The sequence below is a fragment of the Phyllobates terribilis genome, unplaced genomic scaffold, assembly GCF_046119375.1.
Source record: "Phyllobates terribilis strain yellow unplaced genomic scaffold, ASM4611937v1 Scaffold_5__5_contigs__length_657084704, whole genome shotgun sequence".
NCBI classification, from domain to species: domain Eukaryota; kingdom Metazoa; phylum Chordata; class Amphibia; order Anura; family Dendrobatidae; genus Phyllobates; species Phyllobates terribilis.
This window is the reverse complement of record NW_027362765.1, coordinates 380,408,869-380,553,047: the sequence shown is the minus strand read 5'-3', so window position 1 is coordinate 380,553,047 and position 144,179 is coordinate 380,408,869. Positions and strand designations below refer to the sequence as shown.

Sequence of the window (144,179 nt, the reverse complement as noted above, 5' to 3'; positions counted from 1 at the left end):
TAGAAACCCTGCTAACATAATCAACATTCAGTGCATGCCTTCTCCTATCTCTTTTAATTGTGCCCTCTGGAACTTACAGTCAGAGAGTAACAAACTTCCCTACATCCATTACTTTTTCATCTCTAATTCCCTTTCTCACTAAAACATGAATCCAGCAGCCAGACACTACCACCGCTGATGCTCTCTTATATGATAGGCTATAATTTTCACATACCCCCAGACCTGAGAGCAGACAAGGTGTAGATGTCTGCTACTTTTATTACAATGTGCTTTTCAGGTTATCCCCTCAGGTAACTTCACTTATTTTTCTTTCCTTTGACATCCACACTGTCAGACTCTTCAAATCCTTCTCTGTGTGAGTGGCGATTTTGTATCCAGGCAAAATCAACCAGTTCCTCAATCACTTTGCCACCTGGCTTTCACACTTTCTATCCTGTGACATTCTCACTCTCATCATGGGGGCCTTTAACATCCCCATTGATGACCCGCTCTCCCCACCCGCCACTCATCTTTTTTCTATAACTTCCTCCTTCAGTCTTTTCACATCTCACTAACTCTCCTACTCATGAAGATGGAAATATTCCGGACCTGGTCTTCTTTTGGCTCTGTTCAGTGAATGACTTTATCACGTCCCCTCTCCAGCTTTCTGAACATAACCTTCTTTCCTTCTCAAAAACTCTCTACACACCCAGTACACCCTCACATACCACACATACAGAAAACTATGTGGCATCAATACCCAGCAGCTTATGGACAATCTACAGACATCTTTACCTCTGATCTCGTCCCTCTCCTCTCCAGACTCGGCATTGTCACATTATAATAATACACTGCAGAGTGCTCTGAATGAAGCAGCTCCGGCTACAAGCTGAAAGACCCAACACAGACTACGGCAACCTTGGCGGCACCCTCTGCAAACACATTTTCTCCAGCGTTGCTCAAGGTGTGCCACGCATCAGTGGAGAGAAGCATGTTTGGCAGCAGACTTCATTTGCTATAAGTTCATGCACAAAACGTATAACTGTGCTCTCCATCTGGCCAAACAAGTCTACTTTACCACCCTCATCACATCAATAGCCATCAATCCAAAATGACTCTTTGAAACTTTCCACTTCCTCCTGTGCCCTAAAGTACAGGCCCCAGTCACCAACCTCAGCGCTGACTATCTGGCCACTTATTTCCTACAAAAAATCAACCACATCCGTCAGGACATTTTTGCATAATCCCCCCAGAACCTGGATCTCCTTCCCTCCCGCACCTCAAAAAAACGCTTAAATAACGCTTGGTAATACGTGCCCCATGGACCCAATGATAATCCGTGCTGTGCACATGCTGCGGAAATTTCCACTGCGGATTATTGTTGCGGAAAAATCGACAGCATGTCCATTATTTTTTTGGGGGAACGCGGCGTAATTGCCGCCATTGACTTGCATTGAATCACTTAATATCCGCATGACTACATGTGCACATGCGGATATTAAGTGATTCAATGCGCGGATGGTACCCGGGTCTGGAGAAGAGGAGACTCTCATCCAGACCCGGGTACCATAGTACCTTTTAAAAAAAAGAATTTAAAATAAAAAATATACATTATACTCACCTTCTGATGGCCGCCGGTCTCCTGTACGGTGCGTCCTGGCTCCCCGGCGGCTCGCGATGGTGTAAGAGGACCTTCCATGACGTCATTTAGTCATGTGACAGATCACACGACCGCTGAAGTCGGTGGTCGCGTGACCTGTCACATGACTAAATGACGTCATGGAAGGTCCTTTTACACCATCGCGAGCCGCCCGGGAGCCAGGACGCACCGTACAGGAGACCGGGGGCCATCAGAAGGTGAGTATAATGTTTTTTTTTTTATTCTTTACCATTATTATTCTTTTTCTACTGAAACTACCCTCACTAAAGTCTCTAATGATCTACTAACAGCTAAATCTAATGGTCATTGCTCCCTGCTGATTCTCCTGGATCTCTCTGCAGCATCTGACACTGTGAATCACCAGCTCCTCCTCACTATGCTCCTACCTATAGGCCTCAAGGACACCGCTCTCTCCTGGTTCTCTTCCTACCTCTCTGCCCGCTCCTTCACTGTATCATTTGCTGGCTCTTCTTCCTCTTAGGCTGTGTTCACACGATGCGTATTTCATGCGTTTCCGCGGCGTTTTTGCAGTTGCGTAAACGCCGCGGAAACGCATGAAAAACGCATGGTAGAAGGGCAGCAATGTTCCCCAATGGAAATCCGCATGTGCTGTGCCCATGATGCGGATTTTTCCGCAGCGTTAACGCTGCGGTCAAAAATCCGCAGCATGTCAATTAATTTTGCGGAAACGCGGCGATTTCGCCGCCATTGACTTGCATTAGAACGCGCCAATTCCGCAAGACAGCATTTGTACTTGCGTAATTGGTGCGTTCTAATGTGCGGATGGTACCCGGGTGTGGAGGAGAGGAGAGTCTCATCCACACCCAGGTACCATTAAAAAAGCTGTAAAAACAAGAAAAAAATAAAAAATAAATGTATTCTTACCATCTGTCGGCCCGCGCAGCGCTCCCGCTTGGTTCCCGGCACTTGCAGTGAGTTGTAGGACCTGCGGTGACGTCAGAGTCATGTGACGGGTCACGTGACGCTGACGTCGGCAGGTCTTTCAATTCAAAGTTGCCGGCGAGGGAGAACAGATTGAGCAGGACAGCGCGGGCCATCGGAGGTAAGTATATACACTCTCTCGGGTCACACTATATAAATCCATGCTGTTTGCATGGATTTATATAGTGTGACCTAGTTATCAAGCACTTTCCAGGTGATGCTAACATCGCCTGGAAAGCGCTTGTCAATCTGCATGCGGAAACGCATGTGAATCTGCATGTGGATCCGCATGTATTCTGCAGGAAAAACGCATGCACAATCTGCATGCGTTTTTTCTGCCAGGGAGATGCAGAAATGATGCAGAAATTTTCTGCTTCATTTCTGCATCGTGTGCACATACCCTTACTGTTTGGTGTTCCAGGGCCTTATACATTGCAGGAGACACTGGGGCATATACAGTGCCTTGTGAAAGTATTTGGCCCCCTTGAACTTTTCTACCTTTTGCCACATTTCGGGCTTCACACATAAAGATATAAAATTCTAATTTTTGGAGGAAGAATAAACAACAAGTGGGACACAATCGTGAAGTGGAACGAAATTTATTGGATATTTTAAACTTTTTTGAAAAATTAAAAACTGAAAAGTGGGGCGTGTAACATTATTCAGCCCCCTTGAGTTAATACTTTGTAGCGACACCTTTTGCTGCCATTACAGCTGCAAGTCGCTTGGGGTATGTCTCTATCAGTTTTGCACATCGAGAGGCTGAAATTCTTGCAAAACAGCTCGAGCTCATTGAGGTTGGATGGAGGGCGTTTGTGAACAGCAGTTTTCAGCTCTTTCCACAGATTCTCGACTGGATTCAGGTCTGGACTTTGACTTGGCCATTCTAACACCTGGATACGTTTATTTTTTAACCATTCCATTGTAGATTTTGCTTTATGTTTGAGATCATTGTCTTGTTGGAAGATAAATCACCGTCCCAGTCTCAGGTCTTTTGCAGACTCCAACAGGTTTTCTTCCAGAATGGTCCTGTATTTGGCTCCGTCCATCTTCCCATCAATTTTAACCATTTTTCCTGTCCCTGCTGAAGAAAAACAGGTCCAAACCATGATGCTGCCACCACCATGTTTGACAGTCGGGATGGTGTTTTGAGGGTGATGAGCTGTGTTGCTTTTACGCCAAACATATCGTTTTGCATTGTGGCCAAAAAGTTCAATTTTGGTTTCATCTGACCAGAGCATCTTATTTCACATGTTTGGTGTGTCTCCCAGGTGGCTTGTGGCAAACTTCAAACGAGACTTTTTATGGATATCTTTGAGAAATGGCTTTCTTCTTGCCACTCTTCCATAAAGGCCAGATTTGTGCAGTGTACGACTGATTGTTGTCCTATGAACAGACTCTGCCACCTCAGCTGTAGATCTCTGCAGTTCATCCAGAGTGATCATGGGCCTTTTGGCTGCATCTCTGATCAGTCTTCTCCTTGTTTGAGATGAAAGTTTAGAGGGACGTCCGGGTCTTTGTAGATTTGCAGTGGTCTGATACTCCTTCTGTGACACCCCAGGGGTCTGGTTGCCACAGTGATAGAGATATTACGTCTGAGAGCAGGTGGGAGGTCTCTTGGTCAGGGATCCTATGCATGCCACACCTCCTGCCCAGTCCTGGGAGGGGAAGAACTTCCCCTATATAAACCTAGGGCTGAGGCAGGGTTAGTGAGTAGAGAAGAAGTAGAGACAGAGAAAAGAAGCAAATATAGGAACAGAACATCAGGAGCTCTGTGGGAGCAGTGTTACAAGGAGTCAGGGGCTGGCAGCTGCAGAGCTCACCCTGACTGAGAAGATTTCTTACCGGACCCGGAGTCCGAGGCTGTGGGGACTAACTCCTACCCAGCAGCAGAATCCGTCAGGCAGGGGATTCCAGGTCCTCTGGCCAAGAAACCCGAAGGCACGGTCACACGCATGGGACCAGCACCGCCGTCGTGGAGCGGAAGCTACTAGAAGGCCCCGAGTCACCGGCCATACGGGTGAGCACCACACGGTACACTCAGGGACGTGGGCTACTTATACCCGCCTCTAGCAAGGTAGCCAGAAGAGTACAGTTAGTTTGGGAGGCCTACAACTCCGCCTGGCCAGGGGAGATCCCATCTGCTCAAGGACTGACCAGGCCCCAATCGCTAGCCAGTACTCCGGGAGGGTCTATCTTTGTCACCAGTAAAGACCCTGAACTACACCGTACCGTCTCCGAGTGGTTCCTGCTACCCCCATCATCCACGTCGGCTGCCCTGAGGCCATACCCCTCCCGTTGGGGGTTATACTATCACGCTGCACAATCCTACCACCGGCCTCAGCGGTCTGCCCTGCAGCAGCAGCTCCTTAGCTGTACTCAACGGGTGGCGTAGTCGTCCAACATCTACCGCTGATACATCGCCGCTCAGTTTGACTCCCTGGGCACGGACCGGGTCACCGCCACGAGACTACAACCCTCAACAGATCCGGCTCCGGGTAAGCTCCCGCGTGCGCAACGCAGCGCGACACAGGCCCAGGGGCGCGTCAACTTTTGGCGTAGTCGGCAGGATCTCGTGCCCGCAACCACCGGGTACTGCGTGCCTGAAAAAGACTGTTCAAACTTACCAGTGGTGAAGATTCCCGCCATCCGTGGAGGTTTCCAGCCATCCGGCGCCATCTTCTACCTTCTTCCCGCCATCCGCGAAGTTTTCCCGCCATCCGGCGCCATCTTCTGCCTTCTTCCCGCCATCCGTGGAGTTTTCCCACCGTTGGACGCCATCTTGAAGACGCCGCGCGGGAAGAAGAGGGGCGTGGACTCCGAAAGCGCGCGAGAACGGAAGCCCCGCCTCACGTCCGGACGTTGCGTAAGGTCCTGGAAGGAGCCCAGCAGACGCCGACGTCACAGGAGCGCGACGGAAGGTCCTCAACCCTGACGATCCACTGCGGAGCCACGGCCTACGGAAGAGGATCATCGCAAGGTAGGCCACGGTCCACTAGGGGGGAGGAAGATGTCGGATACGGAGGAGAGCTTCACTGCCTCAACCCCCGCCAGCGCCACCGCTGCTGCAGTCATGCCTTTCACCATGCCCTATATCCCGGGAGCGGCCTGGCTACCCCAGTACTCAGGGGAGTCACATACCCTGCATGACTTTAGAGAAAAGCTGGATAGCCTCTTCCAGGTGTACCCCCTCACAGAAGAGCAAAAAGTGAGCATCCTGGTGGCCCAATTAACCGGGGCAGCCCAAAGGGAGGTAAAGTCCTGGCCACCTGGGGGGAGGACTGTTGCAGGGATACTAACCCGGCTGAGGGACACCTTTGATACCCGCACCTCAGCCGAGATCAAGCTTAGATTCTACGGGTGCAAGCAGCGAGCATACGAGAGTATAAGGGACTATGCCCTGAACCTACAAGAGGCCCTGAGAGCCATTAAGCAGACCGACCCTGACGGCGTGGGAGACGAGGACAGGCTGTTGACTGAACAATTTATAGAGGGTTTATATTGCAATGCCCACCGAACCCAGTTGCGGGCAATGGCCTTACAGGACCCTCATCTGGGATTTGCACAGTTCAAGGACAGAGCCATCCGGGTGCTCCGAGAACCGGCACCAGGTGGCGTTGTGACCCACAGACGCCCCACTACCACTTACCACCAGGAGGCGGCGCCCTTGTCGGCAGGGCCTGTGGGAGCTGATGCGCAGGCTTTGAACAATGACCCAGCTCCAGACCTGCACCATCAGGTCCAAGAGCTAGCTAAAAGCGTTGCCGCGCTAACCCGAACTGTGCAGTCTTTACAGGTTTCCACTCCAGGGAAGATCCAGCTGGCATCCGGACCGGAGGACATCCCGTGGCGTCGACCAAGGAGGACCCCACCGGCCAGAGGAAGACCCAGCGACCGATACAACGAGGACGGACAACCCATCTGCCGCCGCTGCAATCAACCCGGACATATGGCAAGGTACTGTCCTTTAAACTGGCACAACCTGGGGTAGAGGGCCAAACCCCAGGAAAAAGATCATCAGGCCCATCGAACTGGCGCGACAAATATGTGGGAGGACGTCCAGTCTTGCCTGTGGTACTGGATGGCATCCCTATGAGTGCCCTACTGGACACCGGGTCACAGGTTACCACTATCCCGTACGTGCTCTTCAAGCAGTACTGGAATGACTCGGATATCACCCGCTACCCTGACGACGATTTGAGTATCATCGCCAGCAATGGTCAGCCCGTGCCACAGATTGGATTTAAAGAGGTGACCATTAAAATCGGTAGAGTTGAACTGGCGGCACAGGGACTGATCATTGTAGACATTGACAAGCACGAGAGTCACCCAAAGATAACTCTAGGAACTAATGTAATTGAAAATTGTCTTGCAGAGGTGATTTTCCTTTTACAGCAGGTTGCCAAGAACGCCAGCTCCGGCCAGCAGCGAGTGCTCCAGAAAGAGATCCGGGCACTGATGCGATGGCAACAGATAGAACTCTCCGGTGGTGAGATTGGTAGCGTAAGAATGTGTGACCCTTTCCCTATTGCCATGCCCCCAAAAAGTGAAATGATGATTTGGTGCCGGGCAGCTATTGGTCTGAGAGGTAGAGATTACCAGGCAATGGTAGAACCAGTTTACTCAGACAGTAGGCCCACCATCTTGACAGCACGGGGGGTGGTTAATGTACGCCATGGGAGGGTGCCCGTTCGCATAATCAATATCGGGAAGAGGGAAGTGTACCTGCCCCGGTATGCCACGCTAGCCAAATTATATACCATTAACCAAAATGCTATACAATCTGTGGAACCCTTGCCTCCATCTCACCCGGAGGAAGGTAACGGCTCTAAGAAAACAATGGAGGACTGGTGTCAGCAACTACATTTGGGTACTGACTCCACTCCCTCACACCAGAAACAGGGAGTCTATCGGGTGGTTCAAGAGTACGAGAGAGTGTTTAGTAAACACCCGTTAGACTTTGGGCGAGTCAAGGGGGTAGAACACCACATCCCCACGGGAGACCATCCTCCCATAAAAGAGAGGTATCGACCCGTACCCCCTGCACACTACCAACACGCCAAGGGGATGCTTAGAGACATGAAGGAGGCTGGGGTGATCAGGGATAGCTGTAGCCCCTGGGCAGCTCCACTAGTCTTAGTCAAAAGAAAGACAACACCATGAGGATGTGTGTAGATTACCGGAAAATCAACCGTATCACACACAAGGATGCGTACCCCTTACCAAGGATAGAGGAGTCTTTGGCTGCTTTAAGATCTGCTAACTTCTTCTCTACCTTGGATCTCACTAGTGGGTACTGGCAGGTTCCTGTAGCAGAGGCGGACCGGGAGAAGACCGCATTCACCACCCCGATGGGACTTAGCGAGTTTACCTGCATGCCGTTCGGACTCTGTAACGCACCAGGAACCTTTCAACGATTAATGGAGTGCTGTCTGGGCCACAGAAACTTCGAGATGGTCCTGTTGTACCTGGACGATGTCATCGTATATTCCAAGACTTATGAGGACCACCTGAAACACCTGGCGGAAGTGTTCGAAGCTCTGGCAAACTACGGCTTAAAGGTAAAACCCTCCAAGTGTCACCTCCTAAAACCAAAGGTGCAGTACCTGGGACACGTGGTGAGCGCTGACGGAGTGGCTCCCGACCCTGATAAGATCACCGCAATTAAGGAATGGCCAAGTCCCTCCAGTGTAAAGGAAGTGCGGCAGTTCCTCGGGTTGGTAGGCTATTACCGCAGATTCATCCCCGGTTTCACCAAAAAGGCAGCTCCTATGCAGGACCTCCTGATAGGCCAGTCCCGGAAGGCCAAGAACCAGAAGCTGCCCTTCAAATGGGAGAAGTTAGAAGAAGAGTCCTTCCGCCAGCTGAAGATGGCCATCACGGGGGATGAAATCCTGGCGTACCCTGATTACAGCCAGCCCTTTATCCTCTACACCGACGCAAGTAACATCGGGCTAGGAGCCGTACTGTCCCAGATCCAGCAGGGGAAAGAACGAGTAATCGCTTACGCCAGTCGAAAACTGCGACCCACCGAAAGAAACCCTGAGAATTACAGCTCATTTAAGCTAGAGTTCCTGGCAGTGGTGTGGGCAGTCACTGAACGCTTTAAGCACTACCTCGCTTCTTCCCGGTTCGTCGTGTACACGGATAACAACCCGTTGACACACCTGGACACGGCAAGACTCGGTGCCCTAGAGCAGAGATGGATGGCCCGCCTGTCCAACTACAAGTTCACCATCAAATACCGGGCAGGATGCTCCAATACCAACGCGGACGCCCTGTCCAGGATGCCAAACCTACCGGACGTAGGAGAAGATCCAGAGGGACTGGAAGAAGTCGAACTCCCTGCGTTTCACCGTCATGGGACTATCCAGTATTCCCATCGGGTAAGGAGTAAGCAAGGCGCTACGCTTAACCCCTTACCTCACTACAACTGGGCGGAAACGCAAGACAGTGACCCTGCCGTCCGGCTGGTGAAGGAGATGCTGACTCGGCCAGAGGCTCGCCTTGACCCAGACGCTCCGGAGGAAGCCAAGCAACTGTGGGCAGAAAAGAGTAGACTGTTCCTTTACAAGGGGAAGTTGTGCCGCAGGATGGTTAACTCCCGGACGCATGAACTAATCTGGCAAGTAGTGGTGCCACGACGAGACGCAGCCATGGTGATGGAGGCATACCACGATGGAGCTGGGCATTTCGGATGGAAGAAGCTGGAGTTCCTGCTGCGCGGGCGGTTCTATTGGGTAGGCATGAGGGGAACCATCGAGAGGTGGTGGCCCGTGCAACCTAAGAAGGAAGGACCGTGCCAGCCAGAAGACTCCCCTGCAGTCCATCGTCACCCGGCAGCCGTTGGAACTGGTAGCCTTGGATCATGTAAAACTGACCCCAAGCAGAAGTGGCTACGTTTACGCACTAACCATCGTGGATCACTACTCCCGGTTCTTGGTTGTCGTCCCCGTCAAGGACTTAACAGCTCGAACAGCAGCTAGAGCCTTCCAGCAGCACTTCTGCCGTCCACACGGGTACCCGGACCAAGTGCTGACGGACCAGGGACCTGCCTTTGAAGCGGAGGTCTTCCAGGAATTCTGCAATCTGTATGGCTGCCGGAAGATAAGGACGACACCCTATCATCCGCAAACTAATGGACTTTGTGAGAAAATGAACCAGGTGGTAATGGATCTTCTGAAAACGTTGCCCCTGGAAGAACGCAGTCTGTGGCCTGAGAAGCTGCCCGATCTGGTGGACCTATACAACCACATCCCGGTAGGTTCCACCAACTGTACCCCGGCTTACCTGATGAGGGCAAGGCCTGGTAAGCTACCTGTTGACCTGGAGATGGGAGTCCTGACACCCGAGGACACTTCACCAGAAGCAGACTGGGACACAGAGAGGCAGCAGCAGTACCGGAAAGTACAGGAGAGCGTGGAGCGAAGTCTCTGTCAAGCTAGGGAAAGACAAGAGAAAACTTACAACCAGTATGCTCCCGCTGTTCCCCTGGTACCCGGAGAGCAGGTCTTGAAGAGGAAAAGGCGGCTCCACAAGTTGGACGACCAGTGGGAGAAGGACCCGTACATCGTACTGCCCTCAAGCCACGACAACCCAAAGGTCTGTACCATCAGTAAAGACGGAGGGGAGACCACAACCATTGTATCCCGGGATCACCTGAAGAAGTGTCCCGAACAGCTACGGAACCCTGAAGAGGAACAAGAAGACCCTCGACCCGTAGAGGAAAGGGAAGACATGGTTAGTACTGTGCTCGGAGACTTCCCTCGGTCTTGGACTCAAGTCAATGGCGCAGTTGTGGTACCCGTACTCACCTTCCTCCAACCAGCATCCCAAGCACCTACGGAGCAACAGGTAGAGCTGGAAGAACAGCCGGTCCAGGAGGCAGAAGACTCCACACAAGCAGAACAGGAGGATCAACCCTCTGCTTATAGTGAGCCTGCCGTACCCCTAGTGAGCCAAAGAGCCGGTAGACAGCTGCCCAGTTTACCCTTGACAGCTCCTACACCCTGTAGTTCAGGGCTAGACAGTCAGCTCCGTAGGTCCACTAGGTCCACTAGAGGCCAGTTACCCGCACGTTGGAGGATTTGAAATGTATAAATTGTTTTATTTGTGGTTACCTGTTTTTCTTGTTGCTTGTGTATAATTATGTGTTTCTAGTTATTTATAGGAGTCCTTGGTGGATTTACCGGGAATCCTTTGTACATGGTTGGAGCGTAACCTAGGAATGGACTAAAGACTGTTAAGGACTCGGGGCAGGACAGACCCCTACCTGGTTACGTCTCCCTGTTTTGGTGAAATGGACACCTTGCTTTTCTTCAAAACTGCACCCGGTTGCGGACACGCCGTAACCATCTTCATGTGTTTTTCTTATTGTATTATTATTGTTTATACCTTGTTATGTTTTTCTAAAAATATGTTTAGTCCCGGAGTACTAAATTTCACTAGGGGGGAATGTGACACCCCAGGGGTCTGGTTGCCACAGTGATAGAGATATTACGTCTGAGAGCAGGTGGGAGGTCTCTTGGTCAGGGATCCTATGCATGCCACACCTCCTGCCCAGTCCTGGGAGGGGAAGAACTTCCCCTATATAAACCTAGGGCTGAGGCAGGGTTAGTGAGTAGAGAAGAAGTAGAGACAGAGAAAAGAAGCAAATATAGGAACAGAACATCAGGAGCTCTGTGGGAGCAGTGTTACAAGGAGTCAGGGGCTGGCAGCTGCAGAGCTCGCCCTGACTGAGAAGATTTCTTACCGGACCCGGAGTCCGAGGCTGTGGGGACTAACTCCTACCCAGCAGCAGAATCCGTCAGGCAGGGGATTCCAGGTCCTCTGGCCAAGAAACCCGAAGGCACGGTCACACGCATGGGACCAGCACCGCCGTCGTGGAGCGGAAGCTACTAGAAGGCCCCGAGTCACCGGCCATACAGGTGAGCACCACACGGTACACTCAGGGACGTGGGCTACTTATACCCGCCTCTAGCAAGGTAGCCAGAAGAGTACAGTTAGTTTGGGAGGCCTACAACTCCGCCTGGCCAGGGGAGATCCCATCTGCTCAAGGACTGACCAGGCCCCAATCGCTAGCCAGTACTCCGGGAGGGTCTATCTTTGTCACCAGTAAAGACCCTGAACTACACCGTACCGTCTCCGAGTGGTTCCTGCTACCCCCATCATCCACGTCGGCTGCCCTGAGGCCATACCCCTCCCGTTGGGGGTTATACTATCACGCTGCACAATCCTACCACCGGCCTCAGCGGTCTGCCCTGCAGCAGCAGCTCCTTAGCTGTACTCAACGGGTGGCGTAGTCGTCCAACATCTACCGCTGATACATCGCCGCTCAGTTTGACTCCCTGGGCACGGACCGGGTCACCGCCACGAGACTACAACCCTCAACAGATCCGGCTCCGGGTAAGCTCCCGCGTGCGCAACGCAGCGCGACACAGGCCCAGGGGTGCGTCAACTTCCATTTCAATATGATCGCTTGCACAGTGCTCCTTGAGATGTTTAAAACTTGGGAAATCTTATTGTATCCAAATCCGGCTTTAAACTTCGCCACAACAGTATCTCGGACCTGCCTAGTGTGTTCCTTGGTCTTCATGATGCTCTCTGCACTTGAAACAGACCCCTGAGACTATCACACAGCAGGTGCATTTATACGGAGACTTGATTACACACAGGTGGATCCTATTTATCATTACCAGTCATTTAGGACAACATTGGATCATTCAGAGATCCGCACTGAACTTCTGCACTGAAAGTAAAGGGGCCGAATAATATTACACGCCCCACTTTTCAGTTTTTAATTTTTTTAAAAAGTTTAAAATATCCAATAAACTTCGTTCACTTCACGATTGTGTCCCACTTGTTGATTCTTCCCAAACAAATTAGAATTTTATATCTTTATGTTTGAAGCCAGAAATGTGACAAAAGGTAGAAAAGCTCAAGGGGCCAAATACTTTCACAAGGCACTGTACATAGCAGGAGGCGCTGGGACATATACACTGCAGGAAACACTGGGGCACATACATCGCAGGAGACGCTAAGACATACAGTACAGACCAAAAGTTTGGACACACCTTCTCATTTAAAGATTTTTCTGTATTTTCATGACTATGAAAATTGTACATTCACACTGAAGGCATCAAAACTATGAATTAACACATGTGGAATTATATACTTAACAAAAAAGTGTGAAACAACTGAAAATATGTCTTATATTCTAGGTTCTTCAAAGTAGCCACCTTTTGCTTTGATGACTGCTTTGCACACTCTTGGCATTCCCTTGATGAGCTTCAAGAGGTAGTCACCGGAAATGGTCTTCACTTCACAGGTGTGCCCTGTCAGGTTTAATAAGTGGGATTTCTTGCCTTATAAATGGGGTTGGGACCATCAGTTGTGTTGTGCAGAAGTCAGGTGGATACACAGCTGATAGTCCTACTGAATAGACTGTTAGAATTGGTATTATGGCAAGAAAAAAGCAGCTAAGTAAAGAAAAATGAGTGGCCATCATTACTTTAAGAAATGAAGGTCAGTCAGTGCGAAAAATTGGGCAAACTTTGAATGTGTCCCCAAGTGCAGTTGCAAAAACCATCAAGCGCTACAAAGAAACTGGCTCACATGAGGACCGCCCCAGGAAAGGAAGACCAAGAGTCACCTCTGCTTCTGAGGATAAGTTTATCCGAGTCACCAGCCTCAGAAATCGCATGTTAACAGCTGCTCAGATTAGAGACCAGGTCAATGCTACACAGAGTTCTAGCAGCAGACACATCTCTACAACAACTGTTAAGAGGAGACTTTGTGCAGCAGGCCTTCATGGTAAAATAGCTGCTAGGAAACCAATGCTAAGGACAGGCAACAAGCAGAAGAGACTTGTTTGGGCTAAAGAACACAAGGAATGGACATTAGACCAGTGGAAATCTGTGCTTTGGTCTGATGAGTCCAAATTTGAGATCTTTGGTTCCAACCACCGTGTCTTTGTGCGACGCAGAAAAGGTGAAGTGATGGACTCTACATGCCTGGTTCCCACCGTGAAGCATGGAGGAGGAGGTGTGATGGTGTGGGGGTGCTTTGCTGGTGACACTGTTGGGGATTTATTCAAAATTGAAGGCATACTGAACCAGCATGGCTACCACAGCATCTTGCAGCGGCATGCTATTCCATCCGGTTTGCATTTAGTTGGACCATCATTTATTTTTCAACAGGACAATGACCCCAAACACACCTCCAGGCTGTGTAAGGGCTATGTGACCAAGAAGGAGAGTGATGGGGTGCTACGCCAGATGACCTGGCCTCCACAGTCACCAGACCTGAACCCAATCGAGATGGTTTGGGGTGAGCTGGACCGCAGAGTGAAGGCAAAAGGGGCAACAAGTGCTAAGCATCTCTGGGAACTCCTTCAAGATTGTTGGAAGACCATTTCCGGTGACTACCTCTTGAAGCGCATCAAGAGAATGCCAAGAGTGCGCAAAGCAGTCATCAAAGCAAAAGGTGGCTACTTTGAAGAACCTAGAATATAAGACATATTTTCAGTTGTTTCACACTTTTTTGTTAAGTATATAATTCCACATGTGATAATTCATAGTTTTGATGCCTTCAGTGTGAATGTACAATTTTCAAAGTCATGAAAATACAGAAAAATCTTTAAATGAGAAGGTGTGTCCAAACTTTTGGTCTGTACTGTATACATATCAGAAAACGCTGGGTCATATACATCACAGGAGACGCTGGAGCATATACATGGCAGGAGATGCTCGGGCATATATACGTGGCAAAAGATGCAGGGGGATATTGATTGCAGGAGATGCTGGGGCTGCCACTGCAGTCTTCATTAGTGGAACTGGAGCACAGAACTCTTCCTCCAGACTCTGGGACCTTGATTTCCAAATGAAAATTGGAACTCTGGGACCTTGTGGAGTGTGTCAGTGACTGCCTTCTGGACATCTGTCAAGTCAGCAGTCTTCCCCATGATTGTGGAGCCTACTGAAACAGACTAAGGGACCTTTTTAAATGCTTAGGAAGCCTTTGCAGGTGTTTTTTGTTAATTATTCTAATTTACTGAGATAATGGCTTTTGTGTTTTCATTGGCTGTAAGCCATAATCATCAACATTAACAGAAATAAACACATGAAATAGATCACTCTGCGTGTAATGACTCTATATAATAGATCCCTCTGCGTGTAATGACTCCATATAATAGATCCCTCTGCGTGTAATGACTCTATATAATAGATCCCTCTGCGTGTAATGACTCTATATAATAGATCCCTCTGCGTGTAATGACTCTATATAATAGATCCCTCTGCGTGTAATGACTCTATATAATAGATCCCTCTGCGTGTAATGACTCTATATAATAGATCCCTCTGCGTGTAATGACTCCATATAATAGATCCCTCTGCGTGTAATGACTCCATATAATAGATCCCTCTGCGTGTAATGACTCTATATAATAGATCCCTCTGTGTGTAATGACTCTATATAATAGATCCCTCTGTGTGTAATGACTCTATATAATAGATCCCTCTGTGTGTAATGACTCTATATAATAGATCCCTCTGTGTGTAATGACTCTATATAATAGATCCCTCTGTGTGTAATGACTCTATATGAGTTTCACTGTTTGTATTGAAAAACTGAAATAAATTAACTTTTTGATGATATTCTAATTTAGTGAGATGCACCTGTATGTGATGTCGATTCTCAGTCATTCTTAACCCCTTAAGGACAAGGTGATTTTTTCATTTTTGCGTTTTCACTTTTTTTTCCTCCCCTTATTCCAAGAGCCATACCTCTTTTATTTTGCCGTCAATGTAGCTGTGTAAGGGCTTGTGTTTTGCGGGACGAGTTGTACATTTGAAAAACACCATCCAGTTTATCATATGATTTAATGGAAAGCAGGAAGAAAAATTCCATGTGTTGCAAAATAGCAAAAAAAAAAGTGCAATTCCACAATGTTTTTTTTTTTTCTTTTTATTTCCACTGTAAAAATGACCCGGCAATATGATTCTCCAGGTCAGTACGATTACACAGATACCAAACATGTATAGTTTTGGTATTTTTTTTGTTGTTGCTGAAGAAAAATTCATTAAAACCGAAATACTGGCGTTTTGATTTTTTTTTCTCATTACGCCGTTTACCAATTAAATTAATTTATTTTATATTTTGATCGGACATTTATGAACGCAGCGATACCAAATATGTTTTTTCACATTTTTCATTCTACGGCAAGTTCTCCAGATATGATAGTTACACTTCTCCATAGAACTTTATGAGCACCAACTATCTCATGGATGAGAAAGTCTGTATTCACTAATGACCCATTATACCTGTGAATTAAGAATTAGTGATCAGTCCAGGAAGAGAAAGAAGAAAATTTCTCTAATAAGATTTTTAAGTCACACGACCGTTTTTTTCCAGATCCGAGAAAAACGGTCCATTATTCTGATCAGAGTGGGATCAGTTTTTCTCAGACAAGGAGAAAAAAAAAAAAAAGGTTTCTCTATTTTCTCCACTCTGTCAATCCGTGAAAATCAGACTGCACTCAGATGTCATCCGAGTGCAGTCCAATGTTTTCCACGGACCCATAGACTTGCACTGCCGATTTTGATCCAACACTCGGACATGTGAACGATTTTTTCTGTGGAAACAAATCTAACTTGGGCACTGTCCCATAGAATATCATGGGTACAAGTGAAAATCGGTTGTGTGCACGAGTCCTTAACCACTTCGCGCCAGAGCCTGTTTTTGCCTTCGTGACCGGGCCAATTTTTTCAATTCTGACCACTGTCACTTTATGAGGTAATTACTCTGGAACGCTTCAACGGATCCCCCTGATTCTGAGATTGTTTTTTTGTGACATATTGTACTTCATGATAGTGGTAAAATTTCTTTGATATCACTTGCGTTTGATTGTGAAAAAATCGGAAATTTGGCGAAAATTTTGAAAATTTTGCAATTTTCAAACTTTGAATTTTCATGCCCTTTAATCAGAGAGATATATCACACAAAATAGTTAATAAATAACATTTCACACATGTCTACTTCACATCAGCACAATTTTGGAACCAAAATTTTTTTTTGTTAGGGAGCTATAAGGGTTAAAAGTTGACCAGCGATTTCTCATTTTTACAACAAAATTTACAAAAACATTTTTTTTAGGGACCACATCTTATTTGAAGTGACTTTGAGGGGCCTTTATGACAGAAAATACCCAAAAGTGACACCATTCTAAAAACTGCACCCCTCAAGGTGCTCAAAACCACATTCAAGAAGTTTATTAACCCTTCAGGTGCTTCACAGGAATTTTTGGAATGTGGAAGAAAACAATGAACATTTAACTTTTTTTCACAAAACTGCTACTTTAACCTCAAATTTTTAATTTTCACAAGGGCAGCCAGAAAAAATGGACCCCAAAATGTGTTGTGCAATTTCTCCTGAGCACGCTGATACCCCATATGTGGTGCAAAGCCACTGTTTGGGCGCACGGCAGGGCTTGGAAGGTAAGGAGCGCCATTTGACTTTTGGAATGGAAATTTGACTGGAATGGATAGCGGACGCCATGTTGCATTTGGAGAGCCCCTGAGGTGCCTAAACAGAGGAAACCCACAACAAGTGACCGAATTTTACAATCTACTCCTCTGTATAAATTAATCTAGTGGTGGGAAAATAAGTAGATAGGTAAATGGTCACTAAACCCATAGATGAATTCCCACAGAGGTGTCATTTCTATAATGGGGTCACTTCAGGGGGGATTATGCTGTTCTGGCACTTTTCAGAGTACCAGAGCTAAAGAATCCCCCCTGAAGTGACCCCATTTTGGAAATGAAACCCCTCTGGGAATTCATCTATGGGTTTAGTGACCATTTTAACTCAATGGATGATTTCCAGAAACAAGCACGCAATGGAAGGTTTAGATTCTGGAGAACCCCCCCTGGAAATTAAGTGAGCTCTACTCGAATGTGTCATTCACTAAATGAACCAAATGTTTGAATGACAAATTGGGATACATTTTTACAGTTTAAAAACGTGGTTCTGTGTGGAAGATTTTAAAGCAGTCAGTGACGCATAAGGCTGGCAATGATGGGCATTGTGGGCAATAGTAGCGGGTATCACGCCTCATTCCTCTCTTAGTACATACACGACATCTTTTCTGGGGGTTCCTTCTTGTTTCCGTTGCTGGAATAAGTGCAATAAAATGTCGCTCAGTGAGTCTTTTCACATCCTCAGATTCTAATGGATGAGCGGGGCTAACACTTTGAAAGACAAGATTTTCAATTACCTTTTCTTGATAATCAAGAAAAGGATCTGAATTTCCTGCTTTTTTGTACAACACAAAAGAATTGTATGTGGCCACCTGAAACAAATAGATAACCAACTTTTTATACCAGGTATAGGACTTTCTTGATACCTGGTATGGCTGTAGAACCTGGTCTGCAAGGTCCACACCCCCCATGTGTTTGTTGTAGTCAATGACTGACACAGGTTTTTGCTTCGTAGTGGTGGATCCTAGTTCTACAGTGGCCCTTGTGACATCTGTGTGGATCGAGCTGAGGACAAAAATATCCCTCTTATCCCTATATTTCAGGGCAAGCAGCTCTCCGTTGCGTACAGCCCCTGACTGCCCCTTTTGAAACTTTTGGTTGAGCAATGGTTGTGGAAACCCCTGACGGTTTTTACGGATGGTCCCACAAGCCCCGATGTTGTGTTCAACCAGACTTTTAAATAGGGGTATGCTGGTGTAATAATTGTCTACATATAGATTGTAGCCTTTTTGAAAAAATGGACTTATCAGCTCCCAAACAATTTTTGCAGATGTCCCCAGATAAGTAGGGCATCCTGGTGGGTTTAGTTGGCTATCTTTCCCCTCATATATGCGAAAAGCGGATGTGTATCCGGTTGAACTTTTGCACATTTTATAGAGCTTTATTCCAAACCTTGCCCTTTTAGATGGGATAAATTGCTTGAGGTGCAGTCTTCCTTTGAATTTTACAAGGGACTTGTCTATAGAAATATTTTGTGTTGGGGTGTAGAGGCTTAAGAATTTTTCTGACAAATTTTCAATGATGGGTCTAATTTTATATAACCTGTCATGTTCTGGGGCATTTCTGGGCAGGCATTGACTATTGTCGTTAAAATGCCAAAACCGCATGAGCATTTCATAACGGGTCCTAGGCAGAATGACTGAAAACATAGCGGTGGCTTGGACAGGGTGGTTGGACCAGTAGGATCGAATGCTCGGTTTTTTAACAAGCCCCATGGCAAATGTAAGTCCTAAAAATTTTTTTATTTCCGGGACATTAGTTGGTGTCCATAAATTTGCCCTAGCATAGTAAGATCGGGGATTCTGGCTTATGAATTGGGACGCGTATAAATTTGTTTGCACGACAATATGCTCTAGCAAGCTGTCTGTAAAAAACAAATTAAAAAAATGAATTGGTCCAAAATCTTCCACCTCCACATTTATACCAGGAATGGCGTTGAAATCAGGGCTGAATGGAGCAGCCGAATCTGAAGCCTCCCATCTGGGAAATGCTAGATCATGTGGCAAAGCCCCTTGTACACTGGGGTGCGCCAATTCACTAGTAGCAGGGACAGCGCTTGTACTGGGCAGTGTTCCCTGATTTGGAGACGTTTCTCCAGTAGCGCTATTTGCCCCTATTGCTGTACTGGTCCTTGGGCTTGAGGATGGAACAGAATCACTGCTCATTTCTGAGCTCTCAGTGTCGCCGCTACTAAAGCCCTCAAAATCCATATCTCCATCTGAGATTGCGCTGTCATCAGTGTCAGAACACAGCAGGGCATACACCTCCTCTGCGGTATAAGTCTGACGGGCCATTTTATTTTTATATTTTTTGACTGGACTGAACGGACCGGACTGAACGGACGGGACCGGACTGGACTGACCGGACTGATCTGACAGGACTGACTGACTGATGTGACAGGACTGACTGACTGATCTGACAGGACTTACTGACAGATCTGACAGGACTGACTGACTGACAGATCTGACAGGACTGACAGATCTGACAGGACTGACTGACTGACAGATCTGACAGGACTGACTGACTGACAGATCTGACTGACTGACAGATCTGACAGGACTGACTGACAGATCTGACAGGACTGACAGGACTGACTGACAGATCTGACAGGACTGACTGACAGATCTGACAGGACTGACTGACTGACAGGACTGACAGATCTGACTGACAGATCTGACTGGACTGACAGATCTGACTGGACTGACTGATAGATCTGACAGGACTGACTGACTGACAGATCTGACAGGACTGACAGATCTGACTGACAGATCTGACTGGACTGACAGATCTGACTGGACTGATCTGACAGGACTGACTGATCTGACAGACTCACTAACCCTAACTCTTACTTTCTTTTTTATTTTTTTTTTGTTTTTACTTTCACAGTGGCAAGGCTGACAGCTCTTGTCACACTGTTTCTCCTCTGCTCTCTCACTGAGATCGGAGGAGAAACTGCATTTATCAGGCAGATCGCCCGGGAAAGTTTGTTGCTAAAACAAACTTCCCTGGTGATCTCTCTGATTGGCTGGTGTGACGCTGACATCATCGAGACCTGAGCCAATCAGGTCTCGATGATGTCAGAGGTCACAGCACCGGGATCCCCGCCGCTGACAGGTATGTGGGGGGTCCCGATCGCCGACCACCGGCTGTCCCTATCTTTTAAATGCCGCGATCGCTATGGATCGCGGCATCTAGAAGATAGGAACAGGTTAACATCATGGGGACCTGATCCAATCAGGTCCCCATGATGCCACATGTCAGAGCTATCGCTCTGAACCGGTACCGCAGCGCTAGCAGGACCCTGGGGGTCCTGAGCGCTGCGGGACCACCCACCGTTTTTAAACGTCGGCGCTGCACAGAGCCCAGGCAGCGCCGACGTTTATGTACAGTGGGCGGTCCTGAACCGGTTAAAGGGATAACCAGGAGCGTAAGTAACAAGAGCACAGAGAAACCAATAAACTTCTCCGAAAACATTCACTGCCTGGTTCATTATTGCATTTGCTTTTGTTGTTTTCATTTGTTTTGCGCTTTTTTTTTTTTTCTGTTTTCACCAAATTCATCTCTCCATTTGTGCCTTTTTTTGAAGTCTATTTTATGTGTTTTCACCTATTTATGGTTTCCAGATATTTTCGCCTGATTCATTATTTGCAAAATTTGTCGCAATTGTACTCCACCCTCACCCGTCCTCCCCACCGGATGGGTTTTATGTACACTACTGTCAAATTTTTGCAAGATTTTGCAAACCGTTCAAGATTTGGCTTCAAAAGTTGCAAAAAATGGTTAAACATTAAAAAAAAAAAAAGACTACTTTTCACTTAGTGCAAAAATCATCAACGTGCACGTCATTTTGATGAATTCAATGAAAAAAAAAAAAAATCAGGGAATACCACAAGCTAAAAATAATTAAAGCGACATAAAAAAAACCCTCTAGGCCCTTACTGCCCACTTTTTAGCAGTTCCTTGATAGGGCAAATATCAGGAAAGAATGCAAATTGTCTTTTCAGAGAGGAAAATTATTTGAACACTAGGGCCACCTAGTGGTTGTAATAATCCTAACAGTCAATATCGACCCATTAACGAGCTTTGCCATGACTTAGGATAAGATGCCAATTTCCATTGGCAGACATGTGTTTCGGGGTATTTGCCCCTCATCAGTGCAAGGCAAGATATATGATATAGCTAAGTAAAAAGCCTGACAGGTGGTCTAAGGGGGGAAAGGAAGCATGAAACTACTGGTGTTGTCATCTTAGCCAGGGGTCGGAAGGAAATGTCAGTACTCCGATGAAGAATTCATAGGAGATTGCTAATTTTTTTTTACAATTAATTGTGATTTATTTTTTTTCCGACTGCAATAATGAAGTGGTGCGGTGTAATGTACAAGCAACTCAAGAGAATCTGTCACAAAGGTTTTCCTCCACATCTGAGAGCAGCATGATGTAGGGGCAGAGACCCTGATTCCAGAGATGTGTCACTTACAAGGCTGCTTGCTGAAGTTTGGATAAAATCACAGTTTTCTCGGCTGCAGATTTAGAAGTTCTCTGAATGCTGAGCCCTGTATAACCTGCCCAACACCACTGATTGTCAGCTTTGTGTGTACACTGTGCATAGGCAGAAAGCTGCCCAATCAGTGATGAGAGGGGAAGCATCAATATGGTGATATTACGTGTGTCCAGTAGAGGCCGCTCCTGGCAAGATAGTACTCAAAGTTTATGCTGCTCTTGAAGTGGCGCCACCTGGTGGCCAGCTTTGAGGCTGGATAAATATATAATGACCAAAATGATCAAGAAGTTGTTAATATTTATTTAATTTATACAAAAGAAAGGAGGCTTACTGCAAAACTATTTGGTCACAGTTTACACGCGGAACATATAAAAGTAGAATCAGCAACTGAAGGTATTTCTGGAACTTTATCATTGATAGTTTTGAAAAAAAAACACATTTTTTTGCTTAAATACATATAATTGGAGCTAAAAATCATTTTTGCAATTGGGTGCTGGTAAAAATGTTGTACTGTTTGCCTTCTATAACCTGTGCTACATACTGTCTATTGCTGGCTGCAGAATGAGTTAACTGGGAACCTGTCATTGAGCTCTTTCTTATGGTCTGACAGGAGAGATTGTGACACATTATGTCTCTTTCTGAGCTGATTTATGACCACAGACCACATTAGTGATGAATGTGCCGGGAAACAAAGGAGCCTGTAAAAGCCAAACAGCGCAACATTTTTAATGAAACCCAATAGCAAAAATGATTTTTAGCCCAAAATACATGAATTCAGGTAAAAAAAACAAAACAAAGGTGGACAAGCCCTATAACATTGGATATTAGTATTTGATTGGTAAGGGTCCGTCCCCTGAATCCCATCTGAATCTAGAAGCAATGGCGCTCCAGTGAGCCCCCGACCTCTTCATTGTTTCCGGGGTCTCATAGATTTGGGATTGGTACCGCAGCTCAGGACCATGAACTTCAATGGGACTGATCTGCAGTGAGGATAATAATAGTAAAGTGCCAGGAAACCCTTTAAAATGGTTCTTCGGGACTATTCTATTGATAGCTTTTCCTCTACAGCCTCATCAGTTAGGGGTCCAATGATTTACATAGCGGCTCGTCCATCCTCCAACGATCAAACATTAATGGCCGATCATAAGGATGGGCCATCGGAGTTATGGTGTCCCTATGAAGGGGGTTTCTTTTTTCCAAACTGGCCAGAGGGAAGGTATGGTTGGAAAAGAAAGACGAGTTACTTAAGTCTCTGAATCCCTGCCGCTCCAGTTCTGCTGCTCCAGTGGTCTCCTCTGGGACCAGAAGTGATGACATCCCGTCCATACCCTCAATTGACCACTGATTGACCGCAGGGGCAGGTGACTGCTGAGAGGGTCTTGAAGACATCCCACCCATCATGCCACTTACCCTGCAGCCGATCAGTGGTCTCGTGACTTCATGGACACAGTGGTCTCGTGACTTCATGGACACAGTGGTCTCGTGACTTCATGGACACAGTGGTCTCGTGACTTCATGGACACAGTGGTCTCGTGACTTCATGGACACAGTGGTCTCGTGACTTCATGGACACAGTGGTCTCGTGACTTCATGGACACAGTGGTCTCGTGACTTCATGGACACAGTGGTCTCGTGACTTCATGGACACAGTGGTCTCGTGACTTCATGGACACAGTGGTCTCGTGACTTCATGGACACAGTGGTCTCTTGACTTCATGGACACAGTGGTCTCGTGACTTCATGGACACAGTGGTCTCGTGACTTCATGGACACAGTGGTCTCGTGACTTCATGGACACAGTGGTCTCGTGACTTCATGGACACAGTGGTCTCGTGACTTCATGGACACAGTGGTCTCGTGACTTCATGGACAGGAAATCATCACTTCCAGATCCAGCAGAGACCATTGGATCCTTTTCCAACCATCCTTCCCCTTTGGCCACTTTGGAAAAATGAAGCCCCAAAACCCCAGGAGTTCTACTTTATAGTGTCCCTCAAAGACCCTTATATTGATCACTACAGGATGGAGGAAATGGCTCATCAAGCATAAACACATTCAAAAAGTCAAGTGACCCATAGGGCCAGGTATAGATGTGCGGACATTTTGGTTTTGATTTATTTTTTCCTAATAAAACAGAAAACAAAGCAGCAAGGAGGGATATGATGATTTATGACCAGGGGTGTAGCTACAGGAAGCAGAGGATCAGGTGGCACCTGGTCCCTGGTGCCCGAGAGGGCCCAAAAAAGTCCCTCTGTCCCATATGAAGAACCCTATAATACTAATACTCTATATTAGATGGTGGGTGGGGGCTTTTTGCAAATTTTGTATTGGAGCCCATATTACACGTCTGGTTATGACCAATGGAAAGCTGGACATGATTAACACTATTTGTCCTTAAAGGAGTTGTCGTATTTGGGACAAGATATACCTTAAAGACGTTGTCCATTAGCTGGACAACCCCTTTTTAAAGAAAGTAGTACCCTTTATAAAATAAAAAAACACTATACACTCACCTCCCCTACCGGCGCTGTTCCAGCGGTGTCGGCGCCGGTGCTCCGCCGGCTTCACATCACGTCACATGAGCCCTGCAGCCATTCATTGGCTGCACTCTTGCTAATTCTTTTTGTCCGTGCTTTATCCGATGTGTGAACCTTGGACAAACAGAAGAAGTGAGGTCGCAGCAGACACTAGTGTCGGATGATTGGCTGCAGTGCTCACGTGGCATAACAATGTGATGCGAGCCCAGGGAAACCCGGTGCCGACACCGCTGGAACAGCACAGGTAGGGTAGGTGAGTGTACAGTGTTTTTATTCAATAAGGGGGACTACTTTATTTAAAAAGGGTTGTTTAGTTAGTGGACAACCCCTTTAAATCTCCAAAATATGGGGATATCACTTTTTTGGAGACCTGTTTCAAGTCCGGTCACGTGCTTCTAGGAATGGAGTGGTGGCCTCGGTAATTTTCTGAATTCCAATTCAAAAGATTGGAAAGGTACGTCATGCACCGCTACCTCTCCATTGCCATGAAGGGGCCATACATTCTTTTAAATGACAATAACCCTTTAAATATTTTGCCTTCGACTACTACAAATCTGACGAGACTTTCCCCCGTTGGGTCAATGCAGATGGTCATTTGCATCAAATTGACTTTCCATAAAGAGGGTAGGAAAACATCGCTTTCAGCCACACCCTAATTTGCTTATTAAGGTCAGCTGGTGCAATAAATTACATGTCCCTGGCCGACCACCACTGCCGCTCATCAGTCTGGGGAAGCCCAAGCAGCTCGTCTTTGAGCAACTCTTCAGACTCGTTTGTTCCACTAAACATTTTTGAAACTATTTCCAAAGTCGATGCATCCTCCGGAGCTCTGGCTCTAACTTCCGATACATCGGTCCAGAAAATCATGCAAGGAATTCTGAACTAGCCAACGATGGTCCTAAGAAGCTCCTCAGCCTCGGAGGACATGTGCTCAGGATGGGTGATATATCTTTAATATGTCTTCAAGAAGGTGGTAGAAGATCCCACTGGTGGAGATAAGTAAGAGGAGACCTTCTACGGATGATCAGGATAAAGGGATGGAAATACCCGCCACTCGAAAACCATGTGTCTTCGAAACGAACATCATACTACTTTCATGGACATCAATGTGAGATCCATGAGGTTGACGCCGTCGAATGGTTGCCAACCAGCAGATCTTCAGCACCTACAAAATTGAACAGTGAGTTATAGTGGGAGTTGTAGTGTCCTCCCACAAGTGGCTCTCAATACCAATGGCCAAAGTCTTGGAGTTTCCACATTTTTGTCTCGTTTCACAAAAATCAGTCAAGACCCGTTTAACATCATAGGGTTTACAGTACAAATTATGTCCTGAGTAGTCCAAGAACCCTGAAGACCCCAATATACCCCGGGACAGGATTTCACAATCAGTGGATTTGCCACGTACACAGGCCACATGTCCAATTACGCTACTTGCCCATGAGGTTGGATTTAGGAGTGTAGACCTGCCAAGTCCAGCAAGAAGAGGGTCTCATCTATTACATTCCACCCTAAGGTGACGTGTAATCCCTTTGTCTGTATCCCGGAGGGTGTATGGAGTCCGGAGAAGATGGCGGATCACGGATCAGACACTGCGCCACTCATTTGGATAACAGAGTGATTACCCCACTTTGCGTGGCGTCAGTTTCTTGGATGGGGTAACACAGTGATTTTCCTTGCTCCTGTTGGGGCATTTTGTTCGTTCCGTTCAAGAGAGGGGATGCTGGCCCACCATTTGCGTTGCCAATCATCTCAATACCCACTGCAAAAAAAAACAAACAACCTGTTGTGAATTCAAAGGTAGATGACTATATAACCATAATCCTGCAATTGAGTGATCCAAAGAGCGGGTTTCTTAGTGCATGGACACCACTTCCGGGCCATTCAGGAGGGACCATGGATTAATATGATTTTCTTCCCACTGCCACCACTAGAGGGAGCTTAATGCACAGGGAGCTGCATAAATCCCTATGGAGTGAGAGCCCCCCTAGTGGCAGACACAAGCATTTCATCACATATGATTATGAAGGGAGACTTGGGATTGCAACTGTTTCAGAACATAGAACTAATAAAATGAAATAAACGTAAATTATATGGGCAGTTTCCTCACTATTAACCCCTTCAACAGCCCAAACCACCAGGTATATTAGGTGCAATTCCCTAGACCCCTTTAGGGGTATTAAAAAGGAACCTATAACACTCTAGTCATCCATACATAATGGATACTACTCTGGTGAGCGCAGCTATTGACTTACCTGCAGTCTCCGTCTGAGGGACCGATTCTGAGGATCTCTGTAAGTTAAGAAAAGAAAAAACTTTCAGCATATGGTGAACTTAAAGAGGTATTCCCGTCTCCAACATCCTATCCCAGTATGTGGTAGGTGTAATAATAATAATATCAGCAAATATCTCCAATTAGAAATGTAGTATAGTTCTTCTGATTTGCTATGTCTCTTTCCTCATGTGCAGGCATTGCAGAACCTTAGGTATCCATGGTCACTGATATAGTGACAGTCAGTTAGCTAGTTGCTAGTGGTTGTAACCATGGATACCTAAGGTTCTGCAATGTCTGTTCATGAGGAAAGAGACATAGTGAATCAGAAAAACTATACTACATTTCTAACTGGAGGTATTTGATAATATTATTACACTTATTACATATTGGGATAGGATCTTGGCCATGGGAATACAACTTTAAGTATAAAGTAAACTCGGAAATGTTCCTTCTTGGAATGAAATCCAAATAGATGTTTAGTTAGAGGGGATCTGCCATTAGGGACCCCCATCGATCAGCACAGTGAAGGACCGCGGCAGTCCATGATTATTGTACAGACATATCGGCATGACTCGAACCCCCGCTAATAAATCATTGCAGCATACGGCTGCACAGTCCAGTGTGTCCTATGTAGCAATGGAAGGATTGTACCATGAAGCCGCACAGAGCCCATATGATGTGCGATGTACACTACCGTTCAAAAGTTTGGGGTCATTTAGAAATGTCATTATTTTTGAAAGAAAAGCACTTTTTTTTTCAATGAAGCTAACATTAAATGAATCAGAAATACACTGTATACATTGTTAATGTGGTAAATGACTATTCTAGCTGCAAACGTCTTGTTTTTATTGCAATATATACATAGGTGTATAGAGGCCCATTTCCAACAACCACCACTCCAGTGTTTTAATGGTACATTGTGTTTGCTAACTGTGTAAGAAGCTAATGGATGTTTAGAAAACCCTAGAAAACCCTTGCACAAGTATGTTAGCCCAGCTGATAACGGTTTGGCTGATTTAAGAAGCTATAAAATTGACCTTCCTTTGAGCTAGTTGAGAATCTGGAGCATTACATTTGTTTGTTCTATGAAACTCTCAAAATGGCCAGAAAAAGAGAACTTTCATGTGAAACTCGACAGTCTATTCTTGTTCTTAGAAATGAAGGCTATTCCATGCGAGAAATTGCCAAGAAAGTGAAGATTTCCTACACCGGTGTGTACTACTCCCTTCAGAGGAGAGCACAAACAGGCTCTAACCAGAGTAGAAAGAGAAGTGAGAGGCCGCGCTGCACAACTGAGCAACAAGACAAGGACATTAGAGTCTCTAGTGTGAGAAATCGACTCCTCACAGCTCCTCAACTGGCAGCTTCATTAAATAGTACACGCAAAACGCCAGTGTCAACGTCTACAGTGAAGAGGCGACTCCGGGATGCTGGCCTTCAGGGCAAAGTGGCAAAGAAAAAGCCATATCTGAGACTGGCTAATAAAAGGAAAAGATTAATATGGGCAAAAGAACACAGACATTGGACAGAGGAAGATTGGAAAAAAGTTTTATGGACTGACGAATCAAAGTTTGAGGTGTTTGGATCACACAGAAGAACATTTGTCAGACGCAGAACAACTGAAAAGATGCTGGAAGAGTGCCTGACGCCATCTGTCAAGCATGGTGGAGGTAATGTGATGGTCCGGGGTTGCTTTGGTGCTGGTAAAGTGGGAGATTTGTACAAGGTAAATGGGATTTTGAATAAGGAAGGCTATCACTCCATTTTGCAACGCCATGCCATACCCTGTGGACAGCGCTTGATTGGAGCCAATTTCATCCTACAACAGGACAATGACCCAAAGCACACCTCCAAATTATGCATGAACTATTTAGGGAAGAAGCAGGCAGCTGGTATTCTATCTGTAATGGAGTGGCCAGCGAAGTCACCAGATCTCAACCCCATTGAGCTGTTGTGGGAGCAGCTTGACTGTATGGTACGGAAAAAGTGCCCATCAAGCCAATCCAACTTGTGGAGGGGCTTCAGGAAGCATGGGGGGAAATTTCTCAAGATTACCTCAGCAAATTAACAGCTAGAATGCCAAAGGTCTGCAATGCTGGAATTGCTGCAAAGGAGCATTCTGTGACGAAAGCAAAGTTTGAAGGAGAAAATTATTCTTTCAAATAAAAATCATTATTTCTAACATTGTCAATGAATGGTAGTGTATGTGGAAAAATTTGCCCCCTACCATGACTCCGAAAAACAGCGTCTGCGGATACAGATTTGTATGTAAGAGAAAAGAAAATACCTTTGTACGTACTACATGACCCCAAAGGCAGTTTATGGCAGCTCGGAGGCTGGTGCTGCACTGCAGTTCCATAGGTAACACATGAGACCCCCATCCTGAGCAATAACCTAATGAAAAACTCATCTCTGCTACATCCTTAGAAAGAAACCAACCACTGATAAGAAAAGTTTTAACCTAGAGATGCAACCTGAAGCTCCTCACAGAGGGGCATTTGGACCCCCTGAAGCACCAGGGCCCGGGTGTGAGTGATACCTCTGCACCCCCTATAGTCAGACCCCGCTATACTAGTAGCATTCTGTATTTAGTCCAGAAATCTTCATATCACCCAGACCCAATCATACATCATTAGTATCACCCAGGACAGAATCTCACCTTGCTCTTTATCATGCGACCTGAAAAACAGTAAAAAAGAGAAAATCCATGAAACATAAAAATAACAAAGCTGGAAAATTACATAACAACATTCTTAATCTGTGCAACTGTCCCATGAACCCAAGGGTGAAAAAAATTAGACAAAATTTAGAATAAGAGGTTATGGGGGTCTTTAGGGGTGTCGTTACGGAGCATCTGGGGGGGGGTGCGTAGCCGTCAGGTTTCTGTAGAAGCCAAAACTAGACTTACGAGCTGCGGCAGATGGGTTCTCCCTTCCCAGAATGGAGAATAAATGTTTTGTCATTGGGGGTCCAATTACTGAGAAGCCCACCAATCCAGAGAACAAAGGTCCTAAAGTCCCCGGTGTGACTAAAGTGTTACTGAGCATGTGCGACCATGGCTCCCATCAACTGTCCATGAAATGTGTACAGGAGTTCTAGTCTATAGTGGTCGCACATGCTCAGTAACGCTTTTATTCATACAGGGGACAATGACTTCCTATTATCTGGATTAGGGGGCCGGACCCCAATAATGAAACACTCATCATTTGTCCTGTGGGTAGGTGTTAAAGGGAACCAGCATTAGGAAACCATAGGAGGTGCAGGATGGGGCAAGGTATATCAGTATCAGTGCACTTGCAGTCCTCGGCTTCTCTTCTTTTCTCCCCATTTGATTGACAGTGGAGACAGAGGCTCTGCTGCATGATGCCAGCTCGGCTCTTCACTGTCAATCAAGAAACAAAATTCAACACTGAACAGAGAGATACAAAAAGGAGCCGAGTGCACTGCTGGGTGCATCATTATCAGTGCACTTGCAGTCCTCAGCTCCTCTTCGCTTCTCCTCGCTCGGTGCTACCTCCTGGTTCTTGATTGATAGTGGAGACAGAGACTCTGTTGCATGAAGTCAGCTCTGCTCTACTGTCAATGAAGAAGTAGAGGGCGTCACTGAAAAGGGAGAAAAAAGAGGAGCTGATAACTGCAAGTACATTTGTAGGGAATCAGTATCAGTGCACTTGCAGTATCCACTTAATGCCACTTAGTGCCGCTCTCTGCTTCCTGATTGATAGTGGAGAGCAGAGAAGACATTGGGCAGCAGAACGTCTATCTCCACTGTCAAAGAAGTGGAGGTTGACGCCAAATGGGGAGAAGCAAAGAGGAACAAATGACTGCAAGTGCACCGATACTGACACACCGCCCAATGCACTTGCATGTCTAATTTGCATATAAATAAAATATCAACATAAGCTCAGACCAAAGAGTGATATAAAACAACATACGCACCGAAGCGCTTCAACAGCGACGTTTTAATGCAAATCACAGCTATAATTATGGTCACAATGAAAAGCGCCACACCGAGGATGATCCAGATGGTCTTCGCATCTGCAAGGAAATAAAGTCATAGCCACGTTTAGTACTTGTGGTTCTAGTCTGGTCCTTTCCACAAAGCTCTTGTGTGCTTCATGTTGGATTATTTTTTTTTATATCGGTTTAGTAGTAATAAGTAACTATGGGGGCCATAGTATAACTTGGAATAGAGCTCCACATGGCCATGACTAGTAGTAAGTGACTGGGGGAAATGTTACAATTATTACGGTGAAACCCGGGCAGCACAGGACAAAGGAGGAAATCCTGAACTTGATAATATCAAGGCGTCTATGTAATGGAAGAAGGACTCACAGGCTTTCTCTATGTGTGGGTAGGGGAAGCAGGACTCACAGGCATTCACTATAACTGGGTAGGGGAAGCAGGACACAGGCATTCACTATAACTGGGTAGGGGAAGCTGGACACAGGCATTCACTATAACTGGGTAGGGGAAGCAGGACACAGGCATTCACTATAACTGGGTAGGGGAAGCTGGACACAGGCATTCACTATAACTGGGTAGGGGAAGCAGGACACAGGCATTCACTATAACTGGGCAGGGGAAGCTGGACACAGGCATTCACTATAACTGGGTAGGGGAAGCTGGACACAGGCATTCACTATAACTGGGCAGGAGAAGCTGGACACAGGCATTCACTATAACTGGGTAGGGGAAGCAGGACACAGGCATTCACTATAACTGGGCAGGGGAAGCTGGACACAGGCATTCACTATAACTGGGCAGGGGAAGCTGGACACAGGCATTCACTATAACTGGGCAGGGGAAGCTGGACACAGGCATTCACTATAACTGGGTAGGGGAAGCAGGACACAGGCATTCACTATAACTGGGCAGGAGAAGCAGGACACAGGCATTCACTATAACTGGGCAGGAGAAGCTGGACACAGGCATTCACTATAACTGGGCAGGGGAAGCTGGACACAGGCATTCACTATAACTGGGCAGGAGAAGCTGGACACAGGCATTCACTATAACTGGGTAGGGGAAGCAGGACTCACAGGCATTCACTATAACTGGGTAGGGGAAGCTGGACACAGGCATTCACTATAACTGGGCAGGGGAAGCTGGACACAGACATTCACTATAACTGGGCAGGAGAAGCAGGACACAGGCATTCACTATAACTGGGTAGGGGAAGCAGGACTCACAGGCATTCACTATAACTGGGTAGGGGAAGCTGGACACAGGCATTCACTATAACTGGGTAGGGGAAGCAGGACACAGGCATTCACTATAACTGGGTAGGGGAAGCAGGACACAGGCATTCACTATAACTGGGTAGGGGAAGCAGGACACAGGCATTCACTATAACTGGGTAGGGGAAGCAGGACACAGGCATTCACTATAACTGGGTAGGGGAAGCAGGACACAGGCATTCACTATAACTGGGCAGGGGAAGCAGGACACAGGCATTCACTATAACTGGGTAAGGGAAGCAGGACACAGGCATTCACTATAACTGGGTAGGGGAAGCAGGACACAGGCATTCACTATAACTGGGTAGGGGAAGCTGGACACAGGCATTCACTATAACTGGGTAGGGGTAGCTGGACACAGGCATTCACTATAACTGGGTAGGGGTAGCTGGACACAGGCATTCACTATAACTGGGCAGGGGAAGCTGGACACAGGCATTCACTATAACTGGGTAGGGGAAGCTGGACGCAGGCATTCACTATAACTGGGTAGGGGAAGCTGGACACAGGCATTCACTATAACTGGGCAGGGGAAGCTGGACGCAGGCATTCACTATAACTGGGTAGGGGAAGCTGGATGCAGGCATTCACTATAACTGGGTAGGGGAAGCAGGACGCAGGCATTCACTATAACTGGGCAGGGGAAGCTGGACGCAGGCATTCACTATAACTGGGTAGGGGAAGCTGGACACAGGCATTCACTATAACTGGGTAGGGGAAGCAGGACACAGGCATTCACTATAACTGGGTAGGGGAAGCTGGACACAGGCATTCACTATAACTGGGTAGGGGAAGCAGGACACAGGCATTCACTATAACTGGGCTGGGGAAGCAGGACACAGGCATTCACTATAACTGGGAAGGGGAAGCAGGACACAGGCATTCACTATAACTGGGCAGGGGAAGCTGGACACAGGCATTCACTATAACTGGGCAGGGGAAGCTGGACGCAGGCATTCACTATAACTGGGCAGGGGAAGCTGGACGCAGGCATTCACTATAACTGGGTATGGGAAGCTGGACGCAGGCATTCACTATAACTGGGTAGGGGAAGCTGGACGCAGGCATTCACTATAACTGGGTAGGGGAAGCTGGACGCAGGCATTCACTATAACTGGGTAGGGGAAGCTGGACCCAGGCATTCACTATAACTGGGCAGGGGAAGCTGGACACAGGCATTCACTATAACTGGGTAGGGGAAGCAGGACACAGGCATTCACTATAACTGGGCAGGGGAAGCTGGACGCAGGCATTCACTATAACTGGGCAGGGGAAGCTGGACACAGGCATTCACTATAACTGGGCAGGGGAAGCTGGACACAGGCATTCACTATAACTGGGTAGGGGAAGCTGGACACAGGCATTCACTATAACTGGGTAGGGGAAGCAGGACACAGGCATTCACTATAACTGGGTAGGGGAAGCAGGACACAGGCATTCACTATAACTGGGTAGGGGAAGCTGGACACAGGCATTCACTATAACTGGGTAGGGGAAGCTGGACGCAGGCATTCACTATAACTGGGTAGGGGAAGCTGGACGCAGGCATTCACTATAACTGGGTAGGGAAAGCTGGACACAGGCATTCACTATAACTGGGTAGGGGAAGCAGGACACAGGCATTCACTATAACTGGGTAGAGGAAGCAGGACACAGGCATTCACTATAACTGGGTAGGGGAAGCAGGACACAGGCATTCACTATAACTGGGTAGGGGAAGCTGGACACAGGCATTCACTATAACTGGGTAGGGGAAGCTGGACGCAGGCATTCACTATAACTGGGCAGGGGAAGCTGGACACAGGCATTCACTATAACTGGGCAGGGGAAGCTGGACACAGGCATTCACTATAACTGGGTAGGGGAAGCTGGACACAGGCATTCACTATAACTGGGTAGGGGAAGCTGGACACAGGCATTCACTATAACTGGGCAGGGGAAGCTGGACACAGGCATTCACTATAACTGGGCAGGGGAAGCTGGACACAGGCATTCACTATAACTGCGTAGGGAAAGCTGGACACAGGCATTCACTATAACTGGGTAGGGAAAGCTGGACACAGGCATTCACTATAACTGGGCAGGGGAAGCTGGACACAGGCATTCACTATAACTGGGCAGGGGAAGCTGGACACAGGCATTCACTATAACTGGGCAGGAGAAGCTGGACACAGGCATTCACTATAACTGGGCAGGGGAAGCTGGACACAGACATTCACTATAACTGGGCAGGGGAAGCTGGACACAGGCATTCACTATAACTGGGCAGGGGAAGCTGGACACAGGCATTCACTATAACTGGGCAGGGGAAGCTGGACACAGGCATTCACTATAACTGGGCAGGGGAAGCTGGACGCAGGCATTCACTATAACTGGGCAGGGGAAGCTGGACACAGGCATTCACTATAACTGGGCAGGGGAAGCTGGACACAGGCATTCACTATAACTGGGTAGGGGAAGCTGGACACAGGCATTCACTATAACTGGGCAGGGGAAGCTGGACACAGGCATTCACTATAACTGGGCAGGGGAAGCTGGACACAGGCATTCACTATAACTGGGCAGGGGAAGCTGGACACAGGCATTCACTATAACTGGGTAGGGGAAGCTGGACACAGGCATTCACTATAACTGGGCAGGGGAAGCTGGACACAGGCATTCACTATAACTGGGTAGGGGAAGCTGGACACAGGCATTCACTGTAACTGGGTAGGGGAAGCTGGACACAGGCATTCACTATAACTGGGCAGGAGAAGCTGGACACAGGCATTCACTGTAACTGGGCAGGGGAAGCAGGACACAGGCATTCACTATAACTGGGTAGGCGAAGCTGGACACAGGCATTCACTATAACTGGGCAGGGGAAGCTGGACACAGGCATTCACTATAACTAGGTAGGGAAAGCTGGACACAGGCATTCACTATAACTGGGCAGGGGAAGCTGGACACAGGCATTCACTATAACTGGGCAGGGGAAGCTGGACACAGGCATTCACTATAACTGGGTAGGGAAAGCTGGACACAGGCATTCACTATAACTGGGCAGGGGAAGCTGGACACAGGCATTCACTGTAACTGGGCAGGGGAAGCAGGACACAGGCATTCACTATAACTGGGTAGGCGAAGCTGGACACAGGCATTCACTATAACTGGGCAGGGGAAGCTGGACACAGGCATTCACTATAACTAGGTAGGGAAAGCTGGACACAGGCATTCACTATAACTGGGCAGGGGAAGCTGGACACAGGCATTCACTATAACTGGGCAGGGGAAGCTGGACACAGGCATTCACTATAACTGGGTAGGGAAAGCTGGACACAGGCATTCACTATAACTGGGCAGGAGAAGCTGGACACAGGCTTTCCTTTTGAGTGGGTTGGGAAAGCAGAAATCACAAGTTTTCTTTAGGCATGGGCAGAGGAAGCAGGACTCACAGGCTTTCTCTATATGTGAGTGAGGAGAAGTAGGACTCACAGGTTTTCACTATAAGTGGGCAGAGGAAGCAGGACTCACAGGCTTTTTTATGTGTGGGCAGGGGAAGCAGGACTCACAGGATTTCTCTATGAGTGGGGAGGGGAAACAGGACACAGGCTTTCTTCATGAGTGAGCGGAGGAGCAGGACTCACAGGCTTTCACTATAAGTGGGTGTGAGAAGCAGGACTCACAGGCTTTCACTATAAGTGGGCGGGGAAGCAGATCTCACAGGATTTCTCTATGAGTGGGGAGAGGAAGCAGGACTCACAGGCTTTCTTCATGAGTGGGCGGAGGAGCAGGACTCACAGACTTTCTCTGAGTGGGCGTGGGAAGTAGGACCCATAGGGTTTTTCTATTTGTCGGAGGGCCAAGCAAGATTCTCAGGCTTTCTCTAAGTGTTCAATTATTAAGACTGTCCACTTACACGGCATCAGGACATGGAAAATCTCCTGGTATGCCTAGGATTCTACATGGATATGTTATATAGCTCAATACACAAATACAACAATATCATATAGGAAAGTAGTGTACATCAGAACCGACCGTAGTTTGAGATAAACTAAATGATACCCAGAGGGAGTAAATATAAGCAACCAATATTTATTGAAAAAATTTTCTTATTAAAAACACATGACATTTAAAAAATGGGAAAACCACCAGGTGGCACCATAACCCACAACAGTAGTTAGTTAGCACAGGTCTAACCTATAGAAACTACACCACTATGTAACATATTGCTGTGACTACACACAACCAAAGCCTAAAGTAGTGTGGTGTACACATGCCCACTACTCTATCACCCACCACACCAATACAATTATTGCTAACAAAGATAGATTACCTGCTGTGGGTTAGAGGGCGTCACATACCCTATGCATGTTTCGGCTCACTTCTTCCGGGGTTACCCGGAGTAACTACTGTTGTGGGTAGAATGCTGGCCACAAGCCGGCATTCACAGGAGGCTCGTAATGGCAGACACAGGGGTCATCAGCAGACAACCAGTCGACACCCAGCGATCACGTGACAGGGGCGCCGATGGGCAGGATGAATGACACGCTTCTGGCCGATGCGTGTTAAATCCCACTGTCAGTGATTGGCAGCAGGATTTAACTGGTTAACAGCTGCAGGCAGAGCAGCCATCAAGTACTGGGAAAGATGTTGCCATGTAAGGTGTGGGAAAGACTTAGTGCAACACAAAGGGAAGAGGGAAAGGGAGCCCAGACTCTAGGGAAAGGGGGAAGTGGAGACCTCCTAGGTTGATCTAGCATCACCCTGTCTCCCCTAAAGTCCCAGTATTGGCTCTTCACCAATCGCAGCACGTGTACCTCGCCCTGTCTTTCCCTGGTGTTTGGCTCAAGCTAGAGAAGGGAGGAGATGAGCACTAGTCGATCTCCACTAAACACTATAAACAACAAGGGTGAACAAACAGGGAGAAATTGCTTATCTTAGCTTTAGATGACTCTAGACAAATGTGCACACGTCCTCAAGCTCCAGAGAGGACGAAGTACTGCTCTTGCTAAAGCCTTCAGAAGCAGTAATGAATATTTGCCGGCACCTCCCTCTCAGACACACCAGGTATTTATACACCCAGGCCAGGGTGTTAATTAGCCAGAGGGAGGTAGCCGCTGGGTCCTAGAGACAGCCTCTAAGAAGATGTCTGCAATGCCAAACGTAGAGATCTCCTGCAACCAACTGCAGGGCGACTGTCTGTCACTTCTCACACACCTGTGACAGATGTGAGCTCAACGTGCGACCCAACATCAAAGGCAGGGACACTACTTTTGACGTACAGGTATGTCAAAGGTAATGAAGGGGTTAAAGTTCTAAAAACGAACCCTTTAAAAAGAAATTATCACCTACTAAATGTCAGAAAGTATAAAAATTTTCTGAAATATTAATAATTAGAAAAAACATAAAAAAAATATATAAAAAATCTTGCCAAATCTGGAAATGAAGGCTCTGGCACTTTAAGAAAGTGAGGCTGAAGATACGGCTTTATGTTGTCTACGTATTCATACAGCTATGTGAGACTTGCTGCTTCCTGGAGACTGGGAGTGTGCAGCATGTAAACGCAGGAGAGATCTGTGCTGATGTCTTACTGAAATACTGGAGAAATGCAAGCTGGATTCCTTCTGTGTATTATGGATCAGGAGACCACTAGAACCACAGCAGGTGAGGTAAATCCTATCATAGCTTCTCCCCTCTGTTGTGGCTGTCTGTGTACAGAAGGTAGTGAGAGATTAACCCTTTATAAGCAGCCGATTCTTTCTTTGGCAGATTAACCCTTTGCAGGCAGCTATGACCTCCTCTGGTACACTGTATTTGCGAAGAGTCATATAACTTCATCTACTTTTGGTTTCAGGATGAGGCCACCAGAGAGTGTTGCATCATAAAAGTTGCTTCACACAGACTGCGAAGAAAACCTTTTATGTTTTCTTTTGGTATAGTGATATTGCCTTTGAACACCCACATGTTTTTAGAGTGTGGTAGAAACCAGTATGAACATGGAGAAAGCATAAAAACTCCATTACTGAGTTCATTTTCAGATTTGAAACCAAAACCCTAGAGCTTGATTGCAACAGTGCAAACCGCTGAGCCACCGTGCGGCCACATCAGAGGGGGGAAGCGGCACTGATGACATCCTCTCAACAGGTGATTACCAGGACACGTGTATGGCCGGAGGGTATCACGCAACTGTACGTACTATTCATAAGAGTAGGAGATGGGCACAACACTCGCTGGCAGGTATCGTACGCCCCTCCTGACAGGCACCTGTCAACTGGACGGCATCAGCGGCGCTCACCTTCTAATGTAGAAGTGAGCGGCACCGGAGCAGCTTTGTAAAGGAAAAGATGCTAAAGAAAATCAAAGTAGGGCCCCCTCATCTATTACTTTTTGGGAGATTTTCTTACAATGTCAGCCACAAAATACCGCCTTATATTGCCGGGACAATAGTGCGATATAAGTAATACTTTCACATAATGATATCTAATAATGTTTTAGTTTGCTAAAACACAATCACATAGACTTCAGTTTGCCACCCTTTAAAGCCATCCGTGAGGGAGGGATTTATTTTGCAGCGTGCGGTAAAGAATCTTTGCTCTGCATCGCCCTCTAGTGACATGCTGAGCCAAATTTAATTGAACTTTAAGTCCCCATGTAACGGAAATGCTGTGGATTTTACCTGCAGATTGTCGCAGATAAAATCCGAGGATGAATACAACGGCAGGCAAATGGGTGAGAGTTTACAAACATCCCATAAAAAGGGTTACCCACTTTTTAATTTCATTTAGAGAATATGTTTTAGTTATTTAGATCAATAGTACAAGTAGGATAAGTGAGGCTGACCGCTGCAACCGCCACCAGGAATTTTCAGTGTTCCAAAATCCTCACCTGGTGGGCTCTCCTCTGGTCCTGGTGTAGTGGGGTCAAGAGACAGAGAAGGTTCACAGATCTGACATACACCTATTCCATCATACAAGGCACAGGTTTGCCCTTCTGGACAGCCACAGACTGTGTCATGGGTGGCGGAACATGGCTCCTTCTCCTCTAAGCTCTTGCCTGCAAAACAGAAGGGGTTAATCGGGAATAAGAAAAACACTGAGGACTGTTTAATATACTAAATCTTCTGTATTTGTAAGGATTAACTGGACCTTAAATGATGCCCTCACTGGAAAACATTTTTGCTATTTTTGGTACAAATCAATGATGCAATTTTCCTGGGATGGCTAGTAATTTCCAGAAAAATGGTGCAATATTGATAAATAAGGTTCATTTTCCATTGAGATTTTGCTATCACTGTGATGGAAGCAGAGGACTGAGAAACGTCCGGGTCTCCGCACAGTAATGGAACCCTTTACCAACCTAAGGCTATGTTCATACGTTGCGTTGTTGCGGAGTTTTTTTTTTTATGTAAATTAAAAGCTGCTTTTTACAGTACCAGCAAAAGCTATGAGATTTCAGAAATCTCATGCACACGATTGATTTTTTTTGGGTTCTGACTGAATTGGAAAACTGCAGCAAGTCAATTCTTTAAATGTTTTTGCAGTGTTTTTTGGTGGAAAAAAATGCAAGAACAGCAGGATGTGAAACCCATTTATTTTTGTGATTTTTCCCAATTTGGAACCATAATGTAGACCGTAATCCGCAAGGGCATGCCCCCTATAGTCTGTCATTTATATTAGTATCTTATATGTAACCCCTTCTCATGTACAGCATCGGGCAATCAATGGTGTTCTAAAAATAAATAATAATAATAGTGTCTTGTTATCCTCACATGAGAATGGATGTTTGTATTAGTACAGTTTAATTAAATTAGTGATATGTATTAAAATAAACAATGTCCTCCCAAGTCAATGCCCTCCCAACTCAATGCCGTACTATCTAATTGTCCTCCAAATTCAATGCCCTCCCAACTAACTCAATGCCCTCCCAACTCAATACCCTACCAACTAACTCAATGCCCTCCCAACTCAATACCCTCCCAACTCAATGCCCTACCAACTCAATACCCTCCCAACTCAATACCCTCCCAACTCAATACCCTCCCAACTCAATGCCCTCCCATCTCAATGCCCTCCCATCTCAATACCCTCCCATCTCAATACCCTCCCATCTCAATGCCCTCCCATCTCAATGCCCTCCCATCTCAATGCCCTCCCAACTCAATGCCCTCCCATCTCAATGCCCTCCCATCTCAATGCCCTCCCATCTCAATACCCTCCCAACTCAATGCCCTCCCATCTCAATACCCTCCCAACTCAATGCCCTCCCATCTCAATGCCCTCCCATCTCAATGCCCTCCCAACTCAATGCCCTCCCAACTCAATGCCCTCCCATCTCAATACCCTCCCAACTCAATGCCCTCCCATCTCAATGCCCTCCCATCTCAATGCCCTCCCAACTCAATACCCTCCCAACTCAATGCCCTCCTATCTCAATGCCCTCCCATCTCAATGCCCTCCCAACTCAATGCCCTCCCAACTCAATGCCCTCCCAACTCAATACCCTCCCAACTCAATGCCCTCCCATCTCAATGCCCTCCCAATATCTGACAGTAAACAATACTAATTCAACTTCTCCCTGCTGTTTCCACATTAAAAAATGTTTTGTGGTTTCACCTAAGTCTTTCATTGGTGGCCTAACACCTTGCATTGCTCCTATTTGCAAGGTGGAAGCAAAATTAAAGTTTAGTATCCTGAAAAATGCAGCAAAATCTGCTCTACGTATGCAGGTTCTTTACTGCCAAAAGAGCAGCAAAAAAGCAACATGTCCACATAGCCTAACCAAGACAATATGGCCTTAGCTGCATCGCTACGACTATAAACAGGCCAACATAACCAAGTGACATGATGTTTCTACGTAGTCAATATCGAGGCCGCATAGACTTCACACTGGATCATCAGGTGAGAAAACTAAAAACGTACGGAGTTGTCCAGCGTAAACAAGTTATCACCTATCCATAGGATAGGTGCTTGTGGATCGTGGGGGTCCGACCATTGGGACCTGCACCGATTGACATAACGGGGAGTGGCAGTGCGTATGCATTCAATCCCCATGGGGTTCCTGAGCGCTGTTCTTGACTTTTTCTGGCAGCGCAATAGAAAATTAATGGAGCTGCAGTCGGGCGCCATTTTGAAATGGCCATAAAAATTCCCCAATCAGAAAGTTAATACGACTCCTGTATATAAAGGATAACTTGTTTTCACTGGACAACTCCTTTAAGGGCATGTTCTCTTTTGTGTAATTTTTGACCTAGCAATAAAATGTCGGGACACCATGACTTAATCTACACCTAAGTCAATGGGGTTTGTCGGTGCCAGTTATGAAATGGATCCAAATCTGTGTTATGGCTTCCATCAGTGATGGTGGTCAACACAACGCGAATGTGAACAGAACCTTAGTAATGTGCAGGTTGGAGGATGTTAAATTTGTGCCAAATATCTTTATAGGGGTCAGAACTTCATCTTTGTTTCACACAGCCTGATGTATCATGGCGCACCTAAGCAAACGGCGTAGCTCGGCTGCTCATATACTACATATAGGAGAGGCGGCGACGCTCTATAGTCGCTCCCACATGGCACGCTGGATTATACAAAGCTTTAATGAGCCCCTATAAAGATATTAAGCCGAGTTTGGTTCTTTTAGAGTCTTCAGATTATTCTTGGAGGCCCAATACTTGAGTCGTCCCGCTCTAGTTCCTTACTGCAGGGATAGCAGGTTCTGCATCTGGTTTGGTAGTTCCAGTTTGACGAGTAGGTCCCCTCCCTGCACGGCAGGCACAGCGTTTCTGTAGACAGCGTACATGTCTCTTTGCGATAAAATCCTGTGAAAGACAACACAAGACAATCAAAAAGACGAAAAGTGAGAAGATAAATTTGTCCCAACTCGCTAGACACTTTTTACAACCAAAAACAACATCTGTCACAAAACTGAATATAGTCACTCCAAGCAATTTATGTAACAACACACATCATCCCTTAAAGCCGCAAACAGGGATAAACTGGAGACACGACACAATTGAAAGCTAAAAAGCATATTTTATTATTGAATTCATTAAAAATATTTTTTTCACACACACATTAAAAATTAAGCAGGAAAATGTTTTTATCAGCTATGCAGGAACAAATACGTGGGTCCCAAACCAAGGGCTAAATATATGAGCTAGTTAGACTAAAAGCATATATTATGAGATATTGCGAGGTATTATCCTACAGCTCAAATTCAATGGACTAGTATCAAAGTTAGAACGAAGGAACATAAAGTGCTAGTGCTCAGTATCCACCTGTAGAAACTTACAGTACTGGTACCTCATATAGAGACTATATGAACCGCATATGCCTGTTGCCCAATCTATATAAAGAAAATTACCTACTGGTATAGTCTACCCACTTTGTTAAGTATACTACCATTGTCAAGGTCCTGTTAGTAAAGGTCCACAATCATGTGGATCCAAAACGGCAAGTCACCGAGACCACAATAAGGCATAAAAGGAAGGGGACATTACCTATAGCCGAGTGGAGACGACGCCGTTTCGCCACGCTTCTTCCAGGGAACGCCCCTTGGAAGAAGCGTGGCGAAACGGCGTCGTCGGGGTGCAGCAGCAGGAACTGTGGGCCATATACTCTCTCTCCACTCGGCTATAGGTAATGTCCCCTTCCTTTTATGCCTTATTGTGGTCTCGGTGACTTGCTGTTTTGGATCCACATGATTGTGGACCTTTACTAACAGGACCTTGACAATGGTAGTATACTTAACAAAGTGGGTAGACTATACCAGTAGGTAATTTTCTTTATATAGATTGGGCAACAGGCATATGCGGTTCATATAGTCTCTATATGAGGTACCAGTACTGTAAGTTTCTACAGGTGGATACTGAGCACTAGCACTTTATGTTCCTTCGTTCTAACTTTGATACTAGTCCATTGAATTTGAGCTGTAGGATAATACCTCGCAATATCTCATAATATATGCTTTTAGTCTAACTAGCTCATATATTTAGCCCTTGGTTTGGGACCCACGTATTTGTTCCTGCATAGCTGATAAAAACATTTTCCTGCTTAATTTTTAATGTGTGTGTGAAAAAAATATTTTTAATGAATTCAATAATAAAATATGCTTTTTAGCTTTCAATTGTGTCGTGTCTCCAGTTTATCCCTGTTTGCGGCTTTAAGGGATAATGTGTGTTGTTACTTTTTACAACCATCAAAGAAAGTGCAAAAATGTCTCAAATACGGAAAAATGTATTTACAACAATTTTTTGGTGCACTTTGTGACCCGACGCACACTTGTTTCCTTCAATGTCCCTCCAAACGTAGCGCTGTACACTCCAATTATCTTATTAAACTGTATTTAAAGGGGTTGTCCACCTTGGGAGGTAATTTTTCTTTTCTTACTTATATGCATGTACCATAGTTTTTGCCAAAAAACATTTTTCGTAATTTGGTTTATAAAATCAGAAACACTGCAAACTTTTAATGAATCCGAATTGCAAAAAAAATTCTATTAAATGGGTTGTCCACAACTTTTAATATTTGGCCATTCTATTTTTATGTTGAAAATAAGTATCTTTGTAAATACCTTGCTTTGCAGTTACAGCCTGTGAGCGGCGCTATCCTTGGCCAATTATTAATAGTAGTGGACAACCCCTTTAAGCCCCAAATACATGCATTTAAGAAAAAATAAAAACATTATTGTCCCCAGAGATGGACATCCCCTTTAATGTTTTTTTTATAAGGGGATTTTTTTTTTATTTTGTTTATGAATTAATTGCTTATTAATGGATTGAAAGAACTTGAACTTCTAGTGAATTAAAGGAAACCAGTTAGAAGCTAATTACATTCCTGGGTAGGGTAATTAAAGCCTTGTTCACACACACCTTCCCGGCCACAAATAGATTTTCCTTTGCTGAGAAAATGAACTTTGAAACTTTAAGAATTCCCGGCGTCTGCATCTATCTTCCGCATTATTCTCTGTAATGCCCCCTCCTGTGCTTGATTGATGTCTCTTCTGCTTAGATCACTTAGGTCACTGGTACCTCACTTAAGATCTCTGTAGTATACTCCCTTCGGTTGGCAAAGACATCGCTGTACAGGAGGGAAGTGCTGAACATGTACAGGATCTGCCTGGCGCATGTGCAAAATTTTCTGTGTAATATCAGTGATAAAGCTGCACAGACATCAAACAAGCCCATTACTAGCTGGAGAAAAATATGGAGGACCAAAGTACTGACCGTGAATATGATCACCCAGGGTGCACTTGCAGATTTAAAATATAACTGTCATTTTAAGAGAACTTGCAGTAGAATGTCAGTATTGTCTCTAGCTCCTCCCTTTTATAGAATCTTATCGGCACCAAGTGTCATCTCCCATCTCTATAATGTGGAAATCTGTCTTTACTGAATACAGATTTTTACAGATTTTACCCATGTAATGAGAATGAAAGATTGGTCCAGGAGAAGAAAGAAACAGATTTCTCCTGAAAGATATAGTACAAAGTTATTTATTTTCATGTATATTGTTTAAAAGAGCTAAAAAACTTTTTCTTGCCAAGATATTCAAATTATTTTTGCACCTTTTTTTCGAGATACATGGAGCTTCATTTTTATGTTATTTTCATCTTTTCATACTCTCTTTTATAATTTATTTTTTTGCCGATATTGGGTATATAGGTGGTAAAATAAAGGAAACACGTGTCTGTGTTTCCCATTTTTTTATGACCACAAAGGACCACTGAAATACAATTTTAAATTTGTTACTCTTTCTGTAGCAATTTTTTTACATATTGGACACTTTGTTTTATTTTTTTTTTACTGCAACCCCTGGCAAAAATGATGGAATCACCGGGCTCGGAGGATGTTCATTCAGTTGTTTAATGTTGTTGAAAAAAAGCAGACCACAGACATGGCACAAAACTAAAGTCATTTCAAATGGCAACTTTAGGGCTTTAAGAAACACTAAAAGAAATCAAGAAAAAATATGTGGTACTCAGTAAGGGTAATTTTTTTCAGACCAAGCTGAGGGAAAAAATTATGGAATCATGAAAAACAAACACACAAAAGAACACTCCAATACATCACTAGTATTTTGTTGCACCACCTCTGGTGGCATGGACTTAATGAGTGACAAACAGTACTCTTCATCAATCTGGCTCCAACTTTCTCTGATTGCTGTTGCCAGATCAGCTTTGCAGGTTGGAGCCTTGTCAAGGACCATTTTCTTCAACCTCCAAAGATTTTCAATTGGATTGAGATCTGGACTATTTGCAGGCCATGACATTGACTTCTTTCAAGGAATATTAAATTAAATAATTCATGCTGAGCTGCTGGATATTAGAAATAAGAAAAAAGAGAGAAAAGAAAAGTGGGGATAAAATCAATAAAAATAATTTATTTAAATAAGATTAAAATTCGTAGACAATAATTTCTGTGAACAGTGATTTCAAGAACCGCTGGGTAGATTAGATATGAGAGACAAGATGAAGTCCGTTTGATAGTAGAAAACAGCCAAGAATGTCAGAGTGGCCAATAGATTTACATAGAGCGACCCTGGATGGAGAAAAAGGTGCGTGGGTTAGACTGGATCAATGTTCCAAATAGTGGACTAGCTAAGAGGAGACTGGTGTATTTATCTTATTGGCTGTAAGTTAGATTTCCTGACAGTTTGTGCTTATTGCGGTTTTGCCGATGACTAGGTGTACACAAAAAAAGCCCTCAAATATAGGCAAGGCCAGAAAAGAAATATAGAAAGTTTTCTACTATCAAACAGACTTCATCTTGTCTCTCATATCTAATCTACCCAGTGGTTCTTGAAATCACTGTTCACAGAAATTATTGTCTACGAATTTTAATCTTATTTAAATAAATTATTTTTATTGATTTTATCCCCACTTTTCTTTTCTCTCTTTTTTCTTATTTCTAATATCCAGCAGCTCAGCGCGAAATTATTTAATTTAATATTTTACCCTCTTGAACAATTGTGGTTGTGTTTACAATTCGCTGCAGTCCTGCCGGTCATACCTTTGGAGCGCCACTGTATTATCTTTCTTTGAGCTTCTTTCAAGGAATGTTTTCACAGTTTTTGCTCTATGGCAGGATGCGTTATCATCTTGAAAAATGATGTCATCATCCCCAAACATCCTTTCAATTGATGGGATAAGAAAACTGTCCAACATATCAATGTAAACTTGGGCATTTATTGAAGATGTAATGACAGCCATCTCCCCAGTGCCTTCACCTGACATGCAGCCCCATATCATCAATGACTGTGGAAATTTGCATGTTATCTTCATGCAGTCATCTTTATAAATCTCATTGGAACGGCACCAAACAAAAGTTCCAGCATCATCACCTGGCCCAATGCAGATTCGCGATTCATCACTGAATATGACTTTCATCCAGTCATTGTTATGATCTGCTACAGGGACTAAGGAAAGACAGGAGATCTGTCCCTACAATAGAACTAAACTAGATCCCTACGATGTAACGGGGAACCTGATCCTGCGATCAGACCCGCTAAAGTCCTCGGCTAGTCTGTACGAAGACCTATAGATGTGAGGGAGGGATCCCTACAAGAACTAGGGACTGGGATAAGTTGGACACCTCCTAGCAGAAATAGTAGCAGTCAAAGACAAACAAACAACAAAAAGCATAGAGGTCAGAAGACCTAGCAAAACTAACAGAGAATGGCAACAGAGTACCAAGCTAGCTCAAGAGTAGTAAATACAATGAAGTCCAGCCAGGCCAGGAGGGCGGAGCCGGATTAAATAGGCAAAAAATGTTCATGTGACCAGCAAACTTAAAAAAACCTAACAGGAGAGTTCTAACAGTACCCCCTCTTCTAAGAGGATCCTCCGGATCCCCTAGGCCCAGGCTTACCAGGAAACCTCCTGTGAAACGCTCTGACAAGTCTGGAAGCAGAAACATCATCCGCCCTCACCCATGAGTTATCCTCAGGTCCGAAACCCTTCCAAGCGACGAGATACTGCAAACTCCCTCTATACCGTCTAGAATTTAGGATGCGGGAAATTTCATATTCCCCGTCCTCCACCACCGGAGGAACAGTGGCAGAGGCATCACCATCCGACACATCAGCTTTTTTCAACAGAGAAACATGAAACACCGGGTTAATCTTCCAGGACATAGGAACCTCCAACTTAACAGCAGATTGGTTAACTATCTGAAGCACCTTAAAGGGCCCTACGAACTTGGGACCCAATTTTTTAGAAGGAATCCTCAATCGCAGATTCTTAGAGGACAACCAAACCATGTCACCAACAGCAAACAAAACCTCTTGCCGTTTCCTATCAAAGTACCTCTTAGATTTTTTGTTAGCCTCCTGAAGATTACCACGCACATCCGTCCAAACTCTCTCCAAATCACCGGAAAAACTCTCCTCCTCAGGCACAGCCGAAACCAATTTGGAGAATGACCCAAAAGACGGATGTCTCCCAGAACAACAAAAAAAAGGCGAACACCCAGCAGAAGAAGATGTATGGTTGTTAAGAGCAAATTCAGCAAGTGGCAGAAACTCAGACCACCCCTCTTGATTGTCTGCCACAAAACAACGCAAGAACTGCTCAACATCCTGGTTCTTCCTTTCTGTCTGGCCATTAGACTCAGGATGATATCCGGATGAAAACGACAAATGAACTCCCAACCTGTCACAAAAGGCACGCCAAAAACGAGCCACGAACTGAGGTCCCCTATCAGAAACAATGTCAGTAGGAACACCATGTAGTCTGACAATTTCCTTGACAAAGGCCTTAGCGAGTGTCTTAGCGCAAGGCAGTTTGATGAAGGGAACCAAGTGACACATCTTGCTAAAACGGTCCACGACCACCCAGATGACCATGAAACCTTCAGAGGGGGGAAGGTCAGTAATAAAGTCCATAGCCAGATGTGTCCAAGGTGCACTAGGAACCTCCAGAGGGCAAAGCAACCCCGCAGCAGGAGCATGCGAAGACTTGGATCTAGCACACACAGTACATTGGCGCACCCACTTAATGACTTCCTTCTGCCATCCAGGCCACCAAAAACTGCGACCCATAAGTCTCTTGGTCTCAGAAATTCCTGGATGACCTGCCAACCGAGACTCATGACACTCAACAAACAAATCTCTCCTAAAGGTCCTAGGCACAAACAACCTCCCATAGGGAGTGTTAGATGGGGCATTCTCCTGAGCTTTAAGAATCTCATCCTCCAAAACGGAGTCCAAAGCAGCAATAACAACACCTTCTTGTAAAATGCTCTCCTCTTCCTCCTCAACACCGACCATGGGAGAAAAGCTGCAAGACAAAGCATCCGCTTTAACATTCTTGGTACCCGGGATGTAAGTAACGGAAAAATTAAACCGCGAGAAAAAAAGTGCCCACCTAGCCTGACGGGCATTCAAGCGCTTGGCAGCATCAAGATAGATCAGATTTTTATGATCAGTGAAAACCTGAATGGGAAATTCAGCACCTTCCAAGAGGTGATGCCAGTGTTCAAATGCGAGTTTAATCGCCAGCAATTCCCGATTACCAATATCGTAATTAAGTTCAGTCTCAGAAAATTTTTTTGAAAAAAAAGGCACAGGGATGTACTCCATCCTTGTTTTCCTGAGACAACACCGCACCGACCCCCACAGAAGAAGCATCAACCTCAACCAAAAACGGCTTAGTCACATCAGGCTGCATAAGGATGGGAGCAGAGGTGAACCTCTCCTTTAGAAACACAAAAGCTTCAATGGCCTCAGAAGTCCACTGAACCGCATTAGCACCTTTCCTGGTGAGATCGGTCAGCGGTTTGACAATAATAGAAAAATTTTTTATGAATTTTCTGTAATAATTGGCGAAACCCAAAAACCTCTCTATCGATTTCAAACCAATAGGCCTAGGCCATTCCTGTACAGCTTGAACTTTAACCGGGTCCATCTCAAAACCTTCACTGGAGATAATGTAGCCCAAAAAACTAATTCTCTGTACAGCGAACTCACATTTCTCCAGCTTAGCAAAAAGCGAATTGTCCATTAATAACTGTAATACCTCACGTACGCTCCGCCAATGAGACTCCAGATCAGGCGAATAAATCAAAATGTCATCCAAATACACAACCACATTTTTGCCGATTAAAGGTCTAAGGATGTCATTAATAAGATTCTGAAAAAATGCTGGCGCATTGGTAAGACCAAAGGGCATAACCAGATTCTCAAAATGACCCACAGGAGTGTTAAAAGCAGTCTTCCATTCATCACCCTCCTTCATGCACAACAAATTGTATGCCCCCCAGAGATCAATTTTAGAGAACCACTTGGCCCCCACTAACTGGTTAAATAATTCAGGAATCAATGGCAGTGGGTAAGGATTGCGTATAGTAATTTTATTAATCTCACGAAAGTCCAGACAAGGACGTAAACCGCCATCTTTTTTTTTTACAAAAAAAAATCCAACAGCCACAGGAGACTTGGAAGGCCTAATGTGACCGGCGGCCAAGCTTGTCTGTATGTATTCCTCCAAAGCCTTCCTCTCAGGAATAGTAAGATTAAATAAACGACTTTTAGGAAGAGTCGCTCCAGGGACAAATTCAATGGTACAATCATAGTCTCTATGGGGAGGCAAAATTTGTGACTCCTCCTCAGAAAAAACTCTCCAAAAATCCTGAATAGGTACAGGTAATTCCCCTTTTTCCACCGCAGCAATGCGCCCGTTACAACACTTGTCATAACACTTAGGGCTCCAGGACTTAATTTCATTGGTAGACCAATCCAGTACAGGATTGTGCAATTTTAACCAGGGTAACCCCAATATTACTGGAGAAGGCAAATTATCCAATACCACCAAATCCAAATTCTCTTGATGAATACCATTAATAGTGAGGGGAAATTCACAGACCTTATGAGTAACACTCTTCAAGGGAGAGCCATCAACAGAAACCACAGCAATAGGGGATGACAAAGTTTTAGGTTCTAATCTAAGTTTTTCCAAGAATCCCCCATCAATCACATTCAGAGTAGAACCACAATCCACAAATACCCGAAATTCAATTAATTCATCCTGAGCAGCAGTAGTGGCAGATAGGAATACTCCCTTAGAATTTAAACAGGCAATACGTGCATGACTGACCATTTTTTTTTCTTTCTTCATACGAAGCACACAGTTCTTAATAAAATGACCAGAATTTCCGCAATAGAAGCACAAGCCTTCAGAAAGCCTGCGGTCTTTTTCCTGAGAGCGGGGTGCCATCGCCCCAATCTCCATCGGCTCTCCATTGTCAGCACAGACCCTCTCAGGACTCGGAGCTGACATAGCAGAGGATTTGCTCTCATTAACCCTTGCACGTAGTCTCCTGTCCACCCGTATAGCTAATTGCATTGCCTCCTGCAAGTTTCCAGGTGTGGGATAAGCAATCAGTAAATCCTTAACCCTTTCACCTAGCCCTGCAAGAAACAAGCTTTTCAAAGCTGAATCGTTCCACCCCACCTGGGCAGACCACCGACGGAAGTGAGAACAATATTTTTCCACATTACCTGATCCCTGCCTCAAACGTCTCAATTCAGACTCAGCAGATGAGACACGATCAGGATCATCGTACAACAAACCCAAAGCAGAAAAAAAACTATCCACTGATCTAAAGCACGGATCACTAGGTTGGAGAGAGAAGGCCCATCCCTGAGGATCTTTGCGCAAAAGTGACATTATGAACCCTATGCGCTGTGATTCATCACCAGAGGATCCAGGTCTCAAACGAAAATACAATAAACAAGCATTTTTAAAAGAAAAAAAATCTTGTTGTTCGCCAAAAAATAAATCAGGCAGACGTACCTTTGGTTCCACAAAATGTGCTCCAGAACAGCTACTCACGTGTTGTTGGAGCTTGGCCACCTCCAGAGAGAGTCCCTGCAAGCGTTGAGCCAAATCTTGAACCGAGACCAAGATGGAAAACTGGAGGTCTTTCCTTAGAGAAATTTTTTTTTTTTTTTCTTTTAGGGCTGGACTTACTGTTATGATCTGCTACAGGGAAAGACAGGAGATCTGTCCCTACAATAGAACTAAACTAGATCCCTACGATGTAACGGGGAACCTGATCCTGCGATCAGACCCGCTAAAGTCCTCGGCTAGTCTGTACGAAGACCTATAGATGTGAGGGAGGGATCCCTACAAGAACTAGGGACTGGGATAAGTTGGACACCTCCTAGCAGAAATAGTAGCAGTCAAAGACAAACACACAATAAGAAGCATAGAGGTCAGAAGACCTAGCAAAACTAACAGAGAACGGCAACAGAGCACCAAGCTAGCTCAAGAGTAGTAAATACAATGAAGTCCAGCAAGGCCAGGAGGGCGGAGCCGGATTAAATAGGCAAAAAATGGTCATGTGACCAGCAAACTAAAAAAACCTAACAGGAGAGTTCTAACAGTCATCCACAGTCCATGATTGCTTTTCCTTATGCCCATTGTAACCTTGTTTTTTTCTGTTTAGGTGTTAATGATGACTTTTGTTTAGCTTTTCGGTATGTAAATCCCATTTCCTTTAGGCGGTTTCTTACAGTTCGGTCACAGACATTGACTCCAGTTTCCTCCCATTTGTTCCTTATTTGTTTTGTTGTGCATTTCCTGTTTTGGAGACATATTGCTTTAAGTTTCCGGTCTTGACGCTTTGATGTCTTCCTTGGTCTACCAGTACCAGTAGCCTTCAACAACCTTCCCATGTTGTTTGTATTTGGTCCAGATTTTAGACACAGCTGACTGTGAACAACCAATATCTTTTGCAACATTGCGTGATGATTTACCTTCTTTTAAGAGTTTGATAATCCTCTCCTTTGTTTCAATTCACATCTCTCGTGTTGGAGTCATGATTCATGTCAGTCCACTTGGTGCAACAGCTCACCAAAGTGTGATCACTCCTTTTTAGATGCAGACTAACGAGCAGATCTAATTTGATGCATGTGTTAGTTTTGGAAATGAAAATTTACAGGGTGATTCCATAATTTTTTCCTCAGAATTGAGTGATTCCATAATTTTTTCCCTCTGCTTGGTCTGAAAAAAATTACCCTTACTGAGTACCACATATTTTTTCTTGATTTCTTTTAGTGTTTCTTAAAGCCATAAAGTTGCCATTTGAAATGACTTTAGTTTTGTGCCATGTCTGTGATCTGCTTTTTTTCAACAACATTAAACAACTGAATGAACATCCTCCGAGCCCGGTAATTCCATAAGTTTTGCCAGGGGTTGTAGTAACAATGAATTGGATTGGCAGTCACTTTTTTATATATTTATTGTCTCCCTGTTTTTAATTTATTTTTCATTTATTTTACATATTGTGCCCCCCATAAAGTCATAAAAGACCTCTTGGGGGATATTTCAACATGTAAATCCTTTTTTCTTTTTTTTTTTACCTGATTTCCCCATGTTTTCTTGATTTCCCCATTTTCACATGACGCCTAAGCTTTTGTTCAGCACTGTGTATTCAGCAATTAGTACGGCAGAGATGGTAATAAACCGCCTCAGCCTTCTCTATGGGGAGCTCAGTTGTGTTGGACAGCCGGCTTCCTGCTACTGCAGCTGAAAGCTTCTATGTAGCTGCTTATTCTGCAGTGACGTTTTAGAATGTCACTGCAGAGTAGAACATGGACCGCTCAGACATTTAAAGTTTAAAGTCGTTAATTTTTTTCAGCAATGGAATATCCTTTTGTGACCACAAAAGATATGTGTGGACTTGTCTTCTACTACCCTACCCAGTAACATCATCATTTTGGTGATCCTAAAGCTTGTGACAGGTTCCATTTAATTTCTACATATATGAATAATATAAAGGCAATTGTTAATGCATACCTATTGCATGCGCTATCTGGAGAGCTTTCATTGGCGCTAAGGCATACCGATAAAACGGTCAACCCCAATGACAGCTAATAGCACCAAAAGTGATTGTGACTTAGACACAACCAATGTGATCCCAGAAACACAACGCTATAATTGTACAGCACTCAGTTTTGGCCCCTGGCACTGCGTTTTTACAGTGTATGGTGCCAAGGGGTTAATGCAATAACTCATCAGAGTAAGGAGGACTTGACCTTTACTACATTGTCGCTACCATTGCGCAGTGTCTGATTCAGCAAGTTACTGCTCAGTGCCACTTTCTCAAGAACTTTGGGCAGTTTCTAGAAAATTGTCTCTCCTCCGCCATAAAGTAGAAGTGAAGATTTCCTCTTTCTGAGAAGGAAGTAAGAATTCTCTGGCTTGCACAGTCTCCTACTAATACGTCACGTTTACTGTACTGTTCCCTTATGAGTATTGCTCACGTTATAGAAATTGTCATGAGTAGCTTCCAGTCGTTCCAAACAAGGATTATAGAAGCAAAGATTTTTTTCTTCATTGTTTTTTTTTTTTGTTGTTGTTTTTTTCCCCCTCTTCCTCTTCTGAAGTCGAAGCAAAAGTGAAAAAAACTTCCCCCACTTCCACTTCACTGACATAAGATAGAAGAGAAGGAGCCTCGTAGCAAATATCAAAATGAGCCCAGTTTTTACTAAGTGTTTAGTAAACGTTCATATTCTCTTAGTTTTTTTCAGTATTTACACTCTTCGATCAGCAATTTGGAAGGGAAAGTGTTTCTGCTGTTGCAGATGAATTTTCAGAATAAGACGTCCTGTGTGTACATGAGGAATAACACTATTTGCAATTTGTATCCTACATTTTTCACCATGTTTTCCCTCTGCAAAATGTACAGTGATGGCCAAAAGTGTTGGAACATCATTTCACACAAAACCCCAAAAATGGGCCGGACAAAATTGTTGACACCTTTCCAAAAAATATAGGTGAACAACTTTGTTTCAAGCATGTGATGCTCGTTCAAACTCACTTGTGGCAAGTAACGGGTGTGGGCAATATGAAAATCACACCTGAAACAAGATAAAAAGGAGAGAAGTTGACTCAATATTTTCATTGTTTGTCTGTGTGTGCCACACTAAGCATGGAGAACAGAAAGAGAAGAGAACTGTCTGAGGACTTGAGAACCAAAATTGTTAAACAATATCAACAATCTCAAGGTTACAAGTCCATCTCCAGAGATCTTAATGTTCCTTTGTACAAGGTGCGCAACATAATCAAGAAGTTTACAACCCATGGCACTGTAGCTAATCTCCCTGGGTGTGGGCGGCACAGAAAAACTGATGAAAGGTTGCAACGCAGGATAGTCTGGATGGTGGATAAGCATCTTCAATCAAGTTCCAAAGAAATTCAAGCTGTCCTGCAGGCTCAGGGTGTATCAGTGTCAGCGGAAACTATCCGTCCACATTTGAATTAAATGAAGCACTATGGCAGGAGACCCAGGAGGACCCCATTGCTGACACAGAGACATAAAAAATATATAGCCTGCAGTTTGCCAAAATCCTTCTAGGAAAGCGTCTTGTGGACAGATGAGGAGACCAAGACAGGTTTTTTTTGCAAAGCACATCATTCTACTCTTTACCAAAAATGGAATGAGGCCTCCAAAGAAAAGAACATAGTACCTATAGTCAAATATGGTGGAGGGTCAAAGATGTTTTTGGGGTCGCTTTGCACCTTGACTGTGTGTAAGGCATCATGAAATCTGAAGATCACTAAAGGATTTTGGGTCACAATGTAGTGCCCAGTGTCAGAAAGCTGGGTTTGTGCCCTAGGTCATGGGTCTTCCAGCAGGACAATGACCTTAAACAGGAAAGTAATCAGACTGGAATAGTGGAGGAGGCGAACATCCAGGAAAGTAATCAGACTGGAATAGTGGAGGAGGAAAGCATTTCTGAAAGGAATGGGACTGGAGTAGTGAAGGGGGAGCATCTAGGAGAGTAATGGGACTGGAGTAGTGAAGGGGGAGCATCTAGGAGAGTAATGGGACTGGAGCAGTGAAGGGGGAGCATCTAGGAAAGCCCCCAGAAATGAAGGAAACAAAGCGCTGGAGAGTTCTGAAGTGGCAGCAATGAGTCCTGATCTAAATCCCATTGATCACCTGGGAGAGATCTTAAAATTGCTTTTGGGAGAAGACGCCTTCAGTTATGAGAGATCTGGAGCAGTTTGCACAAGAAGAGTGGTCCAAAATTCCAGCTGAGAGGTGTAAGAGGCTGATGGTTATAGGAAGCGATTGATTGCACTTATTTATTCCATAGGGTGTACAACCAAATAATAAGTTGAGGGTGCCAACAAATTTGTCCGGGCCATTTTGGGGGTTTTGTGTGAAATTATGTCCAATTTTCCATTTTTTCAGTTTTTTTTTTTTTTTGTGTTCTTCCAATACATACAAAGGAAATAAACATGTGTATAACAAAACGTTTGGGATTGCAATAATTTTCTGGGAGAAATACTTCATTTTCTGGATCAATTTCAAGGGTGCCAATACTTTCGGCCATGAGTGTATCTCCAATTTGTAGTTGTCTCTGACCTAGTAGATGGAGACTAGATGCTATCATGTCTTCCATACACAACACACACAGACATGAGGGATATTCCTGTTTTTCTGTCACACATGTTCAGAAGATGCAGCATTCTACATTCTGCATTATACAGCAGTACTGAGCAGTGCAGCTGTGACTCTAGTATTGGGGCGAGATAAATCAATAAGTAGAAAGCAGCAGTGTGTGTGTGTCTGTGCTTCTCTCTGTCACTCACTAGGCAGCTGTAATCTGATCCCTCAGTGAGGTGGCAGTCCATCTTGCTTTGAGTAGGAAAGATTTTAACTGTTTTTCAGTTCATGAGGAAAGGAGAGAAGAAGTGGTTGATAAAAAAAAATGCCAAAACAAAGAATATCATATAACATCTCACCTGGTTGACAGCGGGCACAGCATATGTTCAATTCTTCATTTGTGAACTCTGTTTTATTGCAGGAAACTTGTTCAAGGGCAACAATCTGAGTAAAGAAAACAAATTGTTTGATATTGAACATGAGAAGAGAATTATTTTACACACCATAGACAGTAAATTATGGCTATGATGGCTGCCTCTCCCTTCCACTACTCCACTCCCATTGCTTTCCTCCTCCACTATTTCTGTCCCATTCCTTTCCTAGATGCTCCCCCCTCCACTAGTCCAGTACCCATTACTTTCCTAGATGCTTTCCCCCTTCACTATTCCAGTGCCCATTCCTTTCCTAGATGCTCCCCCCTCCACTAGTCCAGTACCCATTACTTTCCTAGATGCTTTCCTCCTTCACTAATCCAGTGCCCATTACTTTCCTAGATGCTCGCCTCCTCCACAACTCCAAACCCATTACTTTCCTAAATGCTTTCCTCCTCCACTACTTCTGTCCCATTCCTTTCCTAGATGCTCTCCCCCTCCACAACTCCAGTCCCATTACTTTCCTAGATGCTTTCCTCCTCCACTACTCCAGTCCGATTACCTTCCTGGACGCTCGCCTACTCCAATGCCCATTACTTTCCTAGATTCTTTCCTCCTCGACTACTCCAGTCCGATTACTTTCCTAGATGCTCCTCCTCCACTACTCCAGTCCCATTACTTTCCTAGATGCTCCCCCTTCACTGCTCCAGTCCCATTACTCTCCTAGATGCTCCCCCTTCACTACTCCAGTCCCATTACTCTCCTAGATGCTCCCCCTTCACTACTCCAGTCCCATTCCTTTCAGAAATGCTTTCTTCCTCCACTACTCCAGTCCCATTACTTTCCTAGATGCTCCTCCTCCACTACTCCAGTCCCATTACTTTCCTAGATGCTCCCCCTTCACTACTCCAGTCCCATTCCTTTCAGAAACGCTTTCCTCCTCCACTACTCCAGACCGATTACTTTCCTGGATGTTCGCCTCCTCCACTATTCCAGTCTGATTACTTTCCTGGATGTTCGCCTCCTCCACTACTCCAGTGCCCATTACCTAGATAGATGCTCTCTTCCTGCTCTATCTCAGCATTTGATACAAGTCTGCAAAGGCTTCTGAGCTGAACATGCATGATGTCCTCCATGGAATGTGCAAAAAAATGAGACTAATACTGCCACAATATTAACGACGTAGTATTACCAAAATATCGACTAACTACAAAAAAGTAACCATGTAACACTGATACAGCATTTACATAATGGTGCCATAAAGTGAGCACAAAACTGTACCATTAAATAACCTAATAATACTGCTACATGATGGCTATGGAATTTTACGTGTAAATATGAACCCTTTAAAAGATTTTTATTTTTAATTTAAAATATATTAAAAAGCAACACACATCCCAGGTGTATAGTGAAGAAAAAAGTCACAATATAAATGTCTGATCAAATGCTCAGAGACATAGAATGGTATAATCAGAGCACATAAAAAATGACAAAAAATAGGGAAGCAAAGATTTAGACAGTCAAGATTATCCTTATATCGGATGATTATTGTGGTATGAAAGATAATAAAGGCCACCAAAATGACTATCTGATCGAATACTCAAGATGTGCACAATTGATATGATCAGAGTTCATGTAGCCAATGTCGACAGGAAAACATTTGGAAGTCCTACCAATAATAGTCACCCCTAAGGCAGCCAATTATCGTTTTTAAATATATAGCACAAACCACATCATAAATGTCTGATTCAATACTCGTAGCCAATAGATGGTGTGATGATACAGCCTATAATCTTAATAAGCCAGAAGTTTAGATTTGTTAATCCAAGAGATACACTATTGTGTTTCTGTTGATTTGTGAATGTATGTGTATTTATGTGCCTGGTCCACAAGAACAGACCAGTATTTGTATAACCCTGATTGCTGTCTCCTCAATGATGTTGATTTAAAGAGCCCCCTACTATACCAACTATGTAAATAGATTAGCTCAAACAGTGATAGCTGAGCCCTGTGACTAATGCCCTCCCTAAACCCTTATATGTGAATGTGTACTTGCAAGGACAACTGTAACTATTTTAAGGGGCATATGCTTCTGTAGCAGTCAGATTTGGGACAAAGAATCAAGGAGAAGCAAGAGGACTCTGAGAATCTCTTCACACCATAAGCTTGGTAGCATGGCTTTACCCAAAGAGACACAGATTTGGATTCTACATGATTCTAGCCTAAAGGTATGGCCCTGACTGGAAAGATACAGATCTGCTCCATTGACCATCAGGGAGCCCATGGATACATTTTGGGAGATCAGGTTGGGACGATGAAGTCACCTGGCCCCATGGATTTGTTGTTTGGGGTTGCCCGGAGGGACCCACCAGTCGCTTGGAACCCATGGAGACATTCGGAGAGGCCAGATTGGGACCAGCCGGTCATCTGGCCCCATGGAACCTCTCAGAGAGGCCAGGGTGGGACCCTCGGGTCTCCTGGCCTTGTACCTCGATGGACTGTTAGCTTCCTAAGCTTGCCGCTACCTTCTCTCTGTGGGGGTCCTGCCAGAAGCGGGGGGCCACTGGTTGAGGTAGTTAGCCCTGGAAGTCCCAAAGTCGCAGCTGTTCTATCCCAGACGGGCCAGCGGAAGGGTGAGACTGTGTAATGTTGTACCATCTTGAGTATTTGCTGGGACTGTTCTACGTGTTTATTGTCCGTTTTGCGGTTCAATAAAGTATTGCCACACTGCTTTACCCTCACCCTGTGTTGTCTGAGACCCCGGGTCTTCACAGATGGTATATTCAGAATGGATATAAATGGTATAAACAGGGAGACAGGTATAAAACCTGCTGAAGGACACTATCCCTGGATAGACCAATTATTATGTTTTAGATACATAATAATAGTACAATAAATATTTATTACCTCCCAGGTCATAACACAATAAATGGGCCTGTGTCTCCCTAGGATAGACACTAGGCTGTACATGCCTAACAGCGGAGGTTGGCACCTTAGTAATAAGGGATTTGGTGCCCCCGCTCCTCGGCGGCTCTCCCCCGTTTAACGTAGTTGACCCTGCTAAATACAACAATAAAATGCTAGACTAGACAAAATAGTTCCTATACTAGGAGATATATAAGCACATCAAGATAGAATAGAAAAAAAACACTTATCATGTCAGTAGATGGTGATTCATGATACACTGCATCTCTACGCGTTTCACCATATGCTGGATCATCAGGAGGCTATCTTCAAGTATTGGTATGATGCCCAAATGATGTGGAGTAGTCAAAGGCCCATTGTGGTATTGTGTGTATTTAGCAGGGACACCTAGGATAAGCGAGAGAGAGCCGCCGAGGAGCAGGGGCGCCAAATCCCGTATTACTAGGGTGCCAACCTCCGCTGTTAGGCATGTACAGCCTAGCGTCTATCCTAGAGACACAGGCCCATTCATTGTGTTACGACCTGGGGTGTTATAAATATTTATTGTATTACCGTCATGCATCTAAAACATAATAAATTGGTCTACCCGGGGATAGTGTCCTTCGGCAGGTTTTATACCTGTCTCCCTGTTTATACCATTTATATCCGTTCTGACTATACCATCTATTGGCTATGAGTATTGAATCAGATATTTATGTTGTGGTTTGTGCTATATATTTAAACACGATAATTGGCTGCCTTAGGGGTGACTACTATTATTGGTACGACTTAGGCTGTGTGCCCACGATGCGTTTTTTAAGCAAAAACGCTGCAGAAAAGCTTAAAAAACGCATGGTAGAAGGTCTGCCATGTTCCCCAATGGTAATCCGCATGTGCTGTGCACATGCTGCGGAAATTTCCGCTGCGGATTATCATTGCGGAAAAAAATGCAGCACTACCAATTATTTAGCGGAAGTGCTGCGTTTTTGCCGCCATTGACTTGCATTGGAACACATGGAATCCGCATCACTAGATAAGGACATGCGGAATCCATGCGTTCAATGTGCGGATGATACCCGGGTGTGGAGGACAGGAGACTCTCCTCTGGACCCGGGTACCATAGAACTTGTAAAAAAAAGAATAAAATAAAAAATAAATATGATACTTACCTTCTGACAGCCCCCCGGTGCGCTCCTCCTCCCTTGCCGGCAGATCGCAATGGACTGAAGGACCTGCGCTGACATCATAGTCATGTGACGGGTCACGCGACGCTGACGTCGGCAGGTCCTTCAGTGTAGTGTACCGCGATCTGCAGGCAGCCAGGACTGAGTGAAGCAAGACACCAAGAGTCATCAGAAGGTAAGAATAGATTTATTTATTTATTTTTTTACATTCTCTCGGGTCACACTATATAAATCCATGCCATTTGCATGGATTTATATAGTGTGACCAAGTTGTCAAGCACTTTCTAAGTGATGCTAAAATCGCTTGGAAAGCGCTTGTCAACCCGCATGCGGAAATGCAAGTGAAGAACGCTTCACATCCGCATGTCCCTGGCAGGAAAACGCATGTACAATCCGCATGTACAATCCGCATGTACAATCCGCATGCGTTTTTTTCTGGGAGATGCAGAAACGCTCAGGAAAAATCCGGAGCATTTCTGCATCGTGGGCGCATAGGAAAACATTTATAAGGCTATCGACATTGGCAGTGCCGGCTCCAGGTTTTTGTGGGCCCCGGGCGAAAAAAGTCTCAGCGGGCCCCTTTAACACATACCATGATTCATGATGCACAGATACAGCAGAGAAATTATGTATATATATATATATATATATATATATATATATATATATATATATATATATATATATATGGTACAATGCTGAAGATTTCACTTCTTACATTACATGAGCGATATATATTGTAAATTATACAATAGCTCAGAAACCGGCAAATCGCTCGCAGAATACTGGCCCCCATAAAATGCTCCATACAGGATACTGGCCCCCATATAAAGCTCCATACAGGATACTGGCCCCCATATAACGCTCCATACAGGATACTGGCCCCCATATAACGCTCCATGCATGCTGTGCCCCCACATAATGCTCCATGTAGGCTGTTTCCCCCATATAATGCACCATGCAGGATGTTTCCCCCATATAATGCACCATGCAGGATGTCACTCCCCCTTATAATGCCCCATGCATCATGTCACCCCCCCTTATAATGCCCCATGCAGGATGTCACTCCCCCTTATAATGCCCCATGCAGGATGTCACCCCCTCCCTTATAATGCCCCATGCAGGATGTCACTTCCCCCCCTTATAATGCCCCATGCAGGATGTCACCCCCCCTTTTAATGCCCCATGCAGGATGTCACCCCCCCTTTTAATGCCCCATACAGGAAGTCACCCCCCTCCCTTTTAATGCCCCATGCAGGATGCCACTCCCCCCCTTTTAATGCCCCATGCAGGATGTCACTTCTCCCCCTTTTAATGCCCCATGCAGGATGTCACTTCTCCCTCTTTTAATGCCCCATACAGGATGTCACTTCTCCCCCTTTTAATGCCCCATGCAGGATGTCACTTCCCCTCCCTTTTAATGCCCCATGCAGGATGTCACTCCCCCCCCTTTTAATGCCCATGCAGGATGTCACTCCCCTCCTTTTAATGCCCCATGCAGGATGTCTCTCCCCCCTTTTAATGCCCCATGCAGGATGTCACTCTCCCCCTTTTAATGCCCCATGCAGGATGTCACTTCCCCCCCTTTTAATGCCCATGCAGGATGTCACTCCCCTCCTTTTAATGCCCCATGCAGGATGTCTCTCCCCCCCTTTTAATGCCCAATGCAGGATGTCACTCTCCCCCTTTTAATGCCCCATGCAGGATGTCACTTCCCCCCCTTTTAATGCCCCATGCAGGATGCCACACACCACCTTATAATGCCCCATGCAGGATGTCACTCCCCCTCTTTATAATGCCCCATGCAGGATGTCACTCCCCCATATAATGCCCCCATGCCTCCATACATTAAAAAAAAAAATCAAATACTCACCTCACTTCTCACCTGCTGCCGCTGCTCTTGACTCCAGTGTCGCCAGCGTCTTCCCGCTCTGCGCTGTCACGGCTCAGGAGAGAGCACAGTGTAAACACATCACTGCGCCTTCTGACCTGAGACGTCACAGTCAGAGGACATGGAAGAGACCGGAGCTGCTGTGGAGAGGTAAGTATTGCGCCAGGTGACGGGGCCCTGAGCAAGCGGGGAAAAGCGGGCGCTGACACCGCTCTCCTCCACTCACTGGTCCCATAGCGCGGTGGGGTTCCTGTCGGCGAGTGGGCCTTCCTCGCCTGCTCAGGGCCCCGGAACTTGCCCGGGTGAACCAGGTGCTGACGCCGGCCCTGGACATTGGCTATATGAACTCTGATCATATCAATTGTGCACATCTTGAGTATTCGATCAGATAGTCATTTTGGTGGCCTTTATTATTTTTCATACCACAATAATCATCCGCTATAGGGATAATCTTAACTGTCTAAATCTTTGATTCCTTATTTTTTGTCATTTTTTTTATGTGCTCTGATTATACCATTCTATGTCTCTGAGCACTTGAGCAGACATTTATATTGTGACTTTTTTCTTCACTATACACCTGAAAAGTGAGGTGCTTTTTTAGTATATTTAAATTAAAAATCTTTTAAAGGGTTCATATTTACACGTTTTTTCTACTCCCTTTTTTTGGTAAACAAATTATACTCTATGTCATTTTAAAAGAGAATTTATCTGGACCGAAAACATAACAAAAAGGAGAGGACTCCTACTAATATAATAACCTAAAAAGTTTGAAGTTACAGCCTCCAAGTAATAAAATATGAATTTTATTGGAAACATATTAAAAATACAATAATACAAAAAATCTCAAAATAGGTACAGTACAAACCAAAAGTTTGGACACACCTTCTCATTTAAAGATTTTTCTGTATTTTCATGACTATGAAAATTGTACATTCACACTGAAGGCATCAAAACTATGAATTAACACATGTGGAATTATATACTTAACAAAAAAGTGTGAAACAACTGAAAATATGTCTTATATTCTAAGTTCTTCAAAGTAGCCACCTTTTGCTTTGATGACTGCTTTGCACACTCTTGGCATTCTCTTGATGAGCTTCAAGAGGTAGTCACCGGAAATGGTCTTCACTTCACAGGTGTGCCCTGTCAGGTTTAATAAGTGGGATTTCTTGCCTTATAAATGGGGTTGGGAACCATCAGTTGTGTTGTGCAGAAGTCTGGTGGATACACAGCTGATAGTCCTACTGAATAGACTGTTAGAATTTGTATTATAGCAAGAAAAAAGCAGCTAAGTAAAGAAAAACGAGTGCCCATCATTACTTTAAGAAATGAAGGTCAGTCAGTCCGAAAAATTGGGCAAACTTTGAAAGTGTCCCCAAGTGCAGTTGCAAAAACCATCAAGTGCTACAAAGAAACTGGCTCACATGAGGACCGCCCCAGGAAAGGAAGACCAAGAGTCACCTCTGCTTCTGAGGATAAGTTTATCCGAGTCACCAGCCTCAGAAATCGCAGGTTAACAGCAGCTCAGATTAGAGACCAGGTCAATGCCACACAGAGTTCTAGCAGCAGACACATCTCTTCAACAACTGTTAAGAGGAGACTTTGTGCAGCAGGCCTTCATGGTAAAATAGCTGCTAGGAAACCACTGCTAAGGACAGGCAACAAGCAGAAGAGACTTGTTTGGGCTAAAGAACACAAGGAATGGACATTAGACCAGTGGAAATCTGTGCTTTGGTCTGATGAGTCCAAATTTGAGATCTTTGGTTCCAACCACCGTGTCTTTGTGCGACGCAGAAAAGTTGAGTGGATGGACTCTACATGCCTGGTTCCCACCGTGAAGCATGGAGGAGGAGGTGTGATGGTGTGGGGGTGCTTTGCTGGTGACACTGTTGGGGATTTATTCAAAATTGAAGGCATACTGAACCAGCATGGCTACCATAGCATCTTGCAGTGGCATGCTATTTCATCCGGTTTGCGTTTAGTTGGACCATCATTTATTTTTCAACAGGACAATGACCACAAACAGACCTCCAGGCTGTGTAAGGGCTATTTGACCAAGAAGGAGAGTGATGGGGTGCTACGCCAGATGACCTGGCCTCCACAGTCACCAGACCTGAACCCAATCGAGAAGGTTTGGGGTGAGCTGGACCACAGAGTGAAGGCAAAAGGGCCAACAAGTGCTAAACATCTCTGGGAACTCCTTCAAGATTGTTGGAAGACCATTTCCGGTGACTACCTCTTGAAGCTCATCAAGAGAATGCCAAGAGTGTGCAAAGGAGTCATCAAAGCAAAAGGTGGCTACTTTGAAGAACCTAGAATATAAGACATATTTTCAGTTGATTCACACTTTTTTCTTAAGTATATAATTCCACATGTGTTAATTCATAGTTTTGATGCCTTCAGTGTGAATGTACAATTTTCATAGTCATGAAAATACAGAAAAATCTTTAAATGAGAAGGTGTGTCCAAACTTTTGGTCTGTACTGTATGTGTAATAACAACAGTAAATAAGCGAGGTTCTCATTGAAAGCACCAAAAGGGGGATACACAGATCAAAAAGTTGAGCAATGGGTAGTAAAAGGTAATTCACTGGCAAACAAAATAAACAGGGAATTAATTAAACATAAATCGGACTAGTCTACATGTGTATAAATAATTAATAACCATCCCTGCAAAATGTGCAATATGTCCATACTACAATAGAGAGCACATGAATTACTCCAAATATAAAAGGTCAATAATAAGGTATACAGATAAACCACCAGTGTGTTGAGCAAATCCTATGTAAATGAATTATAACTACAGGGAATGTCAAACAGCCAGGAGTTCCTCACCCAGGACTGTATGCCTCCCAATCCCTAGTCACAGTTCACATTGAACAGATTGCAGCTTCCACATGACTCTCTGCAGTTCCAACACACAGACTGCTCAGCTTTCCTAGCTGACATATGCAGTCTCCATTCAAAGAGAGACTCTAGAATGTCTCTCTCCCAGCTCCAGCTCACATTTTGGCTGGTCACTCACCAGCGGCACACTCGACTTTGCTCCATCCAGCAGACTGACACCAAGAGGAACCCACCTCCTGGTTCTTACTCAAAGCTAGACAGGTGCATATAATTAAGACCTGCAGTGCTAGGATTTAGCCATAGCCTACCTGGCTTTGCTACAATATGTATATATATTTCTCGAGTTATATAACTAAATATGCAGAGAGCTGCCCCTAGTGGTGACTGCAGACAGGCAGAATTATATCCTTTATCCAGTTATAAAAACTGAGCTGCCAGATAAAGATATTCAGCTCAGAAATGTTACAGGAAGAGATAGAGGTTCTTTGCTGACTCATTCCAACACCTACAACTAATGATTGTTTTCATATAGTTCTATGGAGATATTGTTATTGTTTTACCCAAAGTCACACCGAAATAATAAAGCTTGGCCACAGCTTCAGGGTGTGTTGGAATAACCACATATAAACGTCATTACACCTAGGAAACACAGAACCCTGCAGACATCTACAGTGGTGGCCAAAAGTATTGGCACCCCTGCAATTCTGTCAGATAATACTCAGTTTCTTCCTGAAAATGATTGCAATCACAAATTCTTTGGTCTTATTATCTTCATTTAATTTGCTTGCAAGGAAAAAAACACAAAAGAGAATGAAGCAAAAATCAAATCATTGATCATTTCACACAAAACTCCAAAAATGGGCCAGACAAAAGTATTGGGACCCTCAGCCTAATACTCGGTTGCACAACCGTTAGCCAAAATAACTGCGAACAACCGCTTCCGGTAACCATCAATGAGTTTCTTACAATGCTCTGCTGGAATTGTAGACCATTCTTCTTTGGCAAACTGCTCCAGGTCCCTGATATTTGAAGGGTGCCTTCTCCAAACTGCCATTTTGAGATCTCTCCACAGGTGTTCTATGGGATTCAGGTCTGGACTCATTGCTGGCCACCTTAGAAGTCTCCAGTGCTTTCTCTTAAACCATTTTATAGTGCTTTTGCAAGTGTGTTTGGGTCATTGTCCTGCTGGAAGACCCATGACCTCTGAGGGAGACCCAGCTTTCTCACACTGGGCCCTACATTATGCTGCAAAATTTGTTGGTAGTCTTCAGACTTCATAATGCCATGCACACGGTCAAGCAGTCCAGTGCCAGAGGCAGCAAAGCAACCCCAAAACATCAGGGAACCTCCGCCATGTTTGACTGTAGGGACCGTGTTCTTTTCTTTGAATGCCTCTTTTTTTTCCTGTACACTCTATGTTGATGCTTTTTGCCAAAAAGCTCTACTTTTGTCTCATCTGACCAGAGAACATTCTTCCAAAACGTTTTAGGCTTTCTCAGGTAAGTTTTGGCAAACTCCAGAATGGCTTTTTTATGTCTCAGGGTAAGAAGTGGGGTCTTCCTGGGTATCCTACCATACAGTCCCTTTTCATTCAGACGCCGACGGATAGTACGGGTTGACACTGTTGTACCCTCGGACTGCAGGGCAGCTTGAACTTGTTTGGATGTTAGTCGAGGTTCTTTATCCACCATCCGCACAATCTTGCGTTGAAATCTCTCGTCAATTTTTCTTTTCCGCCACATCTAGGGAGGTTAGCCACAGTGCTATGGGCTTTACACTTCTTGATGACAATGTGCACGGAAGACACAGGAACATTCAGGTCTTTGGAGATGGACTTGTAGCCTTGAGATTGCTCATGCTTCCTCACAATTTGGTTTCTCAAGTCCTCAGACAGTTCTTTGGTCTTCTTTCTTTTCTCCATGCTCAATGTGGTACACACAAGGACACAGGACAGAGGTTGAGGCAACTTTAATCCATGTTAACTGACTGCAAGTGTGATTTAGCTATTGCCAACACCTGTTAGGTGCCACAGGTAAGTTACAGGTGCTGTTAATTACACGAATTAGAGAAGCATCACATGATTTTTCAAACAGTGCCAATACTTTTGTCCACCCCCTTTTTTAGGTTTGGTGTGGAATTATATCCAATTTGGCTTTAGGACAATTCTTTTTGTGTTTTTTCATTGAAGACAAATTAAATGAAGATAATAATACCAAAGAATTTGTGATTGCAATAATTTTCAGGAAGAAACTGTGTATTATCTGACAGAATTGCAGGGGTGCCAATACTTTTGGCCACCACTGTAGGTTGTCCAGTGTGGTCTGACCCTTTCTCTATCTGGCTATTACAGGCAAGGACTCATTCCAGTCCCCCTATAAAGAGCCTCTCCTGATATAGGTGATAACAGGGAACAATAGACTGTATTTACCGGCACCATTAATGTAAAGTTACTGTACCTTTAAAAAAGGTTGAACTGATTGAATTTGGCTGAAATTGAGAAGATAAGTGGCTTAACCACATCATGTCATGCAGGAGTTGTCGCTTTGCAACAGCGAGAGAAAAAAACAGAGGCTGAAATAATTAATAAAATGCCCATATACAAGAGTAAACGCTGGAGAAGACGCCAGCTCATACTAAGAAATGATAATATCCCTACTGGGTTCCCGTAAACCAGAAATCCCCCGACCAAATGTTGTGATGGGATAGAAAGCAAAACAAACCGTAAATGTCAAAATCCAAAAAACCTTTATACACTGCAGCTGACTAATCTCACAGAGGCCAGAGCCGAAAATTCATCTCTCGAGATCACTTCTGAGGACTGGACAGTCTTATATATATATAGTAGTTATATTCTTATATATAGGGGGCAGTATTATAGTAGTTATATTCCTGTACATAGTAGCAGTATTATAGTAGTTATATTCTTGTACATAGGAGCAGTATTATAGTAGTTATATTCTTGTACATAGGAGCAGTATTATAGTAGTTATATTCTTGTACATAGGAGCAGTATTATAGTAGTTATATTCTTGTACATAGGAGCAGTATTATAGTAGTTATATTCTTGTACATAAGGGCAGCATTATAGTAGTTATATTCTTGTACATAGGAGCAATATTATAGTAGTTAGATTCTTGTACATAGGAGCAGTATTATAGTAGTTATATTCTTGTACATAGGGGGCAGTATTATAGTAGTTAGATTCTTGTATATAGGGGCAGTATTATAGTAGTTAGATTCTTGTACATAGGGGCAGTATTATAGTAGTTATATTCTTGTACATAGGGGGCAGTACTATAGTAGTTATATTCTTGTACATAGGTGCAGTATTATAGTAGTTATATTCTTGTACATAGGGGCAGTATTATAGTAGTTATATTCCTGTACATAGGGAGCAGTATTATAGTAGTTATATTCTTGTATATAGGGGGCAGTATTATAGTAGTTATATTCTTGTACATAGGGAGCAGTATTATAGTAGTTATATTCTTGTACATAGGGGGCAGTATTATAGTAGTTATATTCTTGTACATAGGAGCAGTATTATAGTAGATATATTCTTGTACATAGGGGGCAGTATTATAGTAGTTATATTCTTGTACATAGGAGCAGTATTATAGTAGTTATATTCTTGTACATAGGAGCAGTATTATAGTAGTTATATTCTTGTACATAGTGAGCAGCATTATAGTAGTTAAATTCTTGTATATAGGGGCCGTATTATAGTAGTTAGATTCTTGTACATAGGGAGCAGTATTATAGTAGTTATATTCTTGTACATAGGGAGCAGTATTATAGTAGTTATATTCTTGTACATAGGGGGCAGTATTATAGTAGTTATATTCTTGTACATAGGAGCAGTATTATAGTAGTTATATTCTTGTACATAGTAGCAGTATTATAGTAGTTATATTCTTGTACATAGGAGCAGTATTATAGTAGTTATATTTTTGTACATAGGAGCAGTATTATAGTAGTTATATACTTGTACTTAAAAGCAGTATTATAGTAGTTATATTCTTGTACATAGGAGCAGTAGTATAGTAGTTATATTCTTGTACATAGCAGCAGTATTGTAGTAGTGATATTCTTGTACATAGGGGGCAGTATTATAGTAGTTATATTCTTGTACATAGGAGCAGTATTATAGTAGAATCATAGAATCATAGAATGGTAGAGTTGGAAGGGACCTCCTGGGTCATCTGGTCCAACCCCCTGCTCAAAGCAGGATTCACTAGATCATCTCAGACAGATGTCTGTCCAGCCTCTGTTTGAAGACGTCCATTGAAGGGGAACTCACCACCTCTCGTGGCAGCCTGTTCCACTCATTAATCACCCTAACTGTCAAAAAGTTTTTTCTAATATCTAATCTGTGTCTCCTCCCATTTAGTTTCATCCCATTGCTTCTAGTCTTTCCTTGTGCAAATGAGAATAAAGATGATCCTTCTACAATGTGACAGCCCTTGACATATTTGTAGAAAGCTATTAAGTCTCCTCTCAGTCTTCTTTTTTGCAAGCTAAACATTCCCAAATCCTGCAACCGTTCCTCATAGGACATGGTTTGCAGACCAGTCACCATTCTGGTCGCTCTTCTCTGAACTTGCTCCAGTTTGTCGATGTCTTTTTTAAAATGTGGTGCCCAAAACTGTACACAGTATTCCAGATGAGGTCTGACCAAAGAGGAGTAAAGACCGATAATGACTTCACGTGATCTAGACTGTATGCTTCTGTTAATACATCCCAGAATTGTATTTGCCTTTTTTGCTGCTGCATCACACTGTTGACTCATGTTCAGTCTATGATCTATTAGTATACCTAAGTCTTTTTCACATGTACTGTTGCTCAGCTCTATTCCTCCCATTCTGTATATGCTTTTTTCATTTTTATTGCCCAGATGTAGTACTTTGCATTTTTCCCTGTTAAAAACCATTCTGTTGGTTGCTGCCCACTGCTCCAGTTTATTTAGGTCTTTTTGAATCCTCTCTCTCTCTTCTCTAGTATTAGCTATCCCTCCTAGCTTTGTGTCATCAGCAAATTTAATCAGTTTACCCTCAATTCCTTCATCTAAATCATTGATAAAGATGTTGAACAATACAGGTCCCAGGACGGAGCCCTGTGGTACCCCACTTGAGACATTCATCCAGCTGGATGTGAAGCCATTTACAACCACCCTTTGAGTCCGATCACTAAGCCAGTTATGAATCCACCTAACAGTTGCCTGGTCCATTGCATACTTGGTCATTTTTTCAATAAGGATGATGTGAGATACTTTGTCAAATGCTTTGCTGAAGTCAAGATATACTATATCTACAGCATTTCCCTGATCCACCCAGTCAGTGATTCTGTCATAGAAGGAAATTAAGTTAGTCTGACATGACTTGTTAGTTACAAACCCATGCTGACTCTGGTTAATCACTTCATTCTTATCCATGTACTTACATACATGTTGTTTAATAATTTGTTCAAAGATCTTTCCTGGTATAGAAGTCAGACTCACCGGCCTATAGTTCCCTGGGTCCACCTTCTTCCCCTTTTTGAAGATAGGAACAACATTTGCTCTTCTCCAGTCTTCTGGGACTTCTCCTGTTCTCCAAGAATTTTCAAAGATTATGGAGAGTGGTTCTAAAATTTCTTCTACAATCTCCTTCAGTACTCTGGGGTGTAATTCATCTGGACCTGGAGACTTGAACTCATTTAAGTTAGCTAAATATTCCCTCACAATCTTTCTGTTTACTGATAACTTGGATTCCTCTATTCCTTTAAAAGGACAGTGAAGATCAGTTGATGTTACATTTTCTTTCTGAGAGAAAACAGATGCAAAATAGGAATTAAAAAGTTCGGCCTTCTCAACATCCTCTCTTACCATTTCTCCATTTTCATCCTGTAAAAATCCTATAGCATCTTTGACTTTTCTTTTACTTTTGACATACCCCCAAAATCCTTTTTTATTGCTTTTGACATCTCTTGCAAGCCTTAATTCATTGTCAGCTTTAGCTAACCTGATACGTGCCCTGCAGGATCTCCAGACTGTATTATAATCTTCTTTAGATATGCCTCCCTCTTTCCATTTAATAAACATTTCTTTCTTTCTTTTTAGCATGTGTTTAAGTTCTGTGTTCATCCATCCTGGTTTCCTTAAATGCTTCCCATTCTTCCTACTTTTCGGGATTGTTAACGATTGTGCTTTGAGAATCTCATTTTTAAAAATTTCCCATCCTTCCTGGACATTTTTGTCTTTAAGGACATCCAGCCATTGGATCCCTCCTATTCTCTTTCTGAGTCTCTTAAAATCTGCCTTTCTAAAATCTAACCTTGAAGTTTGAGTCTTCACATGTCTTCCTCCTCTAGTTATCCAAAATTCTATAATAGCATGATCGCTGCCTCCTAGGGTCCCAGCCACCTTTACCTCCTCAACCATTTCCTCCCTGTTTATAAGGATTAGATCCAAAGTAGCAGATCCCCTTGTTTTCTCCCCTACCTTTTGGAAGATAAAGTTGTCAGCAAGAGAGGTTAAGAATTTGCTTGACCTGTTAGTTTTACTTGAGAGAGATTCCCAACAAATGTCTGGATAGTTGAAATCTCCCATGACCACTACGTCATATTTTTTGGAGAACTTGGTCATTTGATACATAAAGAGTTCATCCATATCTTCAGCTTGCCCAGGTGGCCTGTAGTAAATGCCTACAATGGTGTCCTTTCCGTTGTTCTCTCCTTGTATTCTTACCCAAACAGTTTCCACAGAACTCCGTCTCTGAAGCTTCAATCTCTGTGCAGATATACGCTTTTCTAACATACAATGCAACACCTCCTCCTCGTTTATCAAGTCTGTTTCTTGCAAATAAGTTGTATCCTTTTAGCCTTTTATTCCAATCATGTGTATCGTCCCACCAAGTTTCAGTGATTCCAATGACATCATATTCCTTTTCCTGCATTAGTAGTTCCAATTCTCCTTGTTTGTTGCCCATGCTTTGTGCATTTGTATAAAAACATTTTAGTTTGTGATTGGTTTCTCTTCCTCCCATATTTTTATTATTTAGATTTTTTTGTCTTTGTTCTTCTTTTCCACTTCCAGTAGCAGAGATCTCAATAGTATTTGTCAGCTGTATGGCTTTTTCTGGCCTTTTGCTTCCCTTCCCACATTGTTCTAGTTTAAAGCTTTTCTGATGAGTGTAGCAAGGCGACTTCCAAATACATGTTTTCCAGTCTTCGTAAGGTGCACCCCATCTCTAGCAAGTAGTCCATCGTATAGGTAATTCATTCCGTGATCCAGAAATCCAAATCCTTGTTGACGGCACCATCGACGTAGCCAGTTGTTCACCTGTAGAATCTTATTCCACCTCATTGTTCCATGGCCATCCACTGGGAGGATGGATGAGAAGACCACCTGCGCTCCCAATTCTTTCACTTTCTTGCCTAAGTCTTCAAAGTCACTGCAGATGGTTTCCAGGTCCTTTCTTGCGGTGTCATTTGTCCCCACATGTATTAGCAGGAATGGGTAGTGATCTGTAGGTCTGAAGAGTCTTGATATCCTGTCAGACACATCTTTAATTTTTGCTCCTGGAAGACAGCACATTTCTCTTGAGGTTATGTCTGGTCTGCAGATAGCGGCCTCTGTTCCTCTTAACAGGGAATCCCCCATGACCACCACTCTCCGTTTTTTCTTCACAACATTCTTCTTTCTCCATCCAGGAGGATTCTGAGGGCTTACAAGGTTATTCATTGCTGGCAAAGTCTTATCTTGCTGTATTTCTTCATGGTTCTCCTGTGTGAGAGCCTGGTACTGGTTCCTGAGCAGTATGGGTGCTGACTGCCTCTCGATCCTCCTGCTTCTCTGGGTCACATGCTTCCATTCCTCTGTTTCCTCAGATGCAGTTCGAATTTCTTCTCTTTCTGAATCATGAAGAGATAATTCTGCTCTGTCTAAGAACTCTTCACCTTCCTTAATGATTTTCAAGGTAGTTAACCTCTCTTCTAGATTTCGCAACTTTTCCTCCAACAGGGACACAAGCTTGCATTTCTGGCATGTGAAGTCTGGCTTTTCCACTGGCAAGTCTGTGAACATGTAGCAGGATATGCAGCTCACCAAATGGCTCCTGGACTCTTCCATGTTCTTACTGTTAATGTTCTGAAAACAGTGAAAAAAGCTTAAAAAAAAAGCTTCAAAATGCGGCGCGTGGTTTACCGATGTCCTCTTTTCAGCTCCAACAGCCAAAATCCAGTGTTCTTTGAGCTTGCGGAGACTCTTCACTTACCCCAAAATGCAGTGGGAATATGCAAATTATCTCCTCAGGACTCCTCCCCTGGTTTACCGATGTCCTCTTTTCAGCTCCAACAGCCAAAATCCAGTGTTCTTTGAGCTCGCGGAGACTCTTCACTTACCCCAAAATGCAGTGGGAATATGCAAATTATCTCCTCAGGACTCCTCCCCTGGTTTACCGATGTCCTCTTTTCAGCTCCAACAGCCAAAATCCAGTGTTCTTATATTAGTAGTTATATTCTAGTACATAAAGGCAGTATTATAGTAGTTATATTCTTGTACATAGGAGCAGTATTATAGTAGTTATATTCTTGTACATAGGAGCAGTATTATAGTAGTTATATTCTTGTACATAGGAGCAGTATTATAGTAGTTATATTCTTGTACATAGGAGCAGTATTATAGTAGTTATATTCTTGTACATAGGAGCAGTATTATAGTAGTTATATTCTTGTACATAGGAGCAGTATTATAGTAGTTATATTCTTGTACATAGGAGCAGTATTATAGTAGTTATATTCCTGTACATAGGAGCAGTATTATAGTAGTTATATTCTTGTACATAGGAGCAGTATTATAGCAGTTATATTCTTGTACATAGAGGCAGTATTATAGTAGTAATATTCTTGTACATAGAGGCAGTATTATAGTAGTTATATTCTTGTACATAGGAGCAGTATTATAGTAGTTATATTCCTGTACATAGGAGCAGTATTATAGTAGTTATATTCTTGTACATACAGGCAGTATTATAGTAGTTATATTCTTGTACATAGAGGCAGTATTATAGTAGTTAGATTCTTGTATATAGGGGCAGTATTATAGTAGTTAGATTCTTGTACATAGGGGCAGTATTATAGTAGTTATATTCTTGTACATAGGGGGCAGTACTATAGTAGTTATATTCTTGTACATAGGTGCAGTATTATAGTAGTTATATTCTTGTACATAGGAGCAGTATTATAGTAGTTATATTCTTGTACATAGGGGCAGTATTATAGTAGTAATATTCTTGTACATAGGGAGCAGTATTATAGTAGTTATATTCTTGTATATAGGGGGCAGTATTATAGTAGTTATATTCTTGTACATAGGGAGCAGTATTATAGTAGTTATATTCTTGTACATAGGGGGCAGTATTATAGTAGTTATATTCTTGTACATAGGAGCAGTATTATAGTAGATATATTCTTGTACATAGGGGGCAGTATTATAGTAGTTATATTCTTGTACATAGGGAGCAGTATTATAGTAGTTATATTCTTGTACATAGCAGCAGTATTATAGTAGTGATATTCTTGTACATAGGGGGCAGTATTATAGTAATTATAATCTTGTACATAGGAGCAGTATTATAGTAGTTATATTCTTGTACATAGGAGCAGTATTATAGTAGTTATAATCTAGTACATAAAGGCAGTATTATAGTAGTTATGTTCTTCTACATAGGAGCAGTATTATAGTAGTTATATTCTTGTACATAGGAGCAGTATTATAGTAGTTATATTCTTGTACATAGGAGTAGTATTATAGTAGTTATATTTTTGTACATAGGAGCAGTATTATAGTAGTTATATTCTTGTACATAGGGAGCAGTATTATAGTAGTTATATTCTTGTACATAGGGGGCAGTATTATAGTAGTTATATTCTTGTACATAGGAGCAGTAATATAGTAGATATATTCTTGTACATAGGGGGCAGTATTATAGTAGTTATATTCTTGTACATAGGAGCAGTATTATAGTAGTTATATTCTTGTATATAGGAGCAGTATTATAGTAGTTATATTCTTGTACATAGGAGCAGTATTATAGTAGTTATATTCTTGTACATAGGGGGCAGTATTATAGTAGTTATATTCTTGTACATAGCGGGCAGTATTATAGTAGTTATATTCTTGTACATAGGGGCAGTATTATAGTATATTCTTGTACATAGGGAGCAGTATTATAGTAGTTATATTCTTGTATATAGGGGGCAGTATTATAGTAGTTATATTCTTGTACATAGGGAGCAGTATTATAGTAGTTATATTCTTGTACATAGGGGGCAGTATTATAGTAGTTATATTCCTGTACATAGGAGCAGTATTATAGTAGTTATATTCTTGTACATAGAGGCAGTATTATAGTAGTTATATTCTTGTACATAGAGGCAGTATTATAGTAGTTATATTCTTGTACATAGGAGCAGTATTATAGTAGTTAAATTCTTGTATATAGGGGCAGTATTATAGCAGTTAGATTCTTGTACATAGAGAGCAGTATTATAGTAGTTATATTCTTGAACATAGGGAGCAGTATTATAGTAGTTATATTCTTGTACATAGGGGGCAGTATTATAGTAGTTATATTCTTGTACATAGGAGCAGTATTATAGTAGATATATTCTTGTACATAGGGGGCAGTATTATAGTAGTTATATTCTTGTACATAGGAGCAGTATTATAGTAGTTATATTCTTGTACGTAGGAGCAGTATTATAGTAGTTATATTCTTGTACATAGGAGCAGTATTATAGTAGTTATATTCTTGTACATAGGGGGCAGTATTATAGTAGTTATATTCTTGTACATAGGGGCAGTATTATAGTAGTTATATTCTTGTACATAGGGGGCAGTATTATAGTAATTATATTCTTGTACATAGGAGCAGTATTATAGTAGTTATATTCTTGTACATAGTAGCAGTATTATAGTAGTTATATTCTTGTACATAGGAGCAGTATTATAGTAGTTATATTTTTGTACATAGGAGCAGTATTATAGTAGTTATATACTTGTACTTAAAGGCAGTATTATAGTAGTTATATTCTTGTACATAGGAGCAGTATTATAGTAGTTATATTCTTGTACATAGCAGCAGTATTATAGTAGTGATATTCTTGTACATAGGGAGCAGTATTATAGTAATTATAATCTTGTACATAGGAGCAGTATTATAGTAGTTATATTCTTGTACATAGGAGCAGTATTATAGTAGTTATAATCTAGTACATAAAGGCAGTATTATAGTAGTTATGTTCTTCTACATAGGAGCAGTATTATAGTAGTTATATTCTTGTACATAGGAGCAGTATTATAGTAGTTATATTCTTGTACATAGGAGCAGTATTATAGTAGTTATATTCTTGTACATAGGAGTAGTATTATAGTAGTTATATTCTTGTACATAGGAGCAGTATTATAGTAGTTATATTCCTGTACATAGGAGCAGTATTATAGTAGTTATATTCTTGTACATAGGAGCAGTATTATAGTAGTTATATTCTTGTACATAGAGGCAGTATTATAGTAGTTATATTCTTGTACATAGAGGCAGTATTATAGTAGTTATATTCTTGTACATAGGAGCAGTATTATAGTAGTTATATTCCTGTACATAGGAGCAGTATTATAGTAGTTATATTCTTGTACATAGGAGTAGTATTATAGTAGTTATATTCTTGTACATAGAGGCAGTATTATAGTAGTTATATTCTTGTACATAGAGGCAGTATTATAGTAGTTATATTCTTGTACATAGGAGCAGTATTATAGTAGTTATATTCTTGTACATAGGGGGCAGTATTATAGTAGTTATATTCTTGTACATAGGAGCAGTATTATAGTAGTTATATTCCTGTACATAGGAGCAGTATTATAGTAGTTATATTCTTGTACATAGGAGCAGTATTATAGTAGTTATATTCTTGTACATAGAGGCAGTATTATAGTAGTTATATTCTTGTACATAGAGGCAGTATTATAGTAGTTATATTCTTGTACATAGGAGCAGTATTATAGTAGTTATATTCTTGTACATAGGGGGCAGTATTATAGTAGTTATATTCTTGTACATAGGAGCAGTATTATAGTAGTGATATTCTTGTACATAGGGGGCAGTATTGTAGTAATTATATTCTTGTATATAGGAGCAGTATTATAGTAGTTATATTCTTGTACATAGGAGCAGTATTATAGTAGTTATATTCTTGTACATAGGGCGCAGTATTATAGTAGTTATATTCTTGTACATAGGGGGCAGTATTATAGTAGTTATATTCTTGTACATAGGAGCAGTATTATAGTAGTTATAGTCTTGTACATAGAGGCAGTATTATAGTAGTTATATTCTTGTATATAGGGAGCAGTATTATAGTAGTTATATTCTTGTACATAGGAGCAGTATTATAGTAGTTATATTCTTGTACATAGGAGCAGTATTATAGTAGTTATAGTCTTGTACATAGGGAGCAGTATTATAGTAGTTATATTCTAATACATAGGGGGCAGTATTATAGTAGTTATATTCTTGTACATAGGAGCAGTATTATAGTAGTTATATTCTTGTACATAGGAGCAGTATTATAGTAGTTATATTCTTGTACATAGGAGCAGTATTATAGTAGTTATATTCCTGTACATAGGAGCAGTATTATAGTAGTTATATTCTTGTACATAGGGGGCAGAATTATAGTAGTTATATTCTTGTACATAGGAGCAGTATTATAGTAGTTATATTCTTGTACATAGGAGCAGTATTATATTAGTTATATTCTTGTACATAGGAGCAGTATTATAGTAGTTATATTCCTGTACATAGGAGCAGTATTATTGTAGTTATATTCTTGTACATAGGAGCAGTATTATAGTAGTTATATTCTTGTACATAGGAGCATTATTATAGCAGTTATATTCTTGTATATAGGAGCAGTATTATAGTAGTTATACAGTTATAAGAAAAAGTTTGGGTACCCCTATTAATCTTAAGCTTAATGTTTTATAAAAATTGGTGTTTTTGCAACAGCTATTTCAGTTTGATATATGTAATAACTGTTGGACACAGTAATGTTTCTGCCTTGAAATGAGGTTTATTGTACTAACAGAAAATGTGCAATCTGCATTCAAACAAAATTTGACAGGTGCATAAGTATGGGCACCTCACCAGAAAAGTGACATTAATATTTAGTAGATCCTCCTTTTGCAAAAATAACAGCCTCTAGTCGCTTCCTGTAGCTTTTAATGATTTCCTGGATCCTGGATGAAGGTATTTTTGACCATTCCTCATTACAAAACAATTCCAGTTCAGTAAAGTTTGATGGTCGCCGAGCATGGACAGCCCTCTTCAAATGATCCCACAGAAGTTCAATGATATTCAGGTCTGGGGACTGGGATGGCCATTCCAGAACATTGTAATTGTTCCTCTCCATGAATGCCTGAGTAGATTTGGAGCGGTGTTTTGGATCATTGTCTTGCTGAAAGATCCATCCCCTGCGTAACTTCAACTTTGTCACTGATTCTTGAACATTATTGTCAAGAATCTGCTAATACTGAGTGGAATCCATGCGTCCCTCAACTTTAACAAGATTCCCGGTGCTGGCATTGGCCACACAGCCCCAAAGCATGATGGAACCTCCACCAAATTTTACTGTGGGTAGCAAGTGTATTTCTTGGAATGCTGTGGTTTTTTGCCGCCATGCATAACGCCTTTTTGTATGACCAAACAACTCAATCTTGGTTTCATCAGTCCACAGGACCTTCTTCCAAAAAGAAATTGGCTTCTCCAAATGTGCTTTTGCATACCGCAGCCGACTCTGTTTGTGGCATGCTTGCAGAAACGGCTTCTTTCACATCACTCTCCCATACAGCTTCTCCTTGTGCAAAGTGCATTGTATAGTTGACCGATGCACAGTGACACCATCTGCAGCAAGTTGATGCTGCAGCTCTCTGGAGGTGGTCTGAGGATTGTCCTTGACTGATCTCACCATTGTTCTTCTCTGCCTTTCTGATGTTTTTCTTGGCCTGCCACTTCTGGCCTTAACAAGAACTGTCCCTGTGTTCTTCCATTTCCTTACTATGTTCCTCACAGTGGAAACTGACAGGTTAAATCTCTGAGACCGCTTTTTGTATCCTTCCCCTGAACAACTATGTTGAATAATCTTTGTTTTCAGATCATTTGACAGTTGTTTTGAGGAGCCCATGATGCCACTCTTCAGAGGAGATTCAAACAGGAGAACAACTTGCAAGTGGCCACTTTAAGTAGCTTTTCTCATGATTGCATACACCAGGCTATGAAGTTCAAAGCTCAATGAGGTTACAAAACCAAAAAAAGTGCTTTAGTAAGTCAGTAAAAAGTAGGAAGGAGTATTTAAAACAAGAAAATGATAAGGGTGCCCATACTTATGCACCTGTCAAATTTTGTTTGAATGCAGATTGCACATTTTCTGTTAGTACAATAAACCTCATTTCAAGGCAGAAACATTACTGTGTCCAACAGTTATTACATATATCAAACTGAAATAGCTGTTGCAAAAACACCAATTTTAAGAAAACATTAAGCTTAAAATTAATAGGGGTGCCGAAACTTTTTCATATAACTGTATTCTTGTATATAGGTGGCAGTATTATAGTAGTTATATTCTTGTACATAGGTGCAGTATTATAGTAGTTATATTCTTGTACATAGGGGCAGTATTATAGTAGGTATATTCTTGTACATAGGGGCAGTATTATAGTAGTTATATTCTTGTACATAGGGGCAGTATTATAGTAGTTATATTCTTGCACATAGGAGCAGTATTATAGTAGTTATATTCTTGTACATAGGGGCAGTATTATAGTAGTTATATTCTTGTACATAGGAGCAGTATTATAGTAGTTATATTCTTGTACATAGGGGCAGTATTATAGTAGGTATATTCTTGTACATAGGGGGCAGTATTATAGTAGTTATATTCTTGTATATAGAGCCAGTATTATAGTAGTTATATTCTTGTACATAGGAGCAGTATTATAGCAGATATATTCTTGTACATAGGGGGCAGTATTATAGTAGTTATATTCTTGTACATAGGGGCAGTATTATAGTAGTTATATTCTTGTACATAGAAGCAGTATTATATTAGTTATATTCTTGTACATAGGAGCAGTTTTAAAGTAGTTATATTCTTGTACATAGGGGGTAGTATTATAGTAGTTATATTCTTGTACATAGGAGCAGTTTTATAGTAGTTATATTATTGTACATAGGAGTATTATAGTAGTTATATTCTTGTACATAGGGGCAGTATTATAGTAGTTATATTCTTGTACATAGGGGGCAGTATTATAGTAGTTATATAACTGTACATAGGAGCAGTATTATAGCAGTTATATTCTTGTACATAGGGGCAGTATTATAGTAGTTATATTCTTGTACATAGGAGCAGTATTATAGTAGTTATATTCTTGTACATAGGAGCAGTATTATAGTAGTTATATTCTTGTACATAGGAGTAGTATTATAGTAGTTATATTCTTGTACATAGGAGCAGTATTATAGTAGTTATATTCTTGTACATAGGAGCAGTATTATAGTAGTTATATTCCTGTACATAGGAGCAGTATTATAGTAGTTATATTCTTGTACATAGGAGCAGTATTATAGCAGTTATATTCTTGTACATAGAGGCAGTATTATAGTAGTAATATTCTTGTACATAGAGGCAGTATTATAGTAGTTATATTCTTGTACATAGGAGCAGTATTATAGTAGTTATATTCCTGTACATAGGAGCAGTATTATAGTAGTTATATTCTTGTACATAGAGGCAGTATTATAGTAGTTATATTCTTGTACATAGAGGCAGTATTATAGTAGTTAGATTCTTGTATATAGGGGCAGTATTATAGTAGTTAGATTCTTGTACATAGGTGCAGTATTATAGTAGTTATATTCTTGTACATAGGAGCAGTATTATAGTAGTTATATTCTTGTACATAGGGGCAGTATTATAGTAGTTATATTCTTGTACATAGGGAGCAGTATTATAGTAGTTATATTCTTGTATATAGGGGGCAGTATTATAGTAGTTATATTCTTGAACATAGGGAGCAGTATTATAGTAGTTATATTCTTGTACATAGGGGGCAGTATTATAGTAGTTATATTCTTGTACATAGGAGCAGTATTATAGTAGATATATTCTTGTACATAGGGGGCAGTATTATAGTACTTATATTCTTGTACATAGGGGGCAGTATTATAGTAGTTATATTCTTGTACATAGGAGCAGTATTATAGTAGTTATATTCTTGTACATAGGAGCAGTATTATAGTAGTTATATTCTTGTACATAGTGAGCAGTATTATAGTAGTTAAATTCTTGTATATAGGGGCAGTATTATAGTAGTTAGATTCTTGTACATAGGGAGCAGTATTATAGTAGTTATATTCTTGTACATAGGGAGCAGTATTATAGTAGTTATATTCTTGTACATAGGGGGCAGTATTATAGTAGTTATATTCTTGTACATAGGAGCAGTAATATAGTAGATATATTCTTGTACATAGGGGGCAGTATTATAGTAGTTATATTCTTGTACATAGGAGCAGTATTATAGTAGTTATATTCTTGTATATAGGAGCAGTATTATAGTAGTTATATTCTTGTACATAGGAGCAGTATTATAGTAGTTATATTCTTGTACATAGGGGGCAGTATTATAGTAGTTATATTCTTGTACATAGGGGGCAGTATTATAGTAGTTATATTCTTGTACATAGGGGCAGTATTATAGTATATTCTTGTACATAGGGAGCAGTATTATAGTAGTTATATTCTTGTATATAGGGGGCAGTATTATAGTAGTTATATTCTTGTACATAGGGAGCAGTATTATAGTAGTTATATTCTTGTACATAGGGGGCAGTATTATAGTAGTTATATTCTTGTACATAGGAGCAGTATTATAGTAGATATATTCTTGTACATAGGGGGCAGTATTATAGTAGTTATATTCTTGTACATAGGAGCAGTATTATAGTAGTTATATTCTTGTACATAGGAGTAGTATTATAGTAGTTAAATTCTTGTATATAGGGGCAGTATTATAGTAGTTAGATTCTTGTACATAGGGAGCAGTATTATAGTAGTTATATTCTTGTACATAGGGAGCAGTATTATAGTAGTTATATTCTTGTACATAGGGGGCAGTATTATAGTAGTTATATTCTTGTACATAGGAGCAGTAATATAGTAGATATATTCTTGTGCATAGGGGGCAGTATTATAGTAGTTATATTCTTGTACATAGGAGCAGTATTATAGTAGTTATATTCTTGTACATAGGAGCAGTATTATAGTAGTTATATTCTTGTACATAGGGGGCAGTATTATAGTAGTTATATTCTTGTACATAGGGGCAGTATTATAGTAGTTATATTCTTGTACATAGGGGGCAGTATTATAGTAATTATATTCTTGTACATAGGAGCAGTATTATAGTAGTTATATTCTTGTACATAGTAGCAGTATTATAGTAGTTATATTCTTGTACATAGGAGCAGTATTATAGTAGTTATATTTTTGTACATAGGAGCAGTATTATAGTAGTTATATACTTGTACTTAAAGGCAGTATTATAGTAGTTATATTCTTGTACATAGGAGCAGTAGTATAGTAGTTATATTCTTGTACATAGCAGCAGTATTGTAGTAGTGATATTCTTGTACATAGGGGGCAGTATTATAGTAATTATAATCTTGTACATAGGAGCAGTATTATAGTAGTTATATTCTTGTACATAGGAGCAGTATTATAGTAGTTATATTCTAGTACATAAAGGCAGTATTATAGTAGTTATATTCTTGTACATAGGAGCAGTATTATAGTAGTTATATTCTTGTACATAGGAGCAGTATTATAGTAGTTATATTCTTGTACATAGGAGCAGTATTATAGTAGTTATATTCTTGTACATAGGAGCAGTATTATAGTAGTTATATTCTTGTACATAGGAGCAGTATTATAGTAGTTATATTCCTGTACATAGGAGCAGTATTATAGTAGTTATATTCTTGTACATAGGAGCAGTATTATAGCAGTTATATTCTTGTACATAGAGGCAGTATTATAGTAGTTATATTCTTGTACATAGAGGCAGTATTATAGTAGTTATATTCTTGTACATAGGAGCAGTATTATAGTAGTTATATTCCTGTACATAGGAGCAGTATTATAGTAGTTATATTCTTGTACATAGAGGCAGTATTATAGTAGTTATATTCTTGTACATAGAGGCAGTATTATAGTAGTTATATTCTTGTACATAGGAGCAGTATTATAGTAGTTAAATTCTTGTATATAGGGGCAGTATTATAGCAGTTAGATTCTTGTACATAGAGAGCAGTATTATAGTAGTTATATTCTTGAACATAGGGAGCAGTATTATAGTAGTTATATTCTTGTACATAGGGGGCAGTATTATAGTAGTTATATTCTTGTACATAGGAGCAGTATTATAGTAGATATATTCTTGTACATAGGGGGCAGTATTATAGTAGTTATATTCTTGTACATAGGAGCAGTATTATAGTAGTTATATTCTTGTACGTAGGAGCAGTATTATAGTAGTTATATTCTTGTACATAGGAGCAGTATTATAGTAGTTATATTCTTGTACATAGGGGGCAGTATTATAGTAGTTATATTCTTGTACATAGGGGCAGTATTATAGTAGTTATATTCTTGTACATAGGGGGCAGTATTATAGTAATTATTTTCTTGTACATAGGAGCAGTATTATAGTAGTTATATTCTTGTACATAGTAGCAGTATTATAGTAGTTATATTCTTGTACATAGGAGCAGTATTATAGTAGTTATATTTTTGTACATAGGAGCAGTATTATAGTAGTTATATACTTGTACATAGCAGCAGTATTATAGTAGTGATATTCTTGTACATAGGGGGCAGTATTATAGTAATTATAATCTTGTACATAGGAGCAGTATTATAGTAGTTATATTCTTGTACATAGGAGCAGTATTATAGTAGTTATAATCTAGTACATAAAGGCAGTATTATAGTAGTTATGTTCTTCTACATAGGAGCAGTATTATAGTAGTTATATTCTTGTACATAGGAGCAGTATTATAGTAGTTATATTCTTGTACATAGGAGCAGTATTATAGTAGTTATATTCTTGTACATAGGAGTAGTATTATAGTAGTTATATTCTTGTACATAGGAGCAGTATTATAGTAGTTATATTCCTGTACATAGGAGCAGTATTATAGTAGTTATATTCTTGTACATAGGAGCAGTATTATAGTAGTTATATTCTTGTACATAGAGGCAGTATTATAGTAGTTATATTCTTGTACATAGAGGCAGTATTATAGTAGTTATATTCTTGTACATAGGAGCAGTATTATAGTAGTTATATTCCTGTACATAGGAGCAGTATTATAGTAGTTATATTCTTGTACATAGGAGTAGTATTATAGTAGTTATATTCTTGTACATAGAGGCAGTATTATAGTAGTTATATTCTTGTACATAGAGGCAATATTATAGTAGTTATATTCTTGTACATAGGAGCAGTATTATAGTAGTTATATTCTTGTACATAGGGGGCAGTATTATAGTAGTTATATTCTTGTACATAGGAGCAGTATTATAGTAGTTATATTCCTGTACATAGGAGCAGTATTATAGTAGTTATATTCTTGTACATAGGAGCAGTATTATAGTAGTTATATTCTTGTACATAGAGGCAGTATTATAGTAGTTATATTCTTGTACATAGAGGCAGTATTATAGTAGTTATATTCTTGTACATAGGAGCAGTATTATAGTAGTTATATTCTTGTACATAGGGGGCAGTATTATAGTAGTTATATTCTTGTACATAGGAGCAGTATTATAGTAGTGATATTCTTGTACATAGGGGGCAGTATTGTAGTAATTATATTCTTGTACATAGGAGCAGTATTATAGTAGTTATATTCTTGTACATAGGAGCAGTATTATAGTAGTTATATTCTTGTACATAGGGGGCAGTATTATAGTAGTTATATTCTTGTACATAGGGGGCAGTATTATAGTAGTTATATTCTTGTACATAGGAGCAGTATTATAGTAGTTATAGTCTTGTACATAGGAGCAGTATTATAGTAGTTATATTCTTGTACATAGGAGCAGTATTATAGTAGTTATATTCTTGTACATAGGGGGCAGTATTATAGTAGTTATATTCTTGTACATAGGGGGCAGTATTATAGTAGTTATATTCTTGTACATAGGAGCAGTATTATAGTAGTTATAGTCTTGTACATAGGGAGCAGTATTATAGTAGTTATATTCTAATACATAGGGGGCAGTATTATAGTAGTTATATTCTTGTACATAGGAGCAGTATTATAGTAGTTATATTCTTGTACATAGGAGCAGTATTATAGTAGTTATATTCTTGTACATAGGAGCAGTATTATAGTAGTTATATTCCTGTACATAGGAGCAGTATTATAGTAGTTATATTCTTGTACATAGGGGGCAGTATTATAGTAGTTATATTCTTGTACATAGGAGCAGTATTATAGTAGTTATATTCTTGTACATAGGAGCAGTATTATATTAGTTATATTCTTGTACATAGGAGCAGTATTATAGTAGTTATATTCCTGTACATAGGAGCAGTATTATAGTAGTTATATTCTTGTACATAGGAGCAGTATTATAGTAGTTATATTCTTGTACATAGGAGCATTATTATAGCAGTTATATTCTTGTATATAGGAGCAGTATTATAGTAGTTATACAGTTATAAGAAAAAGTTTGGGTACCCCTATTAATCTTAAGCTTAATGTTTTATAAAAATTGGTGTTTTTGCAACAGCTATTTCAGTTTGATATATGTAATAACTGTTGGACACAGTAATGTTTCTGCCTTGAAATGAGGTTTATTGTACTAACAGAAAATGTGCAATCTGCATTCAAACAAAATTTGACAGGTGCATAAGTATGGGCACCTCACCAGAAAAGTGACATTAATATTTAGTAGATCCTCCTTTTGCAAAAATAACAGCCTCTAGTCGCTTCCTGTAGCTTTTAATGATTTCCTGGATCCTGGATGAAGGTATTTTTGACCATTCCTCATTACAAAACAATTCCAGTTCAGTAAAGTTTGATGGTCGCCGAGCATGGACAGCCCTCTTCAAATGATCCCACAGATGTTCAATGATATTCAGGTCTGGGGACTGGGATGGCCATTCCAGAACATTGTAATTGTTCCTCTCCATGAATGCCTGAGTAGATTTGGAGCGGTGTTTTGGATCATTGTCTTGCTGAAAGATCCATCCCCTGCGTAACTTCAACTTTGTCACTGATTCTTGAACATTATTGTCAAGAATCTGCTAATACTGAGTGGAATCCATGCGTCCCTCAACTTTAACAAGATTCCCGGTGCCGGCATTGGCCACACAGCCCCAAAGCATGATGGAACCTCCACCAAATTTTACTGTGGGTAGCAAGTGTATTTCTTGGAATGCTGTGTTTTTTTGCCGCCATGCATAACGCCTTTTTGTATGACCAAACAACTCAATCTTGGTTTCATCAGTCCACAGGACCTTCTTCCAAAAAGAAATTGGCTTCTCCAAATGTGCTTTTGCATACCGCAGCCGACTCTGTTTGTGGCATGCTTGCAGAAACGGCTTCTTTCACATCACTCTCCCATACAGCTTCTCCTTGTGCAAAGTGCATTGTATAGTTGACCGATGCACAGTGACACCATCTGCAGCAAGTTGATGCTGCAGCTCTCTGGAGGTGGTCTGAGGATTGTCCTTGACTGATCTCACCATTGTTCTTCTCTGCCTTTCTGATGTTTTTCTTGGCCTGCCACTTCTGGCCTTAACAAGAACTGTCCCTGTGTTCTTCCATTTCCTTACTATGTTCCTCACAGTGGAAACTGACAGGTTAAATCTCTGAGACCGCTTTTTGTATCCTTCCCCTGAACAACTATGTTGAATAATCTTTGTTTTCAGATCATTTGACAGTTGTTTTGAGGAGCCCATGATGCCACTCTTCAGAGGAGATTCAAACAGGAGAACAACTTGCAAGTGGCCACTTTAAGTAGCTTTTCTCATGATTGCATACACCTGGCTATGAAGTTCAAAGCTCAATGAGGTTACAAAACCAAAAAAAGTGCTTTAGTAAGTCAGTAAAAAGTAGGAAGGAGTATTTAAAACAAGAAAATGATAAGGGTGCCCATACTTATGCACCTGTCAAATTTTGTTTGAATGCAGATTGCACATTTTCTGTTAGTACAATAAACCTCATTTCAAGGCAGAAACATTACTGTGTCCAACAGTTATTACATATATCAAACTGAAATAGCTGTTGCAAAAACACCAATTTTAAGAAAACATTAAGCTTAAGATTAATAGGGGTGCCGAAACTTTTTCATATAACTGTATTCTTGTATATAGGTGGCAGTATTATAGTAGTTATATTCTTGTACATAGGTGCAGTATTATAGTAGTTATATTCTTGTACATAGGGGCAGTATTATAGTAGGTATATTCTTGCACATAGGAGCAGTATTATAGTAGTTATATTCTTGTACATAGGGGCAGTATTATAGTAGTTATATTCTTGTACATAGGAGCAGTATTATAGTAGTTATATTCTTGTACATAGGGGCAGTATTATAGTAGGCATATTCTTGTACATAGGGGGCAGTATTATAGTAGTTATATTCTTGTATATAGAGCCAGTATTATAGTAGTTATATTCTTGTACATAGGAGCAGTATTATAGCAGATATATTCTTGTACATAGGGGGCAGTATTATAGTAGTTATATTCTTGTACATAGGGGCAGTATTATAGTAGTTATATTCTTGTACATAGAAGCAGTATTATATTAGTTATATTCTTGTACATAGGAGCAGTTTTATAGTAGTTATATTCTTGTACATAGGGGGTAGTATTATAGTAGTTATATTCTTGTACATAGGAGCAGTTTTATAGTAGTTATATTATTGTACATAGGAGCAGTATTATAGTAGTTATATTCTTCTACATAGGGGCAGTATTATAGTAGTTATATTCTTGTACATAGGGGCAGTATTATAGTAGTTATATTCTTGTACATAGGAGCAGTATTATAGTAGTTATATTCTTGTACATAGGAGCAGTATTATAGTAGTTATATTCTTGTACATAGGGGCAGTATTATAGTAGGTATATTCTTGTACATAGGGGGCAGTATTATAGTAGTTATATTCTTGTACATAGGAGCAGTATTATAGCAGATATAGTCTTGTACATAGGGGGCAGTATTATAGTAGTTATATTCTTGTACATAGGGGCAGTATTATAGTAGTTATATTCTTGTACATAGGAGCAGTTTTATAGTAGTTATATTCTTGTACATAGGGGGCAGTATTATAGTAGTTATATTTTTGTACATAGGGGGCAGTATTATAGTAGTTATATTCTTGTACATAGGAGCAGTATTATAGTAGTTATATTCTTGTACATAGGAGCAGTATTATAGTAGTTATATTCTTGTACATAGGGGCAGTATTATAGTAGTTATATTCTTGTACATAGGGGGCAGTATTATAGTAGTTATATTCTTGTACATAGGGGGCAGTATTATAGTAGTTATATTCCTGTACATAGGAGCAGTATTATAGTAGTTATATTCTTGTACATAGGAGCAGTTTTATAGTAGTTATATTCTTGTATATAGGGAGCAGTATTATAGTAGTTATATTCTTGCACATAGGAGCAGTATTATAGTAGTTATATTCTTGCACATAGGAGCAGTTTTATAGTAGTTATATTCTTGTACATAGGGGGCAGTATTATAGTAGTTATATTCTTGTACATAGGAGCAGTTTTATAGTAGTTATATTCTTGTACATAGGGGGCAGTATTATAGTAGTTATATTCTTGTACATAGGGGCAGTATTATAGTAGGTATATTCTTGTACATAGGGGGCAGTATTATAGTAGTTATATTCTTGTACATAGGAGCAGTATTATAGTAGTTATATTCCTGTACATAGGGGCAGTATTATAGTAGTTATATTCTTGTACATAGGGGGCAGTATTATAGTAGTTATATTCCTGTACATAGGGGGCAGTATTATAGTAGTTATATTCCTGTACATAGGAGCAGTATTATAGTAGTTATATTCTTGTACATAGGGGGCAGTATTATAGTAGTTATATTCTTGTACATAGGAGCAGTATTATAGTAGTTATATTCTTGTACATAGGAGCAGTATTATAGTAGTTATATTCTTGTACATAGGGGCAGTATTATAGTAGGTATATTCTTGTACATAGGGGGCAGTATTATAGTAGTTATATTCTTGTACATAGGAGCAGTATTATAGCAGATATAGTCTTGTACATAGGGGGCAGTATTATAGTAGTTATATTCTTGTACATAGGGGCAGTATTATAGTAGTTATATTCTTGTACATAGGAGCAGTTTTATAGTAGTTATATTCTTGTACATAGGGGGCAGTATTATAGTAGTTATATTTTTGTACATAGGGGGCAGTATTATAGTAGTTATATTCTTGTACATAGGAGCAGTATTATAGTAGTTATATTCTTGTACATAGGAGCAGTATTATAGTAGTTATATTCTTGTACATAGGGGCAGTATTATAGTAGTTATATTCTTGTACATAGGGGGCAGTATTATAGTAGTTATATTCTTGTACATAGGGGGCAGTATTATAGTAGTTATATTCCTGTACATAGGAGCAGTATTATAGTAGTTATATTCTTGTACATAGGAGCAGTTTTATAGTAGTTATATTCTTGTATATAGGGAGCAGTATTATAGTAGTTATATTCTTGCACATAGGAGCAGTATTATAGTAGTTATATTCTTGCACATAGGAGCAGTTTTATAGTAGTTATATTCTTGTACATAGGGGGCAGTATTATAGTAGTTATATTCTTGTACATAGGAGCAGTTTTATAGTAGTTATATTCTTGTACATAGGGGGCAGTATTATAGTAGTTATATTCTTGTACATAGGGGCAGTATTATAGTAGGTATATTCTTGTACATAGGGGGCAGTATTATAGTAGTTATATTCTTGTACATAGGAGCAGTATTATAGTAGTTATATTCCTGTACATAGGGGCAGTATTATAGTAGTTATATTCTTGTACATAGGGGGCAGTATTATAGTAGTTATATTCCTGTACATAGGGGGCAGTATTATAGTAGTTATATTCCTGTACATAGGAGCAGTATTATAGTAGTTATATTCTTGTACATAGGGGGCAGTATTATAGTAGTTATATTCTTGTACATAGGAGCAGTATTATAGTAGTTATATTCTTGCACATAGGAGCAGTTTTATAGTAGTTATATTCTTGTATATAGGGAGCAGTATTATAGTAGTTATATTCCTGTACATAGGGGCAGTATTATAGTAGTTATATTCTTGTACATAGGGGGCAGTATTATAGTAGTTATATTTTTGTACATAGGGGCAGTATTATACTAGTTATATTCTTGTAAATTGCGCCATGTGCATATTCCTATAAACCATTTGTCTTCTATTATTGTTGCCACTTCCCTTCTCACGTCAGTTACATTAATCAACAGGAGGGAACAATAAGAACAGGAAAAACTTTTTCCATCATAAATAGATTATGAAATGTTTCTTTCATACTGAAGGACAATTACAGTGAAAAGCCACTGGAGCATTAGACAGGAAGACATTCTTTATGTGTTATTGTAGCTAATGATTGAAGTAAACCAATCTTTTTTTTAATCAGAAGAAGGTAGTATCCTATTTCTATATTGAGATTTGATGCTTAGAAGTGAAATTTTGTTGTAATTTTTCAGTTTTGACCCCACGTTCAAATACATGTTCAGCATGAGGAGGACATAGGCATAGGAGTTGTACATGTGTAGTAGTGGTGGAGGTGATACTTTTAACCCTTCTTAGTATCAGGGGCAGACTATGTTCCCAAAGTTAGAACCCTCTAGGGCTGCAGTTTGGCCTGGGTAGGTTTAGCTATGACAGCCGGCCCAGTAGAGGGAGGGGGAACTGAGTGCTAGTGTCAAGTGCAGGAAGTGAGCAGAGGCAGTAGTGTGCAGTACTGCACAAATGAGCAGTCTCTATAGGGGCTGCTAGGGTAGACGTGGACCTAGTATCCCGGACAGTGGATTGCCAGAGAATCCCTCCACAACAGCCCCCTTAGCCGGCCTGGGAACCTAGAGATAGTCGTCGGGGGCCTGAGGACACATTCTGTCTGCGAGGCTGCCGTAGACGTCAGGACTCAAATACTCAGAGGTGGAGAGAAATGGGATCCAGATATACTGTCATTAGTGAGGGAGAGTCTCTAGGGCTAGAGAAGAAAGCAACAGAGATGCTTCACGGGAACCAGGGCTGAAGTTGTATCCAGTACCTGTGGGAAAGGTGACAACCCGTTGGGCCTTATCCTTTATACCTGCCTGTAAATAATGTAAATACTACCAGTTACCAAGTAAAGTTCTGATTGTTTTTATGAACTCTGTGTCCTGTGAATTGATTGCTGCCCTGGTTCCAGAAGAGGAATTCCTGGAGTCAGAAGAAGACGGCTGGCCAGAAGTAAGTGGGAAACACCACATACACAGCAGCACACCAGATTGAAGGAGACAGTTTGTCTGTTGGGTGCCAAAGCGAGCATGGGCTACAGTTCACCCACGACTACCTCGTTTGGGCACCTTACATATGGCATAGTCAGCAGGATGTGAGCTCCTCGCACAAAGAAAGCAGGAAAGAGCTGATCTATAGCACAGATCAAAGAGTGCTGGAAGACATGCGGCCTAAAATGGTGGCCAGAAGCATGGACTCCAAGATGGCAACGGTGGAGGTGAAGAACCGCCTATCGTGGGCGTGGACGGCGCTCGAAAGTGCGAAAATGTGTCCACCTCCCATGAGTGTCGGCCCAAAGAAGGATTGGCCCCGGCAGCCAAGATCCGTCTCGGAATGAGAGGTATGTTGATGAAGAGGGCGCGGCGAGTAAAGCTCAGTCCAGCGAGTGGCAGATCGCCATGGAAGGAGGCACAGCTGAAGGCGGAGCCACAGAGAGTTAGGTATGACGCAGCGGTCATGTCAGAAGATCGGCCTAGAAAGAGGTGGAGTTGGGCGCGCAAGAAGCGCGTCACCGGTAAGCGACCAGCACCATTTCTGCCTAGCGTATGAGGAGAGAGAGGTGTAGTGAAGTTGGCGTCCTGCGAGCCAGACAACCCAATGGAGGTGAGCGATGGAGAAGAGATACCGGAGATCGTCACCCCTGGGCCCGCAGCTGGAAACTGCCGTGCGCCGCTCATGGACCGCCACCACTACCACCAGTCACAGTACAGTGGACAACTGTGCCCCAAGCAAACGTGGTACTGTTCGTGCATGATCTCTGGGTTATTGTTACCTGTACTGATCCTGAGTTACATCCTGTATTATACTCCAGAGCTGCACTCACTATTCTGCTGGTGCAGTCACTGTGTACATACATTACATTACTGATCCTGTACTGATCCTGAGTTACATCCTGTATTATACTCCAGAGCTGCACTCACTATTCTGCTGGTGCAGTCACTGTGTACATACATTACTGATCCTGTACTGATCCTGAGTTACATCCTGTATTATACTCCAGAGCTGCACTCACTATTCTGCTGGTGCAGTCACTGTGTACATACATTACATTACTGATCCTGTACTGATCCTGAGTTACGTCCTGTATTATACTCCAGAGCTGCAATTAACTATTCTGCTGGTGCAGTCACTGTGTACATACGTTACTGATCCTGTACTGATCCTGAGTTACATCCTGTATTATACTCCAGAGCTGCACTCACTATTCTGCTGGTGCAGTCACTGTGTACACACATTACATTACTTATCCTGTACTGATCCTGAGTTACATCCTGTATTATACTCCAGAGCTGCACTCACTATTCTGCTGGTGGAGTCACTGTGTACATACATTACATTACTGATCCTGTACTGATCCTGAGTTACATCCTGTATTATACTCCAGAGCTGCACTCACTATTCTGCTGGTGCAGTCACTGTGTACATACATTACATTACAGATCCTGAGTTATATCCTGTATTATACTCCAGCGCTGCACTCACTATTCTGCTGGTGCAGTCACTGTGTACATACATTACATTACTGATCCTGAGTTACATCCTGTATTATACTCCAGAGCTGCACTCACTATTCTGCTGGTGGAGTCACTGTGTACACACATTACATTACTGATCCTGTACTGATCCTGAGTTACATCCTGTATTATACTCCAGAGCTGCACTCACTATTCTGCTGGTGCAGTCACTGTGTACATACATTACATTACTGATCCTGTACTGATTCTGAGTTACGTCCTGTATTATACTCCAGAGCTGCAATTAACTATTCTGCTGGTGCAGTCACTGTGTACATACATTACTGATCCTGTACTGATCCTGAGTTACATCCTGTATTATACTCCAGAGCTGCACTCACTATTCTGCTGGTGCAGTCACTGTGTACATACATTACATTACTGATCCTGAGTTACATCCTGTATTATACTCCAGAGCTGCACTCACTATTCTGCTGGTGGAGTCACTGTGTACATACATTACATTACTGATCCTGTACTGATCCTGAGTTACATCCTGTATTATACTCCAGAGCTGCACTCACTATTCTGCTGGTGCAGTCACTGTGTACACACATTACATTACTTATCCTGTACTGATCCTGAGTTACATCCTGTATTATACTCCAGAGCTGCACTCACTATTCTGCTGGTGCAGTCACTGTGTACATACATTACATTACAGATCCTGAGTTATATCCTGTATTATACTCCAGCGCTGCACTCACTATTCTGCTGGTGCAGTCACTGTGTACATACATTACATTACTGATCCTGTACTGATCCTGAGTTACATCCTGTATTATACTCCAGAGCTGCACTCACTATTCTGCTGGTGCAGTCACTGTGTACACACATTACATTACTTATCCTGTACTGATCCTGAGTTACATCCTGTATTATACTCCAGAGCTGCACTCACTATTCTGCTGGTGCAGTCACTGTGTACACACATTACATTACTGATCCTGTACTGATCCGGAGTTACATCCTGTATTATGCTCCAGAGCTGCACTCACTATTCTGCTGGTGGAGTCACTGTGTACATACATTACATTACTGATCCTGAGTTACATCCTGTATTATACTCCAGAGCTGCACTCACTATTCTGCTGGTGTGGTCACTGTGTAGATACATTACATTACTGATCCTGTGTGATCCTGAGTTACATCCTGTATTATACTCCAGAGCTGCACTCACTATTCTGCTGGTGGAGTCACTGTGTACAAACATTACATTACTGATCCGGAGTTACATCCTGTACTATACTCCAGAGCTGCACTCACTATTCTGCTGGTGGAGTCACTGTGTACATACATTAGATTACGGATCCTGTACTGATCCTGAGTTACATCCTGTGTTATACTCCAGAGCTGCACTCACTATTCTGCTGGTGCAGTCACTGTGTACATACATTACATTACTGATCCTGAGTTACCTCCTGTATTATACTCCAGAGCTGCACTCACTATTCTGCTGGTGCAGTCACTGTGTACATACATTACATTACTGATCCTGAGTTACCTCCTGTATTATACTCCAGAGCTGCACTCACTATTCTGCTGGTGCAGTCACTGTGTACATACATTACATTACTGATCCTGAGTTACCTCCTGTATTATACCCCAGAGCTGCACTCACTATTCTGCTGGTGCAGTCACTGTGTACATACATTACATTACTGATCCTGTACTGATCCTGAGTTACCTCCTGTATTATACTCCAGAGCTGCACTCACTATTCTGCTGGTGCAGTCACTGTGTACATACATTACATTACTGATCCTGAGTTACCTCCTGTATTATACTCCAGAGCTGCACTCACTATTCTGCTGGTGCAGTCACTGTGTACATACATTACATTACTGATCCTGAGTTACCTCCTGTATTATACCCCAGAGCTGCACTCACTATTCTGCTGGTGCAGTCACTGTGTACATACATTACATTACTGATCCTGTACTGATCCTGAGTTACCTCCTGTATTATACTCCAGAGCTGCACTCACTATTCTGCTGGTGCAGTCACTGTGTACATACATTACATTACTGATCCTGAGTTACCTCCTGTATTATACTCCAGAGCTGCACTCACTATTCTGCTGGTGCAGTCACTGTGTACATACATTACATTACTGATCCTGAGTTACCTCCTGTATTATACCCCACTGACCCCATCTAACTGAGTTTTATAGTATATATTGTGGATTTGCTATAAATATTTGTGTTGAAAATGTCCCGTTAAAGCCAATACAACTCAGTCCATGTTTCTCACTTTTACAGCCTCGGCATAAATAAGCAATGACTTGTCATGAGGAATCTCTGCTGCTGTTCTCTGCTCACTTTTCCCCTCTGTTTCCCTAACAGGAAATGTTCCAGTAGTCGTTGTGATGTATTACAGGAGCTGCACTTAGCATTGTCATTACTTCTCCCAGGAGACATTGTTTGTCGGAGAAGGTTTGTTGGAGCAGACTCTGTGACCCCCGGATTGAATGACTGTTGGGGGTACAAAGAAACCAACCCACACTGACCACACATGACTTATTTAGAGAACCCAAGAAAATATTGGGGTATGTTCACACAAAGTTTTTAGAGCAGATTTTACTCCAAAATCCACATTAAAAACAGCATCAAAAACTCTTTGAATAACCTTCTTATTCATTTCCAAATGGAAACAACACACATAGTAAACATAGTGCCTGAAAAAGAAGCTTCACAGTAATTCTTGAGGTGTTTCTACTTAAAAAATACTCCAAACTTGACCACTGAATCAAGCAGAAAAAAACACTCCATCCACAAAAACAGCGTAAAAAAAAATCCATGTCGAAAAACTCAGTGTGAACATACTCTTGGGGAAAGAAAAAAAAATTCAGTTCCAGTCTACACAATGTTTTCATGATGTGGAATTTCCTGGCTAAAAACATCCACATCAAAAATGATGTTTCAAAAACTAATAGTGTGGGCGTTTTTTCATTTTTTGCACAGTTTTCTTGTATGGAATGGTTTTTTTTTCTGCTTCAGTCGATTCAGAAGTTATTTTCAGCCAGAAGCTATTCAAGAATTGACATGTCGTTTTTTTTCCATGTGGTAAAAAAAACATGCGACAAAAAACAGCACCATGTGAACTACAGGCGTGTTTTCTCTATTACACTTAATAGGAAGCTTATTCATAGAGTATTTGAAATATCTTTTTCATGTGGATTTTGCTGCAGAATCTGCTCCAAAATCCACATCAAAAACTGTGTGAACATACTCCAAACAGCTGAACTCCACTGATTTGTCTCCTATGACAACGTAACCAGGACCCCCTCTAATCTGCAGAAAGAAGAGACTATTTAACTGCATTACCGCAATACTGGGGGACAGAGCTGTAGTACCAGGTGCAGCCACACAGACATAGATGGCGCAGATATCCAGATGTGGCCTCCACTGATGTGACTCTTATGGCAGTTGAGCAGGGATCCTCACCAATTAGTAGAAAAAAGGGACTACTACACAATCTTTGACCCGAGTCCTCTTCCAACATACATTGATGCCTAAGGATATGCCTTCAATGTAAAGGCTTTGGGAAACCCCGTCATACGTATACAGCTCCTCACTGTTCGTAATCCCTTTAGTTTAAATTCACAAACATGAAAAAAAAATTCACAAAAAAAAAAAAATTTCACGCCCTTAGGAAAGGCAAAAAGCAGTGATATCTAAGGCGCGCCGGTCTGCTCACAAATATGCAAGAAAAAATGCCAACATCTTGAATGTGACGTGTGCGGCGGAGAAAGGAAATATTTCCTCCGCCCTATAACTTCTTGTCCAGAATTATAAGACTGTGATTTCCGAAGTCATGTCAGTGCTGGAAAAAAAATACTTGTCAGGTTCAAATGAGTGGACAACATGGAGGATCAGGGGAGGCGGATGACAAAGGTTAAAAGCTAGGAGAAAGATGCACACCACACAGACGGTTACTCTGTCGGCTTTGGTCAACTCCGAGGCGGCTCTGGTCAACTCCGAGGCGGCTCTGGTCAACTCCGAGGCGGCTCTGGTCAACTCCGAGGCGGCTCTGGTCAACTCCGAGGCGGCTCTGGTCAACTCCGAGGCGGCTCTGGTCAACTCCGAGGCGGCTCTGGACAACTCCGAGGCGGCTCTGGACAACTCCGAGGCAGCTCTGGACAACTCCGAGGCGGCTCTGGACAACTCCGAGGGGGCTTTCGTCAACCCCGAGGGGGCTTTCGTCAACCCCGAGGCGGCTCTGGACAACTCCGAGGGGGCTTTCGTCAACCCCGAGGCGGCTCTGGTCAACTCCGAGGCGGCTCTGGTCAACTCCGAGGCGGCTCTGGTCAACTCCGAGGCGGCTCTGGTCAACTCCGAGGCGGCTCTGGACAACTCCGAGGCGGCTCTGGACAACTCCTTCCGAGGCGGCTCTGGACAACTCCGAGGCGGCTCTGGACAACTCCGAGGCGGCTCTGGACAACTCCGAGGCGGCTCTGGACAACTCCGAGGGGGCTTTCGTCAACCCCGAGGGGGCTTCCGTCAACCCCGAGGTGGTTTGGTCATCTCCAAGGAGGCTTTCGACAACTGAACCAAAAGGAACACAGTAGACCAGGCCAAGAGAAAATGTCCAGCCAACAGTTATCTCATGTGTATCTGGCCAGCTTAATTCTAGGGGTTATCACTACGACTCCCCTCACTCAAGGTATGGCCATGGTCAGCCTTGCTTGTCAATTCATAGCACCTCTTCTGCTGCCCCCACCTTGTCTTTACCAATTGGATGATGCAACAGCCTTGGTCAAGAATCAGCTGCACAACCGACACCTTTACGGCAGACCTCATTTGATACTGTCTTATTAAAATGTAGGAAAAATCCTATATAATATAGTGCGGGTCATGTGGGCATGTAACACAGAAGATAAGATGTTCCTACGTCCTCCATGCTCGGAATCTAACTCAACAAACTATGGGTGCATGACGATTAGGGGCCTTCTGCAACATCATGGATCTGAATTGAGCCAAAGTCTCACTAGTTCCAGGTGGTCTTAAAGTTACACTACACATCTCAGAACATGTTAAAAAAGTCACAATAATAAGGAAGCAATATAAGAACATTTACTATACAGTGGTGTGAAAAAGTGTTTGCCCTCTTCCTGATTTCTTATTCTTTTGCATGTTTCTCACACTTAAATGTTTCAGATCACAAAACAAATTTAAATAACTAACACAAGTAAACACAAAATGCAGTTTTTAAATGAAGGTCTTTATTATTAAGGGAAAAAGAAATCCAAACCTACAGGGCCCTGTGTGAAAAAGTGATTGTACCCCCTTAAAAACGTAAATTAACTGTGGTTTATCACATCTTTGGGAAGTTGAGTTCAATTTCTCTAGCCACACACAGGCCTGATTACTGCCACAACTGTTCTCAATCAAAAAATTACTTAAATTGGACCTGCCTGACAAAGTGAAGTAGACCAAAAGATCCTCAAAAGATAGACATCATGCTGCAATCCAAAGAAATTCAGGAACAAATGAGAAACAAAGTAATTCAGATCAGTCTGGCAAACGTTATAAAGCCATTTCTAAAGCTTTGAGACTCATGCGAACCATAGTGAGAGCCATTATCCACAATAGACGAAAATATGGAACAATGGTGAACTTTCCTAGGTGTGGCCGGCTGATCAAAATTACCCCAAGAGCGCAGCGAGGACTCATCCAAGAGGTCACAAAAGACCCTACAACAACATCCAAACAACTGCAGGCCTCACTTGTCTCAGTTAAGGTCAGTGTTCATGACTCCACCATAAGAAAGAGACTGGGCAAAAATGGCATGCATGGCAGAGTTCCAAGATGAAAACCACTGCTGAGCAAAAAGAACATAAAGGCTCATCTCAGTTTCGCCAGAAAACATCTTGATGATCGCCAACACTTTTGAGAGAATACTCTGTGGACTGAGAAGACAAAAGTTGAACTATTTGGAAGGTGTATGTCCCATTACATCTGGCGTAGAAGTAACACAGCATTTCAGAAAAGGAACACCATACAAACAGTAAAATATGGTGGTGGTAATGTGATGGTCTGGGGCTGTTTCGTTGCTCCAGGACCTGGATGACTTGCTGTGGTAAATGCAACCATGAATTCTGCTGTCCACAAAAAAATCCTGAAGGAGACTGTCCTGCCATCTGTTCATGACCTCAGGCTGAGGCACACTTGGGTTATGCAGCAGGACAATGATCCAAAACACACCAGCAAGTCCACCTCTCAATGGCTTAAGAAAAACAAAATTAAGACTTTGGAGTGGCCTAATCAAAGTCCTGACCTTAATCCGATTGAGATCCTGTGGCAGGACCTTAAAAAGGCGGTTCATGCTCGGAAACCTCCAATGTGGCAGAATTACAACAATTTCCCAAAGATGAGCGGCTAAAATTCCTCCAGAGCGTTGTAAAGACTCATTGCCAGTTATCGCAAACGCTTGATTGCAGTTGTTGCTGCTAAGGGCGGCCCAACTAGTTATAAGGTTTAGGGGGCAATCACTTTCTCACACAGGGCCCTGTAAGTTTGGATTTCTTGTTCCCTTAATAATAAAGACCTTCATTTAAAAACTGCATTTTGTGATTACTTGTGTTCTCTTTGTCTAATATTTACATTTGTTTTGTGATCTGAAACATTTAAGTGACAAACATGTAAAATAAGAAGAACTCAGGAAGGGGGCAAACACTTTTAAACACCACTGTATACTAGCAACCACCTGAAGAACACTTGCCTAACTTGTGCATGCTGGGACTTGTAGTCAGACAAAGCTGATCACCTACAGACATGTCAGTGTAGCATGTATCAAAATGTTCGTGGAGCACACTAACAGTTGTTAAGTAATTATTGGCCATCAAGGTATTAGTTTACTGTCAAGGAACGGGAACATATTAAGCATGTATATTTGACTTCAGGAGACTGATAGCAACATCACAACAATTACATTAACCCCTTAAAGGGAACTTGTTACCTGATTCATGCTGCTCAAACCATGGACAGTATGAATCAGATATTTTCATATATCATTTTATATACTACAATGCTAATTGATTGATATTTTTATGTATATATTTTTACTAGGTTCATTTTATTTTATTTTTTTTCTAGGGGATTCTGTCCAGATTACTTCTTGACAAAATGTCTGTGCTTAGATTTTCTGAATTATGCTGGTTTAAATAATGTCTCCCCAATAATGTGGTTAGTATAAATTACAGATGATGTCATTTACAGTTAGGTCCATATATATTTGGACAGAGACAACATTTTTCTAATTTTGGTTCTAGACATTACCACAATGAATTTTAAACAAAACTACTCAGATGCAGTTGAAGTTCAGACTTTCAGCTTTCATTTGAGGGTATCCACATTAAAATTGGATGAAGGGTTTAGGAGTTTCAGCTCCTTAACATGTGCCACCCTGTTTTTAAAGGGACCAAAAGTAATTGGACAGATTAAATAATTGTAAATAAAATGTTCATTTCTAGTACTTGGTTGAAAACCCTTTGTTGGCAATGACTGCCTGAAGTCTTGAACTCATGGACATCACCAGACGCTGTGTTTCCTCCTTTTTGATGCTCGGCCAGGCCTTCACTGCGGTGGTTTTCAGTTGCTGTTTGTTTGTGGGCCTTTCTGTCTGAAGTTTAGTCTTTAACAAGTGAAATGCATGCTCAATTGGGTTGAGATCAGGTGACTGACTTGGCCATTCAAGAATATTCCACTGCTTTGCTTTAATAAACTCCTGGGTTGCTTTGGCTTTATGTTTTGGGTCATTGTCCATCTGTAGTATGAAACAACGACCAATCAGTTTGGCTGCATTTGGCTGGATCTGAGCACACAGTATGGCTCTGAATACATCAGAATTCATTCGGCTGCTTCTGTCCTGTGTCACATCATCAATAAACACTAGTGACCCAGTGCCGCTGGCAGCCATGCATGCCCAAGCCATCACACTGCCTCCGCCGTGTTTTACAGATGATGTGGTATGCTTTGGATCATGAGCTGTACCACGCCTTTGCCATACTTTTCTCTTTCCATTATTCTGGTAGAGGTTGATCTTGGTTTCATCTGTCCAAAGAATGTTCTTCCAGAACTGTGCTGGCTTTTTTAGATGTTTTTTAGCAAAGTCCAGTCTAGCCTTTTTATTCTTGATGTTTATGAGTGGTTTGCACCGTGCAGTGAACCCTCTGTATTTACTTTCATGCAGTCTTCTCTTTATGGTAGATTTGGATATTGATACGCCTACCTCCTGGAGAGTGTTGTTCACTTGGTTGGCTGTTGTGAAGGGGTTTCTCTTCACCATGGAGATTATTCTGCGATCATCCACCACTGTTGTTTTCCGTGGGCGCCCAGGTCTTTTTGCATTGATGAGTTCACCAGTGCTTTCTTTCTTTCTCAGGATGTAACAATCTGTAGATGTTGCCACTCTTAATATTGTAGAAATTTCTCGGATGGGTTTTTTCTGTTTTTGCAGCTTAAGGATGGCTTGTTTCACCTGCATGGAGAGCTCCTTTCACCGCATGTTTACTTCACAGCAAAACCTTCCAAATTCAAGCACCACACCTCAAATCAACTCCAGGCCTTTTATCTGCTTAATTGAGAATGATATAACGAAGGGATTGCCCACACCTGTCCATGAAATAGCCTTGGAGTCAATTGTCCAATTACTTTTGGTCCCTTTAAAAACAGGGTGGCACATGTTAAGGAGCTGAAACTCCTAAACCCTTCATCCAATTGTACTGTGGACACCCTCAAATGAAAGCTGAAAGTCTAAACTTCAACTGCATCTGAATTGTTTTGTTTAAAATTCATTGTGGTAATGTCTAGAACCAAAATTAGGAAAATGTTGTCTCTGTCCAAATATATATGGACCTAACTGTATATACAAGGCCCCAGAAGAAGCCGAAAAGTGAAACCTGAGTCAGGCTGCTGAGACTTTATGCTGAGCTTTTCTATCTTTGCCATTTTGTAAGTAGAAATAAATCTTACGCTTTTATTCTGGTTCAGCGGATCCTCACTATTCTGGATGGCCATTTTCCATTTATCCTGTTTTCCATTATTTGTCCATAATCTCAAGTGGAAATGAAGGCTCCTGTCCTGGTTTATATGTGACTGATTTTATGTGAAGGAAAAATCCACGTATTTAACATCTGCAGAAGCTATTACTTCCGAGATAAGTTCCAAATTTGCGCATAATGTTCTATATTCATAGACGTTTTTACATTGCTGTTTTTCAATTTTTGTGTTGGTTTTAAAGAGCTTTTTCAGGCGGGTTCGAGACAGAATCCACCTGAAAAAGACACTGTGTGCACACACCCTTACTGTCCATTACGGTAAAAGCCCTTTGCTGTTCTTGTGTTCAGTCTCTTGAGCGTTTTTTCCACTTTACGTTTTGAAAAAAACGCCTGGAGGTAAAAAAAAAAGAAGGTGGATGTCACTTCTTTGAAGCAGTTCCAATCTAAGAAAGGATGCATCATCAATGGATGAGTCCCGAAACAACCCTTTAACTCTATGATAATTGTATTATTGCAATAATATCTACACTTGGCACTTTTTTTCTGTTTGGTTTTGGTTTGCTACCTGATTAATGATAATTATTTCTTTGTACTGTTTCAGGAAACATAAATCCAGTTCCAAAACACACGCAATCAGTCACCGTAGCCCCACCCGAACCACAGGACACCATCGCAATGAGAAGCTCTTCCTCTTTCTCTCTTTATTTCTTGCAGGCTCTTGTGACTACGTGACTATGAAACATCATAAACTCTCGCACTTCACTTTTTGTATTGGTCTAGAAACGCACAAAGATTTGCAACTAGTCGAGACTCCACCAGTGACCACTGAAGAACTGCCAAATCCAAGACCCTGTTAGGCTATGAAATGTGCCTAGTGTTGTTTTGGGGTCCTGGGCTCTAATGCAAAATCTCTAACAGGACCCCCACCATTATAAATGTGCTTTATAAAAGTAGTGGTAAATGAAAGAGGGGCTTTTAGGCCCCCTCCGTGATCATGGCCAAAGTGTAAAGCCACCTCTGTATTTCTTTTCTTCATCCTAGCATCAGATGGGTCTTATTGCAGCAGGTCCTAGGCTCGCTGCAGGATCCTGTGGTCCTCTTCTGGACCAGCTCAATCCTTAAGTGGTATACTTTACAATTTTTCATCATGCCCTTCCAGGAGGAAACTTATTGCCATGCTCAAAATGCCAAATTTTTAATTTAGACATTTGTCCCTTTTATTTCATCTCCACATCTCTATCAGAGCCGCTGAAGAAGCATTTAGACCCCAGCTAAACCACTGCAGAACTTGATGCCAGGGAGGTTTCGCAGAGCCCTAGAGCTTTGTCAAGTTCTCCAGGATTCTAAGAGGTTTCCCTGTTTGTTGGAGCTTCCAGGAAGTTCTAGGAAAGTCGGTATATATGAGTTATGGTCCTAAAGAGATACCTAATAGAGGACTATGCCATTTTGCATGTGATCCTTCGCATTGGTATATATATTATATACATATGATATATTCACTGCATGTGCCATATGAATATATCTGTAAATAAGTTGTTCTTCTGACTTTGCAAAAAAAAAAACAGAAAATTCCAGATACAAGAAGTGGATGTTCCCTGGGGGATTCCACGATGACTTTCTTCAGAAATGTACTTGTCATGTGCATATAAAAAGAATTTACACTAGAAAACAAAAATAAATGACACAATAGAGGGGTCTACATAGAGGAGAGAGGAGCCATCCCCAGAGTGGGATGCAAAACTGTATAATGGGATTCATTATAGTGAATACTATCAGTCATCATACAGTGGGCTGCCACTCCACAGTATGCTACTGATTTTACACCTCCTAAACTGTGGACCTTTAGTGCTCCTGGAGTCCCTTCCACCAGTCTAATATTGAACCCATTATCCCCCAAGGACATGGATTTTAATGTCAGGAAAATACTGATGTCATATTTGCGCTTTGACCTTCTAGTTTTTTTTTTTTTGCTTTTTTACTCTAACCCTATCCTTAATCATATCCCTAACCCTAAACCAATCCCTAGTTAGAGTTAGAAAAAGTGTAAAAATGTATAAGCAGCTATTAGCAATGAATGAAAACAGCATTGAATCTCGCGTGCTCTACAGTACATGGTGCAATACCGTCTTCATTCGTTAGCTGCTCAACTCTTGTCATCTCAGTCGCGGCAGAGCACATCAGGTGAGATAGACAGCTGCGCTCTACATAGGCAGCGACTGAGATGACAAAGCTCACCTCATTATACATTCTAATGAACAGGATACAATCCGGTGCAAATTGATTCCCAAATTATATAGACTGTCCTAATTATGGACATAGTCTATTTTGCTGACAAGAATAGTATACAAGTAATTGGCTTACTGGTAATGGAGTCATCTCTGGTAATTATTGATAAAAAGTAGTTAATGAGTTGAAGGTTAATATATAGATTGCAGATGCCGGGTGAACCACATCTTAGTGCAATTAACAATTTACGAGGGTTTAAAAAGCTGTTCCACCCAATGATTACAGCGACACTGCATGAAAGGGCAATAGGTAAAATGGACCTGCCCAAGGTACTGGTGCTCCACCCTCCACATTACTGTGACTGCAAGCTCACTGGTCAAATATGGTGGTCACAAAGAGATATTACCAAAATGATTGGCAGGTGAAACCCTAGGAACACCCCAAAGGGCAGATAACCTACTGCCTTCCGAAATACTCAGTTGAGGATAATAATCCACATACAATGGCTTTCTTCGATTTTACACCTAGTGCTGGGGGCCACCAACAAGACACACTGCTTGGCCTAGGTTTTTCGGTAGATGTCTAGGGAATTTAAGTGCTTAGTTGACATTGACATGCAGCACCACTTTGTCCTCAGCCCCCTCAATGGGGCAACGTAACAACTACATAATTTTTGGACTAATGACTGCAATAAAGCAAAGTTGAGATTCGACCACAGGATGAATATTGGAAGTATAAGTAAATTCGACATGTGCATTTGCCCCCTGTGAAGTGTGATGGTCTGACATTTGACGTGTGTGACCACTTCAAAAGTTCAATATTAAATATATTAATTAGACATGGATGACGCTATTGCTGTTATTCGGTCACTGTTGGTATGATTTCAGCATTGTTTGATGGTGATTATGGCACTTTAAAAAGGACCTTTAATTTATTTACCTGGTGTAAATGCCGCTGTTCTCCTGAATCTGACGCAGTTTTTCTTTTCTTCCTGCGCCTTTCCGTTCCTGAGATATGGCCCCCTACTGTATTCCTGGTTTGTAAATCTAGTCTTGTTAACTAAAGGGGCGTGGTCCTCAAATAATACACCCACAAAAAGGACATGACCACACCCCCTTAGGTAACAAGACTAAATTTACAAAAAAAGGAAAAAAGGGATATCTCTCAGGAAAGAAGAGGCGTAAAAACAAAAGAAAAATAACGCCAGACTCCAGAGAACATCGGCATTTACACCAGGTAACAAAATTACATATTTATGGCAAGCGACATTTCCTCCTTAAAGGGGCTCAAAAAGTCCTTTTTTCCTATATAGAGTTACTAGAACTACAAATGACATGCAATAATAGAAAAAATAGCGTCCTGGGCCAGGATCTTCAGCTTAGTCCTTCAACATAATCTGCATTAGTATAGTAAGTGTTCTACGTAGTGCAGGTACCAGACTTCTGTGTTATATACTGTAACCACCAGACATTATGGTTCTGCATTTCACAGCCATCGGGGACCTGTACTGCACAAGCCACTGAAAAATCTGGTTCTGCAATGTATATCCTGCATCTGCCACAAATCAGGGTTCCCAAAATATTTCTGAGCTCTACAATGAAGTCTAAAGATCAAGATGTATCGGGTACTAACATTAGACTCCGGCCTATAATGTAAGGCTGAATACATATGGAGTGTGCTGTATATAACCTCCAAGGATTCAAGGTTTTCATTGCATAGGTATCAGGCAATGTTCACACATGTTGTGTTTCTCAGTGTTTTTTTGCTGCAGATTTTTCTGCAAATTTTCAGCTGCATTTTGCAGTACCAGCAAAGTCTATGAGAAACCAAAATTCTCTGTTCACACATCATGTTTTTTTTGCTGTTGTGTATTTTGTGCCTTGGTTGGGTTTTTGGAAAATAGAGCATGTCACTTCTTTCAGCGTTTTTTTCACCCATAGGAAGCAATAGGTGGTGAAAAAAAAACGGCTGAAAAAAACAGATAAAAAACGCAGCAAAATTTGCAGCAGCGTTTTTGATGGCAAAATAGAATGGGGGTCTTTTTTTCATAGAACTTTATGTACATGGATAAATAGAGACAGAAGGACAGTGAAAAAAACGCAAAAAAAAAAATGCATAAAAAAAAACCCACAGCAAAACCTGTGTTTTTGATGCGGCTGATTTCCTGCCAGAGATCAGTTTTGCTGCAGATTTGTGACGTAAAAAAAAAAAGCAACATGTGTGAACATAGCCTTAGGATTATAACCAGGTGTATGGGGGAATTTAGGCAACAGATTCCCAGTGGGCCGCTCTTTACTTCCCATTTTTCCTCCCTGCCTTCCAAAAGCCGTACCTTTCTTTTTAATTCTTCAGTCCATAGAGCTCTATCAGGACTTTTTTTCTGCAGTACAAACTGAAGTTGTTATCAGCATTACTAGCATTACTATGGCGTTCATATGACTTTCTAATCTCTCTTTAATTTTTTGGGGAGGACAAAGTCACCACAAAACAGCAATTTTGCCATTTTTTTTTTTTTTTTATTATTTCGGCGTATCGGATAAATATTGATATCTCATTACTCCTGACAGGACAGTTTCGTATGCCGCAATACCAAATATGTTAATTTTTTTTTAGATTTTATTTACTTTCCGCAGAATAAGGGCGATGATATGAACTTTTAAATTATTTTTTTTTAAAACATTTAAAAAATATTTTCTTTTTTTTTTTTTTTGCATTATTTTTATTACGTTTCCCAATGGGATTTGAACTTTCGTTCACTTGTACAATACCGCCTTCTTTCACTGTGATAGAATAGAGCAGGCTGCAGCCGATCAGTAGCTGCCGATTAGCGGAAGCGATCACATGACATAACAATGTCACATGACCGCAGGAAGATACAGTGCCAGTCCTGGAGGTAAATATGGATTTTTTTATTTTATTTTGCATAGTGGTCCTATTAAGAAGAGGTTGTGCAGGAATGGAAAACCCCTTTAAGCATTTATGCTATATCTTGTAACAATGGTGGGATAAGTACCATTCTCTCCTCTACAATGAGCTGGAGAGGACTTGCTTGTCTGTTTCCGTAACTCCTATAGACATGTACGGCCACCGCTCCACTCAATCTCTTTCAAAATGTCACCTGTCTGAAGCAGAAGTCTGTGATGTATCTGCCTCATTCATCAAAAGTGGCTAAAATGGTCTGTTGCCCATAACAACCAATCAGCATCCAGGTTTCATTCTTGAAACTGCTTTGGTAAAATTAAAGCTGCGTTGTGATTGGTTGCTGTGGACAACAGACAGTTTTTCTTCTCGACAGATTTGATAAATGAGGCCTACTGTCCTTCATGCCCATAGCAACCAAAAGCAGAGCACCTTTCATTTTACCAAAGCAGTTTATCATTTTGTGTCGTGCCACTGTGCAGTCATCATTGTGTGGGGAGCACTGTGGAGTCATCATTGTGTGGGGAGCACTGTGGAGTCATCATTGTGTGGGTGGCACTGTGGAGTCATCATTGTGTGGGCAGCACTGTGGCTGAAATCATTGTGTGAGGGCTCTTTAGGGGCATCATTCTGAGGAGGCTCTGTGGGGGCATCATTTTTTGTGGGGCACAGTGGGGACATCATTGTTTGTGAGGCACTGTGGGGGCATCATTGTATGATGGGAACTGAGGAAGCAGCATTGTGTAGGAAGCATGGTGGGGGCCATTATTGTGTTTGGACCACTGTGACTGTGGGGGCATCAATATGTGGGTGGGACTGTGGAGGCATCATTGTGTGGGACTGTGCGGGAATCATTTTATGAGACTGTGTGGGCATCATTGTGTGGTTGGCATTGTTGGGGCATCATTGTATGGGGGGCACTGTGGCCGAATTTATGTATGTGGGGGCACTATGGGGACATCATGGTTTGGGGGGACTATGAGTATTTCAAAATGTGTAATGGAGGCGCTGTGGTGGCATAATGTATTGGGAGCACGGCAGGGAAATCATAATGTGTTGGGCCATCTGTGGGCACATCGGCGTGTTGGGGGGCATCTTTCAAGCATCAAACAGTGTTGCAAGACTAAGGCCGGCCATACACATTAGATGGCTGTCGGATGAAAGATCGTTCGACTTTCAACCATCTCATTCGACTCTCCCATACACAGAAGCGCTCATTCACCCGAGAGCTCGTGTCCTCTGTGAGAAAACCACCGACTGACACGTCGGATGGCATCTTATCTCAGGGAGAACAATGCGATCCTCAGTCCAAAATTGGACAAGTGTGATCAACATCTTTCTTGACCATAATTTTGGCCAGTGCCCACATACACATTAGATCGTCTGAGTGTCCGCCTCCATTAGGTGTACACGCCTGATAATGATGCACATCAGAGCGCACGCTCCCTCTGCCGGCACCATTATAGTCTATGGCCTCATTGGCGCATATGTCCAAATCCCGTTTTGCGGGGGAGGTTCAGATGTAAGCCTCGATGGGAACCACGAATGTGCAGAAAAGCGCAATGTGAAAGCACTCTAAAGGGCCTCCAACAGGGGCACTATTTTTGGATTGGACGGTGTTAAGGATGTTGATCTGCAACCTTCAGAGTTGGGCGGTATGGACACCACTGTTGTCTATGGGACTGATGGAGCTATAACTGGATTATCGCTGCAGACCCATAGATAACGATTGGTGTCACTGGTCTCATGGGTCGGCCATATTTATCTGGATTCCGCAGTTCTGTATTTTTATCTGGACACCTCTTGATACTTTTTATCTGGCTCAGACTCAGGTTACAGATAACAGATAAGTGATACAACGATTCAGGCTGCGTGCCCACTATGCGTTTTTCAAGCGTTTTTACCGTGGAATTTCAGCAGCGAAAACGCTTAAAAAACGCTTGGTAATACATGCCCCATGGTCCCCAATGATAATCCGCATGTGCTGTGCACATGCTACGGAAATTTCCGCTGCGGATTATCATTGCGGAAAAATCTGCAGCATGTCCATTAATTTTGCGGACATGCAGCGTAATCGCCGCCATTGACTTGCATTGGACCGCGTGACATCCGCATCACTGCATCTGCACATGCGGGTATCACACAGTTCAATGTGCGGATGGTACCCAGGTCTGGAGAAGAGGAGACTCTCGATCAGACCTGGGTACCATAGAACCTGTTAAAAAAAGAATTAAAAAAAAAAAAAAAAGATTATACTCACCTTCCGATATCCTCCCGGTGTTTTCTCCCCTCCGTCTAGTCTGCTGTATGGGTCGCGGTGTTGTGAAGGACCTGCCATGACGTCATTGAGTCATGTGACCTGTCACATGACTCAATTACGTCACCGCAGGTCCTTCACAACACCGCGAGCCGCCAAAGACACCGGAAGCAGCGGAGAAAACACCGGGAGGACATCGGAAGGTAAGTATAATCTTTTTTTTTTTTCACCATTCTTATTCTTTTTTTTTAACTAACTTGGTCACACTACTATAAATCCATGCCGGTTGCCGGTTGCATGGATTTATATAGTGTGAACAAGTTGTCAAGCACTTTCCAAGTGATGTTAAAATCGCTTGGAAAGCGATTGTCAACCCGCATGCGGAAATGCATGCGAAGACGCTTGACAAACGCTTCTACCTGGCGGGAAAAACGCATGTAAAATCCGCATGTACAATCCGCATGTACAATCCGCATGTACAATCCGCATGTGTATTTCCTGCCAGGGAGAAGTGGAAAAAATCAGCAGCATTTCTGCATCGTGGGCACATAGCCTCAATGTTACATTATATCTGTACCTGCTCTGTAAAATGATGTTCAAAGGTGAAGAAGTCACACAGCTGCAAGACTCTCACTGGCTTTATATGTCCTATAATGTAGCAGAGCTGAATATGTTGCACTGTGACAATGCTCTCGACTTAGGGACAGTCACCTGTAAACAGACCTGGATTTAACACATATGGACAGGACTGTGAGTCCTGCAAAATGACAAACTCAGCTCTGCTACAGGTGCATCTCACTTAGATTATCATCAAAAAGTTAATTTATTTCAGTTCTTCAATACAAAAAGTGAAACTCATCTATTATATAGAGTCATTACACACAGAGGGATCTATTATATAGAGTCATTACACAGAGGGATCTATTATATAGAGTCATTACACGCAGAGAGATCTATTATATAGAGTCATTACACACAGAGGGATCTATTATATAGAGTCATTACAGACAGAGTGACGTATTTCAAGTGTTTATTTTTGTTAATGTTGATGATTATGGCTTACAGCCAATGAAGACACAAAACTCATTATCTCAGTTAATTAAATTAAATGCCACATTGCCGCATTGATGCAGTAATTGATGCACAAGGAGCCCGACCAAGTATTGAGGCATTTACTGAACAGACATTTCAGTAGGACAATATTTCGGATTTTAAAATAATTTTTCAAGCTGTTGTTATAAAGTATTCTAATTTACTGAGATAATGACTTTTGTGTTTTCATTGGCTGTAAGCCATAATCATCAACATTAACAGAAATAAACACGTGAAATAGATCCCTCTGTGTGTAATGACTCTATATAATAGATCTCTCTGCGTGTAATGACTCTATATAATAGATCCCTCTGTGTGTAATGACTCTATATAATAGATCACTCTGCGTGTAATGACTCTATATAATAGATCCCTCTGTGTGTAATGACTCTATATAATAGATCCCTCTGCGTGTAATGACTCTATATAATAGATCCCTCTGCGTGTAATGACTCTATATAATAGATCCCTCTGCGTGTAATGACTCTATATAATAGATCCCTCTGTGTGTAATGACTCTATATAATAGATCCCTCTGTGTGTAATGACTCTATATAATAGATCCCTCTGCGTGTAATGACTCTATATAATAGATCCCTGTGTGTAATGACTCTATATAATAGATCCCTCTGCGTGTAATGACTCTATATAATAGATCCCTCTGTGTGTAATGACTCTATATAATAGATCCCTCTGTGTGTAATGACTCTATATAATAGATCCCTCTGTGTGTAATGACTCTATATAATAGATCCCTCTGTGTGTAATGACTCTATATAATAGATCCCTCTGTGTGTAATGACTCTATATAATAGATCCCTCTGTGTGTAATGACTCTATATAATAGATCCCTCTGTGTGTAATGACTCTATATAATAGATCCCTCTGTGTGTAATGACTCTATATAATAGATCACTCTGTGTGTAATGACTCTATATAATAGATCACTCTGGGTGTAATGACTCTATATAATAGATCACTCTGTGTGTAATGACTCTATATAATAGATCCCTCTGTGTGTAATGACTCTATATAATAGATCCCTCTGTGTGTAATGACTCTATATAATAGATCCCTCTGCGTGTAATGACTCTATATAATAGATCCCTCTGCGTGTAATGACTCTATATAATAGATCGCTCTGTGTGTAATGACTCTATATAATAGATCCCTCTGTGTGTAATGACTCTATATAATAGATCACTCTGTGTGTAATGACTCTATATAATAGATCCCTCTGTGTGTAATGACTCTATATAATAGATCCCTCTGCGTGTAATGACTCTATATAATAGATCCCTCTGCGTGTAATGACTCTATATAATAGATCCCTCTGCGTGTAATGACTCTATATAATAGATCCCTCTGCGTGTAATGACTCTATATAATAGATCCCTCTGTGTGTAATGACTCTATATAATAGATCCCTCTGCGTGTAATGACTCTATATAATAGATCCCTCTGTGTGTAATGACTCTATATAATAGATCACTCTGTGTGTAATGACTCTATATAATAGATCCCTCTGTGTGTAATGACTCTATATAATAGATCACTCTGTGTGTAATGACTCTATAGAATATATGAGTTTCAGTTTTTGTATTGAAGAACTGAAATAAATTAACTTTTTGATGATATTCTAATTTAGTGAGATGCACCTGTATATCTAATGATCTCAGCTCTGCTACATACATGTATCCAAAGTAGACGAGCTGTAATGAGGTCTCATATCTAGAAACTGCAGGATAAACACACAAATTAAAACTCTCTGATTTCCCTGTGATGTGTGATTCTGTTGTGTCCTTCGCTTAGGGGCTGTGATAATCCAGTTGCAGGAGAGTTGAGTTTGCCATTTGGCAGAATGCAATGTAATATAACACTTTCTGATTTTTGCATGGGACTGCAGGTCAAATCACTGGTTTATCTTAACTCTGCCCTGAAGAGGAAATAAATCCAGATCTGATGCAATATTACAATCGGGAACTTAACATATGCAAATATCGGATAGCGTTAGCCAAGCACGTAACATGGCTATCACACGCCCGCCGATCAGCAAACAAGTAGCCAATTCATTTAGTGGAACCGGTCGGCTTCTGCTCCTATATTGAAGCACTCACTGCAGCCCCCTATATCAAACCACTCTCTGCTATATCTGGGCATCAGCTGCAGCCCCCCTATATCTGGTCTCTCGCTGCAGCCCCCTATATCTGGTCTCTCGCTGCAGCCCCCTATATCTAAGCACTCGCTGCAGCCCCCCGATATATAAAAAGAACTTGCTGCAGCCCCCCGATATCAAAGCACTCGCTACAGCCCCCCTATATCAAAGCACTCTCTTCAGCCCCCCTATATCTCAGCTCCAGCTGCAGCCCACTATATGTAAGCACTCCCTGCAGCCCCCCTATATCTCAGCCCCAGCTGAAGCCCCCTATATGTAAGCATGCCCCGCAGCCCCCCTATATTTTAACTCCCTGCTGCAGCCCTCTATATGTATACATTCCCTGCAGCCCCCCTATATCTCAGCCCCAGCCCCCTATATGTAAGCACTCCCTGCAGCCCCCTATATCTCAGCCCCAGTTGCAGCCCCCTATATGTAAGCACTCCTTGCAGCCCCCCTATATCTCAGCCCCAGCCCCCTATATGTAAGCACTCCCTGCAGCCCCCCTATATCTCAGCCCCAGCCCCCTATATGTAAGCACTCCCTGCAGCCCCCCTATATCTCAGCCCCAGCCCCCTATATGTAAGCACTCCCTGCAGCTCCCCTATATCTCAGCCCCAGCCACACACCTGTATAACTAAGTTCCAGCCACAGTCCATATATGTATCAGTTCCATATATAGAAACACAAGACACAGCCCCGTATCTGTCTATCTATATATATTCTCCATCCACATCCCGGTATACATGTTCCTATATATATATACAGTGCCTACAAGTAGTATTCAACCCCCTGCAGATTTAGCTGATTTGATAAGATGCAAATAAGTTAGAGCCTTCAAACTGCAAACGAGAGTAGGTTTTATGAACAGAAGCATAAATCTTACAAACCAAAAAGTTATGTTGCTCAGTTGAATTTTATTAAATTTTAAACATAAAAGTGTGGGTCAATTATTATACAACCCCTATGTTTAATATTTTGTGGAATAACCCCTGTTTGCAATTACAGCTAATAATCGTCTTTTATAAGACCTGATCAGGCCATAACAGGTCTGTGGAGTTATCTTGGCCCACTCCTCCATGCAGATCTTCTCCAAGTTATCTAGGTTCTTTGGGTGTCTCATGTGGACTTTATTCTTGAGCTCCTTCCACAAGTTTTCAATTGGGTTAAGGTCAGGAGACTGACTAGGCCACTCCAACACCTTGACTTTTTCCCTCTTGAACCAGGCCTTGGTTTTCTTGGCTGTGTGCTTTGGGTCGTTGTCTTGTTGGAAGATGAAATTACGACCCATCTTAAGATACTTGATGGAGGAGCAGAGGTTCTTGGCCAAAATCTCCAGGTAGGCCGTGCTATCCATCTTCCCATGGATGCGGACCAGATGGCCAGGCCCCTTGGCAGAGAAACAGCCCCACAGCATGATGCTGCCACCACCATGCTTGACTGTAGGGATGGTATTCTTGGGGTCGTATGCAGTGCCATCCAGTCTCCAAATGTCACGTGTGTGGTTGGCACCAAAGATCTCGATCTTGGTCTCATCAGACCATAGAACCTTGAACCAGTCTGTCTCAGAGTCCTCCAAGTGATCATGAGCAAACTGTAGACGAGCCTTGACATGACGCTTTAAAAGTAAAGGTACCTTACGGGCTCGTCTGGAACGGAGACCATTGCGGTGGAGTACGTTACTTATGGTATTGACTGAAACCAATGTCCCCACTGCCATGAGATCTTCCCGGAGCTCCTTCCTTGTTGTCCTTGGGTTAGCCTTGACTCTTCGGACAAGCCTGGCCTCGGCACGGGAGGACACTTTCAAAGGCTGTCCAGGCCGTGGAAGGCTAACAGTAGTTCCATAAGCCTTCCACTTACGGATGATGCTCCCAACAGTGGAGACAGGTAGGCCCAACTCCTTGGAAAGGGTTTTGTACCCCTTGCCAGCCTTGTAACCCTCCACGATCTTGTCTCTGATGGCCTTGGAATGCTCCTTTGTCTTTCCCATGTTGACCATGTCTGAGTGCTGTTCACAAGTTTGGGGAGGGTCTTAAATAGTCAGAAAAGGCTGGCAAAAGAGATCTTTAATCCACACATGTGAAGCTCATTATTCTTGGTGCCTGAACTACTTCTTAATACTTTAGGGGGACCAAACAGAATTCTTGTGGTTTGAGGGGTTGAATAATAAATGACACTCTGAATTAACTTTTAATGTTTTAAAAAAAAAAAAAAAATTTGCTGCAGTGCATTTCCCACTTCCAGGCTGATCTACAGTACAAATGTCACAATGCCAAGTTAATTCCGCATGTGTCAACCAGCTAAATCTGCAGGGGGTTGAATACTACTTGTAGGCACTGTATATATATATATATATATATATATATATATATATATATATATATATATATATATATATATATAAACACCAGCCACAGCCCGGTATACATGTTCCTATATATTGTATATATACTCCATCCAAAGCCGGTATACATGTTCCTATATATTATATATATACTCCATCCACAGCCCGGTATACATGTTCCTATATATATATATATATATACACTCCATCCACAGCCCGGTATACATGTTCCTATATATATATATATATATATAAATATTCTCCATCCACAGACCGGTATACATGTTCCTATATATATATATACTCCATCCACAGCCCGGTATACATGTTCCTATATATATATACTCCATCCACAGACCGGTATACATGTTCCTATATATATATATACTCCATCCACAGCCCGGTATACATGTTCCTATATATATATACTCCATCCACAGCCCGGTATACATGTTCCTATATATATATACTCCATCCACAGACCGGTATACATGTTCCTATATATATATATTCTCCATCCACAGCCCGGTATACATGTTCCTATATATATAAACCAGGGGAGGAGTCCTGAGGAGATAATTTGCATATTCCCACTGCATTTTGGGGTAAGTGAAGAGTCTCCGCGAGCTCAAAGAACACTGGATTTTGGTTGTTGGAGCTGAAAAGAGGACATCGGTAAACCGCGCGCCGCATTTTGAAGCTTTTTTTTAAGCTTTTTTCACTGTTTTCAGAACATTAACAATAAGAACATGGAAGAGTCCAGGAGCCATTTGGTGAGCTGCATATCCTGCTACATGTTCACAGACTTGCCAGTGGAAAAGCCAAACTTCACATGCCAGAAATGCAAGCTTGTGTCCCTGTTGGAGGAAAAGTTGCGAAATCTAGAAGAGAGGTTAACTACCTTGAAAATCATTAAGGAAGGTGAAGAGTTCTTAGACAGAGCAGAATTATCTCTTCATGATTCAGAAAGAGAAGAAATTCGAACTGCACCTGAGGAAACAGAGGAATGGAAGCCTGTGACCCAGAGAAGCAGGAGGATCGAGAGGCAGTCAGCACCCATACTGCTCAGGAACCAGTACCAGGCTCTCACGCAGGAGAACCATGAAGAAATACAGCAAAATAAGACTTTGCCAGCAATGAATAACCTTGTAAGCCCTCAGAATCCTCCTGGATGGAGAAAGAAGAATGTTGTGAAGAAAAAACGGAGAGTGGTGGTCATGGGGGATTCCCTGTTAAGAGGAACAGAGGCCGCTATCTGCAGACCAGACATAACCTCAAGAGAAATGTGCTGTCTTCCAGGAGCAAAAATTAAAGATGTGTCTGACAGGATATCAAGACTCTTCAGACCTACAGATCACTACCCATTCCTGCTAATACATGTGGGGACAAATGACACCGCAAGAAAGGACCTGGAAACCATCTGCAGTGACTTTGAAGACTTAGGCAAGAAAGTGAAAGAATTGGGAGCGCAGGTGGTCTTCTCATCCATCCTCCCAGTGGATGGCCATGGAACAATGAGGTGGAATAAGATTCTACAGGTGAACAACTGGCTACGTCGATGGTGCCGTCAACAAGGATTTGGATTTCTGGATCACGGAATGAATTACCTATACGATGGACTACTTGCTAGAGATGGGGTGCACCTTACGAAGACTGGAAAACATGTATTTGGAAGTCGCCTTGCTACACTCATCAGGAGAGCTTTAAACTAGAACAATGTGGGAAGGGAAGCAAAAGGCCAGAAAAAGCCATACAGCTGACAAATACTATTGAGATCTCTGCTACTGGAAGTGGAAAGGAAGAACAAAGACAAAACAATTTAAATAATAAAAATATGGGAGGAAGAGAAACCAATCACAAACTAAAATGTTTTTATACAAATGCACAAAGCATGGGCAACAAACAAGGAGAATTGGAACTACTAATGCAGCAAAAGGAATATGATGTCATTGGAATCACTGAAACTTGGTGGGACGATACACATGATTGGAATAAAAGGCTAAAAGGATACAACTTATTTGCAAGAAACAGACTTGATAAACGAGGAGGGGGTGTCGCATTGTATGTTAGAAAAGCGTATATCTGCACAGAGATTGAAGCTTCAGAGACTGGGAGTTCTGTGGAAACTGTTTGGGTAAGAATACAAGGAGAGAACAACGGAAAGGACACCATTGTAGGCATTTACTACAGGCCACCTGGGCAAGCTGAAGATATGGATGAACTCTTTATGTATCAAATGACCAAGTTCTCCAAAAAATATGATGTAGTGGTCATGGGAGATTTCAACTATCCAGACATTTGTTGGGAATCTCTCTCAAGTAAAACTAACAGGTCAAGCAAATTCTTATCCTCTCTTGCTGACAACTTTATCTTCCAAAAGGTAGGGGAGAAAACAAGGGGATCTGCTACTTTGGATCTAATCCTTATAAACAGGGAGGAAATGGTTGAGGAGGTAAAGGTGGCTGGGACCCTAGGAGGCAGCGATCATGCTATTATAGAATTTTGGATAACTAGAGGAGGAAGACATGTGAAGACTCAAACTTCAAGGTTAGATTTTAGAAAGGCAGATTTTAAGAGACTCAGAAAGAGAATAGGAGGGATCCAATGGCTGGATGTCCTTAAGGACAAAAATGTCCAGGAAGGATGGGAAATTTTTAAAAATGAGATTCTCAAAGCACAATCGTTAACAATCCCGAAAAGTAGGAAGAATGGGAAGCATTTAAGGAAACCAGGATGGATGAACACAGAACTTAAACACATGCTAAAAAGAAAGAAAGAAATGTTTATTAAATGGAAAGAGGGAGGCATATCTAAAGAAGATTATAATGCAGTCTGCAGATCCTGTAGGGCACGTATCAGGTTAGCTAAAGCTGACAATGAATTAAGGCTTGCAAGAGATGTCAAAAGCAATAAAAAAGGATTTTGGGGGTATGTCAAAAGTAAAAGAAAAGTCAAAGATGCTATAGGATTTTTACAGGATGAAAATGGAGAAATGGTAAGAGAGGATGTTGAGAAGGCCGAACTTTTTAATTCCTATTTTGCATCTGTTTTCTCTCAGAAAGAAAATGTAACATCAACTGATCTTCACTGTCCTTTTAAAGGAATAGAGGAATCCAAGTTATCTGTAAACCGAAAGATTGTGAGGGAATATTTAGCTAACATAAATGAGTTCAAGTCTCCAGGTCCAGATGAATTACACCCCAGAGTACTGAAGGAGATCGTAGAAGAAATTTTAGAACCACTCTCCATAATCTTTGAAAATTCTTGGAGAACAGGAGAAGTCCTAGAAGACTGGAGAAGAGCAAATGTTGTTCCTATCTTCAAAAAGGGGAAGAAGGTGGACCCAGGGAACTATAGGCCGGTGAGTCTGACTTCTATACCAGGAAAGATCTTTGAACAAATTATTAAACAACATGTATGTAAGTACATGGATAAGAATGAAGTGATTAACCAGAGTCAGCATGGGTTTGTAACTAACAAGTCATGTCAGACTAACTTAATTTCCTTCTATGACAGAATCACTGACTGGGTGGATCAGGGAAATGCTGTAGATATAGTATATCTTGACTTCAGCAAAGCATTTGACAAAGTATCTCACACCATCCTTATTGAAAAAATGACCAAGTATGCAATGGACCAGGCAACTGTTAGGTGGATTCATAACTGGCTTAGTGATCGGACTCAAAGGGTGGTTGTAAATGGCTTCACATCCAGCTGGATGAATGTCTCAAGTGGGGTACCACAGGGCTCCGTCCTGGGACCTGTATTGTTCAACATCTTTATCAATGATTTAGATGAAGGAATTGAGGGTAAGCTGATTAAATTTGCTGATGACACAAAGCTAGGAGGGATAGCTAATACTAGAGAAGAGAGAGAGAGGATTCAAAAAGACCTAAATAAACTGGAGCAGTGGGCAGCAACCAACAGAATGGTTTTTAACAGGGAAAAATGCAAAGTACTACATCTGGGCAATAAAAATGAAAAAAGCATATACAGAATGGGAGGAATAGAGCTAAGCAACAGTACATGTGAAAAAGACTTAGGTATACTAATAGATCATAGACTGAACATGAGTCAACAGTGTGATGCAGCAGCAAAAAAGGCAAATACAATTCTGGGATGTATTAACAGAAGCATACAGTCTAGATCACGTGAAGTCATTATCGGTCTTTACTCCTCTTTGGTCAGACCTCATCTGGAATACTGTGTACAGTTTTGGGCACCACATTTTAAAAAAGACATAGACAAACTGGAGCAAGTTCAGAGAAGAGCGACCAGAATGGTGACTGGTCTGCAAACCATGTCCTATGAGGAACGGTTGCAGGATTTGGGAATGTTTAGCTTGCAAAAAAGAAGACTGAGAGGAGACTTAATAGCTGTCTACAAATATGTCAAGGGCTGTCACATTGTAGAAGGATCATCTTTATTCTCATTTGCACAAGGAAAGACTAGAAGCAATGGGATGAAACTAAATGGGAGGAGACACAGATTAGATATTAGAAAAAACTTTTTGACAGTTAGGGTGATTAATGAGTGGAACAGGCTGCCACCAGAGGTGGTGAGTTCCCCTTCAATGGACGTCTTCAAACAGAGGCTGGACAGACATCTGTCTGAGATGATCTAGTGAATCCTGCTTTGAGCAGGGGGTTGGACCAGATGACCCAGGAGGTCCCTTCCAACTCTACCATTCTATGATTCTATATATATATATATATATATTCTCCATCCACAGCCCGGTATACATGTTCCTATATATATATATATATATATATATATTCTCCATCCACAGCCCGGTATACATGTTCCTATATATATATATATATATATATAGATATTCTCCATCCACAGCCCGGTATACATGTTCCTATATATTGTATATATACTCCATCCAAAGCCGGTATACATGTTCCTATATATTATATATATACTCCATCCACAGCCCGGTATACATGTTCCTATATATATATACTCCATCCACAGACCGGTATACATGTTCCTATATATATATATACTCCATCCACAGACCGGTATACATGTTCCTATATATATATATATATATATATATATATATATATATATATATATATATATATATATATATATATATATTCTCCATCCACAGCCCGGTATACATGTTCCTATATATATATATACTCCATCCACAGCCCGGATATATATATATACTCCATCCACAGCCCGGATATATATATATACTCCATCCACAGCCCGGATATATATATATACTCCATCCACAGCCCTGTATCTATACGTCCCCATATGGAGGAGCGCTGTAGGGTCACAGCCGGAAGCACAGGGCCATCATCCGCACCCTATAGAGCCGCGTCCATGGACGTTGGTTCCCAGGCTGTTCCCGTGCCCGGGCACATGGCGGCACACACAGAGACAGACACCACATGTTCCCCCGGTGCCCGGTTCTTACCTGCGGGATATTCCTCAAAGTAATTCCCAGGAACAACAGAAGCTGAAAGTGCGGCCACATCTCCATGATCCCAGATTTAAAGGGTCACATAGTCAGTAGTATCACCCACGTTGTGGACCTTCCCTGACCCCGGAGAACCCAGAACTGCCGTCAATCACCGCGACTCCGCAGACGCGTCCTACTATGAGAAATCCTAAAATAAAGGATAATGTCATATAATGTGTCACTTCTGAGCTTTCTGCGGGATCTCCAGGAAGCCCCCTCCTATACCCCACTGTCTACTTTACTTTCAATCTCTACTTTTAACTTGGCAGAAACTTCCTGCTCTTCCAGTAACACCAGTCACAGCAGGGCGGATCAGGAAGGAATACAGGGACTTCTTAAAGGAAAAGCACATATTATTCATTGGACTGTCAGTGGGAGAGGCAGACGTGTAATATGCCTTTAACTTCCTATATGACCAGTGAGGCATTAGATAGAAGCTCATCAAACCTTGTAAATATCAGACAGGTCTGTAGCTCTGGAGAAACTCCAAAATATAATGATAAAGTAATGAACAAAAAAAAGAAAGTCAGAGGAGTTTAGGGTATGTGCACACATTGCATTTTTGTTGCGTTTTTTTTTTTTTTACATGCAGTTTTGGCACAAAATTCCTAGTACCAGCAAAGTGAATGAGATTCCATGAAGACTCGTGCACATGGCGCTTATTATTTCCTATTTATATACATATCCTATATATTTATTATGTGAATTCTCGCAGCGTTTTTTGCTTCAGATTTCACCCATGTTAGCGCTTGAAAAATACCCAGTAAAAGCGCAAGCAAAATACGCATATTTTATGCAGTATTTTTCCTGCCAACACATCAGAATTTGCTGCACATATTTGTTAAACAGCCACAGTGTGAACGAGCACCTACAAATTGCACTTACACCAACATATGTTCCGGCTCATTTCTTTGGTTTTGTTTTAGTTTTTTGTACTTTGTACAAACCGGGACATGGCTCCCTCTTTTTGGGCTGGGCAGCTTTCCACGGGCAGGTGTCTGAACAGTCGGGTCTGGGTCCTGTTCTGCACCCATCTAATTTCAGGTCAACTGGCACATAGTGAGGTGAAGTACAAGAGTTAGGGTCCGCCCTGATTATGTACACCTTGTCGCGGTGGGACGGCTTTTACGCTTTTAGTGCCTTATGTTATTTACTTGTACTATTACTGTTTACTTACTTATTTCAGGGTATTTGCTCATTTTGTTACTGTCTTAGGTTCTGCTTGTAGATAGTTCTGTAGATATATGAGCTCACCAGTAAGGCTATGTTCACACATTGTGTTTTTGCTTCATTTTTTTTCTGCAGCAAAACCTGATCTCTTGCCAGGAGGTTTGTTCGGGATGTTTGTTGCTTTTTTGTTTTGTTTTTTTTGGGTGCGTTTTTGCTGCATTTTTTCGGCGTTTTTTTCACTGTCCTTTTGCCTCTGTTATGCATGCACATAGAGTTCAGTGAAAAATAAACATCTCATTCTGTTTTTGGCACAAAAAAACGCTGAAAAACCTGACATCGGCGTTTTTGGTGCGTTTTTACAGCGTTTTTTTCCCCACCTATTACTTCCAATGGGTGAAAAAAACGCTGAAAGAAGTGACATGCTCTATTTTGCAAAAAAAAAAACATGCAAAGCAAAGAATAAAAAAAAACATGATGTGTGCATGAGATTTCAGGAATCTCATAGACTTTGCTTGTACTGTAAAAAACGCAGCTGGAAATTTACATAAAAAACGCATCAAAAAATGCTGAAAAAAACATGATGTGAGAACATAGCCTTAGAGCAGAGAAACTTCATAAAGTAATCAACTATAAAAAAAAAAAAAAGAAAGGCAGAGGAGTTTAGAGTATGTGCACACATTGCATTTTTTGTTCTGTTTTTTTTCCGTGCAGTTTTCTCACAAAATCTTAAGGATTTCCTGAAATCTCATGCACAAATTGGTTATTTTTTTCTTGTAGATTTGCAGAAGATTTAAATCTGCAGCATATCAATTCATAGAGCGTTTTTGTGCTGCAGATTTCACTCATATTAATGAGCGTGGAAAAATACGCAATAAAAATGAATGTAAAAAAAACGCAGAGTTTTTCCTGCAAACACATCAGGATTTGCAGTAGAGTTTTCTGCTGATCAGTTGTCTCTGATCAGGATTTAGCTTCTTTTCTTGTCAATTTATCTATCTTAAAAATATTACATTAAATAATAACAAAATTCTACAAATAATATAAAAATAAACACAACTGTATCTGCTTCATGTACAGGTGTGGATACAGAGTGTACAGAGGAGGCTGAGGGGGTCCAAAGGTCCCATTTACAGTATGAAAGATGAGGGGAGATATGTATCGCTGAGGTTGGTAGCTTCAGTAATGTAAAACCGAGACAGCATGCTCCAGCACACATAGTGCTGAGAGGGTTAATAGGGTGTATCAGTGCCGGTTTTTACGAGCAGTCATAAGAGACGGGAGGGATTGGTTGCTCACATATCCCCACCCCAGGGCGTATGTATAAAATGGAGACCAAGTGTCTCATTCAGTGTCTGTGGCTGGAGACGTGGAGACGTCCAGCGTGGCTGTGCTACAGGACACTGACTGTGAGCAGGCGAACCCGCTGTATTGTATGGACTATCTGTTGCAGGCACAGCAAATGCAGCACCAGCAGCAGCTAGAGCAACAGCAGGCGCAGTACCGGGCGCAGAGCCAGCAGAACATGCAGCAGCATCGGGTTCAGCTACAGCAGCAACAGGACCACCAGCAGGAGACAAATAAACTCCTGATGCAGCAAATACAACAACAGCAAAGACAGATGGAACTCCTTGCAGAGCAGATCCATGGCAGGACAACCGCCCCACCCCTAACTCCAGGTGATGACTCTCACGTGAGGAAGACGGTAAGAAGAGCATTACAAAAGATGACCCCGGGTGATGACGTCGAAGCGTTCCTGACGGTCTTTGAGAGGGTGGCAGAGCGGGAGAAATTGCCTCCGGAGCAGTGGACGGAGGTTTTGGCGCCATATTTAACAGGTGAGCCGCAGAAAGCCTATTATGACTTGGCCTTGCAGGATGCAAAAGAGTACACCAAATTAAAAACGGAGATCCTGGGAGTGACTCTGACTGTCAGGGCACCACTGGGCCTATTGCAGTGACAAACCTCCCCTGTCCCAAATGTTCGACCTCTTACACCTGGTCCAAAATTGGTTGCAACCTGAATCTTCCTCCCCAGCACAGATGGTGGAGAGGGTCGTCATGGACAGGTTCATACACTCCCTTCCGAGGTTGGTACAATCTTGGGTTGCCCAGGGGGATCCCCGTAATGCTGATGACATGGAGGGGTTGGTAGAAAGGTACCAGGAGGTAGAGAGTTCTTTGGGGAAGCCAGGGGTCGTAGCATCTCCATACTGGGGTTCCCAAAAGGGGGCGGACACCCAAAAGAGGGGAACTAGAGTTACATCTGGGGGGCGTCCTAGAGCCCAGGAGGGGTCTTAGTTGCTGCCAAAGGTCCCGCCCAATAACATAGTATGTTGGAGATGTCATACCCCAGGTCACATAGCCCCTCGTTGTCGCATGACCAACGAGCCAATGGATTGCAACGCAGGATGGCGCTGTTCGTACTTTGAATATCCTGCCTGCAGTGCTGTTCCTCAACCAGGCGAGGGACCGCAGGCGTGCCTCGTGTCAGTGAATGGAGTGCAAGTGACTGCTCTGTTAGACTTGGGGAGTTTGGTAACCCTAGTACGGGCCGCAGTTCCTCATCAAATTGTTCTGGGGGAAAAGGTTGGCGTCCGTTGTATCCATGGGGACACTAAGGACTACCCTGTGGCCCGAGTGGTCATAGACACAAACTGTGGCGCAGAGTCCCATGAGGTGGGAGTAGTCAGACCTGTTGCACCGTGTTATAATAGGGCGGGACTTTGCCTTGTTTTGGGACTTGTGGGAGAAAGGGAGGAAGCCAGGTTGTCCGGACAACAACCAGGTTTCTCCTGAAGAAACCTCATCGCAGGCCGCCGCTGGGTTTCCTTTTTGTGTACTTGTTGGGGAGGAAGATGAGGGTGAGGCAGCATCCCCGGGGGCCAACATCCCTGAGCTGGAGGTGTCCGGGGGAAACCTTGGAGCCGCCCAGCTCAGAGACTTGACTCTAAAAGAGGCATTTAATAATGTCACTGTCCTGAATGGTGTTGACTGATACCCAATATCAGTACTTTGCTGTAAATGGGGAGTTACTATATCGGGTCACCAAGCTTAGAGGGGAGGTGATCGAGCAGTTACTAGTCCCAGGGCTGTAGAGACGCAGGGTGTTAGATATGGCCCATGCACATGTCTTAGGTGGTCATCTGGGGGTAGAAAAAACCCAAGAAAGGATCCTCCAGAGATTCTTGCCAGACCCTACTCTACACTAACCTATTACACATTTCTTAAAAATATCCAATGCTCTTTTTTTTAGATATATTTTATTTATTTTTCTTTAAGGGAATGTGTCACATACATTGTTTTAAACTAATTGTAACCAGATTGTGAATTTTTTTTTATAATCTGTATTTCTGATTGCAGATTCCATCAATCACTCCTTCCCCTCCCCAACCAAAATTTATAAGCTCCTGGAAAATTCTGTGCGCGGCCGCCTGATGTTGTAATTCGGCATTGGGTTTTGCAGCATCTCTCAGGATCATCCAGTAGCTTATAAATTTTGGTTGGGGGTTGGAAGGGGGAGGGGAAGGAATGATTGCATCATACAATCACGTACTGAAATGGTGGACAAATTAATACATGGACTTGCCCACCGCCACCACCTGCCCACCGCTGCCGCCTCCGCCTGGGATTACCGGATTAATAAATGTAAACAGGGTGTATTATTGCATATATATTCACCGATTATACACTACTAAAAATATCTTTATTGGTATTCATTAAAAACCTATAAATTCTAGAATATAAATGCAAATACACCTCAAAACATAACTCAAAGTGATAATATAAAAAAAATTATCTAGTAGTCAAGAGTAAAGGGGGAGGGGGGAGCCACCCCATTTAGCAACTTCTCGTCCCTACTAGTGTTGAGCGAGTATGTTCTGTCCGAGTATGCTCGGGCGAGCTCCGAGTATTTATAGCTGCTCGGTGATATGGTTGAATCGCTCCCGTGTGCATGATTTGCAACTGTTTGACAGCTTTATTACATGTGAGGAATGTGTAAGAAATAGACAATCCTCACATGTAATAAAACTGTCAAACAGTTGCAAATCATGCACACGGGAGCGATTCAAGCATATCACCGAGCGGCTGTAAATGCTCGGAGCTCGCCCGAGCATACTGGGACAGAACATACTCGCTCAACACTAGTCCCTACCTGCCTGCGGAGGTTGGCACCCTCTTGAAACAAAATTGGCGCCCCTGCTCTGCAGCCACTCAACAGCCTTCCCTCAGCAGCATACCCTCAGCAGCCTCCCCTCCCTCAGCAGCATACCCTCAGCAGCCTCCCCTCCCTCACCCGCATCCCCTCAGCAGCCTCCCCTCCCTCAGCAGCATACCCTCAGCAGCCTCCCCTCCTCCAGGGGCCTCCCCTCCCTCATCAGCATACTCTCAGCAGCCTCCCCTCAGCAGCCTCCCCTCCCTCATCAGCATACCCTCAGCAGCCTCCTGTCCCTCAGCAGCCTCTGCTCAGCAGCCTCCCCTCCCTCAGCAGCCTCCCCTTCCTCAGCAGCCTCCCCTTCCTCAGCAGCCTCCCCTTCCTCCGCAGCCTCCCCTCCCTCAGCAGCATGCCCTCCTCCAGTGCCCTCCTCTCCCTCAGCAGCCTCCCCTTCCTCATCAGCATCCCCTCCTCCAGCGGGCCTCTTCTCCTCCAGCGGGCCTCCCCTCCCTTATCAGCATCCCCTCCTCCAGCAGCCTCCCCTCCCTCATCAGCATCCCCCCCTCCAGCGGGACGCCCCCCCTCCCTCATCAGCATACCCTCCTCCAGCAGGCCTCCCCTCCTCACGCAGCGCAACACACACTCTCTCTCACACTCACTCACTCTTACCGCCCTGCTCTGAATTCAAGATCAGCGCTCAGCGTGTCACATGACCAGGACCATGATGCACCCGGCGGATTAAAGGTACAGCACTCATTTCCGTCCTTCGGGTGCATCATGCGCTGAACTGTGGGCTTGGGGCCTGGGCTGGTGGGGGCCCCCCTCTTTGCTTCTGATAACCGGGCCCCATACAGCAGTAAGGGCAGTAATGTGTTACACGCACACCGCCTAAGTTCAGATAGGGGCGAGACCGGTTACATGAATTCATTGGAATCCTGGAGGAACCATTATTCCGGGCGAGCATAGGCTGCACAGTCTCTCAGGCACAGGACAGATTCAATTGCTGACCAGACACATTTGACAAGAGTCCTCATAAACGGTAGAACAGTAACATTTAATGAGGCACGGCCAATGCAATGTAAATGTCTCTTTGAGCAACAGGCTCCAGTAATAACAGTACAATCTCCTTTGCAGTACACCGTCTATTATCCTGTAACACAATACAGCACAGTTTTAATGCATACACAACCACAGGCTTTTCCTTCACAAGGACTCAATTGTACACAGCATTCTTTATCCTGCATGGAGATGGAGGGGGGGAGGGTTTGATGAGGGAGATGATCTCTTTGACATAATTCCTTCCAGTCTTTATCTTCCTGCCCAATGATAGACTTCCTGAACTAACAGTGCAGGGTATCTGACCTGTGTTGAGCTTCACCCTGGACTTGAATCCTGTTCTCTTTCCTGCACTTCTGTGAGATACAGATCACACACACCACTTCTCCCTTTCGCTGCAGCCAGAACAGTAATCAAGTTCCCCACAATCCCCCTGGGGCTCTGCTAACCACTCCCTGCCTCTTGTGACTGTGTTAACTCTTATAGTTGCTGGATGCTTTTGAAGCAACATCACTACTTCTGCATATCACACTCTTCCCTTCTTTTTGAATGTTATCCTCGACAATGGTGAAAGTTGAGTAAATATATAAATTGGCATAACATTTATAAACATTTATAACAACCTATTCTTTGACCTTTGTCTTGTAGTACTCCTGTAAGAAATAAAAAATTAACACAATCAGCGTCTCTTCATCGTACGTCTTCAACCAGCTCTCTCTCTCACTAGGCCTTAACAGTTCTTTGTTTCTACAAAGCCTTTTAAGGAATATCAAAGCATGAAAACAAGTCTTTCCACCAGGCAACATCTTCCATACTGGCTCTCGGTGGTGAATATACCACTCCAGTGGGCTTACCTGGTCCATAGGCAGAGATACCTATTTCCAGTCGACAGTCCTTGGCACTTGACTCGGTTCACCAAGTGTCTCATACATCAGCATCACGGGTCTCCTCACTTCTCGAATCGACATCCTCCTGGTGGGTTGTTCCTCAGATACCAAGGGTTATTCAGTCACAGGAGTTTCTTCCACCACACTCATTTCCCATGCTTCCTCAGATACTCTTGGAGCTGCCTCTGTAAGTTCTTGTACCTCTCCTGAGTCACCTGTTTCCGCACGGTCTGGTAATTCCGCTCCTCCTGAGTGTCGATCGGTCTCTTCAGGGACCGATGTTCGATCATCAGATCTGAATTGAACTTCATCTGTACTCCTTGCTACGAACTCTGGAGCCTCAGGAATTAGTTCACTCTCCTGAGGATGGTACATCCCTCTCCTTGCCGGTCTGAGAAATACAACGGTGTGTTCTTCTCCATCGGTCACTATCCACCTCTGGAGCTTCAGTCTGTGGTGGTCCCTTAGTCGATCTCAGACAATGTCGGTCTACTTCTGGGAAGTCTTGTTGTGGTGGGAGATAATCACAGGGTAGTAGTAAATTCCGATGGACTATTCTGCTTTTTTTGTATCTCGTTTCCAATCAGATTTCATACACTGGGCTATCATTAGCTTTCCTCCTTACGACCACAAACATCTTGTCTTCCCAGTATGAACAAAGTTTTCTTGGATCGCCTTTCTCACATACGTTCTTGACTAGAACTCAGCTTCCCGATGCCAATTCTGCTCCATAACCTTTTCGATCATAGTACTCCTTACTCTTGCTAGGTCCTTGCTTAACCACTTTGGACGCTATGTTGTATGCCTCTGCCATCCGTTCCTTCCATTTCCGAACGTACTCTGGAAATGTTCTGTAAGTTTCTGACACCGGAGTATGGAACATGATGCCGATTGGCAGTCTTGGCGATCGTCCATACAATAGGAAAAAGGGACGATCAGGGTGTTTTATTTCAGTCAAGATGGGGTGCAGACTGTACTTTAATGAGGAAAAAAATTAACTTTTTAGAATTTACCAAATAGCTGCAGTGAAACAAAGAGTGAAAAATTTAAAGGTGTCTGAATACTTTCCGTACCCAATGTAGTTTGGAGGTTGCCCATAGGTTGATGTGTCGGGACATTTATCTTCCAGACACCCACACTCACTGGTCACATACCTCTCAATATCTCTCTGTATGTACGACCAGAAGAAATGTTCATGGATCAAATTTGTTGTCCTTTCCACTCCCAAGTGTCTCATGTTTTCATGGAATTCTTTGAAGACGAACCTACGGAATACTCTGGGTAGTACCAACTGCCGGTTTTGTCCTCCTTTACGATACAGGATACCGTCTTCACTGAGGTAGAGCTTCATCCATTCTTTAACTAAAACAGATACTGCTGGTGACTCATTGTCCCTCACCTGTTTACCTGGAAACCGATTTTGGTACACATAAAGTAGTATTCTACCAATTATCAGATCTTCCCATTGTGCTCTATGGATTTTCCCTTTTGGTAGTTGTTGAATAGACAGGGGGTGATCTTGTTCTCTCGCTTTTATGGTGGTTTCTACCGTCAATGGACGCCACAATGGTGTGTCTTCCTCCTGAAAAGCTTGTACTGCTTGGGTAGTGCTCTCAAATGCTTACAGACTGACTTCCTCTGAGCATTCTTGCATGAACTCCTCAGGCTCTAGTGGCATTCTCGACAATCCTTCAGCATCTGCATTGCATTTTCCTGGCCTGTACTTGATGCTGAAATTGAAGTCAACTAGTTCAGCGACCCACCTCTGACCCGTTGCTTCAGTTTGGCTGTAGTGAGGACATAGGTCAAAGGGTTGTTATCAGTGTATATCTCAAACTCTTTGCTGCAGTAGAGATGATCTTTAAATCATTCACAGATAGCCCATTTCAGTGTCAGGAACTCCAATTTTCCGGAATGTAGATGGTAATTCTTCTCAGCATCTGTCAATGTTCTAGAACCGTATCCGATGACTCTCAATTTTCCATCTTGATGCTGATACAGGGCAGTTCCAAGTCTAACTTGAGAAGAGTCACAATGAAGAACAAATGGTAAATTGAAATCAGGATATCCCAAGATGGGTGGTTTTACCTGGTAGTCTACTAGTTCTTCCAATACCTCCTGGTGGTCTGCTGTCCAGAGAATGGGCTGTTAGTGTTATGATCTGCTACAAGAACTAAGGAAAGAAAGGAAAACTGTCCCTACAATAGGACTAAGCTGATTCCCTACGATGCAGCGGGCGACCTGTTCCTTGTGAACAGACCCGCCTTCGTCCTCAGCTAGTCTGAACGCAGACCTATAGATATAAGGGAGGGGTCCCTAAAAGTACTAAGGACTGGGACAAAATTGGACACCTCCTAGCAGAAGTTGTAGCGGAGCAAAAAGACAGACAAAAAGTACTTAGAGGTCCAAGGACCAAGCAAACTATAGAGATAGGTACAAAGCACCTGGCTAGATTAAGAGTCAAAGTAACACTGAAGTCCAGCAAAGCCAGGAGGGCGGAGCTGGAATAAATAGGCTGCAGGTCACGTGACCACAAAATAGAAAAAAACTAACAGGAGGGTTCTAACAGTACCCCCTCTTCTATGAGGATCCTCCGGATCTTCCAGGCCCAGGCCTATCAGGAAACCTCCTGTGAAACGCTCTGATAAGTCTAGGAGCAGAGACATCATCTGCCCTTACCCAGGAGTTATCCTCAGGACTGAAACCTTTCCAAGCGACGAGATACTGCAATCTCCCTCTATGCCTTCTGGAATTCAGGATACGAGAAATTTCATATTCACCGTCTTCCACCACCGGAGGAACTATGACAGTGGTATCCCTATCCGATACATCAGCTTTTTTCAACAAGGAAACATGAAACACCGGATTAATCTTCCAGGAGGTAGGAACCTCCAACCTAACAGCAGATTGGTTCACCACCTGAAGCACCTTAAATGGTCCCACAAACTTCGGACCCAATTTCTTAGAAGGAATCCTCAACCGCAGATTCTTTGAGGACAACCAAGCCATGTCACCAACCGTAAACAAAACCTCTTGACGTTTCCTGTTAAAATACTTCTTGGACTTTTTGTTAGCCTCTTGAAGGTTACAACGTACATCAGTCCAAACTCTCTTCAAATCACCGGAAAAACTCTCCTCCTCAGTCACAGCCGACACCAATTTGGAGAACGAACCAAACGACGGATGTCTCCCAGTACAACAAAAAAACGGAGAACACCCAGCAGAAGAGGATGTATGGTTGTTAAGAGCAAATTCAGCAAATAGCAGAAACTCAGACCACCCCTCTTGATTGTCTGCCACAAAACAACGCAAAAACTGCTCAACATCCTGGTTCTTTCTTTCTGTCTGTCCATTAGACTCAGGATGATAACCAGATGAAAATGACAAATGAACTCCCAACCTGTCACAAAAGGCACGCCAAAAACGAGCCACAAACCTGGGTCCCCTATCAGAAACAATGTCAGTGGGAATGCCATGGAGCCTGACAATTTCCTTAACAAAAGCCTTAGCGAGTGACTTAGAGCAGGGTAGTTTAATGAAAGGAACCAAGTGACACATCTTCCTAAAACGGTCCACGACCACCCAGATGACGGTAAAACCCTCGGACACAGAAAGGACAGTAATAAAGTCCATAGCCAGATGTGTCCAAGGTGCACTAGGAACCTCCAGAGGGCAAAGCAACCCCGCAGCAGGAGCATGTGAAGCCTTTGATCTAGCACACACAGTACATTGACGCACCCACTTAATGACTTCCTTCTGCCAGCCAGGCCACCAAAAACTGCGACCTACAAGTCTCTTAGTCTCAGAAATTCCTGGATGACCTGCCAACCGAGACTCATGATACTCAACAAACAAATCTCTCCTAAAGGTTCTAGGCACAAACAACCTCCCATGGGGAGTGTTAGATGGGGCATCCTCCTGGGCTTTCAGAATCTCATCTTCCAAAACGGAGTCCAATGCTGTTATCACAACTCCTTCCTGTAAAATGCTCTCCTCCTCCTCCTCGGTACCAACCATGGGAGAAAAGCTGCGAGATAAAGCATCGGCTTTCACATTCTTAGTACCCGAGATGTAAGTAACAGAAAAATTAGACCACGAAAAAAAAAGTGCCCACCTAGCCTGACGGGCATTCAAGTGCTTGGCAGCATCTAGATAGATCAGATTCTTATGATCAGTGAAAACCTGAATGGGAAATTTAGCACCTTCCAAGAAATGACGCCAATGTTCAAATGCGAGTTTAATAGCCAGCAATTCCCGATTACCAACATTGTAATTAAGTTCGGTTTCAGAAAATTTTTTCGAAAAAAAGGCACAGGGATGAACTCCATCCTTGTTCTCTTGAGACAAAACCGCACCGACCCCACTGATGAAGCATCAACCTCGACCAAAAAAGGCTTGGTCTCATCAGGCTGCATAAGGATGGGGGCAGAACTGAACCTCTCCTTGAGATACACAAAAGCTTCAATGGCCTCAGTAGTCCACTGGACCGTATTCGCACCTTTCCTGGTGAGATCGGTCAGTGGCTTAACAATTAAAGAAAAATTCTTAATGAATTTTCTGTAATAATTGTCGAAACCCAAAAATCTCTGTATCGATTTCAAACCAATAGGCCTAGGCCATTCCTGCACAGCCTGAACCTTCACCGGGTCCATCTCAAAGCCCTCGCTGGAGATAATGTAGCCCAAAAAACTAATCCTCTGCACAGCGAACTCGCATTTCTCCAGCTTAGTAAAAAGTGAATTGTCACTTAATAACTGCAAAACTTCAGGTACACTCTGCCAATGAGACTCCAGATCTGGCGAATAAATCAAAATGTCATCCAAATACACCACCACATTCTTACCAATCAAAGGTCTCAGGATGTCATTAATAAGGTTCTGAAAAAACGCTGGCGCATTGGTAAGAGCAAAAGGCATAACCAGATTCTCAAAATGACCCACCAGAGTGTTAAAAGCAGTTTTCCATTCATCACCCTCCTTCATTCGTAACAAATTGTATGCCCCCCGGGGATCAATTTTAGAGAACCACTTGGCCCCTACTAACTGGTTAAACAAGTCAGGAATTAACGGCAGTGGGTAGGAATTGCGTACGGTAATTTTATTAATTTCGCGAAAGTCCAGACATGGACGTAAACCGCCGTCCTTTTTTTTTACAAAAAAAAATCCAACAGCCACAAGTGACTTAGAAGGTCTAATGTGACCAGCAGCCAAGCTCGCCTGTATGTATTCCTCCAAGGCCTTTCTTTCAGGGATAGTCAGATTAAATAAACGACTCTTGGGAAGAGTAGCTCCCGGAATAAACTCAATGGTGCAATCATAATCCCTATGAGGAGGTAAAATTTGCGACTCCTCCTCTGAAAAAACCTTCCAAAAATCCTGAATGGGTACAGGTAAATCCCCTTTTTCCACAGCAGCAATGCGACCGTTACAACATTTATCATAACACTTAGGACTCCAAGACTTAATCTCATTAGTAGACCAGTCTAGTAAAGGATTGTGCAGTTTTAACCAAGGCAAACCTAAAACTACTGTAGAAGGTAAATTATCCAATACCACCAAATCCAAATTCTCTTGGTGAATACCATTAATAGTGAGGGGAAATTCAGCAACCTTGTGAGTAATACATTTCAAAGGAGTGTTATTAACAGCAACCACAGAAATAGGAGATGACAAAGGTTTGGATTCTAATTTAAGTTTTTCCAAAAATCCCTTATCAATCACATTCAGTGTTGAACCACAATCCACAAATACCTGAAATTCAATTAACTCCTCCTGCAATGAGGTACTCCCTGAAAGAAATACTCCCTTAGAGTTTAAACAAGCAATACGGGCGTAACTGACCTTTTTTTTTTTCTTTGTTTAACCGAAGCTCACAGTTCTTAACAAAATGGTCAGATTTGCCACAATAAAAACACAATTCCTTGGAAAACCTGCAGTCTTTTTCCTGAGAGCGGAGTGACATCGCCCCAATCTCCATCGGTTCTCCGTTGTCCGAGCAGACCCTCTGATGACTAGGAGCTGCCATAGCAGGAGTTTTCTCCTCATTAACCCTGGCACGCAGTCTCCTGTCCACACGTATAGCTAATTGCATGACTTCTTGTAAGGTTCCAGGTGCAGGGAAAGCAATCAGCAGATCCTTAACCCTTTCACTTAGATCAGCAAGAAACAAACATTTTAACGCCGAATCATTCCATTCCACTTCAGAAGACCACCTTCTGAAGTGTGTACAATAATTTTCAACATCGCCTGACCCCTGCTTCAAACATCTCAGTTCTGTCTCAGCAGATGAGACTCGATCAGGATCGTCATACAACAACCCCATAGCAGAAAAAAAATCTTCCACTGATCTAAAACACGGATCATTAGGTTGGAGAGAAAAGGCCCATCCCTGGGGTTCCTTGCGCAAAAGTGACATGATAAACCCAATGCGCTGTGATTCATTCCCAGAGGACCTGGGTCTCAAACGAAAATATAATAAACAAGCATTTTTAAAGGTAAAAAAATCTTGCTGTTTACCATAAAAAAAAATCAGGCAGTCCTACCTTCAGTTCCACAAAATGCGCTCCAGGACAGCTACTCACGTGTTGCTGGAGCTCGGCCACCTCAAGAGACAATCCCTGTAGGCGTTGAGCCAATTCCTGAACAGACACCATGCTGATCTCCGGATTTCTTTCCTAAGAGTTTTTTTTGCTTTGGGCTGGACTTACTGTTCTGATCTGCTACAAGAACTAAGGAAAGAAAGGAAAACTGTCCCTACAATAGGACTAAGCTGATTCCCTACGATGCAGCGGGCGACCTGATCCTTGTGAACAGACCCGCCTTCGTCCTCAGCTAGTCTGAACGCAGACCTATAGATATAAGGGAGGGGTCCCTAAAAGTACTAAGGACTGGGACAAAATTGGACACCTCCTAGCAGAAGTTGTAGCGGAGCAAAAGGACAGACAAAAAGTACTTAGAGGTCCAAGGACCAAGCAAACTATAGAGATAGGTACAAAGCACCTGGCTAGATTAAGAGTCAAAGTAACATTGAAGTCCAGCAAAGCCAGGAGGGCGGAGCTGGAATAAATAGGCTGCAGGTCACGTGACCACAAAATAGAAAAAAACTAACAGGAGGGTTCTAACAGTTAGGACGAAACGGCGTTGTTTCTTTTAGGCCCGGTCCTACCCACGTTCTTCTTTTTCTCTGTGGGTGTTGTTGACTCTATCGTCTCTCCCAAGAGGAGGAATAGCGGGGTGGCAATGCTTGAGAAGTTCCGAACGTAAATACGATAGTAGGAGAGGAATCCTAACATCTGCCTCAACTCCCTGACAGTAGAGGGCCGCTTGTCTTTTAAGGCCAGTACCAGAATGATTTCTGCTGGGTCCATGGCATATCCTTCACAATTTTCCCTAGAAATCGGACTTGCCTTTTGAACAGTTAACACTTTTTTGGGGTCAACTTAACTCTGTGTTGTTGATACCACTGTAATACGGTCCTCACTTGTTCAACATGCTCCCGGAAGGTTTTGCTGTGTACCACATTGTCATCAAAGTATAGCTGGCAGATATCATCCCTCAATCCTTCTAAACATATCTCCATGCTCCTCTGTAATTCTTCTGGATCTGAACTGAGCCCAGTCGGTATGCGGACCCACTCATATAATCACCACGGTGTGATGAATGCTGTCAAGGGTCTACTGAACTTTTGGACAAACCCTTGGTGGTATGCCTTACCCTGATCGAGGACAGAGTACCAGGTGCTTCCTTATAGGTTATCCAGCATATCCTGAATCTTTGGTATCGGGTGTCGATCAGGTACTGACTTTTTGTTTAGTTCCCAGTAATCTCAACATAGTCTCAACGTACCGTCCTTCTTCCTAAACAGACAATAGGAGAGGAATAAGACGACTTCGACTTTTGGACCCAACCTCTATTGATGAGATCTTGTAAATATTCTTTCCCTTCATGATGTAATGGTTTTAGCACAGACATGTAACTTCTGGTTACTGGGATCGTGTCTTTCAAATTGATTTTCAATTGCAACGATGGGATACAGCCTATATCAGAGTCATCTTTAGAGAATGCATGACACTTTTCTCTCAGCATCTGTTTTGCTATCGCTATATCTTCAGCACACAAGTGTTCCAGGGATACTGGGGGATCCCAGGACCCTGAGGTGGGTCGTGCAATTTCCTTCCCTGTGCAACTCCTTTTCCTTGGTGGGGAGACTGAATTCACGGTAGACCCTTGGGCGGGTCTTACACTGGCTGGATATACTGTTTTAGCGGTTTCAATGTGACCTAACAGTCTTTGGATCCAGTCTAATTTCGTGTTTCATAGTCTTCATCACCGGTACTGTCACTCGAGCAAACCCACCAGTAGGAATCGTAAGCACAGTCTCACCTTGAACTAGACCTTCCAGAAGGTCTGGGTAGTCTTTTGGCACGAACAGTCTTTTCTGGACTTTTCTTCCTGGTTCTACCCGGACTCCACACCTCACCCCCACCATTTGGTTTGCAGGGATGCTGGCTGGGCGCCAGCCTACCTTGACTTCTGTCCATTATATTCTGTACTTTCTTTACTCTATGAATCACATTTTCCGCCACGGCGTTGGGTATGGCAAGTGATGTGGCAATTGCGTCCACCACCAGCGTCCCTGACTTGTGTTTCGTGATGACCTCACTGATTACATTATAACCCAGGATAGGATCCTCTGCCACATTCTGATCACTGGTCAAGAGAAAAGGTACCAAAAGCTCAATGGTGTTGCTGTTGTTCGTGTCCCTCAGTTGGAAAGTTACTTCCACCCAGCCTATGAAAGGGATTTCGGTCATGTTGATAGCTTTGCCGTGGAGTTCCACTGATCCTAAGAGTTCTTTTAATGACCGAAGGTAGGTATGTGGTAGGTAGCACCTTCTCCATTCCTCATTTAAAAGGCTCACGACGCGCCCCCTGGGCCGTGGGGTACTCGGTGCCGGACTGGTCGTTGCTAGGGGTGATGTCACAGTGGCGGTGACCCGGTCCGTGACCCAGGGCGGTCAGTGAAAAGGAGATATTTACAGGGGATTTATAGTTTTTATATACAGTTCGTGACGCCACCTGTGGTATGCGGCTAAAGGGAGCCGCCGCTACGGAGCAGGTCCTCTGGAGCTGTTGTTAATGCAGCAGAGTTGGTTTAGCTCTCCACAGGTAGAGCTTAGCTCCAGAGCAGTGTAGATGTTGCTGTGCAGTGTAGTGCAGAAGATGGCGCAGTTAATAATCAGTCCACAACTTAATGGCGGTTTCCTCTTATCTTTACTTGCGGTGGTTAGGCAGACCGGGGCACAGGTACTAGCTGGTAGCAGAGGTCCGAGCAGCCTGGAAGCAAGTTGGGGGATCCACCTAGCCAGGTGGAGTTGGAGGCCTTCCCTTTGGCCCTGCTGCGTATAGCTATGCTGCGGCCCTCGTCCCTGAGTAAAACGTCTTTGTGCTCACCCGTATGGCAGGCAGCTCGGGCCTTCCTGGAGTGGGAACAAGGCGGTGCTGGGCCATATGGTGCTGCTGAGCCTCCGAGCGTCTGATGGGGTCAGGAGACCTGCAGTCTCCTGCCCTCCGGTTTCTGCTACTGGGCTTTCGGTGCCCCACAACCTCGGACTCCGGTGTCTGGTACCTTTGCGCGTTCCTCTGGGGGGAACTGCCGTGCAGCTCCACTCCCTAGGTCCTTCCTCGTCGACGTCCTGACTTCAACTCCTCTCTGCTCTCCTCACACTAACTAACCCCGCGTCCAGATCCCAGTTGCTAAGGGGAGGAGCTCCCCTTGCTGGTCTGGAGCCAGGAAAGTGTTGCATGCTAGCAAAACCTGATTAGGGGACCCCTCCTTGCTTCCAGGCATGGCATCACCCCCTTGTGAGGGAGGCAATGCCACTGTGGCATCCGGACTCCTGGGGTGCCACATCCCCCCCTAGTTAACTTCAGTACTCCCGGACTGAGGGTACCTTTTTATTGAAATTAACAATTAACAATTCACATTACAGTTTACAAAATCTCAAAAAGCAAAAACTACAGAAACGTACAGCAGTCACTGCGGCGCTTAGTCTTTACACCACAATCCGGGTAACTGAAATTTGGCTGGTGGGAACCGCATCAACCACTTTGTGTATCGTCCCTGGGTGTGGCTTCAGGGCACTCTTTTGGTGGGGCTGGTCTTCAGCCACGCCTGCGGTTTATTTTCTAGGCCAATTAGTAACTATATCCAACATTGTCCTGACCACACCTAGTCCTGTGGTCCAATTGTCCATAAATTTAACAAATATATATATTTCTAGCATTATTGAACGATTACAACTATTTATAACATACACTTTAGTTCTCTTACACTTTAGTTCCTCCAGCGGGCAGGGAGCTGACCTTTAGTACTCCTGGTCGATCTAAATAGTACATTTGTTGTCAATGACCTACCCTGGTCCCTAGTGTCTACCCCTGGTGTGGTGGGTTCAGTGTGAACTACACTACGGGTAGCCTGAGGTAACACCGGTAGGCTGGGTAATCTCCTACGAATTCTTTTACTCACCCTGGGTACGACAGGTTCACAGCTAGCAGAGGGTAGATTCTCCTGATCTGCTGCTGATGAAGCATCTGTCCCTGGGGCCGACTGGTCTTCCAGATGTTCTGGAGCCTCTGCAGCATCCGGTGAGGCCGCTTGGAGGAAGGTTAGGACAGGTACCACAATTGCTCTGTTCACCTGTGTCCAAGACCGGGGAAATGCTCCAAGGACTGTCTGGACCGCTTCTTCGACTTCTCCTGTGGGCTGAGGGCTGTCTTGGTCTTCTTCTCTGTGTTTCAACTGTTCAGGACATATCTTCAAGTGGTCTCTTGAGACTGCCGCTGAAGTTTCCCCTCCATCTTTACTGATGAGGCACACTTTGGTGTTATCGTAATTTGAGGGTAGGACGGTGTATGGCTCAACCTCCCACTGGTCATCTAATTTGTGGACTCGTTTCTTCCTTTTGAGTACTTGTTCTCCAGGTGACAAGGGAACTGCAGGTGCATGCTGATTGTAAGTTTTCTCCTGCTTCTGTCTCGCCTGGGACAAACTTTTCTCAACACACTCTTGCACCTTGCGGTATTGTTGCTGCCGCTCGGTATCCCAATCCGCATTTGGAGATGTTGTCTCCGGTGTTAGAACTCCCATGTCTAAGTCGATGGGTAGCTTACCAGGTCTTGCTCTCATCAGGTAAGCGGGTGTACAGTTGGTGGAGTTCACCGGGATGTGGTTATATAGGTCCACCAAATCTGGTAACTTCTCTGGCCACAGGCTACTTTCTTCAAGGGGCAACGTCTTCAACAGGTCTATTACCACCCGGTTCATCTTCTCACACAACCCGTTGGTCTGGGTATGATACGGCGTCGTCCTTATTTTCTTGCAGCCATACAAGTTACAGAATTCCTGGAACACCTCTGCTTCAAAGGCTGGACCTTGGTCGGTAAGCACCCGTTCACGGTAACCGTGCGGGCGACAAAAGTGCTGTTGGAACGCTTTGGCTGCCGTCTGAGCCGTCTGGTCTTTCACTGGCACTACTACCAAGAACCTGGAGTAGTGATCTACTATGGTGAGAGCGTAGACATAGCCTGACCGGCTTGGGGCTAACTTCACGTGGTCCAAGGCTACCAGTTCAAGTGGTTGCTTGGTGATGATGGGTTGCAGGGGAGCCCTCTGGCTATCACGGTCTTTCCGTCTAAGGTTGCATGGACCACATTCTCGACACCATCTCTCGATTGCTTTCCTCATGCCAACCCAGTAGAATCGCTCACGTAGCAGGACTTCCAACTTCTTCCACCTGAAGTGTCCTGCTCCATCGTGGTACGCTTCTAAGACCATTGGCACATCCCGCCTCGGGACTACCACCTGCCAGACCAGTTCGTGTGTCCGGGAGTTGATACTTCTTCGACACAGCTTTCCCTCGTAGATGAACAGTTTGTCCTTCTCCTTCCACAACTGTTGGCCCTCCTGTGGAGAATCTGTATCAGGGTGCGCATCAGCTTGTGTCAGCAACTCCATTACCAGGCGGACAGCTGGGTCGCTATCCTGCGTCTCTGCCCATCCATGATGGGGCAATGGGTTGAACGTGGCCTCTCTGCTGTCGGAGCGCTTGTCCCTCACACAGTGGGAGCACTGGGTCACCCTGTGACGATGGAAAGCGGGTAGCTCTATCTCCTCCAGATCTTCCGGGTCTTCTCCCCATCTGGCAAGTTAGGCATCCTGGATTGCGCATCAGCATTAGTGGTTTTATGCCCCGCCCGATACTTGATGGTAAACTCGTAGTTAGACACTCGGGCCATCCATCGTTGCTCTAGGGCACCAAGCTTCGCAGCCTCCAGGTGCGTCAGCGGGTTGTTGTCTGTGAAGACTGTAAATCTGTAGGAGGCAAGGTAGTGTTTGAAGCGCTCTGTTACAGCCCAGACTATGGCTAGAAACTCCAACTTAAAGGAACTATAGTTGTTGGGGTTCCTTTCCATGGGCCGGAGTTTCCTGCTGGCGTAGGCAATCACTCTCTCTCTGCCCTGTTGTACCTGGAACAGCACCGCTCCCAATCCCACGTTGCTGGCATCCGTAGAGAGTGTAAAGGGTTGGCCATAGTCAGGGTAGGCCAGGACTTCGTTTCCAGTAAGAGCCATTTTCAGTCGAGTGAAAGATTCGTCTTCTGGTTTACCCCATTTCAACGGAGGTTTCGGGTTCTTGGCCTTCTTGGATTGGCCCACTAAGAGGTCCTGCATGGGTGCCGCTATCTTGGTGAAACCCTTGATGAATCTCCTGTAGTAGCCCACCAGCCCGAGGAACTGCCGTACTTCCTTGATAGTGGAGGGTCTTGGCCAGTCCTTGATCACAGTGACTTTTTCAGGGTCTGTTGCTACACCTTCGGCACTTACCACATGACCTAGGTACTGCACCTTGGGCTTCAACAGGTGGCACTTGGACGGCTTTACCTTCAGGCCATAACCAGATAGGGCTTCGAACACTTCAGCCAGGTGCTCCAGGTGGTCTTCATATGTCTTTGAGTAGACAATTACATCATCTAGGTACAGCAGGACGGTTTCAAAGTTTTTGTGTCCTAGGCAACACTTCATTAACCGCTGGAAGGTTCCTAGGGCGTTGCAGAGCCCGAATGGCATGCAGTTGAACTAGCTGAGGCCCATTAGTGTTGTAAACGCGGTCTTTTCTCTGTCCGTCTCTGCTACAGGAGCCTGCCAGTACCCACTGGTGAGATCCAAAGTGGAGAAATAGTTAGCTGATCTCAATGCTGCTAAGGATTCCTCAATTCTGGGTAATGGATAGGCGTCCTTATGTGTAATGCAGTTAATCTGCCTGTAATCAACAGACATCCTCTTTGTACCATCCTTCTTTCTAACGAGAACTAATGGAGCTGCCCAAGGGCTACAACTATCTCTGATCACCCCAGCCGCCTTCATCTCTCGTAACATTCCTTTGGCACATTGATACTGAGCAGGGGGTACAGGCAGGTACATCTCTTTAATGGGCGGACGATCTCCTGTGGGGAAATGATGTTGGACCCCTTTTACCGGGACAAAATCTAGTGGGTGTTTGCTGAAGACTCGCTCATATTCTTGGACCACCCGGTATACTCCATGCCTTTGGTGCAAACGGGTGGCGTCAGTGCCCACTTGTAGCTTCTGACACCAATCCTCCATCTGCCCCTTGGAGCCGTTATCCTCCGCCAGTTTGGATGGAGGCAAGTGTTCCACTGCCTTTATTGCATTGTTACTGACAGTGAACAGCTTAGCAAGGGTAGCATACCAGGGTAAATGGACCTCTTTCTCCCCACAATTCAGGATGCGTATCAGTACTCTCCCCTTGCGGACATCGACTACCCCCCTGGCTGTCAAGATGGTGGGCCTACTATCAGAGTACACGGGTTCTACCAGGGCCTGATAATCTTGACCCCCTGAGACCTATTGCTGCCCCACACCATATTAACATTTCACTCCTAGGGGGCATTGCAATGGGGAATGGATCACTCATCCTGACACTGCCAACTTCTCCACCTCACAGCTCTGCCTGTTGTCTTTTTATCAGGGCTCTGATCTCCTTTTGCAGAACTCGCTGCTGACTGGAACTGGCAGTCTCTGTGTAGCGCCCCGAGGGTTCGGCCGCTACAGGGGTATTGCACCTCAGACCAGAGGTGTGATATTCCACTCCCGGGTAAGGATGGAGTATGGACCGGGGCTCAGTTAGCTGCATACAGCACACACACCCCATTTCCGAGGGACAGCTCAACGGTGCTCCCACTAGACAGAAGTGCAGGCACGACCGACTATGTCCCTGTCTGGAGTGGGGAGGGGGGTGGAACACCCAGTGCTGTAGGGGCAGATAGGGGTTGGTTCCTGAGCGTAGGTAGGAGCCCATTGGTTGCTGGTCACCTGGGCTCATGGTCAGAGGGAGGTATAAAAGGTGGGCACCATCTTAGTTCTGGGAGAAGTTCGTTCTGTCCAGTGAGGAGAAGACAGGGAGTAGAGGCTCTGTAGGAGCTCTACTCCAGGAGGGCCTAGTGAGAGGCCGAGGAGGAGGTGAAGGGGAGCTGAGATTGCGTCTCATCCCAGCTCCAAGAGAAAGGAACAGAAAGGAACAGGAAGGAACAGAAAAGGAGAAGAAGAGACAGAGAAACAGAAGGGCTCAGGAACAAGAAGGTGGAAGGGACCCTAAGAACCCACGAGAATCCAGGGTGAAGGGTCAGGCAGATTAAGGGTACCGGATCCCAAGTTGGTGGAGGAGAAACTACCCTCAGCCAAAGACCGGTCGTCGTGATCATTTATTGGTGCGACACCTCATCAAACCTGCTAGGAAGGCACCATATAGGACAGCGGAGGACGGGGCCCACGTTTACCCGCACAAGTTCGCGGCAGCTGGACAAAAGTGGGTCACTGGTGAGGCAGGCCAGAGAAAGGACAAAAGGGGGTCCTGAGCCATACTTCTGAACTGCCTGGGAGTTGACCGAGCCCCACACCTGGTGGACGCAGCACGGCTCGGGCGGTCACTACCGGTGCCGAAGTGACCCGGAGCACATGAACTGTGAGTAAAGACCCTGGACTGTAACTTGTTGTCTGTGTGCTCCTTCGCGCCTCCAGCACTACCGGGATTGGGACTCTCACCACCATCACTCCCACCATCCATTATATTGCCCTGGGGCCGCACTCTTCCCGTGGGGAGTCACACCATCCCAGCTGCACACATCATCAGCCCCAGCGGACTGCCTTTCAGCGGCGGTTCCTAATAACCGCAATCCACTGGTGGCGTAGTCGGACATTATCTAAAACACCTGAAAGACTACCACTGGTCTGACCACCCTGAGCCACGGGACCGGGTCGCCACTACTACCCCCATCGTCTCCTTATTGCCCGGTTCCGAGTGCCCCACGGCCCAAGGGGCGAGTCAGCTTTGGCGTAGTCGGCAGGATTTCGTGCCCGCTAACATCGGGTACTGCGCGCCTGAAAAGAGACTGTTTCATTGTACCAAAGATGGCGCCCGCCCCAGAAGAACGAGCGCCATAATGTGCGCCAAAAGACCACAGGAGGCCGCCTCCCATCGTGGGCCGGGTCCCAGAATGGCGCAAAAGAGGAAGCCCGCCCCCAACAACCATGAGCACGGCTGTAGAAATGTCCGTCAACGTGGGGGGGCTGCCCCTGAGAGTGATTGTCAGCAGAATGCCCCAGAATCACCCCCCCATGGGGGCGGAAAGAGAAGAAAACTGCGGGGCAGGGGGTGGTCTGGATCAGTCTGGCCAGGCCGCACCCGGAGATGGAGAAAGGAACCAGCTCCAGCACTTTGGCAAGGGTCCTGCTGCAAGCCACACCATCATGCAGCCTCACAGAGCTGCTAGCCCACCTCCCCAAGGAGGACCCCGAGTATGCGCGGGCGGCGCTGGAGGAGCTGGACCGGAGGATGGTCCGGGCGCAGCAGGACGTGATCGCCGGGTGAAAAGAAGAAGTGGCCCGGCGGGCTGTGACCCTGCACCAGGAGGCGCCGTCGACATCCAGCAGCACACCAGCCACCGGGGGCAGTGAAGGCGGAGCGGAGGCTGAAGACGCCGCCGCGGAGGAGGCCGCGACAGCAGAAGCAGGTAACGGAGACGCCCCTACCCCGAACCCTGGGGCCGCCGACCTGCCCCTGCACCCTGTTGCGGAGCCCAACGTACCTGGACCCGCCGTCGACACCGTGCCTCCACCGCCATCAGCCGGCCCCCAGACCGTCGATGCTGCCGGAGAGCCCCGCCCCACGCCGTGCCCTCTGACCCCGGGCGTGCTCAGCAAACCACCATCGCAGGCCCGGCCGCAAGGCCTAGCGCCCCTGGGCGCCGCTGCCCCGACGGAACCCCCTGCACCTGCTGTACCTCCCCTAGAAGCAACTAGGAAGCGACCAGCGCGGGCCTGGTCGCAAGGCCACATGCCCCCGGGCGCCGCTAATCCGTTCGCGCCCCCTGCCTCTGCAGTACTACCGCTGGGCGCAGATCTCTTCGCCCAACATACCAGTCCGGATGGGCTTCTTTTCATCTGGCCCCCCGAGTATGTCAACCCCCGCTTTCGGAGGAACCCGCCCGCGGAGGTTGGAGTACCATCTGAGCCCCTCATACCTGCTCCGGCGCCTCAGGAAACCCCCCAGCTACCGTTGGAGGACGCCCAGTTTGAATGGGACCCCACTGGGGAGGACCTAATGGGGTTCACAAAGGAAACACGGGCGGACGCAGCCAAACGGCGGGAGGCCTGCCGCCAACAGCTGGAGATGTTTGAGCGGGAGCAGCGAGAGCGGCGCGTGAAACAAGAGAAGCTGCAGGTCCAGAGCGCGGAGCAGAAAATGAAGGCCCAGCGAGATCCCCGAACTGCCCGCAGTCCCCGAGTCACCGGGACTGTCGTGAAGTTCCAGATGGAGCGCGGCTGGGGTTTCATCCGAGACCCTGAGACCATCAGCGACGTGTTCGTGACGAGGAGGGATGTGGAGAGCCACCTGCCGGAGGGTCATCGAGGGC

At 43.2% G+C, this 144,179-nt stretch overlaps 1 protein-coding gene across 2 annotated transcripts; it reads right to left on the bottom strand.

Annotated features, from left to right (window-relative positions):
- Positions 1-23,073: 23,073 nt before the first annotated feature.
- On the bottom strand, positions 23,074-120,264 carry LTBR (lymphotoxin beta receptor). 2 transcript variants are annotated; one of them, XM_073684902.1, is made up of 9 exons: positions 120,164-120,264; positions 119,877-120,069; positions 55,404-55,488; positions 41,347-41,466; positions 38,535-38,702; positions 30,367-30,465; positions 29,087-29,106; positions 26,408-26,444; positions 23,074-25,914 (listed from the first exon to the last, which is right to left on the bottom strand). In XM_073684902.1, the coding sequence occupies exons 2-9, from the start codon at positions 119,940-119,942 to the stop codon at positions 25,754-25,756; spliced, it is 756 nt and encodes a 251-aa protein (XP_073541003.1). In that variant the 5' UTR covers positions 119,943-120,069; positions 120,164-120,264; the 3' UTR covers positions 23,074-25,753. The 2 variants fall into 2 exon arrangements, with proteins under 2 accessions (XP_073541003.1, XP_073541004.1); XM_073684903.1 differs by having other exon boundaries at positions 120,147-120,247.
- Between the last annotated feature and the right edge of the window lie 23,915 nt (positions 120,265-144,179).

Bases quoted from the DNA above. Each gene is read 5' to 3' on its own strand.
- LTBR (XM_073684902.1), bottom strand. From the start codon at position 119,942: ATGGAGATGTGGCCGCACTTTCAGCTTCTGTTGTTCCTGGGAATTACT. The intron at 55,489-119,876 runs GTAAGAACCGGG...TTCTTTACTCAG, and splicing joins CTTTGAGGAATATCCCGCAG to ATTGTTGCCCTTGAACAAGT. The intron at 38,703-41,346 runs GTAAGGAACTAG...TCTGTTTTGCAG, and splicing joins CAGAACCTGCTATCCCTGCA to GCAAGAGCTTAGAGGAGAAG.